Genomic DNA, 144,179 nt, shown 5'->3' with positions numbered 1-144,179 from the left:
TGTTTGCATGGGGTGCTGGAAACTAGGGAAACAGGACAGTAAGACCTGTGAGTGGGTCCCTGCAGCTGGCACCACTGAGACAAAGAAAAGTGAGTGCTTTTTGAAAGTCTTAAAGGGACAGGGATCCCACAGCTGGACGGAAGCATCCCGGGACACGTAGCCCATCAGCTGGGAATCCTGGGGAACTCTAGGCACACTAACCCCCTGGGCAAAAGCTCTGAGACCCCTCACTGCAGTAAACAGTCAAACAGCCCCCTGTCCACTCCCCCTCTGGGGCCCCATCATAACAAAGCAGCAGCATGAGGCTGGCCATGCCCACAGCAAGGAAGCTTCCTTCATAGCAGCCGGGCAAGATACAGGGACACAGTCTACATGCAATTTCCCAACACAAGCCGCTAGGGGTTGCAGTTGTTCCAGTAAAGAAAGGCCAGGAGCAAGTGGAGTCTTGGCTCTCCCAGCTGACAGACGAGTCAATAGCATACCACTGCATCTATCAACATGAAAAGGCAAAAAAATTTGATCCAGACAAGACTAACTCAGACATCTACCACATCTTCCAATGAGAAGGAATCTGGGGAGATAGATTTAACCAATCTACCTGAAAAAGAATTCAAAACAAGTCATAACCATGCTGATGGACTTAGAGAGAAATATGCAAGAACTAAGGAGGGAGAATACAGAAATAAAACAATCTCTGGAAGGACTACAAAGCAGAATGGATGAGATGCAAGAGACCATTAATGGACTAGAAATCAGAGAACAGGAATGCAGAGAAGCTGATGCAGAGAGAGATAAAAGGACCTCCAGGAATGAAAGAATATTAAGAGAACTGTGTGACCAATCGAAACAGAACAATATTCGCATCATAGGAGTACCAGAAGAAGAGAGAGAAAAAGGGATAGAAAGTGTCTTTGAAGAAATAATTGCTGAAAACTTCCCCAAACAGGGGGAGGAAATAATCGATCAGACCATGGAAGTATACAGAACTCCCAACAGAAGGGGCCCAAAGAGGACAACACCAAGACACATAATAATTAAAATGGCAAAGATCAAGGGCAAGAAAAGAGTTTCAAAGGCAGCTAGAGAGAGGAAAAAGCTCACCTACAAAGGAAAACCCATCAGGCTTTCATCAGACTTCTCAACAGAAACCTTACAGGCCAGAAGAGAATGGCACGATATATTTAATGCAATGAAACAAAAGGGCCTTGAACCAAGAATACTGAATCCAGCACGATTATCATTTAAATATGAAGGAGGGATTAAACAATTCCCAGACAAGCAAAACTTGAGGGAATTTGCTTCCCACAAACCACCTCTACCGGGCGTCTTACAGGGACTAGTCTAGATGGGAGCACTCCTAAAAAGAGCACAGAAAAAAACACCCAACATATGAAGAAGGGAGGAGGAGGAATAAGAAGGGAGAGAAATAAAGAATCATAAGACTGTGTTTATAATAGCTCAATAAGCAAGTTAAGTTAGACAGTAAGATAGTAAAGAAGCTAACCCTGAACCTTTGGTGACCACAAACTTAAAGCCTGCAATGGCAATAAGTACATATCTTTCAATAGTCACCCTAAATGTAAATGGGTTGAATGCACCAATTAAAAGACACAGAGTAACAGAATGGATAAAAAAGCAAGACCCATCTATATGCTGCTTACAAGAAACTCACCTCAAACCCAAAGACATGTACAGACTAAAAGTCAAGGGATGGAAAAACATATTTCAAGCAAACAACAGTGAGAAGAAAGCAGGGGTTGCAGTACTAATATCAGACAAAATAGGCTTCAAAACAAAGAAAGTAACAAGAGATAAAGAAGGACACTACATAATGATAAAGGGCTCAGTCCAACAAGAGGATATAACCATTCTAAATATATATGCACCCAACACAGGAGCACCAGCATATGTGAAACAAATACTAACAGAACTAAAGGGGGAAATAGACTGCAATGCATTCATTCTAGGAGACTTCAACACACCACTCACCACAAAGAATAGATCCACTGGGCAGAAAATAAGTAAGGACACGGAAGCACTGAACAACACAGTAGAGCAGATGGACCTAATAGACATCTATAGAACTCTACATCCAAAAGCAGCGGGATATACATTCTTCTCAAGTGCACATGGAACATTCTCCAGAATAGACCACATACTAGGCCACAAAAAGAGCCTCAGAAAATTCCAAAAGATTGAAATCCTACCAACCAACTTTTCACACCACAAAGGCATAAAACTAGAAATAAACTGTACAAAGAAAGCAAAGAGGCTCACAAACACATGGAGGCTTAACAACACGCTCCTAAATAATCAATGGATCAATGACCAAATCAAAATGGAGATCCAGCAATATATGGAAACAAATGACAACAACACTAAGCCCCAACTTCTGTGGGACACAGCAAAAGCAGTCTTAAGAGGAAAGTATATAGCAATCCAAGCATATTTAAAAAAGGAAGAGCAATCCCAAATGAATGGTCTAATGTCACAATTATCGAAATCGGAGAAAGAAGAACAGATGAGGCCTAAGGTCAGCAGAAGGAGGGACATAATAAAGATCAGAGAAGAAATAAATAAAATTGAGAAGAATAAAACAATAGCAAAAATCAATGAAACCAAGAGCTGGTTCTTCGAGAAAATAAACAAAATAGATAAGCCACTAGCCAGACTTCTTAAGAAGAAAAAAGAGTCAACACAAATGAACAGTATCAGAAACGAGAAAGGAAAAATCACGACGGACCCCACGGAAATGCAAAGAATTATTGGAGAATACTATGAAAACCTATATGCTAACAAGCTGGGAAACTTAGGAGAAATGGACAACTTCCTGGAAAAATACAACCTTCCAAGACTGACCCAGAAAGAAACAGAAAATCTAAACAGACCAATTACCAGCAACGAAATTGAAGCAGTAATCAAAAAACTACCAAAGAACAAAACCCCGGGCCAGATGGATTTACCTCGGAATTTTATAAGACATACAGGGAAGACATAATACCCATTCTCCTTAAAGTTCTCCAAAAAATAGAAGAGAAGGGAATACTCCCAAACTCATTCTATGAAGCTAAGATCACCCTAATACCTAAACCAGGCAAAGACCCCACCAAAAAAGAAAACTACAGACCAATTTCCCTGATGAACATAGATGCAAAAGTACTCAACAAAATATTAGCAAACCGAATTCAAAAATACATCAAAAGGATCATACACCATGACCAAGTGGGATTCATCCCAGGGATGCAAGGATCGTACAACATTGAAAGTCCATCAACATCATCCACCACATCAACAAAAAGAAAGACAAAAACCACATGATCATCTCCATAGATGCTGAAAAAGCATTTGACAAAGTTCAACATTCATTCATGATAAAAACTGTCAGCAAAATGGGAATAGAGAGCAAGTAACTCAACATAATAAAGGCCATCTATGATAAACCCACAGCCAACATTATATTGAACAGTGAGAAGCTGAAAGCATTTCCTCTGAGATCGGGAACTAGACAGGGATGCCCACTCTCTCCACTGTTATTTAACATAGTACTGGAGGTCCTAGCCACGGCAATCAGACAAAACAAAGAAATACAAGGAATCCAGATTGGTAAAGAAGAAGTTAAACTGTCACTATTTGCAGATGACATGATACTGTACATAAAAAACCCTAAAGACTCCACACCAAAACTACTAGAACTGATATCGGAATACAGCAAAGTTGCAGGATACAAAGTCAACACACAGAAATCTGTGGCTTTCCTATATACTAAGAATGAACCAACAGAAAGAGAAATCAGGAAAACAACTCCATTCACAATTGCATCAAAAAAAATAAAATACCTAGGAATAAACCTAACCAAAGAAGTGAAAGACTTATACTCTGAAAACTTCATGTCACTCTTAAGAGAAATTAAAGGGGACACTAACACATGGAAACTCATCCCATGCTCGTGGCTTGGAAGAATTAATATCGTCAAAATGGCCATCCTGCCTAAAGCAATATACAGATTTGATGCAATCCCTATGAAACTACCAGCAACATTCTTCAATGAAGTGGAACAAATAATTCAAAAATTCATATGGAAACACCAAAGACCCCGAATAGCCAAAGCAATCCTGAGAAAGAAGAATAAAGTAGGGGGGATCTCACTCCCCAACTTCAAGCTCTATTATAAAGCCATAGTAATCAAGACAATTTGGTACTGGCACAAGAGCAGAGCCACAGACCAATGGAACAGACTAGAGAATCCAGACATTAACCCAGACATATATGGTCAATTAATATTTGATAAAGGAGCCATGGACATACAATGGCGAAATGACAGTCTCTTCAACAGATGGTGCTGGCAAAACTGGACAGTTACATGTAGGAGAATGAAACTGGACCATTGTCTAACCCCATATACAAAAGTAAACTCAAAATGGATCAAAGACCTGAATGTAAGTCATGAAACCATTAAACTCTTGGAAGAAAACATAGGCAAAAACCTCTTAGACATAAACATGAGTGACCTCTTCTTGAACATATCTCCCGGGACAAGGAAAACATCAAAAATGATTAAGTGGGACTATATTGAGCTGAAAAGCTTCTGTACAGCAAAATACACTATCAATAGGACAAAATGGAACCCTACAGTATGGGAGAATATATTGGAAAATGACACATCCAATAAAGGCTTCACATCCAGAATATATAAAGAGCTCACACGCCCCAACAAACAAAAAACAAATAACCCAATTAAAAAATGTTCAGAGGAACTGAACAGACAGTCCTTCAAAAAAGAAATACAGATGGCCAACAGACACATGAAAAGATGCTCCACATCGCTAATTATCAGAGAAATGCAAATTAAAACTACAATGAGGTATCACCTCACACCAGTAAGGATGGCTGCCATCCAAAAGACAAACAACAACAAATGTTGGCGAGGCTGTGGAGAAAGGGGAACCCTCCTACACTGCTGGTGGGAATGTAAGTTAGTTCAACCATTGTGGAAAGCAGTATGGAGGTACATCAAAATGCTCAAAACAGGCTTACCATTTGACCCAGGAATTGCACTCCTAGGAATTTACCCTAAGAATGCAGCAATCAAGTATGAGAAAGATCAGTGCACCCCTATGTTTATTGCAGCACTATTTACAATAGCCAAGAATTGGAAGCAACCTAAATGTCCATCGATAGATGAATGGATAAAGAAGATGTGGTACATATACACAATGGAATACTACTCAGCCATAAGAAAAGGACAAATCCTACCATTTTCAGCAACATGGATGGAGCTGGAGGGTATTATGCTCAGTGAAACAAGCCAAGCAGAGATAGAGAAATACCAAATGATTTCACTCATCTGTGGACTATAAGAACAAAGGAAAAATTGAAGGAACAAAACAGCAGCAGAATCACAGAACTCAAGAATGGACTAACAGGTACCAAAGGGAAAGGGACTGGGGAGGATGGGTGGGTAGGGAGGGATAAGGGGGGGAGGAGTAGGGGGGTATTAAGATTAACATGCATGGGGGGGTAGGAGAAAAGGGAGGGCTGTACAACACAGAGAAGGCAAGTAGTGATTCTACAACATTTTGCTATGCTGATGGACAGTGACTGTAAAGGGGTTTATAGGGGAGACCTGGTATAGGGGAGAGCCTAGTAAACATAATATTCATCATGTAAGTGTATATTAGTGATACCAAAAACAAAGCAAAAAAAAAAAAAAAGGGCAGTTCCTGTGTGGTAACCTCCAACGAGTTCTACACAAGGGTATAAAAGGCATATAAAAGTGTAGGCAAAGGGTCTGTTTGTGTTTATACAGAGGATCAAAGCCTAATTGGGCTACCCCGAAAATGAACTAAGATACGATATGAAAAAGAACTTCCAACATCTGCACTCTCTGGAAGACTCATGCCAGAAGATGATCATCAAAAAACCCCAACAAAGATCCACGCACTGCTACAGCTGTAGATACACTCATCCCACCGGTTCCTGGACTTGCCATGGGAATGAGGAAGGAGATATCTAAGCTGGCCTGTGCATACAGTAAAACAACAAATTTGACTGGATCTATACTGTTGGAACTCAACCAAGAATTTGGAGAAGTGAAAATTGTATCGCTCCAAAGTCTTACAACTACAGACTATTTACTGTTAAAAGAACATATGGCATGTGAACAGTCCCCAGGAATGGGTTGTTTTAATTTGTCTGATTTCTCTCAGACTCTTCAAGCTCAGTTGGACAATATCCACCATATCATAGATAAGTTTTCACAAATGCCTAAGGTGCCTAACTGGTTTTCTTGGTTTCACTGGAGATGGCTGGTAATTACAGATATGCTTTGGTTATGTAACTATACTCCTATTATGTTAATGTGTGTGCGCAATTTAAGTAGTAGCTTAAAACCTATATATGCTGAAATTACTCTACAAGAAGATATGTCAAAGAAATAATCAATCTTCCCATGTTTTCTCCCGCCTGCTACTTCTATAGCTTTTCTTCTTCCTTCCTAATTACAACCCTTAAATAGAATTCGTGCCTCATATTAAATTTACCGAGTATCATAATTCTTCCAACTGGTAAAGATACCTCAAGACAAATGCTGGGCATAGAAGCCACAGGGCATCAATATGCAAAGAAGTAAAAAGCTAACCTTTTCAAACAATAAGGCTCCCGTCTCACTTACCAACTTCATATTTCCCTGTATGGCCCCGGAAGATGACTGGTTAGCCAGAGACGGGTAAGATTCCTCAAGGGAGGAACAACCTAAGACAGGCACAGTCGCAGGGGGCCCATCAGGTGAGAAATTGGGGATCAACAGAGGTGAGGCTTAGAACCTCACCCCCCCGTTCTGAGAGAAATCTTCTACATAAGCGGATATTTTATTGCCCTGTTCTAGCTTGGATTAACACATAGTCTACAGGCACACACCTGATTATCTACATTTGCTCTCTTACAACACTAAACTATGTTTTCTACCTTTATTTTGTATCTACCTACCACTTCAGCATTTTATTAAAAATAATAATAAAGAGAGAAATGTGGTATCCACATATAAATCAAGTATAAAAACCAAATGAGTATTCATATTTGAACTGACTGTTTAGAGTTCATAATGCATGAGCAAAACCGAAAGTTTCTGTGATGACTGCCCTTGTACTGTTCACTATGTAACTTATTCATTATGTAAGAATTTGTTCTACATGTAAGAACTTGTTTGTTATGCCTCAGAAGATTGGAGACAGATGAAAATTAGGCTTGGGGTGGATTAATGATTGTGCATTGAGCATTGACTCCCCTATACAGAATTTTATTGTCGTTAACAACCATTTGATCAATAAATATGAGAGATGCCCTCACAAAAAGAAAAAAAAAGGACAGACTTCCAATGGTAAAATAAATAAGTAACCGGGATGTAATGTATAGCATAAGGAATATAGTCAAGATATTGTAACAGCTTGGTAGGGTGATAGCTGGAACCTAGAATTATGTATATAAATGTTCTACCACTGTGTTGTACACTTGAAACTAATGTAATGTAATACTGTGCGTCAACTACCCTTCAATAAAAAATAATAATTAAAAAAAAATGTCAAGGGATGGAAAAAGACATTTCATGCAAACAACAGGGAGAAGAAAGCAGGGGTTGCAGTACTAATATCAGACAAAATAGACTTTAAAACAAAGAAAGTAACAAGCGATAAAGAAGGACACTACATAATGATAAAGGGCTCTGTCCAAAAAGAGGATGTAACCATTCTAAATATATATGCACCCAACACAGGAGCACCAGCATATGTGAAACAAATACTAACAGAACTAAAGGGGGAAATAGACTGCAATGCATTCATACTAGGAGACTTCAACACACCACTCACCACAAAGGATAGATCCACCGGGCAGAAAATAAGGACACGGAAGCACTGAACAACACAGTGGAGCAGATTGACCTAATAGACATCTATAGAACTCTACATCCAAAAGCAACAGGATATACATTCTTCTCAAGTGCACATGGAACATTCTCCAGAATAGACCACATACTAGGCCACAGAAAGAGCCTCAGTAAATTCCAAAAGATTGAAATCCTACCAACCAACTTTTCAGACCACAAAGGCATAAAACTAGAAATAAACTGTACAAAGAAAGCAAAGAGGCTCACAAACACATGGAGGCTTAACAATACGCTCCTAAATAATCAATGGATCAATGACCAAATCAAAATGGAGATCCAGCAATATATGGAAACAAATGACAACAACAACACTAAGCCCCAACTTCTGTGGGACACAGCAAAAGCAGTCTTAAGAGGAAAGTATATAGCAATCCAAGCATATTTAAAAAAGGAAGAGCAATCCCAAATGAATGGTCTAATGTCACAATTATCGAAATTGGAAAAAGAAAAACAGATGAGGCCTAAGGTCAGCAGAAGGAGGGACATAATAAAGATCAGAGAAGAAATAAATAAAATTGAGAAGAATAAAACAATAGCAAAAATCAATGAAACCAAGAGCTGGTTCTTCGAGAAAATAAACAAAATAGATAAGCCTCTAGCCAGACTTATTAAGAAGAAAAGAGAGTCAACACAAATCAACAGTATCAGAAACAGGAAAGGAAAAATCACGACGGACCCCACAGAAATACAAAGAATTATTAGAGACTACTATGAAAACCTATATGCTAACAAGCTGGGAAACCTAGGAGAAATGGACAACTTCCTGGAAAAATACAACCTTCCAAGACTGACCCAGAAAGAAACAGAAAATCTAAACAGACCAATTACCAGCAACGAAATTGAAGCAGTAATCAAAAAACTACCAAAGAACAAAACCCCGGGCCAGATGGATTTACCTCGGAATTTTATAAGACATACAGGGAAGACATAATACCCATTCTCCTTAAAGTTCTCCAAAAAATAGAAGAGAAGGGAATACTCCCAAACTCATTCTATGAAGCTAAGATCACCCTAATACCTAAACCAGGCAAAGACCCCACCAAAAAAGAAAACTACAGACCAATTTCCCTGATGAACATAGATGCAAAAGTACTCAACAAAATATTAGCAAACCGAATTCAAAAATACATCAAAAGGATCATACACCATGACCAAGTGGGATTCATCCCAGGGATGCAAGGATCGTACAACATTGAAAGTCCATCAACATCATCCACCACATCAACAAAAAGAAAGACAAAAACCACATGATCATCTCCATAGATGCTGAAAAAGCATTTGACAAAGTTCAACATTCATTCATGATAAAAACTGTCAGCAAAATGGGAATAGAGAGCAAGTAACTCAACATAATAAAGGCCATCTATGATAAACCCACAGCCAACATTATATTGAACAGTGAGAAGCTGAAAGCATTTCCTCTGAGATCGGGAACTAGACAGGGATGCCCACTCTCTCCACTGTTATTTAACATAGTACTGGAGGTCCTAGCCACGGCAATCAGACAAAACAAAGAAATACAAGGAATCCAGATTGGTAAAGAAGAAGTTAAACTGTCACTATTTGCAGATGACATGATACTGTACATAAAAAACCCTAAAGACTCCACACCAAAACTACTAGAACTGATATCGGAATACAGCAAAGTTGCAGGATACAAAGTCAACACACAGAAATCTGTGGCTTTCCTATATACTAAGAATGAACCAACAGAAAGAGAAATCAGGAAAACAACTCCATTCACAATTGCATCAAAAAAAATAAAATACCTAGGAATAAACCTAACCAAAGAAGTGAAAGACTTATACTCTGAAAACTTCATGTCACTCTTAAGAGAAATTAAAGGGGACACTAACACATGGAAACTCATCCCATGCTCGTGGCTTGGAAGAATTAATATCGTCAAAATGGCCATCCTGCCTAAAGCAATATACAGATTTGATGCAATCCCTATGAAACTACCAGCAACATTCTTCAATGAAGTGGAACAAATAATTCAAAAATTCATATGGAAACACCAAAGACCCCGAATAGCCAAAGCAATCCTGAGAAAGAAGAATAAAGTAGGGGGGATCTCACTCCCCAACTTCAAGCTCTATTATAAAGCCATAGTAATCAAGACAATTTGGTACTGGCACAAGAGCAGAGCCACAGACCAATGGAACAGACTAGAGAATCCAGACATTAACCCAGACATATATGGTCAATTAATATTTGATAAAGGAGCCATGGACATACAATGGCGAAATGACAGTCTCTTCAACAGATGGTGCTGGCAAAACTGGACAGTTACATGTAGGAGAATGAAACTGGACCATTGTCTAACCCCATATACAAAAGTAAACTCAAAATGGATCAAAGACCTGAATGTAAGTCATGAAACCATTAAACTCTTGGAAGAAAACATAGGCAAAAACCTCTTAGACATAAACATGAGTGACCTCTTCTTGAACATATCTCCCGGGGCAAGGAAAACATCAAAAATGATTAAGTGGGACTATATTGAGCTGAAAAGCTTCTGTACAGCAAAATACACTATCAATAGGACAAAATGGAACCCTACAGTATGGGAGAATATATTGGAAAATGACACATCCAATAAAGGCTTGACATCCAGAATATATAAAGAGCTCACACGCCCCAACAAACAAAAAACAAATAACCCAATTAAAAAATGTTCAGAGGAACTGAACAGACAGTTCTTCAAAAAAGAAATACAGATGGCCAACAGACACATGAAAAGATGCTCCACATCGCTAATTATCAGAGAAATGCAAATTAAAACTACAATGAGGTATCACCTCACACCAGTAAGGATGGCTGCCATCCAAAAGACAAACAACAACAAATGTTGGCGAGGCTGTGGAGAAAGGGGAACCCTCCTACACTGCTGGTGGGAATGTAAGTTAGTTCAACCATTGTGGAAAGCAGTATGGAGGTACATCAAAATGCTCAAAACAGGCTTACCATTTGACCCAGGAATTGCACTCCTAGGAATTTACCCTAAGAATGCAGCAATCAAGTATGAGAAAGATCAGTGCACCCCTATGTTTATTGCAGCACTATTTACAATAGCCAAGAATTGGAAGCAACCTAAATGTCCATCGATAGATGAATGGATAAAGAAGATGTGGTACATATACACAATGGAATACTACTCAGCCATAAGAAAAGGACAAATCCTACCATTTTCAGCAACATGGATGGAGCTGGAGGGTATTATGCTCAGTGAAACAAGCCAAGCAGAGATAGAGAAATACCAAATGATTTCACTCATCTGTGGACTATAAGAACAAAGGAAAAATTGAAGGAACAAAACAGCAGCAGAATCACAGAACTCAAGAATGGACTAACAGGTATCAAAGGGAAAGGGACTGGGGAGGATGGGTGGGTAGGGAGGGATAAGGGGGGGAGAAGTAGGGGGGTATTAACATTAGCATGCATGGGGGGGTAGGAGAAAAGGGAGGGCTGTACAACACAGAGAAGGCAAGTAGTGATTCTACAACATTTTGCTATGCTGATGGACAGTGACTGTAAAGGGGTTTATAGGGGGGACCTGGTATAGGGGAGAGCCTAGTAAACATAATATTCATCATGTAAGTGTAGATTATTAATACAAAAAAAAAGGCAGTTCCTGTGTGGTAACCTCCAATGAGTTCTACACAAGGGTATAAAGGGCATATAAAAGTATAGGCAAAGGGTCTGTTTGTGTTTATACAGAGGATCAAAGCCTAATTGGGCTACCCAGAAAATGAACTAAGATACAATATGAAAAAGAACTTCCAACATCTGCACTCTCTGGAAGACTCATGCCAGAAGATGATCATCAAAAAACCCCAACAAAGATCCATGCACTGCTACAGCTGTAGATGCACTCATCCCACCAGTTCCTGGACTTGCCATGGGAATGAAGAAGGAGATATCTAAGCTGGCCTGTGCATACAGTAAAACAACAAATTTGACTGGATCTATACTGTTGGAACTCAATCAAGAATTAGGAGAAGTGCAAATTGTAGCGCTCCAAAATCTTACAACTACAGACTATTTACTGTTAAAAGAACATAAGGGATGTGAACATTCCCCAGGAATGGGTTGTTTAATTTGTCTGATTTCTCTCAGACTGTTCAAGTTCAGTTGGACAATATCCACCATATCATAGATAAGTTTTCACAAATGCCTAAGGTGCCTAACTGGTTTTCTTGGTTTCACTGGAGATGGCTGGTAATTACAGGTATGCTTTGGTTATGTAACTATACTCCTATTATGTTAATGTGTGTGTGCAATTTAAGTAGTAGCTTAAAACCTATACATGCTGAAGTTACTCTACAAGAAGATATGTCAAAGAAATAATCAATCTTCCCATGTTTTCTTCCGCCTGCTACTTCTATAGCTTTTCTTCTTCCTTCCTAATTACAACCCTTAAATAGAATTCATGCCTCATATCGAATTAACCGAGTATCATAATTCTTCCAAGTGGTAAAGATACCTCAAGACAAATTCTGGACATAGAAGCTACAGGGCATAAATATGCAAAGAAGTAAAAAGCTAACCATTTCAAACAATAAGGCTTCTCTCTCACTTACCAACTTTACATTTCCCTGTATGGCCCCAGAAGACGACTGGTTAGCCAGAGACGGGTAAGATTCCTCATGGGAGGAACAACCTAAGACAGGCACAGTCGCAGGGGGCTCATCAGGTGAGAAATTGGGGATCAACAGAGTTGAGGCTTAGAACCTCACCCCCCCTGTTCTGAGAGAAATCTTCTGCATACGTGGATGTTTTATTGCCCGTTTCTAGCTTGGATTAACACATAGTCTACAGGCACACACCTGATCATCTACATTTGCTCTCTTACAACACTAAACTATGTTTTCTACCTTTATCTTGTATCTACCTACCACTAAAGCATTTTATTAAAAATAATAACAATAAAGAGAGAAATGTGGTATCCACATATAAATCAAGTATAAAAATCAAATGAGTATTCATATTTGAACTGACTGTTTATAGTTCATAATGCATGAGCAAAACCGAAAGTTTCTGTGATGACTGCCCTTGTACTGTTCACCATGTAACTTATTCACTATGTAAGAATTTGTTCTCCATGTAAGAACTTGTTTGTTATGCCTCAGAAGATTGGAGACTGACAAAAATTAGGCTTGGGGTAGATTAATGATTGTGCATTGAGCATTGACTCCCCTATACAGAATTTTATTGTTGTTAACAACCATTTGATCAATAAATATGAGAGATTCTCTCACAAACGAAAGAAAAAAAAGTACACACTTCCAATGGTAAAATAAATAAGTAACCGGGATGTAATGTATAGCATAAGGAATATAGTCAAAATATTGTAACAACTTGGTATGGTGATAGCTGGTACCTAGATTTATCCTGTATATAAATGTTGAATCACTATGTTGTACACCTGAAACTAATGTAATGTAATACTGTGTGTCAACTACACTTCAATAAAAAATAATTATCTACATAAAATATATATATATTCATATATTGCAGTATTATTAGCTCTATTGATTGTGCTGTACTTCCATCCCTGTGACTAAATTATTTAATAACTTGAAGTTTGTAACTCTAAGGAAAAAAAAAGACAGAATCACCGAATGGATAAAAAAACAAGAACTTCCTATATGCTGCCTACAAGAGACTCACTTTAAACGCAAAGACATACACAGACAAAAGTGAAGGGATGGAAAAAGGTATTTCATGCAACTAATAGAGGGAATAAAGCAGGAGGTGCAGTATTTGTATCACACAAAATAGACTTCAAAATAAAGAAAGTCACAAGAGACAAAGAAGGACATTACATGATGATAAAGGGGTCAATCCAACAAGAAGATACAACCATTATAAATATCTATGCTCCTACCACAGGGGAAGCTACATATGTGAAACAAATACTAACTGAGTAAAAAGGGGAAATAGAATGCAATGCATTCATTCTAGGAGACTTCAATACTCCACTCACTCTGAAGTACAGATCAACCAGACAGAAAATAAGTAAGGACAGAGGCACAGAACAACATACTAGAAGAGATGGACCTTACAGACTTCTACAGAACTCTACACCCAAAAGCAGCAGGATACACATTCTTCTCAAGTGCACATGGAACATTTTCAAGAATACATCATATACTAGGCCACAAAAATCCTCAGTAAATTTAAAAAAGATTGAAATTGTACCAACCAGTTTCTCAGACCACAAAGGTTTGAAACTAGAAATAAATTACACAAAGAAAATGAAAAATCTCACAAACACATGGAGTCTTCACAACATGCTCCTAAATAACTAATGTATCAATGACCAAATAAAAACAGGGATCAAGCAATATATGGAGAAAAATGACAACAATAATTCAACACTGCAAAATCTGTGGGATGCAGCCAAGGCCATGCCAAGAGGAAAGTATATTGTAATACATGCCTACCTCAAGAAAGAAAAACAATCCCATATAAGCAGTCTAAAATCACAATTAATGAAACTAGAAAAAGAACAACAAATCAGGCCCAAAGTCAGTAGAAGGAGGGACATAATAAAGATTAGAGCAGAAATAAATGAAATTGAGAAGAATAAAACAATAGAATCGATGAAAGCAAGAGCTGGTTCTTCAAGAAAATAAGCAAAATAGGTAAACCCCTAGCCAGACTTATCAAGAAAAAAAGAGAGTCTACACACATAAACAGAATCAGAAATGAGAAAGGAAAAATCACTATGGACACCACAGAAATACAAAGAATTAGTAGAGAATACTATAAAAAATTATATGTTAACAAACTGGATAACCTAGAAGAAATGAACAACTTTCTAGAAAAATACAACCTTCCAAGGCTGACCAAGGAAGAAACAGAAAATCCGAACAGACCAATTACCAGCAGCAAAATTGAACTGGTAATCAAAAAATTACCTAAGAGCAAAACTCCTGGACCAGATGGCTTTGCTGCTAAATCGTATCAGACATTTAGTGAAGACCTAATACCCATCCTTCTTAAAGTTTTCCAAAAAGTAGAAGAAGAAGGAGTACTTCCAAACTCATTCTATAAGGCCAGCATCACTATAACATCAAAACCAGGCAAAGACACCACAAAAAAAGAAAATTACAGACCAATATCCCTGATGAACATAGAAGCAAAAATACTCAACTAAATATTAGCAAAATGAATTCAAAAGTACATCAAAAAGATCATCCTTCATAATCAAGTAGGATTTATTCCAGGGATGCAAGGATGATACAACATTTGAAAATCCATCATCCTCCACATAAACAAAAGGACAGAAACCACATAATCATCTCCATAGATGCTGAAAAAGCATTCAACAAAATTCAACATCAATTCATGATAGAAACTCTCAACAAAATGGGTATAGAAGGCAAGTATCTCAACATAATAAAGGCCATATATGACAAACCCACAGCCAACATTATACTTAACAGCAAGAAGCTGAAAACTTTTCCTTTAAGATCAGGAACAAGACAAGGATGCCCACTTTCCCCACTTCTATTCAACATAGTACTGGAGGTCCTAGTCACGGCAATCAGACAACACAAAGAAATAAAAGGCATCCAGATTGGCAAGGAATAAATTAAACTGTCCCTGTTTGCAGATGACATGATATTGTACATAAAAGCCCTGAAGAATCCAGTCCCAAACTAATAGATCTAATATCTGAATTCAACCAAGTTGCAGGATACAAAATTAATACACAGAATTCTGTGGCATTCCTATACACTAACAATGAATTAGCAGAGAGATAAATCAGGAAACAATTCCATCCACAGTTGTACCAAAAAGAATAAAATACCTAGGAATAAACATAACCAAGGAAGTGAAAGACCTATACTCTGAAAACTACAAGACACTAGTGACAGAAATTAAAGAAGATACCAATAAATGGAAATTCATCCCATGCCCATGGATAGGAAGAATTAATATTGTTAAAATGGCCATCCTGCCTAAAGCAATCTATAGATTCAATGCAATTCCTATCAAAATACCAACAGCACTCTTCAATGAACTAGAGCAAATCATTCTAAAGTTCATATGGACCACAAAAACCTCGAGTAGTCAAAGTAATTCTGAGAATGAAGAATAAAGCTGGGGGGATTATGCTCTCTGACTTCAAGCTCTACTACAAAGCCACAGTAATCAAGACAGTTTGGTACTGGCACAAGAACAGACCCATAGATCAATGGAATAGATTAGAGAACCCAGATATAAACCCAACCATATGTGGTCAATTAATACATGATAAAGGAGCCATGGACATACAATGGGGAAATGACAGCCTCTTCAACAGCTGTTGTTAGCAAAACTGGCCAGCTACATGTAAGAGAATGAAACTAGATTATTGTTTAACCCCATACAGAAAAGTAAACACGAAATGGATTAAAGACTTGAATGTAAGTCATGAAACCATAAAACTCTTAGAAGGCAACATAGGCAAACATCTCCTGAATATAAGCATGAGCAAATTCTTCCTGAATGGAACTCCTTGAGCAAGGGAAACAAAGGCAAAAATGAACTCATGGGACTACATCAAACTCCAAAGTTTCTGTACAGCAAAGGACACTGTCAGTAGGACAAAAGCATCCTAAAGTATGGGAGAATATATTTGTAAATGACATATCCAACAAGGGATTAACATCCAAAATATATAAAGAACTTGCACGCTTGAAAACCCCAAAAGGAAATAACCCGGTTAACAAATGGGCAGAGTATATGAAGAGACAGTTCTCCAAAGAAGAAATTCAGATGGCCAACAGACACATGAAAAGATGCTCCACATCACTAATCATCAGGGAAATGCAAATTAAAATCACAAAGAGATATCACATCACACCAGTAAGGATGGCCAGCATCGAAAAAACTAAGAACAACAAATGCTACTGAGGATGTGGAGAAAAGGGGTACCCTCCTACACTGCTGGTGGGAATGTAAGCTAGTTCAACCATTGTGGAAAGCAATATAGAGGTTCCTTAAAAAACTAAAAATAGAAATACCATTTGACCTGGGAATCCCACTCCTTGGAATTTACCCAAAGGGTACAACTTCTCAGATTCAAGAAGATATATGCACCCTATGTTTATCACAGCACTATTTACAATAGCCAAGATATGGAAGCAATGTAAGTGTGCATCAGTAGATGAATGGATAAAGATGTGGTACATACACACAATGGAATACTATTCGGCCATAAGAAACAAATCCTACCATTTGCAACAACATGGATGGAGCTGGAGGACATTATGCTCAGTGAAATAAGCCAGGCAGAGAAAGACAAATGCCAAGTGATTTCCCTCATTCGTGGAGTATAACAATGAAGCAAAACTGATGGAACAAAATAGCGGCAGACTCAGAGACTCCAAGAATGAGCTAGTGGTTACCAAAGGGGAGGGGTGTGGGAGGAAAGGTGGGGAGGGAGGGAGAAGGGGATTGAGGGGTGTTATGCTTAGTACACATGGTGTGGGGAATCACAGGGAGAACAGTGTATCACAGAGAAGGCACATAGCAGTTCTGTGGCACCTTGCTGCACTGATGGACAGTGAGTTCATTGGGGTATGGGAGGGGACTTGATAATATGGGTAAGTGTAGTAACTACATTGTTTTTTCATGTGAAACCTTCAAAAAAGTGTATATCAATCATACCTTAACAAAAATTGAAAAATATAAATAAAGAAAGAAAGAACCTGAAGAAAAATTGAAGCTGGCAGTGGGTGGTTACCAAGATTTAGGAAGAAGCCATCTCCATAACATAAAACTACAAGGTAAGCAGCAAGTGCTGGTGTAGAAGCTGCACCAAGTTATCCAGAAGATCTTGGTAAGTTAAATAATGAAGGTGGCTACATTAAAAACATTTTCAATGCAGATAAAACAGCATTACGTTGGAAGAAGATGCCATCTAGGACTTTTTAGCTAGAGAGAATTCAATTCCTGGTTCAAGCTTCGAAGTACAGGCTGCCTCTCCTATTAGGGGCTAATCCAGTTGATTAAATTGAGGCTAATGCTCACTTATCATTCTGAAAATCCTAGGGCCCTTAAGTATTATACTAAATCTACCCTGCCTGTGCTCCATAAATGGAACGACAAAGTATGGAGGACAGAACACCTCTTTACCAGACCATTTTCTGGCTATTTTAAGCACACTATTGAGACCTACTGCTCAAAAAAATGATTCCTTTCAAAAGATTGCTGCTCATTGACAGTGTACCTGGTCACACAAGAGCTCTGATGGTAATGGAAATGAGATTAACCTTCTCTTGCTTGCTAATACAACATCCATTCTGAGCCCATAGACCAAGGAGTCATTTTGACTTTCAAGTCTTATTATTTAAGAGATACATTTTGTAATGGTGTCATAGATAGTGATTCCTCTGATGGATTTGGGTGAAGTAAATTGAAAGCCTTCTGAAAATTATTCACATTCTAGATGCCTTTAGGAACATTTGTGATTCATGGGAAGAGGTCAAAATATCAACATTAACAAGAATTTAGAAGAAGTTGATTCCAAACTCTGTTGGTGACTTTGAAGGGTCCAAAACTTCAGTGGAGGAAGTAACTGTAGATGTAGTGGAAACAGCAAGAGAACTAAATTGCTGCAATCCCATGATAAAGCCCTAATGGATGAGGAGGTGCTTCTCATGAATGAATGAAGAAAGTGGTTTCTCAAGATGGAGTCTACTCCTGGTGAAGATTCTGTGAAGACTGCTGGAATGACAGCAAAGGGTTTAGAATATATTACATACACTTAGTTGATAAAGCAGTAGGAAGGTTTGAGAGGACCAACTCCGATTTTGGAAGTTGTGTGGGTAAAATGCTATCAAACATCATTTCATGCTATAGATAAATCATTCATGAAAGTCAATTGATGCAGTAAACTTCATTATTGTATTATTTTAAGAAATTGCTGCAGCCATCCCAAACTTCAGCAACCACCAACCTGATCAGTCCGCAGCCATCAACATGGAGGCAAAACACCAGCAGAAACATTACTACTCACTGAAAGTTCTGAAGACTTTCTTTTAGCAATAAAGCATTTTTCAATTAAGGTATGTACCTTTTTATAGACTTAATGTTATTGCACATATAATAGACTACAGTGTAGTGTAGACAACTTTTATATGCACTGGGAAACCAAAAAATTCATCTGACTTGCTTTATTGCGATATTCACTTTATTGTGGTAGTCTAGAATCAAACCCATGATATCTCCAATGTATGCCTGTACTTCCAACCTACATATAGGCTCTCAATTATGAGGGCTACAGGAGATTCAAGATGGTGGCATGAGAGGTGAGATGGAGAACTCCTCCCAAAACCACAAATACTATGAAAATATAGTTAATTAATACAACTAACCCCAAAATAGCAACAAGAAAGAAGGCTGAACCAGACTGCATACAGACCTCACAAACAGAGCAGACCTCATGGAAACAGGGTAACATACCAAAGCCTTGATCCAGTGGGACCCAAGCCCTTCCCCCACTCAGCTCACTGGTGGGAGGAAGAGAAATGCAGTGGGGAGGGGGTGGAAGCTTGGGACTGCTGAACACCCAGCCCTGGATATCTGCTTTGCAAGCAGAAACCTATGTTGTCTGGTGCCCTGGATATTGTGGAGCTCTGACAGGAGGAGTGCTTGAGAGACTGGGATTCTGGCCGTTTGTAGAGGATGGAATCCACATCCAGCCGCTCTGTGACAGAGGAAAGGTAGGCAGTCTGAGAGGCTTCCTAGCAGCGAGAGGGCTGCTGAAGGGGCAGGATTTGCACAGAGCTCACTGCACAGGAGAAGGAAGAGCTGGACAAGGTTGTCTGAGTGCTGTCAGCCCAGCAGGTTGGGAACTTTGAGGACCTTCAGGCACTCCATTTTCCTGGCTGGCTGCTATGCTCTGAGGACCCCAACGTGACATGCAGCCTGCTGAGACTTCCTCCTTGCCTGACAGCACTGGCTTGCACACCGGCAGTCACTGTGCTGGCATCAGGCCAGCCAGAGGGAGGCCCCATCTACAACATCTGGAGACACCAAGCATGGAGGCTTACACCTGTGTCCTCAGCCCACTGGCTATAATACTGGAGACAGGCACCACAGAAGAGAATCAGAAAACATCTTTCCTTCCCTCAGGCACCACAAAAAGAAGCTCAGTAAATTCAAAAAGATTGAAATTTTACCAACCAGCTTCTCAGATCACAAATGTATGAAACTAGAAATAAATTACACAAAGAAAGTGAAAAAGCCAACAAACACATGGAGGCTTAAAAACATGCTCCTAAATAATCAATGGACCAATGACCAAATAAAAACAGAGATCAAGCAATATGTGGAGACAAATGACAACAATAATTCAACACTGTAAAATCTGTGGGACACAGTGTAGGCTGTGCTAAGAGGGAAATATATTGCAATACAGGCCTACCTCAGGAAAGAAGAGCAATCCTAAATGAACTGTCTAAACACAATTAATGAAACTAGAAAAGGGAGAAAAAATGAGGCCCAAAGTCAGAAAAAGGAGGGATATAATAAAGATTAAAGCAGAAATAGATAAAATTGAGAAGAATAAAACAATTGAAAGAATCAATGAAAGCAGGAGCTGTTTCTGAGAAAATAAAGTAAATAGATAAACCCCAAGCCAGACTTATCAAGAAAAAAACAGTCTACACATGTGAACAGAATCAGAAATGCGAAAGGAAAAATCACTATGGACACCACAGAAATACAAAGAATTATGAGAGAATACTATGAAAAATTACATGGTAACAAACTGTATAATCTAAATAGACAACTTTCTAGAAAAATACAACCTTCCAAGGCTGACCCAGGAAGAAACAGAAAATCTAAACAGACCAATAACCAGCAAAAAAATTTCATTGGTAATCAAAATCTACCTAAAAACAAAATCCAAGGATCAGATGGTTTCACAGCTGAATTTTATCAAACATTTAGTGAAGACCTAATACCCATCCTCCTTAAAGTTTTCCAAAAAGTAGAAGACGAGAGAATACTCCCAAACTCATTAAACGAGGCCAACATAACTCTAATACCAAAACCAGGCAAAGACACCACAAAAAAAGAAAATTATATACCAATATCCCTGATGAACATAGATGCAAAAATACTCAACAAAATATTAGCAAACTAAATTCAAAAATACATCAAAAAGGTCATCCATCATGATCAAGTAGGATTTATCTCAGGGATGCAAGGATGGTACAACATTTGAAAATCCATCCACATCATCCACTACATCAGCAAAAAGAATGACAAAACCCACATGATCATCTCCATAGATGCTGAAAAAGCATTTGACAAAATTCAACATCCATTCATGAAAAAAACTCTCAACAAAATAGTATAGAGGGCAAGCACCTCAACATAATAAAAGCCGTATATGACAAACCGATAGTCAACATTATACTTAATAGTGAGAAGCTGAAAGCTTTACCTTTAAGATCAGGAACAAGACAAGAATGCTCACTCTCCCCACTTTTATTCAACATAGTTCAGGAGGTCCTACCCATGACAATCAGACAAAACAAAGAAATAAAAAGCATCCAGACTGGCAAGGAAGAAGTCAAACTGTCCCTGTTTGCAGACGACATGATATTGTACATAAAAAAACCCTAAAGAATCCACTCCAAAACTACTAGATCTAACATCTGAATTCAGCAAAGTTTCAGTATACAAAATCAATACACAGAAATCTGTTGCATTCCTATAAATTAACAATGATGAACTAGCAGAAAGAGAAATCAGGAAAACAATTCCATTCACAAACACATCAAAAGGAATAAAATACCTAGGAATAAACCTAACCAAGGAAGTGAAAGACCTACACCCTGAAAACTACAAGACATTCTTAAAAGAAATTAAGAAGACACTAATAAATGGAAATTCATCCTATGCTCTTGGCTAGGAAGAATTAATATTCTCAAAATGACCATCCTGCCTAAAGCAATCTACAGATTCGATGCAATCCCTATCAAAATACCAACAAAATTCTTCAATGAACTACACCACATAGGTCTAAAATTCATATGGAACCACAAAAGACCCCGAATAGCCAAAGCAATCCTGAGAAGGAAGAATAAAGTAGGAATTAGGCTCCCTGACTTCAAGCTCTACTACAAAGTCACAGTAATAAAGACAATTTGGTACTGGCACAAGAAGAGACCTATAGACCAGTGGAACAGAATAGAGAGTCCAGATATTAACCCAAACATACATGGTCAATTAATGTACGATAAAGGAGCCATGGATATACAATGGGGGAAATGACAGCCTTTCAACAGCTGGTGTTGGCAAAACTGGACAGCTACATGTAAGAGAATGAAACTGGAACATTTTCTAACCCCATACACAAAAGTAAACTCAAAATGTACCGAAGATCTGAATGTAAGTCATGAAAACATAAAACTCTTAGAGAAAAATATAGGCAGAAATCTCTTGGACATAAACATGAGCAACTTCTTTATGAACATACCTCCCCGGCAAGGGAAACAAAAGCAAAAATGAACAAGTGGGACTATATCAAACTAAAATTTTCTGTATGGTGAAGGACATTAGTAGAACAAAAAGACATCCTACAGTATGGGGGAATATATTCATAAATGACATATCTGATAAGGGGTTGACATCCGAATTATAGAAAGAGCTCATGCACCTCAACAAACAAAAAGCAAATAATCCAATTAAAAAATGGGCAGAGTTGCTGAACAGACACTTCTCCAAAGAAGAAATTCAGATAGCCAACAAGCACATGAAAAGATGTTCCACATTGCTAATCATCAGAGAAATGCAAATTAAAACCACAATGAGATATCACCTCACAACAGTAAGGATCGCCACCATCAAAAAGCAAACAACAACAAATGCTGGCGAGGATGTGGAGAAAGGGGAACCCTCCTACACTGCTGGTGGGGAATGTAAACTAGTTCAACCATTGTGGAAAGCAGTATGGGGGTTCCTCAGAAAACTAAAAATAGAAATACCATTTGACCCAGGAATTCCACTCCTAGGAATTTACCCTAAGAATGCAGGAGACCAGTTTGGAAAAGACATATGTACCCCTATGTTTATTGCAGCACTATTTACAATAGCCAAGACATGGAAGCAACCTAAGTATCCATCAGTAGTTGAATGGATAAAGAAGATATAGTACATATACATAGTGGAATATTATTGAGCCATAAGAAAGAAACAAATCCTACCATTTGCAACAACATGGATGGAGCTGGAGAGTATCATGCTCAGTGAAATAAGCCAAGCGGAGAAAGACAAGTATCAAATGATTTCACTCATCTGTGGAGTATAAGAACAAAGAAAAAAGTGAAGGAACAAAACAGCAGCAGACTCACAGAACCCAAGAATGGATTAACAGTTACCAAAGGGAAAGGGACTGGGTAGGGTGGGTGGGAAGGGAGGGATAAGGGGGGAAATGGGGCATTACTATTAACACACATAATGTAGTGGTGGTGGTGGGGGATGGGAAAGGCATTATATACAGAGAAGCCAAGTAATGATTCTATAGCAACTTACTATGCTGAAAGACAGTGACTGTAATGGGGTATGTTGGGGGGGACTTGATAATAGGGGGAGTCTAGTAACCATAATGTTGTTCAAGTAATTGTACATTAACAATATAAAAAAATTAGGGTTACAGTATGAAAATTACCATTTATAATCAAATCTCTCTAAAATTCAACTTGGCAGGTTTAATACTCAGCACAACCTTATGTAGATATATAAAAATTATATTATGTACGTGGTGCTTTTCATTGCATTTACATCATTTTAAGTGTGCTGAAGTCTTTGTAAGTCCTTAAAGTTTCTTTGAATCTTAAAATAGCACTGACCCTTACTTCATTTGCTCTCTCCCCTCTCCCTCTCCCTTATTCCCACACTTCTAAATTAGAAATAATCTTCTACCCTAAAGACCTCAGCTTCAAAGATGGTGGCATGAGTAGGGTGGTGCAAATCTCCAACCAAAACCATATAGATTTTTGAAAATACCTATTTTCAAAACAAATACAACTATTCCTAATGTAAAGACCAGAAGATACAGTACAACAGCCAGGCTACATCTACATCTGCAAGAATGCAGCATCTCATGAAAAGGGTAAGATACAAAGCCATGACCTGGCAGGATCTGAGCACTCCTCCCACCCCAGCTCACTGGCAGGAGGGAAATAATCACAGTGGGGAGGGAGTGGAAGCACAGGACTGCTAAATAACCAGCCCTAGTAATCTGCACCAGGAGCACAGACACACACTGCATGGTGTACTGGATATTAGAGAAATGGAAAAGTAAAATCCAAGATGGAGACTGTGAGCGCATCCCCACATCTGGCTCTCCTGGGACAAAAGAAAAGCAGGCATGTTTTTAAAGTCTTAAAGGGACAAGGGCTTAACAGCTGGACAAAACCATCCCAGCACACTCCACCCAGCTGAAGAAACTTCAGGCATGCTAACCCCCTGGGAGGTAACTCAGCCCCCAAGCCCCACACAGTGATAAGCAGCCTGCCATTCAATTCCCCCGGCCTGTGCTGCAAGCAAATCAGCTGACCTGCCACAACTATGGAGCACCTGGAGAACAGCCCCTCCCACAGCAACCACACAGTGCCTTCTCCCAGCACATAGCTAACTGGGACAGACCCAGAGGTTGCCACCGGTGTGCAGCTTCCCTGTATAGAGGAAGCCTAAGCAAGGTCAGGAAGGCATGAAGGGGGCCATTCTCACACGAGAAAACACCTGGGGCATCTGAGACTCCCCAAAGGGCCCTAGGCTATGCTGAGGACTGCGCCAGCCATGGCAGCTCAGGAGATTATCCCAGAGACTGCTCCCAGTGGGAGGGTAAATGGCACAGGCAGGAGAAGCCAGAGCAAGGCCTGGAAGGCAAAATGGGCACTGTTATTACCAAAGAACACATCCGGTGTGTCTGTGACCGCCTCACTCAGTGCACTAGGATATCCAAAGGGCCACCCCACCCATGGAAGCTCAGGAGATTATCCCAGGGACTGCTCCCTATGAGCAGGTAGTTGACACAGGCAGTGGAGAAGGACAAGGCAATCAGCAAGCAGAAAGGGACTTCATTCTCCCAGCTGACACACATGCCACATGCCTGCAACCACTTCTATCTCCATGAAAAGGCAGAAGATTCTGGTCCAGTCAAAAATTACTCAGAGGGAGGAGCCAAGATGGTGGCATGAGTAAGGCAGCAGAAATCTTCTCCCAAAACCATATATATTCTTGAAAATACAACTATTCCTAAAAGAGAGACCAGAAGATACAGTACAACAGCCAGGCTACATCTACATCAGTGAGAACTCAGCACCCCATGAAGGGGGTAAGATACAAGCTGCAGCCTGGCAGGACTTGAGCACCCCCCCACCCCACCTCCATGGCAGGAGGAAAGGAGTTGGAGTGGGAGCCCAGGACTGCTAAATACCCAGCCCTACTCACACGCACTGGGACCACAGACACACATTGCGTGGTGTGCTGGATATTAGGGAAATGGAACAGTAAAATCTGCGAGCAGGTCCCTGCAGCCGGCACCCCAGGACAAAATAAATGCGAGTGCTTTTTGAAAGTCTTAAAGGGACAGGGACCTCACAGCTGGACAGAAGTGTCCCAGGACATTCAGCGCAGCAGTTGGGAATCTGGGGGAACTCCGGCGCCCTAACCCTTTGGGAGGCAGTGCAGCTCTGAGGTCCCTCACAGTGATAAACAGCTTCCCACCCATTCCCCCTCTGGTGTGGCCCCGCCATAGCAGGGGAGCAGCCTGGGAGCAGCCACACCCACAGCAACCGACCAGAGCCTACTCCACAGCCACCTGGGCCAGACTCAGAGGCCCCATCAGTGTGGAGCTGCCCAGCACAAGCTGCTAGGGGTTGCTGTTCTTGCAGGAGAGGACAGCAAGCAGCAAGCAGGAAGGGACTTTGTTCTCCCAGCTGACACACATGCCAACTGCCCACACGACCTCTATCACCATGAAAAGGCAGAAGAATTTGATCCAGACCAGAACCACACAGACAACCCCCTAAAAGGAGGCTGGGGAGATAGATTTAACCAATCTTCCTGAAAAAGAATTCAAAATAAAGGTCATAACTATGCTGATGGAGCTAGAGAGAAATATGCAAGAGCTAACAGATAAAATTGGGAGGGAGAATAGAGAAAACAATCTCTGGAAGGACTTAAGAGCAGACTGGATGAGGTGCAAGAGGATGTTAATGGAATAGAAATCAGAGAACAGGAACACAGAGAAGCTGAGGCAGAGAGAGATAAAAGGATCTCCAGGAATGAAAGAATATTAAGAGAACTGTGCGACCAATCCAAATGGAACAATATCTGCATTATAGGGGTACCAGAAGAAGAAGAAGAGAGTAAGAGAGTAAAAGGGGTAGAAAGTGTATTTGAAGAAATAATTGCTTAAAACTTCCCCAAACTAGGGGAGGAAATAGTGTCTCAGACTCCAGAAGCCCACAGAACTCCCAACAGAAGGGACCCAAGGAGGACAACACCAAGACACATAATAATTAAAATGGCAAAGATCAAGGACAAGGACAGAGTATTAAAGGCAGCCAGAGACAGAAAAAAGGTTACCTACAAAGGAAAACTCATCAGGCTATCATCAGACTTCTCAACAGAAACCTTACAGGCCAGAAGAGAATGGCATGATATATTTAATGCAATGAAACAGAAGGGCCTTGAACCAAGGATACTGTGTCCAGCACGATTATCATTTAAATATGAAGGAGGGATTAAACAATTCCCAGACAAGCAAAAGTTAAGGGAATTTCCCTCCCAGAAACGACTCTACAGGGTATTTTAGAGGGACTGCTCTAGAAGGAAGCACTCCTAAGGCTAAATAGATGTCACCAGGGAAAATAAAATCACAGCAAAGCAGACCAACCAAATACTAACTAAAAGCAAAAAATAAAACCAACTACTCACAAAAGCAGTCAAAGGAAACACAAAAGAGCACAGAATAAAACACCTAACATATAAAGAAAGGAGGAGGAGAAATAAGAAGGGAGAGAAACAAAGAATCATCAGACTGTGTTTATAATAGCTTAGTAAGCGAATTAAGTTAGACAGTAAAGAAGCTACCCTTGAACCTTTGGTAAACATGAATCTAAAGCCTGCAATGGCAATGAGTACATATCTCTCAATGATCACCCTAAATGTAAATGGACTGAATGCACCAATCAAAAGACACAGAGTAATAGAATGGATAAAAAAGCAAGACCCATCTATATGCTGCTTATAAGAGATGCACCTCAAACCCAAAGACATACACAGACTAAAAGTCAAGGGATGGAAAAAGATATTTCATGCAAACAACAGGGAGAAAAAAGCAGGTGTTACAGCACTAGTATCAGACAAAATAGACTTCAAAACAAAGAAAGTAACAAGAGATAAAGAAGGACATTACATAATGATAAAGGGCTCAGTCCAACAAGAGGCTATAACCATTATAAATATATATGCACCCAATACAGGAGCACCAACATATGTGAAACAAATACTAATAGCATTAAAGGAGGAAATAGAATGCAATGCATTCATTTTAGGAGACTTTAACACATCACTCACTCCAAAGGAGAGATCGACCAGACAGAAAATAAGTAAGGACACAGAGGCACTGAACAACACACTAGAACAGATGGACCTAGTAAACGTCTACAGAACTCTACTCCAAAAAGCAGCAGGATACACATTCTTCTCAAGTGCACATGGAACATTTTCCAGAATAGACCTCATACTAAGCCTCAAAAAGAGCCTCAGTAAATTCAAGAAGATTGAAATTCTACCAACCAACTTCTTGGACCACAGTGGTATGAAAGTAGAAATAAATTGTACAAAGAAAGCAAAAAGGCTCACAAACACATGGAGGCTCAACAACATGCTCCTAAATAATCAATGGATCAATGACCACATTAAAATAGAGATCAATGAATATATGGAAACAAATGACAACAACAACACAAAGCCCCAACTTCTGTGGGACACAGCAAAAGCAGTCTTAAGAGGAAGGTATATAGCAATCCAGGCATACTTAAAGAAGGAAGAACAATCCCAAATGAATAGTCTAAAGTAACAATTATTGAAATTGGAAAAAGAAGAACAAATGAGGCCTAAATTCAGCAGAAGGAGGGACATAATAAAGATCAGAGAAGAAATAAACAACATTGAGAAGAATAAAACAATAGAAAAAATCAATGAAACCAAGAGCTGGTTCTTTGAGAAAATAAACAAAATGGACAAGTCCCTAGCCAGACTTATTAAGAGAAAAAGAGAATCAACACACATAAACAGAATCAGAGCTGAGAAAGTAAAAATCATGATGGACCCCACGGAAATGCAAATAATTATTAGAGAATACTATGAAAATGTATAGGCTAACAAGCTGGATAATCTAGAAGAAATGGACAACTTCCTAGAAAAATACAACGTTCCAAGACTGACCAAGGAAGAAACAAAAAATCTAAGCAGACCAACAACCAACAACAAAATTGAACCAGTAATCAGAAAACTACACAAGACCAAAACCTCTGGGCCAGATGGATTCACCACTGAATTTTATCAGACATATAGCGAAGTTGTAATACCCATTCTCCTTAAAGTTTTCCAAAAAAATAGAAGAGGAGGGAATACTTCCAAACTCATTCTATGAAGCCAGTATCACTAATACCAAAACCAGGCAAAGACACCACAAAAAAAGAAAATTACATACCAATATCCCTGATGAACATAGATGCAGAAATACTCAACAAAATATTAGCAAACCAAATTCAAAAATACATCAAGAGGATCATACGCCATGATCAAGTGCGATTCATCTCAGGGATGCAAGGATGGTACAACATTTGAAAATCCATTAACATCGTCCACCACATCAACAAAAAGAAAGAACAAAACCACCTGATCATCTCCATAGATGCTGAAAAAGCATTTGACAAAATTCAACATCCATTCATGATAAAAATTCTCAACAAAATAGGTATAGAGGGCAAGTACCTCAACAGAATAAAGGCCATATGGCAAACCCACAGCCAACATCACATTTAACAGTGAGAAGGTGAAAGCTATTCACCTATGACTGGGAACAAGACAGGGATGCCCACTCTCCACCTCTTATATTCAACATAGTAATGGAGGTCCTAGCCATGGCAATCAGACAAAACAAAGAAATACAAGGCATCCAGATTAGTAAAGAAGAAGTCAAACTGTCACTATTTGCAGATGACATGATATTGTACATAAAAAATCCTAAAGACTCCACTCCAAAACTACTACAACAAATATCTGAATTCAGCAAATTTGCAGAATACAAAATCAATACAAAGAAATCTGTTGCTTTCCTATAGAGTAATGATGAACTACAAGAAAGAGAAATCAGGAAAACAATTTCATTCACAAATGCATCAAAAAGAATAAAATACCAGGAATAAATGCAACCAAGGAAGTGAAAGATCTATACCCTGAAAACTACAAACACTCAAGAGAAATTAAAGAGGACACTAACAAATGGAAACTCATCCCATGCTCTTGGCTAGGAAGAATTAATATTCTCAAAATGGCCATCCTGCCTAAAGCAATCTGCAGATTCAATGCAATCCCTATCAAAATACAACAGCATTCTTCAACAAACTGGAATAAAGCATTCTCAAATTCATATGGAACCACAAAAGATCCCGAATAGCCAAAGCAATCCTGAGAAGGAAGACTAAAGCAGGGAGGACCTCGCTTCTGAAGTTCAAGATCTACTACAAAGTCACAGTAATCAAGACAATTTGGTACTTGCACAAAAACAGACCCAAAGACCAGTGGAACAGAATAGAGAGTCCAGATATTAACCCAAACATATATAGTCGATTTATATATGAAAAGGAACTACGGATATACAGTGGGGAAATGACAGCCTCTTCAACAGCTGCTGTTGGCAAAACTGGACAGCTACACGTAAGAATGAAACTGGATCATTTTCTAACCACATACAAAAAAGTGAATTTGAAATGGATCACAGACCTAAATGTAAGTCATGAAACCATAAAACTCCTAGAAAAAAACATAGGCAAAAATCTCTTGGACATAAACACGAGCAACTTCTTCATGAACATATCTCTCTGGGCAAGGCAAACAAAAGTAAAAATGAACAAGTGGGACTATATCAAGCTGAAAAGCTTCTGTACAGTAAAGTACACCTTCAAAAGAAAAAAAAGACATCCTACAGTATGAGAGAATATATTCATAAATGACATATCCGATAAAGGGTTGACATCCAAAATATGTAAAGAGCTCACACACCTCAACAAACAAAAAGCAAATAATCCAATTTAAACAAATGGGCAGAGTACTGGAACAGACACTTCTTGAAGGAAGAAATTCAGATGGTCAAGAGGCACATGGAAGGATGCTCCATATCGCTAATCATCAGAGAAATGCTGATTAAAACCACAATGAGATACCACCTCACACCAGTAAGGATGGCCACCATCCAAAAGACAAACAACAACAAATGTTGGTGAGGATGTGGGGAAAGGGGAACCCTCCTATACTGCTGGTTTGGATGTAAATTAGTTCAACCATTGTGGAAAGCAGTACGGAGGTTCCTCAAAAAACTAAAAATAGAAACACCATTTGACCCAGGAATCCCACTTCTCAGAATTTACCCTAAGAATGCAGGAGCCCAGTTTGAAAAAGACATATGCACCTCTATTTTTATCACAGCACTATTTGCAATAGGCAAGAAATGGAAGCAACCTTAGTGTCCATCAGTAGATGAATGGATAAAGAAGATGTGGTACATATACACAATGGAATAGTATTCAGCCATGAGAAGAAAACAAATCCTATCATTTGCAACTACATGGATGGCACTGGAGGGTATTATGCTCAATGAAATAAGCCAGGCAGAGAAAGACAAGTATGAAATGATTTCACTCATCTGTGGTGTATAAGAACAAAGAAAAAACTGAAGGAACAAAACAGCAGCAGAATCACAGAACCCAAGAATGGACTAACGGTTACCAAAGGGAAAGGGACTGGGGAGGATGAGTGGGAAGGGAGGGACAAGGTGGAAAAAGGGGCTTTATGATTAGCAGACATAACATAATGAAGGTCGGGGGCATGGGAGGGCTGTACAACACAGAGTAGAAAAGTAGTGACTCTATAGCATCTTACTATGCTGATGGACAGTGACTGTAATGGGGTATGTGGTGGGGACTTGGTGATGGGGGGAGTCTAGTAACCATAATGTTGCTCATGTAATTGTAGATTAATGACACCAAAATTTTTTAAATGGTTAAAAAAGAAACTTATCAGCCTCTGTCGTCCACATGTCAGCTTTGGCTTAGCACACGCAGTCCCTATTCGACTCCCAGTATAAGGACTTTTCACCAGGTCCAGTGTGGATCAACAGGACATGGGGTTCTCTCTTATTAAAGATCTTGAATCCATTTCCCGTGGTCTGCAGGCCTCAAAACCGTAACATTTTCTCATAAAGCTAACCAAAATCTAGGTTGCCTTAAAGCAAACTTTGAGGCCTATCATAGTAAATGAAATTGAAAGGCCAGTGTGAGATGATGAAATAAAACACTTACCCATCCTTCACTAGCGAAAACCTTCACGCCCTTCTTAGTAATTCTTGGAATACAGTTCATATAGAAATGGAGACTTTTAACTAATCCTTTGAAAAAACAGAGGACAACTAACTGTACACTGGTATCAGAATTTCATCTGAAAGCTTTGATTTTGACTTTACAGACATTGTAACCTAATCACAAGCTTGAGAAGTAGGTGGGTTTCTTTTTTTTTTTTTTTAGAGCTTCTCTTTGAAGTCATTCAGTCGTTTTTGTACTTATTTGGACTTGAGAATTATAAGGAGAACTTTCACAATATTATATAATTATCACCACCATTTCCAGAAATTTTTTCTTCATCCTGAACAGAACCAATGTTACCCTTGAACAGTAACTCTCCATTTCTCCCTCATCCACCCCTGGTAATCTCTATTCTATTTTCTCTCTCTATCAATTTGCCTATTCTAGGAACCTCATATAAGTGGAATCTTATAAACTTTGTTTTTTTTATGTCTGGCTTATTTCACTTAGCATAATGTTTTTAAGGTTTATGTTGCAGTGTATACCAGAATTTGTGTGGCTGAAGAATATTCCATTTTATGTATATGCCACATTTTGTTTATCCATTCATCCTTTGATGGGCACAGGTAGTTCGTTTTTAACTGTGAATATGCTGCAATGAATACTGGTGTACAAGTATAAATTTGAGTCCCTGCTTTCAATTCTTTTGGACATAGGTGCAGAAATGCAGAATCATACAGTAATTATAAGCTTAGCTTTTTGAGAAACTGCCACTGTTTTCTTCACCTGCACCATTTTATATTTCCACCAATACTGCATAAGTGTCCCAATTTCTCCAGTTCCTAGCCAAACCTTGTTATTTTCCTCTTTTTTTTGATAGTAGTCATCCTAATGGGTATGAAGTGGTATCTCATTATGCTTTTCATTTTTCATCTTCATAATGACTAATGAGGTTGAGTTTTTTCATGTACTTGTGAGCCATTTGTATATCTTCAGCCAAAAAGTGTCTATAAAAGGCACTTGCCAATTATTGGATTGGGTAATTTGTTGTCAAGAATTCTTTATATATTCTGGATACTAAAATTTATTAGAACTATGATTTGCAAGTCTCCCTTTTGTGGGCTGTCATTCCACTATCGTGATATAGTCTTTGATGCAGTTTTTAATATTGATTATGAACAATATATCTATTTTTTCTTTGTTGTCTGTGCATTTGAGGTTTATTCAAGAAATCATTACCAATCCAATATCAAAGAAGTTTTTCCTTTATGTTTTTTCCTAAGACATTTATAGTTTTAAGTCTTAGGTCTTTGAACGATTTTGAGTTAAGTCTTAAATATGATCTAAGATAAGGGTTAATTTCATTCTTTTGCATGTGGATATCCAGTTTTCCCAGCACCATTTGTTGAAAAGGCTATACTTTCCCCAGTGAGTTGTCTTGGCACCCTTGTCAAATTGTCTTTCTCTTGGTCTTTCACCATTGTTAACTCTGAGTTTTCATACATAGATTTCTCATATTGAAGACTTCCTTTATTTTTATTTTTACCTTTATTTTTTATTTTGGTATCATTAAAGGAAAATTACATGAGCAACATTATAGTTACTAGACTCCCCCCATTATCAAAGTCCCCACCAACCAATCCCATTACAGTCCCTGTCCATCAGCATAATAAGATGCTATAGAATCTCTACTTGTCTTCTCTGTGTTATACTGCCATTCTCGTGCCACACCTCTACATTATGTGTGTTAATAGTAATGTCCCTTTTTCTGCATTATCCCTCCCTTCCCACACATCCTCCCCAGTCCCTTTTCCTCTGGTAAAGTCCATTCTTGGGTTCTGTGATTCTGCTGCTGTTTTGTTCCTTCAGTTTTTTCTTTGTTGTTATACTCCACAGATGAGTGAAATCATTTCATACTTGTCTTTCTCTGCCTGGCTTATTTCACTGAGCATAATACCCTCTAGCGCCATCCATGTTGTTGCAAATGGTAGGATTTGTCTTCTTCTTATGGCTGAATACTATTCCATTGTGTATATGTACCACATCTTTATCCATTCATCTACTGATGGACACTTAGGTTGCTTCCATTTCTTGCCTATTGTAAATAGTGTATACTGCTGGTGGGAATGTAAACTAGTTCAACCCTTGCTTTATTCTTCCTTCTCAGGATTGCTTTGGCTATTCCATGACTTTTGTGGTTGCATATGAATTTTAGAACTCTTTGTTCCAGTTCATTGAAGAATGCTGTCAATATTTTGATAGAGATTGCATTGAATCTGTAGATTGCTTTAGGCAGGCTGGCCATTTTGACAATATTAATTGTTTCTAGCCAAAAGCATGGGATGAATTTCCATTTATTAGTGTCCTCTTTAATTTGACTTAAGTGTGTCTTGTAGTTTTCAGGGTATAGGTCTTTAACTTCCTTGGTTAGGTTTATTCATAGTAGTTTATAATTTGATGCACTTGTGAATGGAATTGTTTTCCTGATTTCTCTTTCCGCTAGTTCATTGTTAGTGTATATGAATGCAACAGATTTCTGTGTATTAAATTTGTATCCTGAATTGCTGAATTCAGGTAGTTTGGGAATGGATTCTTTAGGGCTTTTTATGTACCATATCATGTCATCTGCAAACAGGGAGAGTTTGACTTCTTCCTTGCCAATCTGGATGCCTTTTATTTCTTTGTGTTGCCTGATTGTTGTGGCAGGAACCTCTAGTACTGTGTTGAATAAAAACACAGAGAGTGGCGATCCTTGTCTTGTTCCCAATCTTAGGGGAAAGGCTTTCAGCTTCTCACTGTTAAGTGTAGTGTTGGTTGTGGGTTTTTCATATATGGCTTTTATTATGTTGAGGTACTTGCCCTCTATAACCATTTTGTTGAGAGTTTTTATCATGAATGGATGTAGAATTTTGTTGAATGCTTTTTCAACATCTTTGGAGATGATCATGTGATTTTTTACCCTTGTTTTTGTTGATGTGGTGGATGATGTTTTTGGGTTTTCGAATGTTGTACCATCCTTGCATCCCCGAGATGAGTCATACTTGATCATGGTGTATGACTTTCTTGATATATTTTTGAATTTGGCTTTCTCAGATTTTGTTGAGTATTTTTGCATCCATGTTCTTCAGATATTCGTCTGTGGTTTTCTTTTTTGTGGTGTCTTTGCCTCATATTGATATTAGGGTGATGCTGGCTTCATAGAATTGGTTTGGGAGTATTCCCTCCTCTTCTACTTTTTGGAAAACTTTAGGGAGAATGGGTGTGGGTATTATTTCTTCTCTAAATGTCTTATAAATTTCAGTGGTGAATCCATCTGGTCCAGGGGTTTTGTTCTTGGGTAGGTTTCTGATTACCGATTCAATTTCTTTGCTGGTAATTGGTCTGTTTAGATTTTGTTCCTTCTTTGGTCAGTCTTGGAAGGTTGTATTTTTCTAGAAAGTTGTCCATTTCTTCTAGGTTACCCAGTTTGTTGGCAAATAGATTTTCATATTATTCTCTAATAATTCTTTGTATTTCTGTGGTATCCATAGTGATTTTTCCTTTCTCCTTTCTATTTGTTTATATGTGTAGATTCTTTTTTCTCTTTATAAGTCTGGCTAGGGGTTTATCGATTTTATTTTCTCAAAGACCCAGCTCTTGGTTCCACTGTTTTTTTCTATTGTTTTATCCTTCTCAATTTTATTTATTTCTTCTCTGATCTTTATTATGTCCCTCCTTCTGCTGACTTTGGGCCTCCTTTGGTCTTTTTACTCCAGTTTCAGTAATTGTGAATTTAGACTATTCATTTGGTATTGTTCTTCCTTCTTTAAATAGGCCTGGATTGCTATACACTTTCCTTAGAACTGCCTTCGCTGTGTCCCACAGAAGTTGGGGCTTTGTGCTGTTGTTCAATTTGTCTGCATATGTTGCTTGATCTCTGTTTTAATTTGGTCATTTATTCATTGATTATTTAGGAGCATGTTGTGAAGCCTCCATGTGTTTGTGAGCCTTTTTGTTTTCTTTGTACAATTTATTTCTAGTTTTATACCTTTGTGATCTGACAAGCTCGTTGGTAGAATTTCAATCTTTTTCAATTTACTGAGGCTCTTTTTGTTGCATTTTCTGGAAAAATTTCCATATGCACTTTAGAAGAATGTGTATCCTGCTGCTTTTGGGTGTAGAGTTCTGTCGATGTCTGTTAGTTCCATGTTTTCTAGTGTATTGTTCAGTGCCTCTGTGTCCTTACTTATTTTCTGCCTGGTTGATCTGTCCTTTGAAGTGAGTGGTGTGTTGAAGTGTCCTAAAATGAATGCACTGCATTCTATTTCCTCCTTTAATTCTGTTAGTATTTGTTTCATATATGTAGGTGCTCCTGTGTTGGGTGCATAGATATTTATAATGATTATATCATTTTGTTGGACTGACCCCTTTATCATTATGTAATGTTCTTCTTTAACCTGCTCTTTTCTCCCTGTTGTTTGCATTAAGCATCTGTTTACATCCCTTCACTTTTAGTCTGTGTATGTCTTTGGGTTTGAGGTGAGTCTCTTGTAGGCAGCATATGGATGGGTCTTGCTTTTTCTTCCATTCCATTACTCTGTGTGTTTTGATTGATGATTTCAGTCCATTTACATTTAGGGTGATTATCAAAGATATGTACTTATTGCCATTGCAGGCTTTAGATTCATGGTTACCAAAGGTTCAAGTGTTGCTTCTTTATTATCTCGCCATCTAACTTAATGCACTTATTACACTATTATAAACACCATCTGGTGATTCTTTATTTCTCTCCCTTCTTTTTCTTCCTCCTCCACTGTTTCTATGTTAGGTGTTTTTTTCTTTACTCTTTTGTGTTTCCTTTAACTGAGTTTGTGTATAGCTGACTTTATTTTGCATTTAGTTAGTATTTGGTTGGTCTACTTTCTTTACTGTGGTTTTGTTTTCCCTGGTGATATCTGTTTAACCTTAGGAGCACTTCCATCTAGTGCAGTCCCTTTAAAATACACTGTATAGATGGTTTGTGGTAGGTAAATTCTCTCAACTTTTGCTTATCTGGGAATTGTTTAATCCCTCCTTCAAATTTACATGATAATATTTCTGGGTACAATATTCTTGGTTTGAGGCCCTTTTGTTTCATTGCATTGAATATATCATGCTGTTCTCTTCTGACCTGTGAGGTTTTTGTCTGAGAAGTCTTATGATAGCCTAATGGGTTTTCCTTTGTAGGTGATCTTTTTTCTCTCTTTGGCTGCTTTTAATACCTTGTCCTTGTCTTTCATATTTACCATTTTAATTATTATATGTCTTGGTGTTATCCTCCTTGGGTCCCTTGTGTTGCGAGATCTGTGGGCTTCCATGGTCTGAGAGACTATTTCCTTCCCCAGCTTGGGGAATTTTTCAGCAATTATTTCTTCAAAGACACTTTCCATCCCCTTTTCTCTCTCATCTTCTTCTGGTACCCCTATAATGTAAATACTGTTCTGTTTTGATTGGTCACACAGTTCTCTTAATATTATTTCATTCCTAGAGATCCTTTTATCTCTCTTTGCCTCAGCTTCTCTGTATTCCTGTTCTCTAATTTCTATTCCATTAACAATCTCTTCCACCTTATCCAGTCTGCTCTTAAATCATTCCATTGTTTCATTTCTGTTATCTCCATCCAGAATTCATCCCTTCGCTCTTACATATTTCTCTGTAGCTCCATTGGCATGCTTGACTTTATTTTGAATTCTTTTTTCTGGAAGATTGGTAATTTCGGTCTCACCAGGCCCTCCCTTGGGGTTTGAGGGATTTTGAACTGAACAAGGTTCTCCTGCCTTTTCGTGGTGATGGAAGTGATTGCTGGTGAGTGGCAGGTGGGAGAACAAAGTTCCCTCCCTGCTTGCTGGTCACCTTGACCATCTCCACTGCCTGTGCTGGGCAAGTGCACACAGGGAGCAGCCTGTGGATTGATCCTGAGCTTCTGTGGATAGGGCAGCCCTCGGGATGGGCTAGGGTACTGGCAGTAGTTGCAGGCGATCAGCACATGTTCAGCATGTGGACTTTGTGGACTCCGTGCCAGGTTCCTCTTCCTGTGCTGGTTGGCCACATGCAGAGGGCAGTTTCTGGGTGGATTCCCTGAGCTGCCATGCATGGGGTGGCCCTCAGTCTGGCCTAGGGTACTGGCGGTGATTGCAGGCCATCAGCACATGTTCACCAGGAGAACAGAGCTCCTATATGGTTTCCGGACTTCACGCCAGCTTCCTCTGCCTGTGCCATTTGGTTGCACTCAGGGAGCAGCTTCTCGATGGATCATCTGAGCTGCCGTGGGCGGGGCAGCATTTGGGATGCCCTAGGGCATTCCAGGCGGTTGCAGACAAGCAGCAAATGTTCACTGCAAGAATAAAGACCCTTTATGCCTTCCGGACTCTGCAATGGTCTCCGCTATCTGTGTCACTCGACTGTGGGCAGGAGGCAGCCACTGGTCTGGCACTGTTAGCTGCATGCTAGGCGAAGCCTCTGTGTGGTTGCTGTGGGCAGGGCTATTCCCCAGTTGCTCCACAGCAATGGCAGATCAGCCAGTTTGCTTGCAGTGCTGGTGGGGGTGGGGGGGTATGAATGGCAGGCCAATTATCACAATGAGGAGCTTCAGTGCTGCATTGCCACCCATGGGGTTAGGGCACCTGAAGTTCTGGTTATTTAGCAGTCTTGTGCTTCCACTCCCTCCCCACTCTGATTATTTTCCTCCCACTGGTGAGCTGGGGTGGGGGAGTGCTCGGGTCCCACCAGGTCACGTCTTTGTATTTTACCCTTTTCATGAGATGTTGAGTTCTCACAGATGTAGATGTAGCCTGGCTAGTGTACTGTATCATCTGGTCACTCTTTTAGGAATAGTTGTATTTGCTGTATTTTCAAAGTACATATGGTTTTGGGAGGAGAGTTCTGCCACCCTACTCATGCCACCATCTTGAAAATCTGCTGGACGTTTCCTTTTATCCCTAGTTTTTTGAGATGTTTACCACAAAAAAGTGGTGAATTTTATCAAATGCCATGCTTCATCAACTGAGATGATCATGTAGTTTTTTTCCTTTCAATCTATTTGTGTGATGTATTATGTGTAGTGTATTACAGTGATTGATTTTTGCAAGTTGAACCTTCCTTGCATTCTAGGAATTTGGTCATCATTATAATATACTTAATATGCTACTAAATATGGTTTTATAATATTTTCCTGAAGATTTTGGCACACACTTCTATAAATGATATTAGTCTGTGGTTTTTTTTTGTAGTGCTATATTTGGCTTTGGTAATTGTAATGGTGGTATTTTCTGTGTCAATTATGATTTTTCTTTAGTCTGTTGTTTGATAGATTACATTAACAGATTTTGAATGTCAAATAAGCCATGCATAACACATGGTCACAGTGTATTCCAAATCATTTTAGACATTGTTGGATTCAACTGGATAATATTGTGTTGAAGATTTTGCAAATGTGTTCATCAGATACTAGTCTGTACTGTTTCCTTTCTTATAATGTCTTCATTTAGTTTTAGAATTAGGGTAATATTGGCCTCACAGAATAATTTAGGAAGTGTTCCCTCCACTTCTGCTTTCTGGAAGAGATTGTAGAAAATTGGTAACATTTCTTCCTTAAGTGTTTGGAAATTTTCACCAATGAAGTCATCTGGGCTTGGTGCTTTTTAAATAGTTATTAATTATTGACTTGTTTATTTAGTAGATTTAATACTTTAATAAATTTAACATTTAATAATTTTAATACATTTAGTAATGTATTCACTGTACTTATTTTCCTTGTGTGTTTTGGTAGTTTGTGTCTTTCAGCTAAGTTATTAAATATGCAGGCAAAGAGTTCATAATATTTTAACTTCTGAATATTTAATCTTTTTAAAATAGCACTAGTAATGACCTCTCTAATTTCTAATACTAGTGATTTTTGTCATGTCTCCTTTTTCTTACTTAGACTGGTTAGAGTTTTATCAATTTATTGATCTTTTCAAATAATTAGCTTTTGGTTCAATTGTTTTGATTTCCAGTTTTCAATTTCAATGATTTCTAGTTTTTATTATTGCCTTTTTTCCTGCTTGCTTTGAGACAATAACCCAGTTTCATTCTGTTGCATGTAGCTGTCCACTTTTGTCAACATGAGTTGATGAAAGAAGCTGTCATTTCCCTATTGAATGTCCATAGTTCCTTTATCATAAATTAATTGACAATATATACTGGGGTTTATATCTGGACTCTCTAGTCTGTTCCATTGGTCTATTGTTCTGTTCTTATGCCAGAACCAAATTATATTGATTACTGTGGTTCTGTAGTAGAGCATGAAGTTGGGGAGCATAATCCCCCCAGCTTTATTCTTCCTTCTCAGGATTGCTTTGGCTATTTGGGGTCTTTTGTGGTTCCATATGAAGTTTAGAATGATTTGGTCTAGTTCATTGAAGAATGCTGTTGGTATTTTGGTAGGAATTGCATTGAATCTGTAGATTGCTTTAGGCAGGATGGCCATTTTGACAATATTAATTCTTCCTATCCATGAGCACGGGATGTGTTTCCATTTATTGGTATGTTCTTTAATTTCTCTCATGAGTGTCTTATAGTTTTCAACGTATAGGTCTTTCACTTCCTTGGTTATGTTTATTCCTAGGTATTCTATTTTTCTTGATTAACTTGTGATTGGAATTGCTTTTCTGGTTTCTCTTTCTGTTAGTTCATCATTAGTGTATAGGAACGCAACATTTCTCTGCATTAATTTTGTATCTTGAACTTTGCTTAATTCAGATATTAGATCTTGTAGTTTTGGAGTGGATTTTTAAGGGTTGTTTATGTACAATATCATGTCATCTGCAAACAATGATAGCTTAACTTCTTCCTTACCAATCTGGATGCCCTTTGTTTGTTTGTGTTGTCAAATTGCTATGGTGAGGACCTCCAGAACTATGTTGAATAAAAGTGGAGAGAGTGGGCATCATTTTCTTATTCCTGATCTTAAAGGAAAGGCTTTCAGCTTCTCACTGTTAAGTATGATGTTGGCTGTGGGTTGCCCTCTGTACCCATTTGTTGAGCGTTTTTATCATGAATGAATGTTGAATTTTTTCAAATGCTTTTTCAGCATCTATGGAGATGATCCTGTGATTTTTGTCCTTTTTGTTGATGTGGTGGATGACGTTGATGGATTTTCCAATATTGTACCATTGTTGCATCCCTAGAATAAATCCTACTTGATCATGGTGAATGATCTTTTTGATATATTTTTGAATTCAGTTTGCTAATATTTTGTTGAGTATTTTTGCATCTATGTTCATCAGGGGTATTGGTCTGTAATTTTCTTTTTTTGTGGAGTCTTTCCCTGGTTTTGGCATTAGAGTGATGCTGGCCTCATAGAATGAGTTTGGAAGTATTCTCCCTTCTACTTTTTGGAAAACTTTAAGGAGGATGGGTATTAGGTCTTCCCTAAATATTTGATGAAATTCAGCGGTGAAGCTATCTGGTTCAGGCATTTTGTTCTTAGGTAGCTTTTTGATTACCGATTCAATTTCATTGCTGGTAATCGGTCTGTTCAGCTTTTCTGTTTCTTTCTGGGTCAGGCTTGGAAGGCTGTATTTTTCTAGAAAGTGTGGGGTGCATAGATATATATAATGGTTATATCTTCTTGTTGGGCTGACTCCTTTTTCATTATGTAATATCCTTGTTTGTCTCCTGTGACTTTCTTTATTTTGAAGTCTATTTTGTCTGATACAAGTACTGAAACACCTGCTTTTTACTCCCTATTAGTTGCATGAAATATCTTCTTCCATCCTTTCACTTTTAGTCTGTGTATGTCTTTGGGTTTAAAGTGAGTCTCTTGTAGGCAGCATATGGATGGGTCTTACCTTTTTATCCATTCAGTGACTCTATGTCTTTTGATTGGTGCATTCAGACCTTTTACAGTTAGGGTGATTATTGATAGATATGTACGTATTGCCACTGCAGACTTTAGATTTGTGGGTACCAAAGGTTCAAGGGTAATTCCCTTACTATCTACCAGTCTAACTCTTTTAGTTTGCTATTATAAACACAACCTAAAGGTTCTTTTTTCTTTTTCTTCCTTCCCCATTCTTTGTAAATTAGGTATCATATTCTGTACTCTTTGTCTATCTCTTGACTGAGTTTGGTGTTATTTGATTTAATTTTGCATTTGCTTAATTAACTGTTCCACTTTCTTTACTGTGGTTTATTACCTCTGGTGACAGCTATTAAACCTTAGGAACACTTCCATCTATAGCAGTCCTTGCAAATTACACTGTAGAGACAGTTTGTGGGAGCGAAATACTCTCAGCTTTTGCTTATCTGTGTATTGTTTAATCCCTCCTTTGAATTTAAATCATAATCTTGCTGGATACAGTATTCTTGGTTCAAGGCTCTTCTGCTTCATTGCATTAAATACATCATGCCACTCCCTTCTTGCCTGTAAGGTTTCTGCTGAGAAATCTGATGATAGTCTGATGGGCTTTTCTTTGTATGTGATCTTATTTCTCTCTCTGACTCTTTTCTTTGCCATTCTAATTATTATATGTTTTTGTGTTGTCTTCCTTGGGTCCCTTGTGTTGGGAGATCTATACATCTCCACGGCCTGAGAGAATATCTTCTACCCCAGATTGGAGAAGTTTTTAGCAATTACCTCCTCCAAGACACTTTCTATCCCTTTTTCTCTCTCGTCTTCTTCTGGTACCCTTATAATATGAATATTTTTCCATTTGGATTGGTCACACAGTTTTCTCAATATTCTTTCATTCTTAGAGATCCTTTTTTCTCTTTGTGCCTCAGCTTCTTTGTATTCCTCTTCTCTAATTTGTATTTCATTTATCGTCTCCTCCACCATATCTAATCTCCTTTTAAAACCTTCCAATGTATGTTTCATTTCTGATACTGTGTTCCGTAATGATTGGGTCTGCAACAGGAACTCATTCCTATGTTCTTGAGTATGTTTCCATACCTCCATGAGCATGTTTATGATTTTTATTTTGAAATCTCTTTCAGGAAGACTCATTAGTTCAGTTTCATTTGACTCTTTCTCTGGTGTATGTTTGATTTTGCTTTGAACCATGTCCCTTTGGTGTTTCATAATTGTATGTGGCACCCTTTAGTGCCCAGAAGCTCTACACTCTGGAGCTGGTCAGCCCCTGGAGCAATGCTGGAGGTTGCATGGAGCGTTGTTGGTGCCTGGGGGGAGGAAAGAGCTGTTTCCTGTTTCCTGGCTGCTATGCCTATATCCACTGCCAGAAGCAGTGGGCCAAGCACATAGGTATAGGCCTCTATACTTTGCATTTGTAGCTGCTGTAGGCGGGGCTTCTCTCTGGCTGGCCTGAGGTTAGAGCATGGTTTTCTGGTTTGTGAGCCAGGTGAGGGCTGGCAGGGAGGAAGGCACAGCAGGCTGCATATCATGGAGGGAGGCCTTGGAGATGCATTGCCAGTCAGGAGCTGGAGTGCCTGAAGATCATTAAAGTTCTCAACCTGCTGATCAGTGTGCACCCAATTTTGTCTGCCTGTCCTTTATCCTGAGCAGGAAGCCCTGTGTAATCCTTGCCCCTTTAGCTGCCCTCTCACTGTTAGGAAGTCTCTCAGACTGCCCACCTTTCTTTTGTCCCAGAGCAGCCATATATGGATCCCTTTTTTCCACAAGTGGCTGGAATCTCAGTCTCTCCGGGCATTCTGCCTGTCTTAGCTTTCCAACCCCCTAATCAGCAGAGCACCAAGCAATGTAGGTTTGTACTCCCAGAGTAGATCTCCACAGAGCTAGGTGTTCAGGAGTCCCAGGCCTCCACTCCCTCCACGCTCCATTTTTCTTCCTCTCACTGGTGAGCTGGGGTGGGGGAAGGGCTTGGGTTCTGCTCAGCCACAGCTTTGGTACATTATCCTATTCTGTTTTTTTGTCCAGGTCTATTTTCTCCAGGTGTATGCAGTCTGCCACAGCCCTCTTTCCTGTTGCTCTTTCAGGATTAGTTGTATCAATTATATTTTCATATTATATGTGGTTTTAGGAGGAGACCTCTGTCTCACGTCTCATACTGCCATCTTTAATCCTCTCCTAGTTTTTTTTCTTATTTCATTTGTTTGGTATTCCCTGAGCCTCCTGGATCTGTGGTTTGGTGTTATTAATTCTGGAAAACTCACATCCATTATTACTTCATATATTGCTTCTCTTTTATCCCTTTCTTCTCCTTGTATTACAATTGCATGTATATTACACTTTTTGTAATCGTCCCAGTCTTGGATATTGTTTTGGTTTTCCTTTCCCTTTTCCTCCCTCCCTCCCTCCTTCCTCTTCTTTCCTTCTCCTCTCTTCCCTCCTTCCTCCCCTTCTCCCTTCTTTATCCCTCCCCCTCTCTCATTGATTCATTATTTGTCTGACAAGTTTCTTTTCACATATCTCCAACTCCCTGATTCTTTCTTCAACCATGTTCAGTCTAGTGATGAGCACTTCAAAGGCATTGTTTTATTTCTTGTGTTTTCTTTTGATCTTTGTTAATTTCCTTTCTCTTTGCTTACATTACCTTTCTTCCATATCACCTATATTTCCATTATAATCACTTAAGATATCAATCAGTTATTCTGAAATTCCAGATAATTCTAAAATCTGTGCCATATCTGACCTTGGTTCTAATGCTTGCTTTGTTTCTTCAAACTTTTTTTTTTCCTTTTAGCATACCTTGTGAAAGCCAGATATGTTGTATCAGGTAATATAAACTAAATAGGACTTAGTGTGAGATTGTATGTTAATCTTGCCATAGCTGGACTATTTTAATGTTTTCTATAGCTGTAGGTGCCAGAGGCTTGTTTACCCTAGCATCCTTGTTTGCACTCCTCTCCCTCATCTCATTGTCTTTGGGATTATCTAAGATCTCCTTCTTAGGGTCTGTTTGTAGCTCTTTTCAGTTACAGTCCATGTTATTACACAGGAGCCCTATAGATGTGGGTAATGTACAAGGGAGGGAAACATTCTACAGTCTTATAATTAAATGTCTTTTCGTAAGTGTGCATCCCTGTGATGTGACCTTCATAAATATTTCTCAGCTTTTTTTTCAGTCTCCCTTTTGATAAGACAGAAAGGCTACAGGGGCTGAGCCAGCTAATTACTCTTCCTTTTCTATAGTGAACACTCTGAATGTATTTCAAAAAGGTTACTTTTCCCCTTTCCCTACTTAAAAAATGAGGGGTGGTGGTGTTTCACAGATATTTACCTTGAGAATCTGGTGGGGTTCCTAGAGGTAGAACCTATGGAAGTGTGGAAAGCTCCATAAGGCTGGCCCCACAATTTCTCACTCTCAAGCTAATCAACACCCTCCCTTTGCAATTCATCAAAATTACCATTTAAGTGTCCCCAAGAGTTTATGGCTCCAGTGGCTTTTTCTCCAAATAAGCTGATCTTGGCTGTTATCTATATTTTTTCATCTCTCTAATATTCAGGGTGGTGGTTTCTTCCCTGTGACCTCCATTCTCTGATGGGTTTAAGGAAAGTTATTTTTTTCCTCTTTTAAGGAAGTCCAAGCTCATTAAATGTCAAGAGATGAAGCCAGAAGTCCTGGATTTCTTAATAGGTATTCAAAGTTTAATTTCCTAGGAAGTTGTAACATTTTACATTCTCACCAGAAATGATTCAGTATTCATGTACTTGCATCACCACCATGCTAGATGTTATAACTCCATAATTTCCCAGTTGGCTCTGCAGCTATATCTGTCCATGTTACTAAGTGTTAGCCAGTAGAATATGAAGGATACAGGTGCAACTTCCTACACCTATCTTTAAGGTGAATTGATGCACCACTTTGCCCTCTCCTTCACTTGGCTCCTTAGGATGTGAAAATGATGGTGTGCCATCCTGGGCTGTGAATGTCACCACACTAGGGGTGATAGAAAACAAGAAAAAAGGCCCACACCAGCCCTACACTACCTATCTGTATACCTCAATATGAGGATAGAAAAATTAGTTCCTGTCTTATCTTAACGCACTGTTATTTTGGGTCTCTTACATTCTACTAAATCAGTATTTCAAAATGTAAGCCTTATCTTTAACAAAAAAGAGACTTGAAATATTTTAAATCAAGCCCATTCCAATCTCCTGAATTACACACCACTGTTTTGCAGTATGTTGTCTTTTTAAATGCTGTAAGTCAATTCTGCTATTTTGTTCCATTGTCAATATTTGTTTTTATTTACCCACATTTTGACATTTTCTTTGCCCACCATTGCTTCTTGTTCCTCAAATCCTCCATCTGGGACCAATTATATTATTAATAGCTTGCCAGTGCCCCTCTTCAGCCCCTCTCCCTACACACCTCTTTACTCCATGACAACGGTTTTTGTAAACCAGGCTAGAAGTCATAACAGCGGTTCTTAAAGAGTGGTCTGGGAATCCCTAGGGGTCTCTTAGGTCAAAATTAGCTTCATAATAATTCCAAGACTTTTCCTTTTTCATTCTTATTCTGAGTGTAGTGTGGAGTTTCCAAGTTTACATGACATGTGATATTGCTACAGACTGAATGCAGAAGCAAATAGAACTCAGCTATCTTCCATTAAACCATTAAAGATATTTGCAAAATTGTGTAACAATTCCACTCTTCAGGTTAAATATTTTTGTATGGAAAATAATTATTTTTCATAAAATACATTATTTGTGTTAACATGTAGTGAGTTTATTAGTTTTTGAATGAGTTTAAAAAGTTAAAAATTCCCATTTGAGAATTGTTATTCCAAAATGCCCCAGTGTCAGGTCAGGTTTCCTGGGAAACAGAATCTGAGATGGAAATTTATGATGAGGTTTACCAGGGAGAGCTCTCAGGAATATCATCTGCAAGGGAATGAAGCAGAATTGGGAAAGGGAAGTTTAACTGTGGTGTAGTTATAAACTCTTGGGGATCACTAGAATAGAGGTTACTCTTCAAACTTCTTCTAAACTATGGCAAAGGGGACCAGGTTGCCCTCTGGGAGGCAGTATAACCTTACACAATACAGCCCACTTCATCTAAAAGGAACTCCTATATAGGAATTTAGCTGTGCATTGTCATCAAAGAGACTCACCAAGTGCCTCAGTCCTAAGGGGGTGGTGGAGGTGGGGAGGATCTTGACAACTCTGAGGCATAGCTTACATTTTAGAGTTCCTTTAGGGATCAGGCTGAAATGACCCATGGCAGGACTATGGCTGAATCACACCCTTGACATATTCCCTTTTTGCTGTCTTCCTTCTTCCATGCTCTTACTCTTCTTATTGAGAGCACTTCCTGAATAAATTACTTGCAGAGGAATCCTCATCTCTATTCTGCTTCTGGGAAACACAAAATAAAGGATGTCCAAAACAGATCTCAAATCCATCCCTCTATCTTTACTCTGAATACTTCTTCTTAGTCTGCTGTATTTTTAGCAAATGGTTGACCATCCAGCCACTTCCTCTCCATTAAACTGTAGGAGTCATACTTTTTCTCTTCCTAATCTTTCATATCAGCAAACTTCAAAATTAAGTTTGAAATCTAGAATGGAAATTTTCCAGGCAGCAGTTCATATGTGTCCAAGTGGAGAGATTTATGATGATTTGATTATTCTTTCAGATGTTACTTCAGTCACTATACTTTATTTCTATACCTTTGGACAGAAAAATAACTTACAGAGACCAAATCACCTTCCTGACATAAGATCAGTAAAACACACTTCCTACACTTTAGATTAATTATTTAAGTTTACTATCAGACACTTCATCTCACCCAATAAATACACCCACTCTCACTGGAAAAGACCCAAAGAGGTACCTAAGGTGGGCCTTATATGGACTGTAAGTTAAATTTAAAATTTTTCTGTTGACTTTAAAGTTATGTAAAGAAAGGGACAAAAAATTTAAGTGAAGTATAAGCCAAATAAACACAAAGGAGAAAATCAGAGAGAAAAAGAACATTTATATCACCTAACATCACTTGGCTATTATTAAAAAGACAACAACAACAAAAATACAAGTTCTGGCAAGGATGTGGAGAAAAGGGAACACTTGTACACTCCTGGTGGGATTGCAAATTGGTGAAGCCACTATGGAAAGTAATGTGGAAGTTCTTCAAAAAATTAAAAACAGAACTAACATACAATCCAGCAATCCAATTTCCAGTTATTTATCCAAAGAAAACAAAACACCAATTCAAAAAGATATATGCATCCCTATATTCACTGTAACTTTATTTACAACAGCCAAGATTGGAATCAATCTTGCAATAGCCAAGATATGGAAGTAACCTAAGTGTCTATCAATAGATGAACAGACAAATACGTGGTGAATATATATCATGTAATATTACTCAACCTTAAAAGGAGAATTCAAACCTTGACATTTGCAACAACATGGATGGACCTAGAGCATATTATGCTAAGTGAAATAAGTCAAATACAAATACCAGGAAAAAGATGGTGGAATAGGAAGACAAGGGATAAACCTCCTCTTGCACATACACCAGGGAAGCAACTACAGCAAATACAAATAACCTTGAAAATGACCTGAAGACTGCAGAACAGACCATCTACTCCTGGTGAAGAGGAGACCACACAGAGAAGGCTAAGAAACACAGAACTTCAGTTCACCAGTGAAAATAAACCCACAGTCATGGCAGCAGACCAATTACTTACCAAGCAAGTATGAAGTGAAAACAAAAGAAAAGTAGTAAAACCAACTATACACAAAATCAGTCAAGGGATAAACAAAAAATGCACGTTAAGACAGCTAATACATGAAGTGTGGAGGAGGAAGAATAAAAAAGAAGTATTTTTACATTGTGTCTGAAATAGAGTGACCATCAAATTAATATAGACTGTTATGTATTTAGGGAACTATCCATTAACCCTATGGTAACCACAAACCTAAAGCATATGATACACAAAATTTAAAAAAAAATAAATCCAACCACCACACCAAAGAAAACCATCAAATAACAAGAGTGTAAGAGAGGAACTACAAAAACAACCAGAAAACAATAAAATGGCAATAAGCACATACTTATCAATAGCTACCTTAAATGTAAATGGACTGAATGCACCAATCCAAAGACACAGGGTGGCAAAATGGATAGAAACAAGACCCATCTACATGCTGCCTATAAGAGACTCATTTCAGACCTAAAGACATACATAGACTGAAAGTGAAGGTATGGAAAAATATATTTCATGCAAATAAAAGAAAAAAAAGCAGGAGTGGCAGTACTTGTATCAGACAAAATAGACTTCAAAACAAAGAAACAAGAGACAAAGAAGGACAACATATTATGATAAAAGGTTCAGTCCAACAAGAGGTTATAACCATTATAAATATATCTTCACACCCAACACAGAACACCTAAATATGTAAAACAAATACTACAGAACTAAATGGAGAAATTGACTGGAACTTATTCACATCAGGGACTATAACATACCAGTTACATCAATGGACAGATCATCTAGACAGAAAATAAATAATGTAACAGAGGCACTGAGCAACACACTAGATTAGATAGACTTAACAGTTATCTACAGAAAATTCCACCCCAAAACAACAGGAAAAACATTTTTCTCAAGTGCATATGGAACATTCTCCAGAATAGATCATATACTAAGACACAAAAAGAGCCTCAATAAATTTTAAAAGATTGAAATTTTATCAAGCATCTTCTCAGACTACAATGGTTTGAAACTAGAAATAAATTACACAAAGAAAACAAAAAAGCCCACAAACACATGGAGGCTAAACAACAGGCTTCTAAATAATCAAATGATCAATGAACAAGTCAAGCAGAAATTTGAATAACACATGAGACAAATGGAAACAAAAATACATTAGTTCTAAATTTGTAGGATGCCACAAAAGTGGTTCTAAGAGGGAAGTACATAGCAATACAGGCTTACCCCAAGAAACAAGAACAATCCCAAATAAGCAATCTAAATTTAAAACTAAAGAAACCAGAAGAACATATGAAACCAAAAGTTAGTAACAGGGAGATAATAAAGATCAGAGCAGAAATAACATGAGTAAAACAATAGAAAAAAATCACAGAAACAAATCCCTAGCCAGATTTATCAAGAAAAAGACACAAATAAACAAAATCAGAAACAAAAAAGGAATAGTTTTTGTAACTATATGACACCACAGAAATACAAAGAATTGCTAGAGAATTCTATGAAAACTCATATGCCAATAAATTTGAAAAACTAGGAGAAATGGACAAATTCCTAGAAAAGTACAGGTCTCCAAGACTGACCCAGGAAGAAAAACATGAACAGATCATTTACCACTAACAAAACTGAATTGGTAATCAAAAGACTCCCAACAAACAAAATACAGGACCAGAGGGCTTTACATCTGAATTTTATCAAAAATTTAAAGAGCTAGGACCCATCCTTAAAGTATTCCAAGAAGTAGAAGAGGAGGGAATACTTTGAAACTCATTCCATGGGGCCAGCATCACTCTAATACCAAAACCAAAGACACTACAGAAAAATTAATAGACCAATGTCCCTGATGAACATAGATGAAAAAATCCTCAACAAAATATTAGCAAACCAAATTCAAAAATATATCAAAAGGATTATCCATCATGACTAAGTGGGATTTATATCAGAGATGCAAGGATGGTACAATATTCATAAACCAATGAACATCATATACCACATTAAGAAAAAGGATAAAAACCACATGATCATCTCAATTGATGCTGAAAAAATATTTGACAATATTCATGCATTCACGATAAAAACTCTCAACAAGATGGGTACAGAGGGAATGTACCTCAACATCATAAAGGCCACATATGACAAACACAGCTACCATGACACTCAATGGTGAAAAGCTGAAAGCTTCTTCTAAGATCAAGACAAGTATACCCACTCTCACCACTTTTATTCAACATAGTACTGGAGATCCTAGTCATGGCAATCAGATGACACAGAGATAAAAGGCATCCAAATTGGTAAGGAAGAAGTCAAACTGTCACTATTTGTAAATGACATGATGCTATATGTAGAAAATCCTAAAGACTCCACCGAATAACTATTAGAATAACTGGATTCAGTAAAGTTGCAGGATACAATATTAACACAGAAATATGTTGCATTCTTAACGAAGTAGCAGAAGGATAAATCAGGAAAACAATTCTATTTACAATTGCATCAAAAAGAAGAAAATACCTAGCAGTAAACCTAACCAGAGGTGAAAGATCTGTAGTCTGAAAACTATAAAACACTCATGAGAGAAATTAAAGACACAAATAAGTGGAAATCTATCCCATGCTCATGCATAGGAATAATTAATATTGTCAAAATGTCCAGTCTGCCCAAAGCAATTTACAGATCCAGTGTAATCCGTAACAAAATACCAATGGTATTTTTCAATGAAGTAGAGCTAATAATCTTTAAATTCATATGGAAGCACAAAAGATCCCGAATAGCCAAGCCATCCTGAACAAGAAGAACAAAGCTGGGGTTATTTTGGTGTTGAGGCATATGAGTTCTTTATATATTTTGTATGTTAACCCAGTATTAGATGAATCATTTACAAACATATTCTCCCATACTGTAGGTTTCCTGAGCTATGCTTCAAGCTATACTTCAAGCTATATTACAAAGCTACAGTAATCAAAACAGTATGGTACTGGCACAAGAACAGATCCATAGATCAGTGGAAAATAGCTGAGATATAAAACCATACATATATGGTAAATTAATATACAATAAATAGGGCATGAATAGCAATGGGGAAAAAAACAGCCTCTTCAAAAACTGGTGTTGGGAAAACTGGACAGCTACATGCAAGAGAATAAAACTGGGTTACTGTCTAACTCCATACACGAAAGCAAAGTTGAAATGGATCGATGTCCTGAATGTAAAACATGAAACCATAAAAGTCTTAGAATATAGGCAAAAATCTCTTGGACATAAGTATGAGCAATTTTTTCCTGGACATATATCCTTGGGTAAGGGAAACAAAATAACAAACAACTGAGACTACATCAAACTAAAAAGCTGCACACGGCAAAGGACACCATCAGCAGAACAAAAAGGAAACCTAGAGTATGGGAGAATATATTTGTAAATGATTCATTCAATAATGGGTTAACATACAAAATATATAAAGAACTCCTTTGCCTCAACGCCAAAATAAATAAACATTCAAATTTAAAAAATGGGCGGACCTGAAAAGTCATTTCTCCAAAGGAGAAATTTGAATGGCCAACTAGCATATGTAAAGATGCTCCATGTCACTAATCATTAGGGAAATGGGAATCAGAACCACAATGAGATATCACCTTATACCAATTAAAATGGCCACTGTCCAGAAGAAAAGAAATGTGTTGGCTAAACTGTGGAGAAAAGGGAATCCTCCTACACTGTTGATGGGAATGTAAATTAGTGCAACTGCTGTGGAAAGGGGTGTGGAAGTTCCTCAAAAAGCTAAAAATAGAAATACCATACAACCAGTAACTCCACTTCTAGAAATTTACTCAACCAAAAAAACCCTTGATGCAAAAATATATATGCGTCCATGTTTATTGAATTATTTACAAGAGCCAAGATATGGAAGCAATCAAAAGCATACATCAATAGATGAGCAGATAAGGAAGATGTGGTACATATAAGCAATGGAATATTATTCAGCTGTAAAAAAGAAATCCTGGCACTTGTGACAACATGGATGGACCTAGAGGGTATTATGCTTAGTGAAATAAGCCAGGTGGAGAATGACAAATACTGTATGATTTAACTTATTAAGGGAATCTAAAAACAAAACAAAAAATGAGAATCATACAGCTCATAGACACTGAGAAGTGACTGGTGGTTACCATGGGGGAGGGTTTGAGGTAGGTGTGTGGGTGGGGAGGGTGAGGGCGACAAAGGAGCACGGAAATTATCAATCACAATATAAGTTGTTCACGGTCATTGTAGTACAGCGTGGAGAATATAGGCAATGTATCTGTAACATCTTCCTATGTTGACAGGCAGTAACTGCACTAGTTGGGGTGAGGAATGAATAATGTGGGTAACTACTGAACTACTGTGTTGTATACTTAAAACCAATATGATTGTATATCAACTATACTTCAATTAAAAAAAGGCAAATACCATATGATTTCACTTACAAGAGGAATCTAAACAAACCAAACAGAACATAAACAGGTACATACATATAGAGAAAAAGGTTGTTACCAGAGCCAGGAGAAGATGGAGGGTGGGTAATATAGGTAAAGGGTATTAAGAAGTATAAAATTCAGTTATGAATCATCAGGATGTAATGTACAGCACAAGGAATATAGTCAATAATATTGTAATAACTTTTTATGGTGGCAGGTGGTAACTAGAATTACCTGGGGGGTCATTTCTTAATATGAAAATGTTGAATCGCTATGATATACACCTGAAACTAATGATACTTCATATAAGTTAAACTTCAATTTTAGAAAATTAGTTTAGACCAAAAAACCCCTCACAATGTCCTGCAACTAAAAATCTTTACCCAGATTTTCTTGTATAGATAACACATGAACTGTGAAAACTATTTTTTAAAAAGAGGTCTATAAAAATTAGGTGTGCTTGTGAAACTGGACTTAGTATAAAACTTATTCAAGAAGAGACTATGAAATGTTAATACTCATTTAGATATTCAAGTATTGGTAAATTGTTATTTTCATAAAAATCAATCCCTGCAATTTCAAATTATGTCAGTTAACTTTCAAAAATAGCTAATAAAAGTGAAAATTGATAGTCATGCTTGTACTTTAGTCTGAAAGATTAGTTTTGTGAAATTAGATTCAAATACAGTTGATATCAAAACATTAAAGGTTAAAGTTCCCTTCTAATCAATAACCCTAATCCTAACCTTCTTTCTTAAAAGGCACTAATGGTTTTCTGTACATCAAGCAATATTTAGAGGCAGCATGATAAAAAATTACCTTGAGTTGGTTCATGTATTGTTATATTAGGGAACCATTATTACTGCTCAGACCACCACTACCACTTCCAACCAAAACTAGACAGATTGTATAAATCAACGGTTGTGGAAGGAATAAAATGACTTGTAGGTCGAGTGAAGCAATTTAACACAATTGCTTATGGCCACCTCATGAAAAGAAAGCACTGTCTCATTTGAAAATACTATACTAATTAAAAATTATATTGGCTATGCTGGCTGTATAGAAACTTACAGCATAAAAAAACTAGTTGCAGAATCAATTTCTCAGGAAAATCTTATTCTCTCCACAATGACTCTAAACATATTACTAATTATTAACTGTGAGTCCAATCCATTGTCAAATAATGCAAAACACACTGAATAAGAGGGATCATTAGTTGACCATGATGCCCTAAAATAGTACAAGTCACATTTGATTTGATACACTGCCACCTGGTTTTTAAATTTTTTATAAATAATTATATATTTACTTGATTCTAAGACATAACTGGTTGAAAGATGAATCCCAATTTCAGAAATGCAAAAATGTTTTCAAAAAGCATAAGGCTGATAAAATATGCTAATTTCATATTATACATTATATAGTAAATAGTACTATCACTAATTTTCTAGAATGCTTTTGATAAAATAGTTCAGCATCTAATAGACCATAGGAATCCATTATAACATTGTTTTCTATGAGCATAGGCTTCCCCTAACCCATAAATTCTGAGAAATATCTACAAAACACTACTAAGACATCCATATTACTATCATATATCATTAACTTTTAAGATTTATTTTACATACTATCAATGTCTTCCTAAGGCATAAAGTTCCAAGTAAAGCTAAAAGCCACCTTTGAACAACACCCTTAATCCTAATCTCCTGCCAGAGATGACACTAACAATAATTGGTATGTATTTTTCTAGTCCATTTTAAATCATTTTACATACACACATATTTCAATAATAAAAACATAGCTCAGTTCCTTGATTTCATTCCAATTTATAATCTCATCATACAATATTTCATCTGCATCTAATTTTCCCTCGTTGTTTTAGATAACTACCCATGTTACAAAATTCAATACAGATCTAGTCCTTTGCTTTTAACTGCTGTATATTATTTCATTATTTGAACATCACATTTTATCTATCCATTACTCCATTGTTATTTAAATCCTTTTCAGTTCAAGTAAATATATTTCTTATGCAATTTGTGAGTTTCTTTAGGATGCATATCCAGAAGTGAACTACAGGGTTCTTTTGTCTTATGAAAAATGCTTCCCTGCCTCAAAGTCATAGACATATCATGTATTTCTTCCAAGAACTTCGGAGATTGGCTTTTCACATTCCAGTGTTCTAATCATTTGGAATTCTGTTTCTTTATATGTTGTAAGGTTGTATATATGATTTTATTTTACCTAATATGAACAAATACTTCAACAACTTTTGTTCACTAGGCCATAATTTCCCTACCGATTCATGTCATATGTAATATACACCAAGTTCTCGTATACTCAGTTTTTTTCTCTAGGCATTCTGTTCTGTAAAATCTGTTTACTTACCTATTCATGCACTAATATCATACTAATGACCATAACTTTATAATATTTGTAATATTTGGTAGGTGTGCCCTCTCTGTTCTTTTTCAACATTGTTTCAGCAATTCACAGACTTCCACTTCACATGAATTTTAGAATCATCTTCTAAAGACACTGTGAAATTCCTGTTAGATATTTGGAACAATATTCGGTCTGTAGATTAATTCTTGGAGAACTGAAATTTTTATTGGATTTTTCCATCCATGAACATGGTATTTCTCGCCATTTAGTCAAGTCCTTTGCCCTTCAATAAAGCTTTACAATTTTTCCATAAAGATCTCATTTTTTTTTTAGTTTATACCGAGATATTTCAAAAGTGTGAGCTGAATTTAAGGGAAGACCTTTCCTCATTTAGTACACTTGGCGTTTCTCACCTGTATGGCCTCTCTTATGCACAGAAAGAGATGCTCTTTGAGAAAAGGATTTCCCACATTCATTACATTCAAAGGGTTTCTCACCAGTATGACTTCTCATATGTATAATAAGTAATGAGCATTGAGAGAAGGCTTTTCCACATTTATTACATTCATAGGGTTTCTCCCCTGTATGACTTCTCACATGAAGAGTAAGGGATGAGATTCGAGAGAAGGCTTTACCACATTCATTACACCTGAAAGGTTTCTCTCCAGTATGAATTTTTTCATGCTCAAGGAGATTTTGTCTCTGACTGAAAGCTTTTCCACATTGATTACAATGATAGGGTTTCTCTCCAGTGTGAATTTTCTCATGTTCAGTGAGATTTGACTTCTGACTAAAGGCTTTCCCACATACTGTACATGCATAGGGTTTCTCACCAGTATGAATTCTTTGGTGTCGAATGAGGTTTGACATCTGAATAAAAGCTTTCCCACATTCATTACATTCATAAGGTTTTTCTCCAGTATGAATTTTCTGATGTGTAATGAGATTCTCTTTCCGGCTGAAGGCTTTTCCACATTCATTACATTCATAGGGTTTCTCAGCTGTATGATTTCTCATATGTACAGTAAGGGATGAACTTTGAGAAAATGCTTTCCCACATTCACTACATACATAGGGTTTCTCACCAGTATGACTTCTCATATGTATAATAAATACTGAGCACTGAGAGAAGGCTTTCCCACATTTATTACATTTATAGGGTTTCTCCCCCGTGTGACTTCTCATGTGTAGAGTAACAGAAGACATCCGAGAAAATGCTCTACCACATTCATTACAAGCATAAGGTTTCTCCCCAGTATGAATTTTCTCATGCTCAATAAGATTTTGCTTCTGGCTGAAGGATTTTCCACATTCCTTACATTCATAGGGTTTTTCTCCAGTATGAATTCTCTCATGTTCAATGAGATTTGATTTCTGACTGAAGGCTTTCCAACAATCCTTACATGCATAAGGTTTCTCCCCTGTATGAATTCTCTGGTGTCTAATAAGGTTTGACATCTGAATGAAAGCTTTTCCACATTCATTACACTTATATGGTTTTTCCCCAGTATGAATTTTTTGATGGGTGATAAGATTTTCCTTCCTGCTGAAGGCTTTTCCACATTCCTTACAGTCATAGGGTTTTTCTCCAGCATGAATTCTTTCGTGTCTGATGAGGTCAAATTTATGACTGAAGTCTTGTCCACACTGATTACACTTAAAGGGAGTTATAACATGGGATGAACAATGGTAAAATAGTTTCCCATACTTACTACATTCATTTTTCTCTCTTACACAGCCCTTCTCATAACTAAGCAAGTTTAAATTGTGTTCCAAACCCTTATCAATTGAGTCACATTCATAGAAGCTCTGTCTTGAAGTAACAATGTCTGACATCAGAGGAAGTATTTTGTTAACTTTTTTACATTCAATAACATTTTCCTTAATCAGAGTTTTCTTGGAGATGGATGTGACTTTCCTCATAAGTGTTTCCTGTTTCTTCTTGATCTGTTCATCAACTTCCCAAACTTCTAAAATGGAGGACCAAAAATTATTACTTTTGAATTTTTCTGCCTCTACTATTAGTAACATTTCAGAAATTTGCTAATGTGGGGTTGGTCTTTTGTTTGCTCTAACTACTCAAAATGAAAAAAACATCCAAAGTGCAAGTGTCCCTAATTCCTAAGTCCTATAATTCTTGTTGAAAAATATTATGGATACAAAACTGACATCTATAGGCCCAAGTAGCTTTGACTTTGAATGTGTATTGATATGATATAGAAATCAGTAATAGAATGATTAAGAGGAAAAGCAAACATATAAATGACTGGAAAGGGTGTCAAATGGCAAGAGTATAAAATTAGCATTTGTGGTTAAACACAGGGATTGAATGTATATTTTTATTTCTCCTTCTCCCTAAAATTCCACTAAAATGACAGTAAAAGAATAAAGGGTCATATCCACAAGAACAAAGGAAATAGTGTATAAAAACAGTGAACAGGAGAATTCAACAAAATACTGGAAGACAAAAGGCATATAGGAAACTGTTAACTGAAAGCAGGGCTAATAAAGTACTATGAAAATGCAAATATAAAGCAACAAAGCAATTTTTCCACAAAACATTAAAAAAGCTAAAAAATATAGAGGATTCAGGTACTCAAAAGATAGGGATAAGATTGGGGCTGAAAAGAATACTAATTGAAAGTCTGAATAAGTAGTTGTATTCTCTGAGGCAGGTATTATGGATATGCTTAGGTAACATCTGCTCCAACCTCCTAATATGTTTTTCCATCCTGCAAAGAGTGAAAGAGTAAAAACTTTACTTCCTAGACATACTGGTATGTAGGATTTTGGGTGTTAGCTAGATTCACCATGTAACATTTTAATTCAGAAATTAATTAGAGGAAAGAAAGTGGGCATTTTGCTTTTGATACTAAAACAGAAGCAGCAGGTTTCTGGAACTCACATTTTCCTGGTTCAACCAGAAGCAATTTCTTGATCATAAGGGGAAAAGGAACTCACCTAGCAGCTCACTTCTGTGGTATGGCTTTGAGACTCATTCCTAAAAGCTTACCCTATAGTTGGTCCTTTAGTCCTCCCAAGGATTCTGTAGAACATTTAATACCTTCATATAAATACATTACTTCTTAAATTAGCAGCAGCTAGTGTATTTTTTTTCTCTGTAACTGAACTTCGACCAATACACCATCTCCCACTCCCCCAATCCACATGGGACATGGCCATGTATCTACCACCTGAGCCAAGAAAAGGCAGGCTTACTTTATGGAGAAAATGAACCATAGAGACTAGACTTAGCTACAAGATTTTTAGAATATCTTGTAAAATAAGGTAATGATTCTTATGGGTCCCTTATTTATACATTTTGAGAGTCTCATAAAAATTAAAAATATAGAGAAAACAAAGCAAACAGAAAAACTGGACAAGTAGGAACTCTAGGAATGACAAAATTTATGTAAGGATATGTAATAGTCATTTCTTAGCTCAGTAGTAATGATACATCAACAGTCAGAATAAAGTAAGCAGTGAAAACTGATTTAGGCAAAAGTTGTTATATATTTATATTCAGAGAAAAAAAGAAAGTAGTAGTAGTGGTGGTGGTGGTAAGAGTACTAAACTTCATATTTCATTAATATCAAGTTGATAAAAATTGGAAAATTACCAAACAGTGTCATAATCCAGAGAAGTCTAGCTTCCACACTTGTCATAATCCAGAGAAGTCTAGCTTCCACACTGTCCCTGAAACAGATTCCTTCTTTGTCCTACAGGTAAGCATTTTTATTAATTTTTGGATTATTCTTATATTCTTAAAAATAATGTACATATATGCACACATTGGCATCCCTCCCACCTTCCTTTACAAAAAAAGTAGCATACACTAAGTGTTATTCTGCACACTGACTTTTTCACTTATATCTCCTGAATGGAAGCATGACATCTCTGACTTGTTTTATAGTTTTGACATTGGAATCATGGAAATGTTTTATCTAATGAAAAAAGTAAAAATTAAATCAAAAAAGGAGGGGATAAAAGCCAAAACAACTCCTGTAAGAAGAATTACATCAAGCGACTTTAAACATAGTAGTTTGGCTATATCCTAAGGGAGAAAAAACACACACGCAGAAAAAAATCTTAAAACTACATTCAGTAGACTTTTTATTAGTAATATTGGTATGGCTGTTATTTGCAATGAATAGATATATAAGAAAACAAGTGAAATAGATACAGAGGAAAAATCTCATACTGAAAAACTAGGAATTATGTCAACATTTATATATTGGACAGAGAGACCTCCAACCCCTTTCTAATTGTTTAGCCTCATGAATGCTGGCATGTACCACCAGGTAGGAGATGTGAAGGTTATAAATAAAAGGCCCATAGAACTGGCCTTTGGGACTCCACAGAAAACTTGTAGATTCTAATTCAACCATTCTACATCTCCTACTCAAAATGCATCAAAAATTCTTCAGGGAGACAGAGGAGTTTTCCTCCCCCAACGGAAATTTGGTAATGTCTGGAAGGTCTGATGACATTTTTGGTTGTCAGACCTAAATAAATGTAATTTGAAGTAAATTTACTTTAAATTATATTTATTAATAATGTTTTTCACATATATTATTTATACACACTAAATACTATATTACTTATTTTGATGCTCAAATTATATAAATTTTTAATGTTTTAATGTGGCAAACTGGAGATTGCTAGGGCACCAATACTTTTTCTAAAGGTTTTTGAAGGGATTGAGCCAAGTACTTCTCTTTCCTGGCCTGTAAAAACCATATTTATGAAGTAATCAAAAAGTTGAAGAAAGATTTCTTCTTTATAGAAGAAGTTCAGCTAAAAAAAATTAGCAGAAGGAGCCTTTAATAGAATAACAGATCTAGGCAAGGACCACCAATGGCTGGTAAAACCTTTGTGTGGAAGTATTCTTAAATTATATTGATAAGTATCTTTAAAATACATGGATTCTAATTCATAATATATGAAATCTACTGATCAACATCAATATTTTCTAAAAGTGGAAGAAATTGACCGGGTAAGATACAATAAGATGTACACAGCACCATTATTAAGTATCATTGCGAAAGAATTGAACTTGAATATAATAAAGCCAGATTACAGGAGAAACAGGATAAGGAAGATGTTATACAACACCATGAGGAAGCAAACTACCAAATCTATGGAGACAGGTCCAACTTTCTGTCTTAATTGCAATTCATTCTCATATGTGCTTAAAGAACAAGGCTTGTAAGTATCCAATGAAAAAGAACAGAAGGCAAGCCAACTGAAGATCTGATTCACTGCAGTGTTCTAAGAGCAGGTTCTGTCACTTTATCCTATGTTCACCTATAAGCACTGAAACTGTCCTTACCAGCAAATTGTTGTGTTTTGCTTTTGTTCTCTCTTCATAAGTGACATACCATCACACAAAATGATAACATTCTTTACATTATTAGCTCTACACTGGTTTTCCATGTTTCCTGGAGTTCTATCAACTGTGGGAAATTCAAAATTCAATTCAGATAATTGGACATCTTCTAACCTTTATATTCAGTTATTTTTTAAGTCCCAGCTTATAACTGACCATTATAACATTTCTGGCAACATGCTCAAGGCAAAACTATAGTTTCACTGATAAAAAAAAGGGGAAAAAAATTAACAAAATTGCTAGTAAAATTTAAAAAATATAAAAGAGGGCAGGAATGCTGGTAAAATTCAGAACTCTGACTTCACACTAGATAACACAGCCTCCATTTCAGTAATCCCACAGTCTTCCTGACTCTAATCAGGCTGTTTCTAATTTTACCTCACAAACATGTTATGCTAATTTTACTCTCCAAACTTCCATGTTTTGTTTTTCTTTGTATGTTGTTCTTCTCATTTTTAGTAACTCTTAAGAATCTACAAATCTTACAGGGAAATGCCTTTAATGCCAAGCTCTCTTAAAAAAAAGAAAAAACTTCTTAATCTTGTCACTCCATCTATAGCCCTTTCTTTTCCTAAAACTTTTAAGGTATTTTCTGATTCACTCATTTACTGAATAAATGCTTCACATGCAATTTAAGATTTCAACAATATTTCATGTAGCTCTGCCCTGTCTTTACAGTCTAACAAGAATTCCTCTGCAGTTATTTTGAAGGTCTACAAGTAAATGTTTTAAAACAACAAAAGCAGTAAGAAAAATCTCCCCAAATATAGCTCTACATTAATCAATTCATAATCATTTACATGAACGATAAGACACAGACTTCCTAAGTATCAGGCATCAAAGTGTGAAAACACATATAAGACAATGTATTTTCAGACTCCAAATCATTCTGGTAGATATAAAGTAGAAAGCTATCTCAGAGATGAGGGAGATCTGTGATAGCGGGAAAGTGTTGAGGACCATTTATTTGGAAAGTGAGCCCAAAGTTACATAACTGCTAGAACCAGGACAGCTAAGAACACTCACAGTTAAAAACAAAGATGTGAAGACTTTCCTAATACTGGAAACATTAAAGATACATATTACAATGTTGTCATTTCTGGAGTTAAGTACTGATTTAAAGGCAGGAATGCACCTGTATTATGAAGGTTCATAAAGGAAGAAGGAGTTTCTATGTATGATTTAGAACTGTTTTGGGAAATGTCCAGTGAAGGCTGGAGAAATATCATGTAAGAGACATCTCATAAAGAAGAAATAAACAATAAACAGGAACTCAGGAGAAATCAGAATCTCTTAGAGAGAAGCAAATAAAACCACTTCCAAGGAGGGTAATTCATGGGATCAAATATAGCATAGAGGACTTCCTGTTTCCATATGGTCAAATTAAACATCTGTCTTCTCAACTCTCTGCAAACATGAAGAAACAAAAAAGAAAATACACCTTTAATGAACCTCAAAGGCAGTTAAACTTAAGTTCCAGAATGTAAGGAAAGACCAGAGGATAGTTTGGACCAGACAGGGAAGAAACCTAAATACAGTGGCTGTTGGTTCTTATCTCAGAAAGAAAGCACAGTGAACAGAGTTCTCCAAAACTGAAGGCATGCCCTATAGACAGAATGAGTCATCTTTTGCAACATTGGGATCCAGACATGTTGAGACTAGTGGCAGGAACATAATGGTCTTCAACTGGCCCTCTCAAAAGGCAGAGAAGGTAGAGGAAACAAGGAGCTACAAATAGTCATTATTCTTATGTAAGCAGTCTGTTGGCATAGGACTGTAGAAGAGATACTGAGTGCTAAAGGAAGCATGGAACTGATCATCTCTGTTTAGAGAGAAGTAAAGGGCAAACCAACTCTCAACACAGAACCTTCTAGGATAAAGGAAGCCAATATGAGTAACAAAGGCTTCCTATTAGCTCAGAATATTTTTCTGGACAATCTTTAACACTCTCCCATATATGGTGAGTTCAGCAAGAAATAACCTCATTCAAAGATGAGTAATGATAACTGTGAAAGGAACCAAGATCAGATTGATACAATGATGCTACAAGAACCAAAAAAACATGAATATACAATCGAAGGGAACTTGTACTGACTGATCAATAGGCCTCAAAAAGTTCTAAAACTTTAAAGAAAAGAAACCTATGGGCATCCAAGGCAAACAAATCAAGTTACCTAGAAGGAGAAACAACTGGGCTTCAGATTTTTCCAAGAAACATTTGAAGCTAGGATACAGGGGAGGATTATCTCAAATTTTCAAGGAACTATCTACAAAACCTCTCAGAAAGAAAGTATGGCTTAAAGAATTTTATACATAGCCAACTATGAACCAAATACAAAGGTTAAAGAAAATATATTTTCCTACGTGCAAAACTGCATGGGCTCTAGTTCCTACTAAATTTTAAGCTCCACGAGGGCAGGATTCTGTTTTGTACACTGTCACATGCCCATGCCCAGAGTAGTATTTTATTGTTTTGACTGTAAGTATGGGCCCATGCCCAGAGTAGTATTTTATTGTTTTGACTGTAAGTATGGTTTCCTTTCCTCTTTATCTTCTACTTGGTTGTTCAAGTATATATGAAATCTACTGATTTTTGTTAACTGATGTCCTACCAAATCACTGGATTCTGTTTATTTGTTGCACTTTTTCAGTTGATTATTTTGTGCTCCCCAAGGGATACAATCTTATCATCTTAAAATCAAGATGGTTTTATAGGTTTCTTTCTAATTCGCATAGCACTGACTTTTTTCTCTTTTATTTAGGTATAAACTTAATAAGGAAAGGACAAAAATATAAAGGGAAAATTTGGAAAGCATTTATAAAGGACATACAAGTAGGCAGATCTAAACAAAGACACCGCATGCTCTGGGATAGGAAAACCTCAACATTATAAAGATGTCAAATTTCTGAAAGTTAATTTATATATAAAATATCCCCAATAAAAATTCCAACAGGTTTTTTCTGGAATTAGAGTTCAAACTAAACTTCATATGGTAAAATAACGATCAAGAATAGCCAGGAAAACCCTGAAAAAGAAGTGTATGAAACTGGGAAAGAATGGGACTGCCTGCCTGTCAAGGATAAGACAGACACTCAATTTTCAATGTATCTTTTGGACTATTTATACTTTTTAACGAAGTGCACATGTTATATTTTCAAAAAACTGAAAAAATGGAAGGTGGAAGCAGTGAGGCACCAATTTCTAAGCCAGAAACTTTTAAAGCTGCGTGGTATTGCAAAGGTTGTCAAGTACAATTTAAAGTGTGAATACAAAACACGTTTGAGGCTTTTGAAATTGGAAAGAAATCAGAAAGAACTTAAGAGTGAAAAAATATGTTTTAAAAATTCTACACATCTATGAAATAATGCATAGGAAAATAAAACACAAAGGAAAGAGAGTTTCACACTCATAGAGAGGGACAATAACCCTGAAGGTAAGGCTGTAAATGAATTAGCAAGTGTTGGAATCCTGATATCAGATGTGGCTACTGGCCCTCTAAAATTTGAAAGAGGAAGATAGCTCCAGTATATGAAGAAGCATCTGGACACCTAACAATATTCCATCCATTCATACCATTTGTCATTCTAGAAGACTAGGGCTTTTAAGAAATCTTGTAAAATGTCAAATGTATCAATCCCCCTGAACAACCGTCATGTGGTTTTGTCATTCAGAGCTGCCTTTTCACTTATTCACCTGGACAATGCCTCCCAATCACTTCTTCCTTTATCACCCATGGCTCCTCTTCCTGCTCCAACTTGTAGATCACATCTGGCTTAGTGACTTGATAGCCTATTATGAGAAACAGAAAAAGACTTGGATGTTAATGCTGGATACAACTATCCTGATCTTGGACTGAGTCCTGGGGGCTTCAGGGTTTATGAAAGATAAGGACAGAGAACTTTCACAGTGAGACAAAGTAATTAGCCTTTACCTTGAAAATAAGTACATATAATCACATGAAGAAAGGAAAAGTTAGATTCATCTGGCATTTCAAACATGGGAAGGAATTCTGTGTAAAATTACAAAGTTTCCCTTACCCACTGTGACTAGGTTGCTATAGTTCTCCAGCATCACATCCCGGTACAAGTTCCTCTGAGATGGTTTCATTTGCTGCCATTCCTCCTGGGTAAAGTCCACAGCCACATCCTTAAATGTCACTGTTTCCTGTAAATCACAGTCCTAATTAATATGAAGTCACCAAAATTAGACACAGTGGTCAAAACATGCAAGAACTCATTTAGCTGGTATCCAGGGATCAGAGTTTATTAAAAACTGTTATTATTGTCATATTTACCTAATCTTGTATTATACTGTGGTGGTGGGGGGAATCATAATAGAAATATCATGTAAGATTATGTTAATCACTGGGTCAGTAAACTTATGAATTTGTCTTCTCTTATGCAGGAAAATGGAGATGGTGGTCATTGATATGTACTTGTTTGTGACAGAGATGTAAGTCAGACATGAGTCACAGGTAACTGGCTCAAAACCTGCTCAAGTGATCATGAGATCTAGTAGGAAAGGGAACATGGAAAAAGGGGGAGGTGGAAAAAATTAGGCAAAAGGCAAGAGAAGAGATATGAAAATTTGGGCAAAATTTGAAATATCTATAGGACTTTGAGATGAAGATGTCCACTATGCAGTTAGAGGTATAAAGAAAGTTGAAGGACATAGTGGTTGTAGAGAACATAATATGATGGGTAAAGGGCCAAGGACAGAATTAACAGTTAAGCACTAAAGCAGGACTCAGGTTTTTGTTTGCTCGTTTGTTTTCTTTATAATCAAAAGATTAGAATTAAAACCATGAGAGTGGTGTAACAGGAGGCAAGAAATGAATGAAAATTTCTCAGAAAGAATGTTACTTGATCACATATATCTAAACTCTTCCTTCCCATTTAAAAATTTAATTTCCAAATATGAAAATAAGGGAAGATCTTCATCTACAAAGGCTCTAAGAAAGAAAAACACCTATACATCACACATTTGGGAAAATGTACTTAAGAAATAGTACAGATAAGATAGACAAAATGGGAAATACAAATGGAAATCAACAAAAGCTGAACTGCAATTATGTTCCTGAGAAACTCTCTATGATACACTCACTACCACCATCAATATTATCATCACTGTCATCTATTGAGGACTTATTAATTGGCAGGCACTGTTATAATTTCTTTAGATATATTAACTTTTTAATCCCTCTAATTAGGCCACAAAGTAGCCTATTATCACCCATTTAAAAGGTAAGCAAACCGGGGTAAAGAGTAACCGTGCTGTGATCATAAAGTTACTATGCAGGAGAGCTGTGAATCCGCTGAAGCAGGGCGGCCCCAGAACCCACGTTCCTATCCACAGACTATACTTCTTCAAGCTGGCAGGAAGAGTCTCAGAGTCCCACAAATACTTCAGTTCATGAGACAACTGAACACGGAAATAGGCCTGCATTCACAACCTTTCTTGCTGGGTTGAAAGCATGTGAAATCATCAATGATGGGAAGCTAAGGGAGAAACATCATGACAAAAAAATTAAAAAGCAGTGATGATGGTCTATCACCCTGACTTGGAGAAGCAGAGAGAAGTCTGATGAAGCAGTGGGAAAGAAGACTGAAGACCAAACCAGATGCAGAGAACTGGCCTCTGGTGCAATGATTTCACTAATCAATGTATGAACAAAAACAGACTATTTTTTGCAGTTACTATCCAATATTGTCATTAATCAAATTTGTCAAATGAATGTACAAAATCTAATAGTCAAGATTTTACATGAAGAGTGAGGGAATAATCATTAAAATAACTTTGCAGCAAATTATCTACTATGTAAAACTTGATAAATATAAAAACAAATTGATTTTACACTTAAAAAAAATCTTAATACATACACACACACACACACACACACATGTCCATATCCAGAAAAAGATACCGTGACCATTATAATAAATAAGATGAACACTTGCCCAGCTTAAATTAAGAAAGCAGGTAAATTTACTTATTTCTTGAAAAATAATAAAATACAATGATCCATACTTGGGATATAAAAAGCACATGCAATACAAGATAGAATGGTTAAAATTTAAAAAGTTATGAGAGGCATTCTATTTCTAAGATAGGAGCATGAGGTGCTCCATGGATCTATAAAACAAACATAACTGAAGGAATTTTTTTGGTTTTTATTTTTAAATTTTAAGTTTCTAGAAATTGTTCTAAGGGCATACAGCAATGGAGAAACTTTTTTTCAAGAAAATCTACTAAAACTTGGTAAACACTGCAATAGTCTATAGTATTTAATCAAATCTGCTACCTCTCAGCTTGACAGAAGTTCCATTTTGGGTAGGCTGACTAAGAAGATAGGGCTTTTCCTTTCTTAACTACCAGTCAAGGGATATGGCATCTCACTGGGAGGGGCAGATGTTCAGCATTCTCATTCCATTCAACTCAACTGAAGAGGCTAAGTTCCCAGTGAGCGTGGCCAAGTAGTCAGGGGCTCTTTTCGTCTAGTGGAAGCTCTACCCAAGTTGTGGCAGGCCAAGAATATTGGAACACCAATTGCCTTTATCCCAATTCACTTTAAGGGCAGAGGTTCTACACCAAAACAGGCACATCAAGAGGAACACAGGCTACTATCTCACCAAGAGCCCAGAGTAGAGCTCAAAAATTGTCCAGGGGGAAATGCAGTACATAAGTGCAAAGAACTCAAAAGCTCTCCCAAAAGGAAATGGATTTATTTGAAACAGAATGCACAAAGTTCAAACTTTTAAGGCATACTTGGAAACAGGAGGTTTTGGTGGTAAATAATTAAGCAGAGGTGGGGAGCTCCTTTTAAATAAGAACAAGATAAAGCAAAGGCCAATCTGCAGAGAGAATGAGTGATAAAGACAACTAAAAAGAAAGAAGTCAGAAGAAACCTCAAAGACTGGCCTCAAAAAATACCTGTGCCTGAAAATTAACTGGATCGTATGATGGAGCAATTTATGCCCCAGTCATGGTCAAAAACAACAGAGCAATCAATTGGCAGTTAATAGATGTGACATCAAACAAGGCAAAAAACCCCTAAAATAGAGATCCAGGACATGGACAATCATAGAGTCCCGTTAAAACCACTGCTATCATAGAATGACTTTATACATGCCCAGGGCCATGCTCTCTGAGACATGACACTGAAAGTATCACACTACAGGGGAAACAGACTTCACTAAAATAATCTAGTTAAGTCATTAAACAAACGAGTAAGCAACAGTAAAAACAAGTCTTAGAAGAGGGGGAAGAGAGTCAGTGTCCAGGGATCTTACAATATATAACCTCAATGTCCAGTTTTTAACAAAAACATTACAACAGGCAAAGAAACAGGAAAGGGAAATCCATACACTGGGAAAAAAGTAGACAACAGAAACTGCCTATGAGAGAGCTCATTTGTCAGTTTTAATACACTAAGACTTCAAAGCAGCCCATTTATAGATACAGAATTAAAGGAAACCATGATTAAAGAAAGGAAGGTATAATGACAATGTCTCAATAAAGACAATAATCAATTTCTCTGTAAATCAATAAAGAAATAAAAGTTATAAAAGAGGGCCAATCAAAAATTATGAAATTGAAAAAATTAACCAAAGTAAAAAAATTCACTGGATAGACTCAACAGTAGATCTGAATTAGGAAACTGGAAAAAGGGCTGACAGAAACTGCATAAATGACTAAATGGAAAAAAGAATGGGGAAAAATAAACAGAACCTCAGAGAAATGTGGGGCATCGAGTGCACCTAACATGCATACATGCTAGAGTATTAGAAAGCGAAGAGAAAGAGAAAGGTGTAGGAAAAACATCTGAAGAAATAATGACTGAACGCTTCCCAAATTTGAGGAAAAACATAAATCTCTGAATCTAAGAAACTAAATGAGCTCCAAATAAAATAAACACAACAGGCCCACACCCAGACATATATAAAAATGCTGAAAGCCAGATACAAAAGGGAAAATCTTGAAAACAAAGCTGTATTGGAGTAAGGCAAACAATACTAGATGGTAACTCCGATCCATATGAACAAATGACAAAAACCAGAAATGGTAAATAGGAATAAAAATACAACATTATAAATATAGACTTGCTCTCCTCTCTCTTCTCAAGTTCTTTAATAGATGTAATAACATTCAGTGCAGTAACAACTATAGTAATGCATAATATCTATAATAGTAGCACAAAATGGAGGAGGGACTAGAGCTCCATCAGAGTATCATTTCTATATATCTTACTGGAACTTAGCATAAATCTGAAGAAGATTCTGAGAAGCTAAAATGTATACAATAAGCCTCAGAGCAACCACAAGGAAAATACAGTGAAAAATCATTAAAGAAGTTACAATTTTACACTAGCATTAAAATATCTTTTCCACTAATTCTAGTAAATGAGTATAAATCTCTCATTCCTGACCAAAACTATAAAACAAGTAACAGAAGACCTAGAAGTAAATATGGGTTAGTTTTTGACTGTATAAAATGATAAATCAGTACTTTATAATAAAGACTCTATTTTCCTAAGATGTTGACTCTAAATTTCACATAAGTAGCAGAACCTTAAAAAACATAAATTCACAGATTTTCACTAAGTTTTATTCTTCCTCCTGTCAGACAGAACCAAGAACCCTCTGTCCCTGGCAAGAAGCCTAATGCTTCCAGAGTTTTTGATGGTATAACAGCACTTTCCTCACCTTCATTTTTAAGATACTATCAAGGACAAACCTTTTTAAAATATAACAAAGTTTACATAAGGGTATAAAGATGTTCTGTGCTGACTGGCAATTTTTGTAAAAGTTTTTTTTTCTTAAACACAAATATTACATATTCCTTTAAAAACCTGGAACATGATACAGAACATTTTTCATACTTTTTCTTGGATATTTTACACATTTTTTTTTCAAAGGTATTCTAATACTCAGCTTGAACAGACTTGCTTTATTCTAAGAAAAATATTTAGAATCTTTATTGAGATTCAGATAAATATGAAGATTAATTCAAAAAGAATTTATATTGATTTAATAATGAAGGACCTTACCCAAAAAAGTGTATATTAAAAATGTATTTAAATCCTTTTTTAGGTCTCAGGACTATTATAAAGTTTGTTTTTTTTTCCCCCTTCCATATAATCAGATACTTTTCTTTCTTTGGGTCTTTTTTCCCTACTCTTAACATCTTTCTTCCATTTTATTTTAGAGTTGCTTGTGGTTTATATATAGGATGCTATTGATTTTTGTATATTAATTCTGTGTGCATACTGGGCTGAGTTCTCATTTCTTTTCAGCTGCCCATACACATAATTGTATCATCTAGATATCATAACTTTGTATGCACCTTCCCAATTTTTCTTCTTATTTTTTTCTCTTTTCTATATGCCTACACACATAGAATTAAAGTAAATAAATGTGGTAGCATGGGCAATCTGGTCATGTTTTGACTTTAGTGGCAATGTCTCATTTTCCCCAATAAGCATGGTGTTGGCTTTTAGTTTATTGTAAGGAATAATTTTTTTAAAATATGTTAAGGAAGTGTCCTTTTGCTCCTTTTAATAAGTCCTTTTAAAATCTCAAATTCTGGTTTTAAAAAAATTTAGCAGCTGAATGAAGCTGGTTATTATTTTTTTAAATATGGTGAATTATATTCATGAGTTCCCTTAAATTGAAACATCTTTGTGATAGATAGAAAAACCATTTTACTCAATTCTTCTCTAATTAGCCTATAAATTCTTTGCAAGTTTAATTAAAATCCCAGCAGAAATTTTTTCCCTAGAACTAGATAAACTCATCCTAAAATTCAAATCCAAGCATAGAGGACCCAAAGCAACTAAGAAATTTTTGAAAAAATAAGAATAACGTGTGTGGTGGAAAGTAGGGAAATCCTTGCTCCAGCAAATAGGATTATTATGAAGTTATAGTAAATAAAACAATGTAAAAACACACACACACGGACAGATATAGATAAACCTAATAGAACTTAGAAACAATTAAGGCATGTATATATGATAAAGACGGCATAGAAAAGACCTATTTAGTATGACAATTGGTCTTCCACATGCAAAAATAATTCTTATTGAATTATCAGCAGATTGCTTTTTCTAAAAGCCATTACAAAATAAAATGCCTGTTGGATTAAAGACTAAATATAAAAAATGAAGCTTTGAAGAGACTACCTCTGTAACCTAATATTAGGAAAAATATCTTAGAAATGACCAAAACTGGCAACTCATAAAAGAAAAAACTCTTAAATACTGATACTGTATATTAATTTTGACTGAATTCTTATTGTATGCACATATTTATCATGCTACATATGTGCTATCCAAACTTCCAGTGTCTATCCAAACTTCAAGTGTCTATATAAAAAAGATACATGATAACATAAGTGACAGATTAGGAGAAGATAATCTGTATAAATCTTAATGCGGAAGCAGGCATTCTTAAATTCCCTTATTTTAAGTAAAAAAAGGATTAACAAAAGACAAATAAAACGGTCAGTTGGCAAAATTTGTCAATTTTGCCTCATGTGTTGGCTTCAATCTGTACAGTACCATGGAGTACTGTAGATGGTCCTAGAGTCATCTGCATGGTTTTGAATCCTGGCTTTCTTATATATACTTGATGCATGAAGTTATATAAGCTTCTTAACCTCTGTGCTTCACTTCCCTTCTCCATAAAAATTAAAATAATAGTATCTACCTTACAAGCTGCTGATAATGGTTACATGAAATAAGCAAGACCCCTGGCACAAAGTACTCAATAAACTATCATACTTGTTGTAGAGAATTTTTCTAGCTGCTGTGTAATCTATTCATATAGAAATAAAAGCTGCCATGGAATTTATTTAATCTATATTCTAGAATGACTTTGGGACTGCATGCCAAGTAATACAGGCAGTCCACTTCTATTTGATAGTCCAAACTGAAACATCTGGCTCTCGTATCTGAAAGGAACTGTTACGAGTTTTTTGACAGCTAAAGAGTGACCTGTTATCACAGCTCCTTAACTTCCAGCTTTTTACTCTGTAAAGAAAATGCATGTGTGAATTAAGAATAAAGAAAATGCATAGTTATTCAAAATCTTCTCATAAAAAGATAGCCATTACCCACCAATTCATACACCTAAAAAAAAGTAACTGCAAATCTGAATGGTCTGTTTCCTTGTGACATTATTTTTCAATACTTATTGGCCACTTGCATTTCTTCCAAATGCTTTTTCATGTTCTTCACCCAATTTTCTATTTTCTTAATTATTGGTTTTGAAGAATTGTTAGTATATTTCTGCTATATGTATTACAAAAACTGTTCCCAGTTTTGCCTTATTACAGCATTTATGTAGTTTCACTGACGAGAAGGATTAATTTCATAAGCCCCAATCAGGCATCTTCTCTTTTACCTTATCATATTGAAGTTTCACATATTAAACTAAAAAGGCAGGTCAATGAATACACATACAAAGACCTTTTCAGGTAGGAAAGATTTATATAGCCAACTATTACTAAAATACCATTTGTGGAGCACTTACTATGTGCACTTAACCCTTTCAACATTCCTGTGGGGTAAGTACTATTATTATCCCCATTTACAAATGACATAACTGGGGCCAAAGAGATTAAGAAACTTGCCTATAATCACTTAGTAAGTTACTGAGCCAAGATTTGAACCCAAGTCTGTATGGGTCCAGAGAACCACTCTGCCAAAAGGACAAATAACTGAATGAGCTACATGATCATATGGCCAAAAGAAATGTGTGTGTGTTTCAGGATGGGAAACATGAGCTGAAGAAAAAGTGACAGTGAAGTGGCAAATATTTAAAATAGATTGTGAGGGATTCCAGAGTTGGAAACAAAAATGAATCAAGAGCAGTCATTTTATAAGAAGATGAAAAATACTGTATCTTCTGAGAACATTAAAAAAAGATAAGAGAGCTATGAATACCAGCACTAAAAGATTTTGCTATAGAGTATTAGTATACATTTCAGCTCAACTTGTAAAGTTCTCAACTGAAAAAAATACATATGTAGGATCACTTGAAAGACATGCTCCATTTACTCTTCCAGATAATTTTAGTTTTTGATCTTTGACCAAGGCAGACATTAAAAACTGAGTTTAAAATAAGAATTATGAAATGATTTTGAAATTTCTTTTTGGCCTAGGTGTCAATGAGTAATTTTTCTTTCCTTTACTATAAGCATTTTCCTCATACACAGTGCAAATTATGGAATGAACTTTGTGTCCCAATTTGCTTTTGCTTCTCCAGATCATATTCAAATTTGAACTCAATTTAATAATTCCATGTGGACATGTTTCTATAGAGCCATATCCCAAATTTTACCTGGTTCTGATCGTCTCTATTTTTCCTCACTTAAATTTTCATCAATTCAGTTTTTCTAATGTACTGGTAGGTTAAGGTAGCCACTGCAACTATATTGCAAAATAATGCAGGAAACAAAAAATGCTTAAAACGTACAAGAGACCTGGTCATATCCTCCTCTTCTTCAAAAACAGCAGAGTCCTGAGAACGCCAAGCTGAGGGAAGAGAAATATATCAGATTTACTTCAGAGCTCCACAAAGGGGAATATAGAAGTCTTCAGTACTACACAGCTATAAGATCTTGGGTAGTGATCCTCAGAGAACTGAGACATTTTAACTGCCACCAGGCTACAGAGACCCGGAAAGGTACATGGATGACTAATTCAGTTATGTAGGATTTGATGTAAATTTCTGGAGGACTAAATATGGGTGCCCAATGAATCTATTGATAATATAGTATTTCCCTAGGATCATGCTATTTTATTCTTAATAGGCAATTTATCTGAAGTACATACTAATAAATACTACAAAGATCTAAGGTTAAATCACTTAGGAAGCACTGTAAAGAATTTGAAAAAAACTTTAGTCAAAGGTTATAGGCATTGGGGAACATTCATATGATTGAATAAAATGAATAAAATGCATTTATGATTCTAATGACATTTTAAAATAAATTATTTTTTTTCACTCTAAAAAAATTCAGGGCCTTCAGATTAAAAATGGAAGACTGAATACTTATATTTATTTCTGCTCTCCCCCAAACCCAACCAAAATGAAAGTAAAGGAGCAAAAAAAGTTGAATCTCAGAAGGACAAATATTATAGAAGTCTTCAACAGATAAGAGATGTCAACAGAGTTCTGGATGCTAAAGAGCAGACAGATGACTGGTATCCAACTTAACCAGAGAAAACTGAGTTTAACATAGGGTGTGGAGCCATGGCAGACCATTAAAAGGCTCAGGAATGGAGGCACTAGGCATTTCTGTAGGCAGGAGTTTGGGGTGAGGTTGAAAAAAAAGAGGACTGAACGTAAGGTGGTGTTGATGCAAGGAAGAGAAAATAGAATTAAGTGAAAGTTGTCATATTGAAAGACAAGGTGTGTCCCCTGCCCCCGCAAGGCCCCAATTTCCATCCTTTGTTTGCCTCTCAGAAGCAGGAGTTCTGCCTTATACATAAACAGCAACAAGCACTTTTGGCTTGTTGACAAACCCATAAGAAAACAAATACAGATCCTGACATTTGATCAACCTTCAATCTCTGATAAAACACCATATTAGAAAGAAGAGCAAGGAGAAGAGTGGGTGGGGGTGGGGGTACAGTGAGAGCAACAAGTTAGGTAGAAAACAGAGATAAATCATCTCTATTGTCAAAGATCAGTAGGAACACCTAAAACTGAGAAATCAAGCTTAGCAATATGAGGATGTTATAAGAGAAGTGGAGCTGAATACCAGAATATACAGAAAAAAAATGTTCAAAGTGGTCAGGAGAGGGAACAAAGGATGGTCAAGGATGGAATAGGAAACTTTTGTTTATGGTTATGCATTTACATTTTTTGTTTCTTTGTTTTTAAACCTAAATGTAGTTAAGAAAAATAGAAATTACATTTAAAACATTTATTTTTAAAAACTCAAACAATAGTTAAGTGAATAATATAAAAAACAAATGCCTATCTACTCTGCACAGCCAGTAATACCCATGTAAACTTACTTGGTAGGAGTATTGTATTTCCTAACACTTTTTACTCTTTCTCTCCCCTCTCTCCCCTAAATGTACAGCCTCTCTCCCCTAAATTCTGTCCATCTCGGAGTCATCTCACCTCTCCTTTCCAACATCTGGGTCAAATGCTCCACTGTCACACAGCTACTGATGATCTCTGAAGGATGAGATGTCATTCATGCCTCGACTCTGGTCAGAAGGGTTAAGAGAGGCTACAGGTCCGGCAATTCCAGGGTCTACTCCTCAGGACTTTCAAGCCTCTGGGGGAGGTCTCAGGTCAGGAAGTCTCCTTCCATGACACATGGAATATGCCTGCTCTTCAAGCATCTCAATACAGATCTGTCTTACTTTTGTGGAGCTGGGCTGTGTGGGCTTATGATATAAATCCAATTTACTTGATGTCTTCTCACTGGAGTCAAGATGGCCTCCAACAATTATTGCCTTCTGGTATTCATGCTTTTTGTATACCCCTCTCACAGTGAATAGAGTTGACCTGCATAATCAGTAGGACATTGCATAAATGACAGTGTGGGATTTCCAAGGTTAGGACATAAAAATAATGGAGCATCTGTCTTGCACATTTTTGAATCATGCACTTTGAGGGAAGTCAGCATCATTCCATGAAGACACTCAACCAGCTGTAAGGAGAGGCTCCTGCCAGTAGCTAACACCAACATGCCAGCCATCTTGGAAAAAAATCCTCCAGCCCATATAGCCTTCTAATAACTGCAGCCCTGCTGATATCTTAACTGCACTTCATGAGATATCAGAGCCAGAATACCCAGCTAAGTCACTCCCCACATAAACTATGAGAAAATGTTTACTGTTGCTTAAACCACTAAGTTTTGAGGTAATTTGTTACACAATAACAGATAACTAATACACTCCTTAAAAATTAGCTTCCTTGCTGGCAATTCACATTCCCTGGAGTCACTGATCAGAGATGCTGTATATGGACACAGCCAGAGTCTGAAGGAAAACTCAGACTCAGTAACCCAGGTTGAACCACATTCTCAATAGAGACACCAAGAGTCTAGAAACAAAGTGACTACAATATTGATGTTCACATAATATTTGCTCTTCAAATATCTTATGTGAGCATAAAGGTGTAGGCCTAATGCAGTGGAAGATACAAAGTTTAGTCAGATAACACTCAGATTTGCAGCAAAATTAGATTTGGATTAGAAGAGCTGAACCTATTCCATTTTCTAGCTATCTTAGCAATTGAGGTAAAAGAGCTGCAATTTAGAATTCCCATATTCTTCATTTAAAATGAGTTACACTCATGTTACAATGATATTGAGTGAATAAATAATATGAATATGAAGTTAAAAAATATGAATTTAACATCTGCTTTGCACCTTTACTAAATTAAGGGTAAAAAAATAATACATAAGAGAGTAGACTAATCCCTGCCCTGTATATGAGAATAATAAAACAAAACATTCAATTATAATAATATAATATTTTGAGAAGTGCTATGCATGGGATTTACTCCTAATATCCCACACACAGTTCCTCCCCCTGCCATGGCAATTAACACTAACACACTATATAATTTATGTATCATACATACTGCCTGCCCATCCCCAAATACAAACTCCATAAAACAGGGATTAATTTTTATGTGTTTTTGCCACTGACAGCAAGTACTCAAAAATACGTTGATAAAGTGGTGCAGCCACTATGTAAAACAGTATGGTTGTCAAAAAATTTAAAAATAGAACTACCATATAATCCAGAAATTCCACTTCTGGGTATATACCCAAAAGTACTAATAGCAGGGACTGGAACATGTATTTTTACACCTGTTTATAGCAGCATTATTTGCAACAGTCAAAAAATGAAAGCAACTCAAGTGTCCATTGACAGATGAATGGATAAACAAAATATGATATATACATACAATGGAATATTATTCAGCCTTAAAAAGGAAGGAAATTCTGACACAAGCTTTAACCTGGTTGTAACTTGAGGACATTATACTAAATAAATGAGTCACAAAAAGGACAAACACCGTATGATCCAGCTTATATGGAGTATACAGAGTAGTCAAATCCATAGGGACAGAAAGTAGAATGGTGGTTACCTGGGGCTGGGGGATAAAAGGAATGGGGAGTTATTGTTTAAAGGGTACAGAGTTTCTGTTTTGCAAGTGGAAAGAGTTCTATGAATGGACGATGGTGAAGTAGCATAGCAATATGAATGCAATGCCACTGAACTGTACACTTGAGAAGAGTTAAGATGGTAAAATTTTGGGTTTTTCTTTTTAGCTTTATTGAGATGTAATTGATATTGCACACATTTAATGGCTACCAAGAGCATAATCAAACATATCTATCACCACCAAACATTTTACTGTGTTCTTTTGTGTTTTATGGATTTTTTTGGTAAGAATATTTAATGTGTCCTATTCTCTTAACATATCTTAAGGTGCATACTACTATATTGTCAATATAGGTACTATGTTGTACTAGCACTTACTCATCTTGCATAACATAAACTTTGTACTGATTATACAACAGTTCCCAATTTCCCACTTACCCCAGCCCCTGGCAACTACCATTCTAGTCTCTGCTTCTTTGAGTCTATTTTAGATATCTCATATGGATGAATCATGTAGTATTTGTCCTATAACTGGCTTATTTCACAAAGCAAAATGTCCTCAAGATTCAGCCATGTTATCACAAATGGCAGGATTTCCTTCTTTCTTGAGGCTGAAAAATGTTTCATTTTATATATATATACCACATTTTCTTTATCCATTTATCTACTGAAGGATAGATGTTTCCCTATCATGGCTACTGTTAAATAATGTTGCAAGGAACATGGGGGTGCAAATATTAAGAGTAAATTTTATGTTATGTGTTATCTGTATTTTACCCAGTTAAAAAAAAAGAGAGAGAGAACAAAGGAACTACTACTCCTGATTTGGGGCATTTAAAATTAGAAGAAAGAAATGTATCAGAAAATAACAAAATAGAAACTAGTGGGTAGTTTGGAGTTCAATATTTTAAATTCTTATTTAAATCTGGGTTAAGCATGCATGTTAAAAATTCAAGGATAAGAACAGAAATCAAAGCAGTGGAGACAGAAAAAGGGATAAAGTAAAAGTAAACTTGCACAATAATAAAAAACCTGTACATAATAGAAAATAAATTTATATCAGCAACCACAATAAATGTAAATGAGCTAAACTCACCTATTAAAATAACAGTCAGACAGCATAAAAGGGAAAAAGCCCAGCAGTATGCTCCTTACAAGAGACAGCCTAAAGCATAAAGGCAATGGGTGGGTAAGTTGGAGTTCAAGTATTCTACTCTTATTTAAATCTGGGTTTTGCTAAGTATTCATGTTAAAAATTCAAGGATAAGAATAGAAACCAAAGCAGTGGAGAGAGAAGAAGGGATAGAGAGAAGAAGGGATAAAGTAAACCTGCACAATAAAAATACCCTGCACATAATAAATAGAAAATAAAACAATTTTTTATCAGCAATGACAATAAATGTAAATGAACTAACTCACCCATTAAAATAGCAGTCAAACAGAAGAAAAGGGATAAGAGCCCAGTAGTATGGTCTTTACAAGAGACAGGCCTCAAGTACAAAGACAGAAAAGGAAATTTTTGGAAATGAAATGGTTGGAAAATGAAATCCCTGGAAAATATTCATAACAACAAAACCTGAAAAGCAATATTATCAGACAAAAAGAGAACCTGGACTAAGAGGCATTTCAGGATAAAAAGGCATGCTTTGTTTCTTAATGTGGTAGATTGGAATCCTGGTTCCAATTCTTCACCACCTCTCCAACAGAATTATACATTTACTGTCTTTGCCATTAACTGTCTTGCCCTCCAACTGTGGGTGTAAATGATGCTAAACTAAGCCATTAGCTTACTTTGGCTAATGTAATCATGCATTATGGGGCAGGGTTTTAAGGGTGTTTGTATGATCTGTCTTGTGCTCTGGTGACCCACAAGGATAACGTGTCCTGGTAACCACCGTACTTTAAGCAGCAGAAGGAACATAGACAGAGTAGATTTGGATCCATCTTGCAGCCCAGCCACTTAGCCAAGCCTAGCCTAAGTAAGCTGAACACAGAGAACTTGCAAACCTCTCGCTGTACGTGAGAATAAACGCTTGCTACATTGCCACTGAGTTTAGTGGTGGTTTGTTAGGCAGCGTTAAGATCAAGCCATAAGATGCTAAGATGATTTGTCTGGAAAAGATCACCAAAGAAAACTGTCAAGCAACAGAACAGAGCCAAAAACTTCCGGGTTAAAAAAGCAGCAAAGAAGACTGAGATGGAGAGGCCAATGGGAAGGGAGGTCCACTTGAAATTAAATAGATACATTTTTCAGTTACCGTAACTTACAAACACTACACAGAAATCAACTCAAGTAAAACCAGAACCACTATACATGTCAAACACCTCACCACAGACCTTTCGTGACAGACACACCACACGTCATCATATTCATACACAATCACAAATATCATCCATGACACAAACACATGCATCACAATCACATACACAGGACCATCATCATCATCGCACACACTAACTCCCACCACAGTTTCTTGTTCCAACAATTCCAATCATTCTTCAGGAATGTACTCCCAGCCCCAGGACCGCACTGCCACTACTCCCGACGCACGCTGGGCCTCCTTAGAGACTCCGCCCCATCAGCCGTGCGCACTGCCGCTGCCAAAACGGCTCAGGCCCCTCCCCACGCACAGACGGGAGGACGCGGTAGCGTCACCTACCGGAAAAGCCCGAATACGCATCCAGCTTCTGGGCCTGATGAAGGTGACCCACAATAAGGCTCGGGCCAGACGCCGTTAATGCCAAGCCAGCACTCCGCTGCCGCCTTCGAGTACAACACCTCCCAGAAGGCCCCGCGGCCCAACCCTACTTCCGTCCAGGACGCTGTCTGCGTTTCCTACGTCAGAAAGGGTGAGTCGGGTCCGCGCCGAAGGCTCAGCGGGAGCACGCGGGGCTGCAGCTACTCGCAAGTCTGAGGCCCGGCTGGACGCTGAGAGTTGCCAGAGCAGCTGTTTCTGGAGGGTCCAGGCAGGGCGCTGAGAGGAATCAATCTTGGATCCCGCTCTGGACCACATTTCCCAGAGGGCCAGGTGGTCAGTCGCTCTTCTCGCAGAAACTGGAACGTTTCGTCACGCCTGGCGGGACCGTTGGATCCGTGAGAGATACTGGGCTCCGGGAGATCCGGCTCAGCTGTGCGGTTGCGACTCCTGAGCCAGGGAAGGCCCAAGTTGAGGAGACCGGCAGCCGGTACGAGCGGAGTGTACCTAGCCTGTGCGGGCAGAACGGCCTGAAGAAGGGAGGTTGTGGTTTTGTCTATGAGTGAAATGTGACACTGCGACCTGTGTGCGGATTTGGGGTGCCTTTCATTGTGAGGTTGTCTGTGTGTCCCTGTGGTGGTGTGTGATTGTAAATCTGCGGTTTTAAGAAACTTAGGTAGTGGGTTTGTGGTTCTGTGTTACCGTTGTGTGACTGTGTGGGTGTGGAGTGCGTGTCCCCTTGGTTTAAGTATGACATCGTTTAAGTATGTGGCACTGTGTGAATGGGTGTGGGGCCCCTGTCAATTGTGAAACTGCGACTCCAGAACTCTGTCCCCAGGAAACCTCTGTGGGGTTTGGTTAGATTGCACCCCCTCGACAGCAGTGACCCTCAACAGCAGTGACCCTCAACAGCAGTGACTTCAGCTTTTTTTCCCTGAGGCACTGGGACTGGACAGGATACCCTTTTTCCTGTGATCTCCATTTCCTCTGTGGGGGATGGAGGTGGGGTTGGGGATGATGTCTGACCTGACCAATTTAGGCAACAAGAAAAACCTAGTATCTCACAATTACTTTTTTCCTCTCCCAGTTCTTCCCTTGTCCAGATGAGGCACACAGAAGAGAAGAATGCATAATGAACTTCTACAAGCAGTGTCCAAGGTGTGCTGGGTTTCCTCTTTCCTTTCCTTTTTTGAGAGTTAATACTTAATAAAGGCACATAACTTGATTATAGGTTCCTTTAATTTATACATTAGCAAAAAAGATAGTTGGGCCTGGTATTAAAGCCCAAAAGGCCCATATACTGTATACTGTTCACTTACTTGGAAAATGGCTCCACTTATGTTTGCTGACTTTTTTTCCTTTTAAATGCCGTATTTATGATTTTAAAATAAAATCATGGTTATTCTAAAGATTCCAAAAACAGAATTGACAACAACAAATAAATGTGATCACTTAAATAACTAGTGTTAATATGTTGATATATTTTTTTTTTCCAAAATCAAAATTATACTTCATTTACTGTATTGTATCTTACATTTTCACTAAAACGTGTCATTTTCTGATCTCATCAAATAGTCTTTGTGAATACAAATTTCAAAGATACATACTATTTCTTTGTATGAATGAGTTATGGTTTATTCTTCAAATCAGTTGTGTCAGACTTTGAAATCTTAATGTATTTATTTATACTCACACATATATATACAGTAGATTTGAATTTGGATTTCCGTGATTGATAATGAGATTGAATAGTTTCTTATGTTCATTGGTTATTAGGGTTTCTTCTTTTGTGACATACCTATTCAAATCTTTTACCCATTGTTTTTGAATGATCTCTTACTGATTCACAGGAGTTCTTTATATAATCTGGGTGTAGGTCCTTTATTGATTATATTTTTCTATTTAGATTGTTTTGTAACTTCTTTAAGGTGCTTTTATGAATAGAAGTCCTAACTTTAACATAGTCGAGTTTGTCAATTTTTTTGGTTGGTACTTTTTGTCATGCAAATATTCTATGTTTATGCTTAAAGCTAAAGTTTTGCCTTTCCTGTGTTTAAATTCAGCCTACCTCTAACTGGCTTTTATGTATGATATAAAGTGGGAATCAAGTTTTTTTCCCCTTTATAAATACTGTTTTCTCAACACTGTATATTAGAAAATGCATTGTATTCCTACTGGAAATACATCCAATATGTATAAATGCAGGTATTTCCAGTGTCCATATGTACACAGATTTGTTTATGAACTCTTTATCTCTTCTGTTTATCTATTTGTATATCCCTGTGTCATCACCGTCTTAATTGTTCTAGCTCCTCCCCCCTTTGCAGATGATGTGGCTTTTATTCCTCTGTCTGTTTTAAGTCTTTTTCTCAGTTTTTTTGTTTATTGTAATTTTAGAATAATCTGTCTAATTGTGTCTAAGTTTTATTTATCTGCTTGGGATTTTCAAATTTGTGGATTAGTGTCTTTTATTAGTTCAAGGAAATCCTCATCTATCTTCAAAATTTCCCCAACTGTATTCACTCTTAACTCTTCTCAGGCTCTAATTAAACATAGGTTAGAATTTCTCATTATTTCTTTTTTTTGTCTGTTCATCTCTTTTTGGTTTTTAGGGTTGATATTTATCAGAGGAACCTTGCCTTTTCTTAGGAGGTGGTGAAGGACATGGCAGGTAGCTAGTTGGATTCTTCTCTCAACTAGTAGTAAAAATATTCCGTTGTATTTCGACACTTCTGATCTTGGGGAACTCACTAAATCATAAGGTTATCCATTCACCTTATGATTTATCTGAAAACTAAAGTGTGCCAAAAGTAGAGAGCTCCAAGTAGGGATAGTGTTTTCTCAAGATAAAAATTTAGAACTCTTAGTTTAAAAAATTATGTGTGTTTGGTACAGAGGCAAAGAGAATCAGGTTAAGAATCAGTCTCCCCAAACCTATTCAGTTTAGTGCCTTTCTGTCTGAATTTCTTTAGGCGAGAGCCGAGTCTTTCCAGTCCTCCCCTGTGCCAAAGCTCAGAGTATCTGGTTCCCTTCTTCCATCAGCCTTTAATTACACTCATCATCTCCACAGTGAAGATTGTTGCCTAATTTTAGTGGAAATAACTCTAGGGAGGAAGTATGCTATAGTAGAAAATATATTTTAAAAGGAATAAAATGAATTTTCTTGTCAGAAGCTAACCTAATGTTTAATCAGGAAATATTTGAAGCATTCCTCATAGAATCAGAAAAGAGGACATATACCATCACCAATGTTGTTTAACATTGTTCTGTAAGTATTAACCAAAACACTTAGACAAGAGAAAAAATTAGGTTAAAAGTAGGAAAGGGTATATAAGATTATCACTTTTTGCAGATGATATGACTGTATATCTGGAAAGCCAGCACTTGAAAATAAGCAGGGCTCCATAGGAAGCAAGCAAAAGAAATTATTTTCCCCATAGTTTCCACTCTCAACTCTCTCTTTGGGCTAATTTTTATGTAGCCCTGGATAAAAACTTATGCAGTCCCTGTAATTGTTTTGATCAGTTTGCTACCCTTTGGTTGTTTTCAGCAATAAGTTCAGTTTCATTTTACCAACTACAGCTTCTAGTTGAGTGTAATAATATGTAAGTTTCATTTAAAGCCTTTTCTCTGAGCTCAGGCTTGCTTTAAGCTAGAAGCTTGCAGAGTGAAAAGGGGGCTTTGCTAAGCTTCTTCATTTCCTCAATCTGAACTTCTCTTTCTCCCACCCAGTAGGCAGTTTCTGGATCCTATGTGATTGCAACAGGGGTAGGGAAGAGGAGGTAAGGAGAAGAGTCTTACTTGACTGGTGCTGTTATTTTAGTCTTGGTCTCTATTGCTTTTATGGATGTTCAATACTGATCATTTTCTTACTGGGTGCTTTTTGGGATTCTCAGAGCAGTCCCTGCTAGAAGTCTGGAATTGCATTTTCCTGTAATGTGGGCAGTGTATCTCCTTGAAATGGCTACTTTTAATACCTGTCTTACACTTGGGCATTCGGTGACCCACAGCTTTGTTGGGGGTCACATTGTCCCTCCATTTCATATGAAGTCTATAAAGGAGAATAGATGCCAATCCCTGTGTGTTCTGAACTCCGTGGAACAGAGCAAAAATTCTAAACAATCTCAGTATTACATTTTGGACCCTGGAGTCCAAAGGGGTCCCCTTGGTTGGTCTAAGATGAAGGGGATGTAACCTGACTTCTATGAGATGGAAATATGTGTCATTTTCCAAACAACAACAAATTCTTGGACACCAGTTGGGTTCCCACAATTCAATTCAGTTCTGACACTAACTACTCATAGTTAACACCCCTCAGGTTAAGGGACTGAGTTTCACAAACTGCCCTACTCAGACACCATCCCTGAGTCTTGGGTGTCCCCAAAGCATTGTACTCATGCACAGCAGACCACAAATTCAGGCATTCCCATGATCTCCATTCATGTTCAGTAATTTATTACAACAACTCAATGACTCAAGAAAGTACTATATTTACTGTCAGTTTTATTATAAAGGATACAACTAAGGTACAGAAATGGAAGAAATGCATAGGGCAAGGTACGGGAGGGAAGACCATATCTGGAAAGGATCTTAAGGATATTTCTTAACAAAATGTCTGAAATGAAATATTTTCATTTTCAGCAATATTTATTGTTAAAAATTCTACCACCAGTAAAATTATAAAAGTTAAAGAATTTATATTAACAGGGCGTAATTCTTATGTAACAGTCATAAGAGAACTATACTTTTCAAGAAATTTAAATTATGCTCTTATCTAAGATAGTGATATTTTAAATAAGTGTTTAAACAATTTTGTATTAAAAACTCAAGAAATGTTACAAGACTTAATGAAAAAGCAGGGCTTTGTCCCAATACACAGTCTTACTCCACTCAGGTGGCTATCTTCAACTCTTTTTCTATTTCTCTTGGCATTTTTCCTATATTTATAATTAATAGTCCTATATTGCTGTTTTTTGATAGACATTTCCTAGTGAATTCTTTGAGGTAAATATAGATTGAGATGTCCCATACTGCATTCCTTACTTCCTGTCCGTGTGAGAGTTGTATCACAATTTTTCTTAAAACATTGATATCCATGCAGTCAGCAACTTGCAGAAATTGTTGATCTGAGCCAAGTAGTATACTAGATCCCAGACTGTTTTTAGTAGTCTTTTTTTTTGAGAGTAAATTGCTTTGTTTCTTCAATTGCCTCATTCCATACATATGTTGCTAATTTTTTCACCCAAATCCACCAACACTGCTGTCAGTTTTCAAAATTTTATCAATTATTTCATAAAGTATTCTATCAATCATTAATGCAATCAATAATATTTTCCATGTGATGAAACATATTAGCTCTTTATTTTTCCTTGGAGACCTCTTTCCCATAGTCCTTTGTCCTCCTGTTCTTAGAGGTCTGTTGCCAGATACTGTCTTGGGACTTCCTTTTTTCAGTTATACTGGAACTTGTTTCACCATTCTCATGTTAGTTTTCTTAGTTCTGAATATAATACTTTTTTCTTAATTTACTCCCTAGTTTTGGTGGCGTACATATGCCAGTAGATTCCTCAGAAAAGCTACAAGGGAGATCATTTTATTCCCTGAAGATCTAGAATTGTCTGGACAATCTTCACATTTGCTTGGTACTTTATCTTGCTTGGTATATTGACACTAGCTTTGACCAGGTATAGAATTCAAGGCAAGTATTCATTTCCCTTTGTAATATTAAAGGAATCACTTTGTTTCTTATTTCAAATGGTGCTGTTGAGAAGTCCATTGCCATTCTGATTCCTGAAAATTTTTATGCAACCCAAGTTTTTTTCTGGAAGCTTTTAGAAAGTTCTGTTGTTCCCTGTTACTCTGAAATTTTACTCCAAAATATATCATAAGATGTTTTTTTAAAGTATAAAGAAAATCTGGGAAAAGGGAAAGAATTCATGCTTAAGCAGACTTAATATGACCAGGCAGTGACCTGCATGTTTACCATTTCATTTCTTTTTTTTTTTAATTTTTTTTATTTTTATTTTTTAGATAATTATTTTTTATTGAAGGGTAGTTGACACACAGTATTACATTACATTAGTTTCAGGTGTACAACACAGTGATTCAACATTTATATACATGATAATTCTAAGTACCAGCTATCACCATACCAAGTTGTTACAATATTTTGACTATATTCCTTATGCTATACATTACATCCCGGTTGCTTATTTATTTTACAATTGGAAGTGTGTACTTTTTCTTGGTTGTTGTTGTTAGGGCATCTCTCATATTTATTGATCAAATGGTTGTTAACAACAATAAAATTCTGTATAGGGGAGTCAATGCTCAATGCACAATCATTAATCCACCCCAAGCCTAATTTTCGTCAGTCTCCAATCTTCTGAAGCATAACGAACAAGTTCTTACATGGAGAACAAATTCTTACATAGTGAATAAGTTACATGGTGAACAGTACAAGGACAGTCATCACAGAAACTTTTGGTTTTGCTCATGCATTATGAACTATAAACAGTCAGTTCAAATATGAATACACATTTGATTTTTATATTGATATACTGATATATATTTTATATATGAATACACATTTGATTTATATGTGGATACCACATTTCTCTCTTTATTATTTTTAATAAGATGCTGAAGTGGTAGGTAGATACAACATAAAGGTAGAAAACATAGTTTAGTGTTGTAAGAGAGCAAATGTAGATGATCAGGTGTGTGCCTGTAGACTATGTGTTAATCCAAGCTAGACAAGGGCAATAAAACATCCACATATGCAGAAGATTTCTCTCAGAACAGGGGGGGTGAGGTTCTAAGCCTCACCTCTGTTGATCCCCAATTTCTCACCTGATGACCCCCCTGTGACTGTGCCTGTCTTAGGTTGTTCCTCCCTTGAGGAATCTTACCCGTCTCTGGCTAAGCAGTCATCTTCCGGGGCCATACAGGGAAATGTTAAGTTGGTAAGTGAGAGAGAAGCCTTATTGTTTGAAATGGTTAGCTTTTTATTTCTTTGCATATTTATGCCCTGTGGCTTCTATGCCCAGCATTTGTCTTGAGGTATCTTTACCACTTGGAGGAGTTATGATACTCGGTAAATTTGATATGAGGCACGAATTCTATTTAAGAATTCGTTGTAATTAGGAAGGAAGAAGAAAAGCTATAGAAGTAGCAGGCGGAAGAAAACATGGGAAGATTGATTATTTCTTTGACATATCTTCTTGTAGAGTAACTTCAGCATGTATATATTTTAAGCTACTACTTAAATTGCGCACACACATTAACATAATAGGAGTATAGTTACATAACCAAAGCATACCTGTAATTACCAGCCATCTCCAGTGAAACCAAGAAAACCAGTTAGGCACCCTAGGCATTTGTGAAAACTTATCAATGATATGATGGTTATTATCTAACTGAATTTGAATAGTTTGAGAAAAATCAGACAAATTAAAACAACCCATTCCTGGGCACTGTTCACATCCCATATGTTCTTTTAACAGTAAATAGTCTGTAGTTGTAAGATTTTGGAGCGCTACAATTTGCACTTCTCCTAATTCTTGGTTGAGTTCCAACAGTATAGATCCAGTCAAATTTGTTGTTTTACTGTATGCACAGGCCAGCTTAGATATCTCCTTCATTCCCATGGCAAGTCCAGGAGCTGGTGGGATGAGTGCATCTACAGCTGTAGCAGTGCGTGGATCTTTGTTGGGGTTTTTTGATGATCATCTTCTGGCATGAGTCTTCCCGAGAGTGCTGATGTTGGAAGTTCTCTTTCATATCGTTTCTTAGTTCATTTTCGGGGTAGCCAAATTAGGCTTTGATCCTCTGTATAAACACAAACAGACCCTTTGCCTACACTTTTATATGTCCTTTATATCATTGTGTAGAACTCATTAGAGGTCACCACATAGGAACTGCATTTTTTTTTTTTTTTAATCATTAATCTACACTTACATGACGAATACTTTGTTTACTAGGCTCTCCCCTATACCAGGTCCCCCCTATATACTCCTTTACAAACACTGTCCATCAGCGTAGCAACCTGTTGTAGAATCACTACTTGTCTTCTCTGGGTTGTACAGCCCTCCCCTTTCTCCCACCCCGCTATGGATGCTAATCTTAATACCCCCCTACTTCTCCCCCCCTTATCCCTCCCTACCCACCCATCCTCCCCAGTCCCTTTCCCTTTGGTACCTGTTAGTCCATTCTTGAGTTCTGTGATTCTGCTGCTGTTTTGTTCCTTCAGTTTTTCCTTTGTTCTTATATTCCACAGATGAGTGAAATCATTTGGTATTTCTCTTTCTCTGCTTGGCTTGTTTCACTGAGCAAAATACCCTCCAGCTCCATCCATGTTGCTGCAAATGGTTGGATTTGCCCTTTTCTTATGGCTGAGTAGTATTCCATTGTGTATATGTACCACATCTTCTTTATCCATTCATCTATCGATGGACATTTAGGTTGCTTCCAATTCTTGGCTATTGTAAATAGTGCTGCGATAAACATAGGGGTGCACTGATCTTTCTCATACTTGATTGCTGCATTCTTAGGGTAAATTCCTAGGAGTGCAATTCCTGGGTCAAATGGTAAGTCTGTTTTGAGCATTTTGATGTACCTCCATACTGCTTTCCACAATGGTTGAACAAGTTTACATTCCCACCAGCAGTGTAGGAGGGTTCCCCTTTCTCCACAGCCTCGCCAACATTTGTTGTTGTTTGTCTTTTGGATGGCAGCCATCCTTACTGGTGTGAGGTGATACCTCATTGTAGTTTTAATTTGCATTTCTCTGATAATTAGCGATGTGGAGCATCTTTTCATGTGTCTGTTGGCCATCTGTATTTCTTTTTTGGAGAACCGTCTGTTCAGTTCCTTTGCCCATTTTTTAATTGGGTTATTTGTTTTTTGTTTGTTGAGGCGTGTGAGCTCTTTATATATTCTGGACGTCAAGCATTTATCGGATGTGTCATTTTCAAAGATATTCTCCCATACTGTAGGGTTTCTTTTTGTTCTATTGATGGTGTTTTTTGCTGTACAGAAGCTTTTCAGCTTAATATAGTCCCACTTGTTCATTTTTGCTGTTGTTTTCCTTGCCCGGGGAGATATGTTCAAGAAGAGGTCACTCATGTTTATGTCTAAGAGGTTTGTGCCTATGTTTTCTTCCAAGAGTTTAATGGTTTCATGACTTACATTCAGGTCTTTGATCCATTTTGAGTTTACTTTTGTATATGGGGTTAGACGATGGTCCAGTTTCGTTCTCCTACATGTAGCTGTCCAGTTTTGCCAGCACCATCTGTTGAAGAGACTGTCATTTCGCCATTGTATGTCCATGGCTCCTTTATCAAATATTAATTGACCATATATGTCTGAGTTAATGTCTGGATTCTCTAGTCTGTTCCATTGGTCTGTGGCTCTGTTCTTGTGCCAGTACCAAATTGTCTTGATTACTATGGCTTTATAATAGAGCTTGAAGTTGGGGAGTGAGATCCCCCCTACTTTATTCTTCTTTCTCAGGATTGCTTTGGCTATTCGGGGTCTTTGGTGGTTCCATATGAATTTTTGAATTATTTGTTCCAGTTCATTGAAGAATGTTGCTGGTAGTTTCATAGGGATTGCATCAAATCTGTATATTGCTTTGGGCAGGATGGCCATTTTGGCGATATTAATTCTTCCTAGCCATGAGCATGGGATGCGTTTCCATCTGTTAGTGTCCCCTTTAATTTCTTTTAAGAGTGACTTGTAGTTTTCAGAATATAAGTCTTTCACTTCTTTGGTTAGGTTTATTCCTAGGTATTTTATTTTTTTTGATGCAATTGTGAATGGAGTTGTTTTCCTGATTTCTCTTTCTGTTGGTTCATTGTTGGTATATAGGAAAGCCACAGATTTCTGTGTGTTGATTTTGTATCCTGCAACTTTGCTGTATTCCGATATCAGTTCTAGTAGTTCTGGGGTGGAGTCTTTAGGGTTTTTTATGTACAGTATCATGTCATCTGCAAATAGTGACAGTTTGACTTCTTCTTTGCCAATCTGGATTCCTTGTATTTTTTTGTTTTGTCTGATTGCCGTGGCTAGGACCTCTAGTACAATGTTAAATAACAGTGGGGAGAGTGGGCATCCCTGTCTAGTTCCCGATCTCAGCGGAAATGCTTTCAGCTTCTCGCTATTTAATATAATGTTGGCTGTGGGTTTTTCATAGATGGCCTTTATTATGTTGAGGTACTTGCCCTCTATTCCCATTTTGCTGAGAGTTTTTATCATGAATGGATGTTGAACTTTGTCAAATGCTTTTTCAGCATCTATGGAGATGATCATGTGGTTTTTGTCTTTCTTTTTGTTGATGTGGTGGATGATATTGATGGACTTTCGAATGTTGTGCCATCCTTGCATCCCTGGGATGAATCCCACTTGGTCATGGTGTACGATGGTTTTGATGTATTTTTGAATTCGGTTTGCTAAAATTTTGTTGAGTATTTTTGCGTCTACGTTCATCAGGGATATTGGTCTATAGTTTTCTTTTTTGGTGGTTTCTTTGCCTGGTTTTGGTATTAGGGTGATGTTAGCTTCATAGAATGAGTTTGGGAGTATCCCCTCCTCTTCTATTTCTTGGAAAACTTTAAGGAGAGTGGGTATTATGTCTTCCCTGTATGTCTGATAAAATTCCGAGGTAAATCCATCTGGCCCGGGGGTTTTGTTCTTTGGTAGTTTTTTGATTACCGCTTCAATTTCGTTGCTGGTAATTGGTCTGTTTAGATTTTCTGTTTCTTTTTGGGTCAGTCTTGGAAGGTTGTATTTTTCTAGGAAGTTGTCCATTTCTCCTAGGTTTCCCAGCTTGTTAGCATATAGGTTTTCATAGTAGTCTCTAATAATTCTTTGTATTTCTGCGGGATCTGTTGTGATTTTTCCTTTCTCATTTCTGATACTGTTGATTTGTGTTGACTCTCTTTTCCTCTTAATAAGTCTGGCTAGAGGCTTATCTATTTTGTTTATTTTCTCGAAGAACCAGCTCTTGGTTTCATTGATTTTTGCTATTGTTTTATTCTTCTCAATTTTATTTATTTCTTCTCTGATCTTAATTATGTCCCTCCTTCTGCTGACCTTAGGCCTCATTTGTTCTTCTTTTTCCAATTTTGATAGTTGTGACATTAGACCGTTCATTTGGGATTGCTCTTCCTTTTTTAAATATGCTTGGAGTGCTATATACTTTCCTCTTAAGACTGCTTTTGCTGCGTCCCACAGAAGTTGGGGCTTAGTGTTGTTGTTGTCATTTGTTTCCATATATTGCTGGATCTCCATTTTGATTTGGTCATTGATCCATTGATTATTTAGGAGCGTGTTGTTTAGCCTCCATGTGTTTGTGAGCCTTTTTGCTTTCTTTGAACAGTTTATTTCTAGTTTAATGCCTTTGTGGTCTGAAAAGTTGGTTGGTAGGTTTTCAATCTTTTGGAATTTACTGAGGCTCTTTTTGTGTCCTAGTATGTGGTCTATTCTGGAGAATGTTCCATGTGCACTTGAGAAGAACGTGTATCCTGTTGCTTTTGGATGTAGAGTTCTATAGATGTCTATTAGGTCCATCTGTTCTAGTGTGTTGTTCAGTGCCTCTGTGTCCTTACTTATTTTCTGTCTGGTGGATCTGTCCTTTGGAGTGAGTGGTGTGTTGAAGTCTCCTAGAATGAATGCATTGCATTCTATTTCCTCCTTTAGTTCTGTTAATATTTGTTTCAGGTATGTTGGTGCTCCTGTATTGGGTGCATATATATTTATAATGGTTATATCCTCTTGATGGACTGAGCCCTTTATCATTATGTAATGTCCTTCTTTGTCTTTTGTTACTTTCTTTATTTTGAAGTCTGTTTTGTCTGATACCAGAATTGCAACACCTGCTTTCTTCTCTCTGTTGTTTGCTTGAAATATCTTTTTCCATCCCTTGACTTTAAGTCTGTGCGCGTCTTTGGGTTTGAGGTGAGTCTCTTGTAAGCAGCATATGGATGGATCTTGCTTTTTTATCCATTCTATTACTCTGTGTCTTTTGATTGGTGCATTCAGTCCATTTACATTTAGGGTGATTATTGAAAGGTATGAATTTATTGCCATTGCAGGCTTTAAGTTTGTGGTTACCAAAGGTTTAGGGTTAGCTTCTTTACTGTCTTACTGTCTAACTTAACTCGCTTGTTGAGCTATTATAAACACAATCTGATGATTCTTTATTTCTCTCCCTTCTTATTCCTCCTCCTCCCTTCTTCATATGTTGGGTGTTTTGTTGTGTGCTCTTTTTAGGAGTGCTCCCATCTAGAGCAGTCCCTGTAGGATGCCCTGTAGAGGTGGTTTGTGGGAGGCAAATTCCCTCAACTTTTGCTTGTCTGGGAATTGTTTAATCCCTCCTTCATATTTAAATGATATTCGTGCTGGATACAGTAGTCTTGGTTCGAGGCCCTTCTGTTTCATTGCATTAAGTATATCATGCCATTCTCTTCTGGCCTGTAGGGTTTCTGTTGAGAAGTCTGATGATAGCCTGATGGGTTTTCCTTTGTAGGTAACCTTTTTTTTCTCTCTGGCTGCTTGTAATACTTTGTCCTTGTCTTTGATCTTTGCCATTTTAATTATTATGTGTCTTGGTGTTGCCCTCCTTGGATCCCTTGTCATGGGAGTTCTGTGTACCTCTGTGGTCTGAGAGGCCATTTCTTCCCCTAGTTTGGGGAAATTTTCAGCAATTATTTCTTCAAAGACATTTTCTATCCCCTTTTCTCTCTCTACTTCTTCTGGAATGCCTATGATTCTTATATTATTTCTTTTATATTGATCACTCAGCTCTCTTAAAATTCTTTCATTCCTGGAGATCCTTTTATCTCTCTCTGCATCAGCTTCTCTGCGTTCCTGTTCTCTGTTTTCTAGTCCATTAATGGTCTCTTGCATCTCGTCCATTCTGTTTTGAAGTCCTTCCAGAGCTTGTTTTATTTCTGAATTCTCCTTCCTTAGTTCTTGCATATTTCTCTGCAAGTCCATCAGCATGGTTATGACTTTTGTTTTGAATTCTTTTTCAGGTAGACTGGCTAAATCTATCTCCCCAGATTCCTTCTCAGGGGAAGATGTAGCAGATGCCAAAGCTGTCTGGGTTAGTCTTGTCTGAATCATATTTTTTTGCCTTTTCATGTTGACAGGTGCTATTGACTGTCAGCTGGGAGGGCCAAAATTTTCACTTACTACTGGCCTTTCTTTACTGGGGCAACTGCGACCCCTAGTGGCTTGTGTTGGGTAATTGCGTGTAGAGTGGGTCTTTGTGTCTTGCCTGGCCGGGAGGGAGAAATTTCCCTTTCTGTGGGCGGAATTTGTCTCAGGCTGCTTCTCTGCTTTCGCAGCGCCCGGTGGGGTGATGGATGGGGGTGCTGCTTGACTGTTTGCCTCCGTGAGGGGTCTCAGAGCTGTTGCCCAGGGGGTTAGTGCACCCGGTTTTACCTGTAATTTCCAGCTGCTGTACTGTGACCTGGGTTGTTTCCGTCAAGCTGTTAAGTCCCTGTCCCTTTAAGACTTTCAAAAAGCCCCCGCTTTTCTTTGTCACAGGGGCATCAGCTTCGGCACCCGCTCAGAGGTCTTACCCCCTGTTCCCCCAGTATCCAGGGCCCCCTGGGCATATACTGTGTCTGCGCTCTGGCCCGGATGGCTGGGGCTGGGTGTTCGGCAGTCCTGGGCTCCGTCTCCCTCCCGCTCTGCCTATTGTTCTCCCGCCGGGAGCTGGGGGGAGGTGCGCTCGGGTCCCGCAGGGCCGGGGCTTGTATCTTACCCCTTTCACCAGTCGCTGGGTTCTCGCTGGTGTAGCTGCAGTCTGGCCACTGTCCTGCGTCTTCTGGTCTCTCTTTTAGGGCTAGTTGTGTTTGTTGTATTTTCAAAAGTATATATGTTTTTGGGAGGAGATTCCCACTGTCCTACTCACGCCGCCATGTTGGCTCCGCCCCATTTCATTTCACTGGAAAAGTCCACTCTATCTGCATATTCCTAGGTCTATCCCTCTGTACACAGAAGATATGTCTTCTATGATATAGTAGGGTTCCAGTGCCTTTGATTTGCTTAATAATTTCTGTGCTTTTCTCTAGATCCCTCTACCACCATCACTACTACCACCTTTTTCTTCTCTCCTTCCATTGTGAAAGCATGTTTGTTGTTTCAGGGGTCAGTGATGTTCAGGGATGTATCTATAAACTTCTGTCAGGAGGAATGGGAATGCCTGGACTCTGGTCAGATGAATTTATACAAAGAAGTGATGTTGGAGAATTTCAGCAACCTGGTTTCAGTGGGTAAGGATAACTGTCCCCCCAAATTTAGAATCTGCCCCTGGGAATGTTCTCTTTTCTCCATTGTGAATTATTTGTTTCAAGTAACCAGTTAAATTTCTGCTCTCTGTACCCCAAGGAATAGTTTGAATTGGAATAGAAGAGTTGGAAATTAGCAGCTCCAGTGGGCTGCAGCTGAAGCTTCATCTTCATCTTTCTCTGGTCCTTCCTATGATGGCATCTCTTTCTTGATCACAAAGGACCTAGATTTGACTTCTGGGACACTGACAGTGTAACCATGTCCTATGTTTTTTCGTGATCAGGACTTTCCAATTCTAAGCCAGCTGTAATTTCCTTACTGGAACAAGGAAAAGAGCCCTGGATGGTTGAGAGAAAGCTGACTAGAAGCCTTTGTTCAGGTAAGTGAGAGAGGACAGGGCAATGATAATATCCATTTTTTAACTGGGTCTTTTTCCTTTTTATTAGTGAGTTTTGAGTTATTTATATAAGCTAGATACCAGTCTCTTACCAGCTATTTGATTTGCAAACATTTTGTCCTATTTAGTAGGTTGTATTTTACCCTCTTGATTTTGTCCTTTGAAGTACAGAAGTTTTAATCTTGATAAAATCCAGTTTATCTATTTTATTCTTTGTTTGCTTTGTGTTTTTGGTGTGAGCTTCCTTAAGAGCCTTCACAATTAAATGTATTAATGCCCTCTAGAAGTAGGAAAATAGTTTACACTCACCCTATTGATAGATAAAAGTTTTTGTTAATTATATCTAAAAAATAAATGAAGTCATAACAAAAACCAAAAAATAAAGAAACTTTTACTCAATTGTAGACACAAAGAGCTTTCACCTTATTTCTGCAATTTAGCCAGAGACAGAATAAAGAAAGAACTAAAGAATTTACCAATGCAGATATCCAAAGTCTTTTTTACTTTCCTGGAGACACAAGATACTACAGACAGACCTACAGGAAAGATCAAAATCCAGATTCTCTATTATCTCACTTAACATAGAATGGATCCCCAGATAACCAGAACAGACTTCGATCATCCCTGTAGAAATCACCATACCATCAGATTCCTAGTCCCTGTAACTTGCCTTGCTTGCACAAACCAGAACCAAAACGAGAGTTGGCTGCAAAACAAAACCCAAAACATTGGGGAGGAGCTGGTAGAGAGAAACAAAGTAAATGAAAATAGAGTTTTATTGCTGCTTGAGATTTACTGAGGAAGCCAAGAAAAAAAGATGCCAGGGCTTCAGTAGCCTATGAGGTACACTTCTCAAGTCACACACTTTATTGACTTCTGCAGATGAGTCTGTTTGTACATCTCAATAGGAACTTCAAAACTGTCAGAGTATATAGCATTTTCAAAACTTCAGAAGTTAAAAATGACTCTATTATAAATACATGATAAGCACATTTGAAAGATTTATTTAGCTCATTAGAGAACCAGAGGAATGGTAAAGCTGGTTCAATTTACCTAGGAGAGATTGAGTTAATATTGTCCCCAAAAGAAAGAATGCAGGAATAACATCACTAAGTCAGATACAAAAACTAATTAGTGTCTTACACGATAATTAACCTTCAGGCTACCTTTTCCACCAGACAAATAATTTTCAACTTACCAATCCTCAATTTAACATCTAACTTTAACAGAGCCTGGGCTCTGATGAGTAGTAAATGGTTAAATGAACAAAGGTACATTTCCCTAGAGAACTAAATAATCCTCTACTTGACCTGTTAGACTGGTAAGACATTGAAAAGACAGTATTCATCTTTTTGATGAATTCAAAATTCATTATTTTCTATTTTAGACTTAACAGGTTTATAAACCCAAAAGTGAGGCATGTGTATATCTGTTTAATTAAGTATTACCAGGTAGCTCTAGAGAAAAGCAGCACTAGTCAACATGTCCAGCAGTGGTGCATTAAGAGATTATGTGTCCCTACCTACACTTGTCATTATCCAGCTTTCTACTTTCCCATGTCTAATAAGTGAAAAGTGATACTAAAATGCTTTTATTTTCATTTCTAATTACTAATAAGCATGAACATTTGCTATGCTTAGTAGCTTTTTAGCTTTGTTAATAATCCTTATTAGGATTTTTATTGGGGTCAATAGTTTATTCCTGTTAATTTGCAAGTATCTTCTAGTCTACTGTGAATTTATCTATGGTATCCTTAGTTTAACATAAATCCTTAATTTTGATGTATTTTCAGTTCATGTTTTTGCTTTGTGGTTTGGACTTCAGGGATTTTATGTAAGTTATCTTTCCTTCCCTATTTTTCACAAAGATTTTCTTTTATGTTTCCTTTTAAAGTAATAGTCTTATCTTTCACATCATGTGTTTAATCCATTTAGGTGATGTTAAGCAGGGAAACAGGGATTTTTTTTTTTCACCATAAATTGAACCATTTTCCTTTTTACCATCCATTAAAGAATTTGAGCTTTCCTCATAGATTTCTTGTGCTATCTTTATTGGATGATAAATTCTTATATGGGTCTGTCATATCATCCTATTCTCTTCCTCTAGTATAGTGTCAGTACCTGAGTGTTCTTGTTTCTGGCTATCATTGATACACATTCTTATGAAAGTTTCATATGAGAAACATTTTGGTTTCTACAATCACCCATATTATCAAATCCTGCCAACATACCCCATTGCAGTCACTGTCCATCAGCGTAGTAAGATGTGATAGAGTCACTACTTGTCTTCTCTGTGCTATACTGCCTTCTCCATGAACTCCCTGCATTATGTGTGCTAATCATAATACCCCTTAATCTCCTTCTTCCTCCCTCCCCATCGTCTTTGGAGAAGTGCCTGTTCAGATCCTTTGCCCTTTTTTTTTTTTTTTTTTTTTTGAGAGGGCCTCTCTCATATTTATTGATCAAATGGTTGTTAACAACAATAAAATTCTGTATACGGGACTCAATGCACAATCATTAATCAACCCCGAGGCTAATTCTCAACAGTCTCCAATCTTCTGAAGCATAACGAACAAGTTCTTATATGGTGAACAAGTTTTTACATAGTAAGTTCTTACATGGTGAACAGTGCAAGGGCAGTCATACAGAAACTTTCGGTTTTGATCACGCATCATGAACTATAAACAATCAGGTTAGATATGATTATTCATTTGATTTTTATACTTGATTTATATGTGAATCCCACATTTCTCCCTTATTATTATTATTATTATTATTATTTTTTTTTTTTTTGTAGATAATTATTTTTTATTGAAAGGTAGTTGACAACAGTATTGCATTACATTAGTTTCAGGTGTACAACATAGTGATTCAACATTTATATACATGATAATTCTAGGTACCAGCTATCACCATACCAAGTTGTTACAATATTTTGACTATATTCCTTATGCTATACATTACATCCCGGTTACTTATTTATTTTACAATTGGAAGTATGTAATTTTTTTTGTTTGTTTGTGAGGGCATCTCTCATATTTATTGATCAAATGGTTGTTAACGACAATAAAATTCTGTATAGGGGAGTCAATGCTCAATGCACAATCATTAATCCACCCCAAGCCTAATTTTCATCAGTCTCCAATCTTCTGAGGCATAACAAACAAGTTTTTACATGTAGAACAAATTCTTACATAATGAATAAGTTACATGGTAAACAGTACAAGGGCAGTCATCACAGAAACTTTCGGTTTTGCTCATGCATTATGAACTCTAAACAGTTCAAATATGAATACTCATTTGGTTTTTATACTTGATTTATATGTGGATACCACATTTCTCTCTTTATTATTATTATTTTTAATAAAATGCTGAAGTGGTAGGTAGATACAAGATAAAGGTAGAAAATATAGTTTAGTGTTGTAAGAGAGCAAATGTAGATGATCAGGTGTGTGCCTGTAGACTATGTGTTAATCCAAGCTAGACCAGGGCAATAAAACATCCACGTATGCAGAAGATTTCTCTCAGAACAGGGGGGGTGAGGTTCTAAGCCTCACCTCTGTTGATCCCCAATTTCTCACCTGATGGCCCCCCTGCGACTGTGCCTGTCTTAGGTTGTTCCTCCCTTGAGGAATCTTACCCGTCTCTGGCTAACCAGTCATCTTCCGGGGCCATACAGGGAAATGTAGAGTTGGTAAGTGAGAGAGAAGCCTTATTGTTTGAAAAGGTTAGCTTTTTACTTCTTTGCATATTTATGCCCTGTGGCTTCTATGCCCAGCATTTGTCTTGAGGTATCTTTACCACTTGGAGGAGTTATGATACTCGGTAAATTTGATATGAGGCACGAATTCTATTTAAGGGTTGTAATTAGGAAGGAAGAAGAAAAGCTATAGAAGTAGCAGGCGGAAGAAAACATGGGAAGATTGATTATTTCTTTGACATATCTTCTTGGAGAGTAACTTCAGCATATATAGGTTTTAAGCTACTACTTAAATTGCACACACACATTAACATAATAGGAGTATAGTTACATAACCAAAGCATATCTGTAATTACCAGCCATCTCCAGTGAAACCAAGAAAACCATTAAGGCACCTTAGGCATTTGTGAAAACTTATCTATGATATGGTGGATATTGTCCAACTGAACTTGAACAGTCTGAGAGATATCAGACAAATTAAAACAACCCATTCCTGGGGACTGTTCACATGCCATATGTTCTTTTAACAGTAAATAGTCTGTAGTTGTAAGATTTTGGAGCGCTACAATTTGCACTTCTCCAAATTCTTGGTTGAGATCCAACAGTATAGATCCAGTCAAATTTGTTGTTTTACTGTATGCACAGGCCAGCTTAGATATCTCCTTCCTCATTCCCATGGCAAGTCCAGGAACTGGTGGGATGAGTGCATCTACGGCTGTAGCAGTGCGTGGATCTTTGTTGGGGTTTTTTGATGATCATCTTCTGGCATGAGTCTTCCAGAGAGTGCAGATGTTGGAAGTTCTTTTTCATATCGTATCTTAGTTCATTTTCGGGGTAGCCCAATTAGGCTTTGATTTCTGTATAAACGCAAACAGACCCTTTGCCTACACTTTTATATGCCCTTTATACCCTTGTGTAGAACTCGTTGGAGGTTATCACACAGGAACTGCCTTTTTTTTTTTGCTTTGTTTTTGGTATCACTAATCTACACTTACATGACGAATATTATGTTTACTAGGCTCTCCCCTATACCAGGTCTCCCCTATAAACCCCTTTACAGTCACTGTCCATCAGCATAGCAAAATGTTGTAGAATCACTACTTGCCTTCTCTGTGTTGTACAGCCCTCCCTTTTCTCCTACCCCCCCATGTATGTTAATCTTAATACCCCCCTACTTCTCCCCCCCTTATCCCTCCCTACCCACCCATCCTCCCCAGTCCCTTTCCCTTTGGTACCTGTTAGTCCATTCTTGAGTTCTGTGATTCTGCTGCTGTTTTGTTCCTTCAGTTTTTCCTTTGTTCTTATATTCCACAGATGAGTGAAATCATTTGGTATTTCTCTTTCTCCGCTTGGCTTGTTTCACTGAGCATAATACCCTCCAGCTCCATCCATGTTGCTGCAAATGATTGGATTTGCCCTTTTCTTATGGCTGAGTGGTATTCCATTGTGTATATGTACCACATCTTCTTTATCCATTCATCTATTGATGGACATTTAGGTTGCTTCCAATTCTTGGCTATTGTAAATAGTGCTGCAATAAACATAGGGGTGCATCTGTCTTTCTCAAACTTGATTGCTGCGTTCGTAGGGTAAATTCCTAGGAGTGCAATTCCTGGGTCAAATGGTAAGTCTGTTTTGAGCATTTTGATATACCTCCATACTGCTTTCCACAATGGTTGAACTAACTTACATTCCCACCAGCAGTGTAGGAGGGTTCCCCTTTCTCCACAGCCTCGCCAACATTTGTTGTTGTTTGTCTTTTGGATGGCAGCCATCCTTACTGGTGTGAGGTGATACCTCATTGTAGTTTTAATTTGCATTTCTCTGATAATTAGCGATGTGGAGCATCTTTTCATGTGTCTGTTGGCCATCTGTATTTCTTTTTTGGAGAACTGTCTGTTCAGTTCCTCTGCCCATTTTTTAATTGGGTTATTTGTTTTTTGTTTGTTGAGGCATGTGAGCTCCTTATATATTCTGGACGTCAAGCCTTTATCGGATGTGTCGTTTTCAAATATATTCTCCCATACTGTAGGGATCCTTCTTGTTCTATTGATGGTGTCTTTTGCTGTACAGAAGCTTTTCAGCTTAATATAGTCCCACTTACTCATTTTTGCTGTTGTTTTCCTTGCCTGGGGAGATATGTTCAAGAAGAGGTCACTCATGTTTATGTCTAAGAGGTTTTCGCCTATGTTTTCTTCCAAGAGTTTAATGGTTTCATGGCTTACATTCAGGTCGTTGATCCATTTTGAGTTTACTTTTGTATATGGGGTTAGACAATGGTCCAGTTTCATTCTCCTACATGTAGCTGTCCAGTTTTGCCAGCACCACCTGTTGAAGAGACTGTCATTTCGCCATTGTATGTCCATGGCTCCTTTATCAAATATTAATTGACCATATATGTCTGGGTTAATGTCTGGATTCTCTAGTCTGTTCCATTGGTCTGTGGCTCTGCTCTTGTGCCAGTACCAAATTGTCTTGATTACTATGGCTTTATAGTAGAGCGTGAAGTTGGGGAGTGAGATCCCCCCTACTTTATTCTTCTTTCTCAGGATTGCTTTGGCTATTCGGGGTCTTTGGTGTTTCCATATGAATTTTTGAATTATTTGTTCCAGTTCATTGAAGAATGTTGCTGGTAGTATCATAGGGATTGCATCAAATCTGTATATTGCTTTGGGCAGGATGGCCATTTTAACGATATTAATTCTTCCTAGCCACGAGCATGGGATGAGTTTCCATCTGTTAGTGTCCCCTTTAATTTCTCTTAAGAGTGACTTGTAGTTTTCAGAGTATAAGTCTTTCACTTCTTTGGTTAGGTTTATTCCTAGGTATTTTATTTTTTTGGATGCAATTGTGAATGGAGTTGTTTTCCTGATTTCTCTTTCTGTTGGTTCGTTGTTAGTATATAGGAAAGCCACAGATTTCTGTGTGTTGATTTTGTATCCTGCAACTTTGCTGTATTCCGATATCAGTTCTAGTAGTTTTGGGGTGGAGTCTTTAGGGTTTTTTATGTACAGTATCATGTCATCTGCAAATAGTGACAGTTTAACTTCTTCTTTACCAATCTGGATTCCTTGTATTTCTTTATTTTGTCTGATTGCCGTGGCTAGGACCTCCAGTACTATGTTAAATAACAGTGGAGAGAGTGGGCATCCCTGTCTAGTTCCCGATCTCAGCGGAAATGCTTTCAGCTTCTCGCTGTTCAATATAATGTTGGCTGTGGGTTTATCATAGATGGCCTTTATTATGTTGAGGTACTTGCCCTCTATTCCCATTTTGCTGAGAGTTTTTAACATGAGTGGATGTTGAACTTTGTCAAATGCTTTTTCAGCATCTATGGAGATGATCATGTGGTTTTTGTCTTTTCTTTTTGTTGATGTGGTGGATGATGTTGATGGACTTTCGAATGTTGTACCATCCTTGCATCCCTGGGATGAATCCCACTTGGTCATGGTGTATGATCCTCTTGATGTATTTTTGAATTCGGTTTGCTAATATTTTATTGAGTATTTTTGCATCTACGTTCATCAGGGATATTGGTCTGTAGTTTTCTTTTTTGTTGGGGTCTTTGCCTGGTTTTGGTATTAGCGTGATGTTAGCTTCATAGAATGAGTTTGGGAGTATCCCCTCCTCCTCTATTTTTTGGAAAACTTTAAGGAGAATGGGTATTATGTCTTCCCTGTATGTCTGATAAAATTCCGAGGTAAATCCATCTGGCCTGTGGGTTTTGTTCTTTGGTAGTTTTTTGATTACCGCTTCAATTTTGTTGCTGGTAATTGGTCTGTTTAGATTTTCTGTTTCTTCCTGGGTCAATCTTGGAAGGTTATATTTTTCTAGGAAGTTGTCCATTTCTCCTAGGTTTCCCAGCTTGTTAGCATATAGGTTTTCATAGTATTCTCCAATAATTCTTTGCATTTCCGTGTGGTCCGTCGTGATTTTTCCTTTCTCGTTTCTGATACTGTTGATTTGTGTTGACTCTCTTTTCTTCTTAATAAGTCTGGCAAGAGGCTTATCTATTTTGTTTATTTTCTCGAAGAACCAGCTCTTGGTTTCATTGATTTTTGCTATTGTTTTATTCTTCTCAATTTTATTTATTTCTTCTCTGATCTTTATTATGTCCCTCGTTCTGCTGACCTTAGGCCTCATCTGTTCTTCTTTTTCCAATTTCGATAATTGTGACATTAGACCATTCATTTGGGATTGCTCTTACTTTTTTAAATATGCTTGGATTGCTATATACTTTCCTCTTAAGACTGCTTTTGCTGTGTCCCACAGAAGTTGGGGCTTAGTGTTGTTGTTGTCATTTGTTTCCATATATTGCTGGATCTCCATTTTGATTTGGTCATTGATCCATTGATTATTTAGGAGCGTGTTGTTAAGCCTCCATGTGTTTGTGAGCCTCTTTGCTTTCTTTGTACAGTTTATTTCTAGTTTTATGCCTTTGTGGTCTGAAAAGTTGGTTGGTAGGATTTCCATCTTTTGGGATTTTCTGAGGCTCTTTTTGTGGCCTAGTATGTGGTCTATTCTGGAGAATGTTCCATGTGCACTTGAGAAGAATGTATATCCCGCTGCTTTTGGATGTAGAGTTCTATAGATGTCTATTAGGTCCATCTGCTCTACTGTGTTGTTCAGTGCTTCCGTGTCCTTACTTATTTTCTGCCCAGTGGATCTATCCTTTGGGGTGAGTGGTGTGTTGAAGTCTCCTAGAATGAATGCATTGCAGTCTATATCCCCCTTTAGTTCTGTTAGTATTTGTTTCACATATGCTGGTGCTCCTTTGTTGGGTGCATATATATTTAGGATGGTTATATCCTCTTGTTTGACTGAGCCCTTTATCATTATGTAGTGTCCTTCTTTATCTCTTGTTACTTTCTTTGTTTTAAAGTCTATTTTGTCTGATATTAGTACTGCAACCCCTGCTTTCTTCTCACTGTTTGCTTGAAATATGTTTTTCCATCCCTTGACTTTTAGTCTGTACATGTCTTTGGGTTTGAGGTGAGTTTCTTGTAAGCAGCATATAGATGGGTCTTGCTTTTTTATCCATTCTGTTACTCTGTGTCTTTTGATTGGTGCATTCAACCCATTAACATTTAGGGTGACTATTGAAAGATATGTACTTATTGCCATTGCAGGCTTTAAATTCGTGGTTACCAAAGGTTCAAGGTTAGCCTCTTTAGTATCTTACTGCCTAACTTAGCTCGCTTATTGAGCTGTTATATACACTATCTGTAGATTCTTTTCTTCTCTCCCTTCTTGTTCCTCCTCCTCGATTCTTCATATGTTGGGTGTTTTGTGCTGTGCTCTTTCTAGGAGTGCTCCCATCTAGAGCAGTCCCTGTAAGATGTTCTGTAGAGGTGGTTTGTGGAAAGCAAATTCCCTCAGCTTTTGTTTGTCTGGGAATTGTTTAATCCCACCGTCATATTTGAATGATAGTCGTGCTGGATACAGTATCCTTGGTTCAAGGCCCTTCTGTTTCATTGTATTAAATATATCATGCCATTCTCTTCTGGCCTGTAGGGTTTCTGTTGAGAAGTCTGATATTAGCCTGATGGGTTTCCCTTTATAGGTGACCTTTTTCTCTCTAGCTGCCTTTAACACTCTTTCCTTGTCCTTCATCTTTGCCATTTTAATTATTATGTGTCTTGGTGTTGCCCTTCTTGGATCCTTTCTGTTGGGGTTTCTGTGTATTTCCGTGGTCTGTTCGATTACTTCCTCCCCCAGTGTGGGGAAGTTTTCAGCAATTATTTCTTCTAAGATACTTTCCATCTCTTTTCCTCTGTCTTCTTCTTCTGGGACCCGTATAATACGGATATTGTTCCTTTTGGATTGGTCACACAGTTCTCTTAATATTGTTTCATTCCTGGAGATCCTTTTGTCTCTCTCTATGTCAGTTCTATGCGTTCCTGTTCTCTGGTTTCAACTCCATCAATGGCCTCTTGCATTCTATCCATTCTGCTTATAAACCCTTCCAGAGTTTGTTTCATTTCTGCGATCTCCTTTCTGGCATCTGTGATCTCCTTCCGGACTTCATCCCATTTCTCTTGCGTATTTCTCTGCATCTCTGTCAGCATGTTTATGATTCTTATTTTGAATTCTTTTTCAGGGAGACTGGTTAGGTCTGTTTCCTTCTCTGGTGTTGTCTCTGTGATCTTTGTCTGCCTGTAGCTTTGCCTTTTCATGGTGATAGGAATAGTCTGCAGAACTGGGACGAGTGACGGCTGGAAGGACTTCCTTTCTTGTTGGTTTGTGGCCCTCCTCTCCTGGGAGAACAGCGGCCTCTAGTGGCTTGTGCTGCGCAGCTGCGCGCAGACAGGGTTCCTGCTTCCTGCCCGGCTGCTATGGAGTTAATCTCCGCTGTTGCTGTGGGCGTGGCCTGGCTCGGGCAGCTACTCCAAAATGGTGGAGTCGCGTTGGAGCAGGAGCTGCTGGGAGGCTATTTATCTCCGTAAGGGGCCTCCCTGCTCCCTGCAGCCCAGGGGTTAGGGTGCCCAGAGATCCCGGATTCCCTACCTCTGGATTAAGTGACCCGCCCTGCCCCTTTAAGACTTCCAAAAAGGACCCGCCAAAACAAAACAACGCCCACCAAAAAAAAAGAAAAAAAAAATTTTTTTTAATTTAAAAAAAAAAAAAAGTTTTTAATTAAAAAAAAAAAAAAAAAAAAAAGGTGGTCGTTCGTTTTTCTTTATTCTCCGGTGCCAGCCTCAGGCCTCTGCTCACTGGTCTTTCTGCCCTGTTTCCCTAGTATTGGGGTCCCTATCCCTTTAAAACTCCCAAAAAGCGCTCGCCAAAACAAAACAGCAAAAAAGCAAAAAAAAAAAAATGGTCGCGCGCTTTTCTTATGCCCTCAGTCGCCCAGCCTCCAGTGCCTGCTCACTGTTCTTGCTGCCCTTTTTTCCTAGTATCGAGTGCCCTGCACTCTGGCCCAGATGGCGGGGGCTGGGTGCTCGGTAGCCCTGTGCTCCATCTCCCTCCCGCTCTGCCTGCTCTTCTCCCGCCGGGAGCTGGGGGGAGGGGCGCTCGGCTCCCGCGAGGCCAGGGCTTGTATCTTACCCACTTCGCGAGGCGCTGGGTTCAGTCAGGTGCGGATGTGGTCTGGATATTGTCCTGTGTCCTCTGGTCTTTATTCTGGGAAGGGTTGTCTTTGTTATATTTTCATAGATATATGTTGTTTTGGGAGGAGATTTCCACTGCTCTACTCACGCCGCCATCTTCTGCCCCTCTCTCCCTTTATTATTATTATTATTATTATTTTTAAATAAAATGCTGAAGTGGTAGGTAAGTGCAAGATAAAGGTAGAAAACATAGTTTAGTGCTGTAAGAGGGCAAATGTAGATGATCAGGTATGTGCCTATAGACTAAGTATTAATCCAAGCTAGACAAGGGCAACAAAACATCCACGGATGCAGAAGATTTCTCTCAAAACGGGGGTGAGGTTCTAAGCCTCACCTCTGTTGATCCCCAATTTCTCACCTGATGGTCCCCCTGAGACTGTGCCTCTCTTAGGTTGTTCCTCCCTTGAGGAATCTTACGCGTCTCTGGTTAACCAGTCATCTCCCGGTGCCATACAGGGAAATGTAAAGTTGGTAAGTGAGAGAGAAGCCTTATTGTTTGAAAAGGTTAGCTTTTTACTTCTTTGCAGATTTATGCCCTGTGGCTTCTATGCCCAGCATTTGTCTTGAGGTATCTTTACCACTTGGAAGAATTATGATACTCGGTAATTTTCGATATGAGGCATGAATTCTACTAAAGGGTTGTAATTAGGAAGGAAGAAGAAAAGGTATAGAAGTAGCAGATGGAAGAAAACAAGGGAAGATTGATTATTTCTTTGACATATCTTCTTGTAGAGTAACATAAGCATGTATAGGTTTTAAACTACTAATTAAATTGCATACACACATTAACATAATAGGAATACAGCTACATAACAAAAGCAGACCTACAATTACCAGCCATATCCAGTGAAACCAAGAAAACCAGTTAGGTACCCAAGGCATTTGTGAAAACTTATCAATGATATGATGGATATTCTCTAACTGAATTTGAATAGTTTGAGAAAAATCAGACAAATTAAAACAACACATTCCTGGGAACTGTTCACATCCCATATGTTCTTTTAACAGTAGATAGTCTATAGTCGCACGATTTTGGAGCACTGCAACTTGCACTTCTCCTAATTCTTGGTTGAGTTCTGACAGTATAGATCTAGTCAAATTTGTTGTTTTACTGTATGCACAGGCCAGCTTGGATATCTCCTTCTTCATTCCAATGGCAAGTCCAGGAACTGGTGGGATGAATGCCGCTACAACTGCAACCGTGCCAGGATCTTTGTTGAAGTTTTTTGATGATCATCTTCTGGAATGACTGTTCCAGAGGATGTTGATGTTGGAAGTTCTTCTTCATATTGTATCTTAATTCGTTTTCTGGGTGGCCAAATTAGGCTTTGATCCACTGTATAAACACAAACAAACCCTTTGCCCACACTTTGATATGACCTTTATACCATTGTGAAGAACCTATTGGAGATCACCACACAGGAACTGCTTTTTTTCTTTTTTTAACAGAAAGGAATATTATCAGAAGAATGTACTTCCATAGCTAATCTTCTGACGCCGTTTAAAAGATCAAAATTAAGGATATGTAAAGCATCCATTAATCGTTGATTTGCAGTTAGTTTTATCCTATCAGGGAGTAATCCCCCTTTTCTTTCTCTTTTTTTTGTTATCATTAATCTACAATTACATGAAGATTATTACTAGGCTCTCCCCTATACCAGGTCCCCCCCCACAAAACCCATTACAATCACTGTCCATCAGCATAGCAAAATGTTGTAGAATCACTACTTGTCTTTTCTGTGTTGCACAGCCCTCCCCTTTCTCCCACCCCCCACATTATGCATGCTAATCATAATAGCCCCTTTCTTCTTCCCCCCCCTTATCCGTCCTTACCCACCCATCCTCCCCAGTCCCTTTCCATTTGGTACCTGTTAGTCCATTCTTGGGTTCTGTGAGTCTGCTGCTGTTTTGTTCCTTGTTGGCTTATTTCACTGAGCATAATACCCTCTAGCTCCATCCATGGTGTTGAAAATAGTAGGATTTGTTTTCTTCTTATGGCTAAATAATATTCCGTTGTGTATATGTACCACTTCTTCTTTATCCATTCATCTACTGATGGATACTTAGGTTGCTTCCCATTCTTGGCTATTGTAAATAGTGCAGCGATAAACATAGGGGTGCATCTGTCTTTTTCAAATGGAAGTGCTGCATTCTTAGGGTAAATTCCTAAGAGTGGAATTCCTGGGTCAAATGGTAAGTCTATTTTGAAGAACCTCCATACTGCTTTCCACAATGGTTGAACTAATTTACATTCCCACCAGCAGTGTAGGAGGGTTCCCCTTTCTCCACAACCTTGCCAACATTTGTTGTTGTTTGTCTTTTGGATGGTAGCGATGCTTACTGGTATGAGGTGATATCTCATTGTGGTTTTAATTTGCATATCTCTGATAATTAGCGATGTGGAGCATCTTTTCATGTGTCTGTTGGCCATCTCAATTTCTTCTTTTTTTTAAAAAAATTATTTTATTTTATTTTATTTTGTTATCATTAATCTACAATTATATGAAGAACATTATGTTTACTAGGCACTCCCCTACCCCAAGTCCCCCTGACAAACCCCATTACAGTCACTGTCCATCAGCATAGTAAGATGTTGTAGAATCACTACTTGTCTTCTCTCTGTTGCAAAGCCCTCCCCTTCCCCCCACCCCCCACATTGTACATGCTAATCATAATACCCCCTTTCTTCTTCCCCGCCCTTATCCCTCCCTACCCTCCCATTCTCCCCAGTCTCTTTCCCTTTGGTACCTGTTAGTCCATTCGTGGGTTCTGTGATTCTGCTATTGTTTTGTTCCTTCAGTTTTTCCATTTTTCTTATACTCCACATATGAGTGAAATCATTTGGTATTTGTCTTTCTCCGCTTGGCTTATTTCACTGAGCATAATACCCTCTAACTCCATCCATGTTGTTGCAAATGGTAGGATTTGTTTTCTTCTTATGGCTGAATAATATGCCATTGTGTATATGTACCACATCTTCTTTATCCATTCATCTACTGATGGACACTTAGGTTGCTTCCATTTCTTGGCTATTGTAAATAGTGCTGCGATAAACATAGGGGTGCATCTGTCTTTTTCAAACTGGATTGGTGCATTCTTAGAGTAAATTCTTAGAAGTGGAATTCCTGGTCATATGGTAAGTCTATTTTGAGCATTTTGAGGAACCTCCATATTTCTTTCCACAATGGTTGAACTAATTTACATTCCCACCAGCAGTGTAGGAGGGTTCCCCTTTCTCCGCAACCTCACCAACATTTATTGTTGTTTGTCTTTTGGATGGTGGCCATCCTAACTGGTGTGAGGTGATATCTCATTGTGGTTTTAATTTGCATTTCTCTGATAACTAGCGATGTAGAGCATCTTTTCATGTGTCTGTCGACCATCTGAATTTCTTCTTTGGAAAACTGTCTGTTCCTCTGCCCATTTTTTAATTGGATTATTTGCTTTTTGTTTGTTGAGTGTGAGCTCTTTATATATTTTGGATGTCAAGCCTTTAATCTGATACCTCATTTAAAAAATATTCTCCCATAATGTAGCATACCTTTTTGTTCTATTGATGGTGTCCTTTGCTGTACAGAAGCTTTTCAGCTTCATATAGTCCCACTTGTTCATTTTTGCTTTTGTTTTCCTTGCCTGGGGAGATATGTTCAAGAAGAGGTCACTCATGTTTATGTCTAAGAGATTTTTGCCTATGGTTTTTTCTAAGAGTTTTATGGTTTCATGACTTACATTCAGTTCTTTGATCCATTTCGAATTTACTTTTGTGTATGGGCTTAAACAGTGGTCCAATTTCATTCTCTTACATGTAGCTGTCCAGTTTTGCTTGCACCATCTGTTGAAGACACTGTCATTTCCCCATTGTATGTTCATGGCTACTTTATCAAATATTAATTGACCATGTATGTTTGGGTTAATGTCTGGAGTCTCTAATCTGTTCCACTGGTCTGTGGCTCTGTTCTTGTGCCAGAACCAAATTGTCTTGATTACTTTGGCTTTGTAGTAGAGCTTGAAGTTGGGGAGTGAGATCCCCCCACTTTATTCTTCTTTCTCAGGATTGCTTTGGCTATTCGGGGTCTTTGGTGTTTCCATATGAATTTTTGAACTATTGGTTCCAGTTCGTTGAAGAATGTTGCTGGTAATTTGATAGGGATTGCATCAAATCTGTATATTGCTTTGGGCAGGATGGCCATTTTGACGATATTAATTCTTCCTAGCCAAGAGCATGGGATGAGTTTCCATTTGTTAGTGTCCCCTTTAATTTCTCTTAAGAGTGTCTTGTAGTTTTCAGGGTATAGGTCTTTCACTTCTTTGGTTAGGTTTATTCCTAGGTATTTTATTCTATTTGATGCAATTGTGAATGGAGTTGTTTTCCTAATTTCTCTTTCTATTGGTTCATTGTTAGTGTGTAGGAAAGCCACAGATTTCTGTGTGTTAATTTTGTATCCTGCAACTTTGCTGTATTCAGATATCAGTTCTAGTAGTTTTGGAGTGGTGTCTTTAGGGTTTTTTATGTACAATATCATGTCATCTGCAAATAGTGACAGTTTAACTTCTTCTTTACCAATCTGGATTCCTTGTATTTCTTTGTTTTGTCTAATTGCTGTGGCTAGGACCTCCAGCACTATGTTAAATAACAGTGGGGAGAGTGGGCATCCCTGTCTTGTTCCCGATTGCAGAGGAAAAGCTTTCAGCTTCTCGCTGTTCAGTATGATGTTGGTTGTGGATTTATCGTATATGGCCTTTATTATGTTGAGGTACTTGCCCTCTATACCCATTTTGCTTAGAGTTTTTATCATGAGTCCATGTTGAATTTTGTCAAATGCTTTTTCAGCATTGATGGAGATAATCGTGGTTTTTGTCCTTCTTTTTGTTGATGTGGTGAATTATGTTGATGGAATTTCGAATGTTGTACCATCCTTGTATCTCTGGGATGAATCCTACTTGGTCATGGTGTATGATCCTTTTGCTATATTTTTGAATTCGGTTTGCTAATATTTTATTGAGTATTTTTGCATCTACATTCGTCAGGGATATTGGTATGTAATTTCATTTTTTGATGGGTTCTTTCCCTGGTTTTGATATTAGGGTAATGTTGGCTTCGTTGAATGAGTTTGGTAGTATTCCCTCCTCTTCTATTTTTTGGAAAACTTTAAGGAGATTGGGTATTATGTCTTCTCTGTATGTCTGATAAAATTCCGAGGTAAATCCGTCTGGCCCGGGGGTTTTGTTCTTCTGTAGTTTTTTGATTACCATTTCAATTTCTTTGCTCGTAATTGGTTTAACTTTTGTGTTTCTTCCTTGGTCAGCCTTGGAAGGTTGTATTTTTCTAGGAAGTTGTCCATTTCTTCTAGGTTTTCCAGCTTGTTAGCATATAGGTTTTCATAATAATTCTTTGTATGTAGTCTTTAATAATTCTTTATATTTCTGTGGAGTCTGCGGTGATATTTCCATTCTCATTTCTGATTATGTTGATGTGCGTTGATTCTCTTTTTCTATTAATAAGTTTGGCTAGAGGCTTATCTATGTTGTTTATTTTCTCAAAAAACCAGTTCTTGGTTTCATTGATTTTTTTCTATTGTTTTAATTCTTCTCAGTTTTGTTTATTTCTTCTCTGATCTTTATTATGTCCCTCCTTTTGCTGACTTTAGGCCTCATTTGTTCGTCTTTTTCCAGGTTCGATAATTGTGATGTTAGACTATTCATTTGGGATTGTTCTTCCTTCTTTAAGTGTGCCTGGATTGCTGTATACTTTCCTCTTAAGACTGCTTTCACTGTGTCCCACAGAAGTTGGGGCTTTGTGTTGTTGTTGTCATTTGTTTCCATATGTTCCTTGATCTCTATTTTAATTTGTTATTGATCCATTGATTATTTAGGAGCATGTTTTTAAGCCTCCATGTGTTTGTGAGCCTTTTTGTTTTCTTTGTAGAATTTATTTCTAGTTTTATGCCTTTGTGGTCTGAAAAGTTGGTTGGTAGAATTTCAATCTTTTGGAATTTACTGAGGCTCTTTTTGTGAGCTAGTATGTGGTCTATTCTGGAGAGTGTTCCATGTGCACTTGAGAAGAATGTATATCCTGTTGCTTTTGGATGTAGAGTTCTATATATGTCTACAAGGTCCATCTGTTCTAGTGTGTTTTTCAGTGCCTCCATGTCCTTACTTATTTTCTGCCCAGTGGATCTATCCTTTGGGGTGAGTGGCATGTTGAAGTCTCCTAAAATGAATGCATTGCATTCTATTTCCCCCTTTAGTTCTGTTAGTATTTGTTTCACACATGCTGGTGCTCCTGTGTTGGGTGCATATATATTTAGAATGGTTATATCCTCTTGTTGTACTGAGTCATTTATCATTATGTAATGTCCTTCTTAATCTCTTGTTACTTTCTTTATTTTGAAGTCTGTTTTGTCTGATACTAGTACTGCAACATCTGCTTTTTTTACCTGTTGTTTGCTTGGAATATCTTTTTCCATCCCTTGACTTTTATTCTGTGCATATCTTTGGGTTTGAGATGAGTTTCTTGTAAGCAGCATATAGATGGGTCTTGTTTTTTTATCCATTCTATTACTCTGTGTCTTTTGATTGGTGCATTCAGTCCATTTACATTTAGGGTGACTATTGAAAGATGTGTACTTATTGCCATTGCAGGCTTTAGATTCGAGGTTACCAAAGGTTCAAGGTTAGCTTCTTTAGTATCTAACTGCCTAACTTAGCTCACTTATTGAGCTGTTATATACACTGTCTGGAGATTCTTTTTTTCTCTCCCTTCTCATTCCTCCTCCTCCATGCTTTATATGTTGGTTGTTTTATTCTGTGCTCTTTCATGTTTCCTTTAACTGCTTTTAGTGGGTAGTTGATTTTACTTTTTGCCTTTAGCATTTGGTTGGTCTGCTTTCTTTGCTGTGATTTTATTGTCTCTGGTGACATCTGTTTAGTCTTAGGAGTGTTCTCATTCAGAATAGTCCCTCCAAAATATCCTGTAGAGGTGGTTTGTGGGAGGCAAATTCCGTTAACTTTTGCTTGTCTGGGAATTGTTTAATCCCTCCTTCATATTTAAATGATAATCGTGCTGGAAACAGTTTCCTTGCTTCAAGGGCCTTCTGTTTCATTGCATTAAATATATAATGCCATTCTCTTCTGGCCTGTAAGGTTTCTGTTGAGAATTCTGATGATAGTGTGATGGATTTTCCTTTATAGGTGATCTTTTTCTCTCTAGCTGCCTTTAATACTCTTTCCTTGTCCTTGATCTTTACCATTTTAATTATTATGTGTCTTGATGTTGTCCTCCTTGGGTCCTTTCTGTTGGGAGTTCTGTGTATTTCCGTGGTCTATTCGATTATTTCCTTCCCCAGTTTGGGGAATTTTTCAGCAATTATTTCTTCAAAGACACTTTCTATCCCCTTTTCTCTCTCTTCTTCTTCTAGTACCCCTATAATGTGGATATTGTTCCTTTTGGATTGGTCACACAGTTCTCTTAATATTGTTTTATTCCTGGAGATCCTTTTATCTCTCTCTGTGTCAGCTTCTATGCATTCCTGTTCTCTAGTTTATATTCCATCAATGGCCTCTTGCATCTTATCCGTTTTGCTTATAAATCCTTCCAGAGTTTGTTTCACTTCTGTAATCTCCTTCCGGACGTCTGTAATCTCCCTCTGGACGTCTGTAGTCTCCCTCCGGACTTCATCCCTTAGCTATTGTATATTTCTCTGCATCTCCATCAGCAGGTTTATGATTTTTATTTTGAATTCTTTTTCAGGAAGACTGGTTAGGTCTGTCTCCTTCTCAGGTGTTGTCTCTGTGATCTTTGTCTGCCTCAAATTTTGCCTTTTCATGGTGATAGGGATAGTTTGCAGAGCTGGCTCGAGTGACAGCTGGAAGAACTTCCCTTCTTGTTGGTTTGTGGCCTTCCTCTCCTGGGAGAACAGTGACCTCTAGTGGCTTGTGTTGGGCAGCTGCGCGCACATGGGGCTTCTGATTCTTGCCCGGCCGCTATCGAGTTTATCTCCGCTGTTGCTGTGGGCGTGGCTTACCTCGGGCTGCTGCTCCGATATGGTCGAGTCGTGTTGGCGGGGAAATTGCCGGTAGGCTCTTTATCTCCGTGAGGGGCCTCCGTGCTCCCTGCTGCCCAGGTGGTTAGAGTGCCCAGAGTTCCCCAGATTCCCTGCTGCTAGACTAAGTGTACCAGGACGCTTCTGTCCGACTTTGGGGTCCCTGTCCCTTTAATACTTCGAAAAAGCACTCACTTTTCTTTTTCCCCAGGGCGCCGTCTGCGGGGACCTGCTCACAGGTCTTACTGTCCTGTTTCCCTAGTTTAGTTTCCAGCACCCCACGCATGCACTTTGTCTGCGCTCTGGTACGGATGGCTAGGGCTGGCTATTTAGCAGTCCTGGGCTCCTTCTCACTCCCCGCTCCAACTCCTCTCCTCCTGCCTGGAGCTGGGGTGTGGGGCCCTCGGTTCCTGCCGGGCCGGGGCTTGTATCTTACCCCCTCCGTGAGGCGCTGGGTTCTTGCAGGTGTGGATGTGGTCTGGATGTTGTCCTGTGTCTTCTGGTCTCTCTTTTAGGAAGAGTTGTCTTTGTTGTATTTTCAAAAATATATGTGGTTTTGGGAGGAGATTTCCGCTGCTCTACTGATGCCGCCATCTTGACTCCCTTCCTACTTTGCCCATTTGTTAATTGGGTTATTTGCTTTTTCGGTGTTGAGGAGTGTGAGCTCTTTATATATTTTGGATGTTAACCCTTATCGGATATGTTGTTTATGAATGTATTCTCCTGTACTGTAGGATGCCTTTTTGTTCTGCTGATAGTGTTCTTTGCTGTACAGAAGCTTCTTAGTTTGATGTACTCCCATTTGTTCATTAAAAAAAATGTTTTTAATTAAGGTATTATTGATATACACTCTTATGAAGGTTTCACATGAAAAAACAATGTAGTTACTACATTTACCCATATTATCAAGTCGCCACCCATACCCTTTTGCAGACACTGTCCATCAGTGTAGTGAGATGTCACAGATTCACTGTTTGCCTTCTCTGTGCTACACTGTTTTACCTGTGACCCACCACACCATGTCCCTCAATCCCCATCTCCCTCCTGCCTGACCCAGCCTCCCACTTCTCCCCTTTGGTAACAGCTACTCCCTTCTTGGAGTCTTTGAGTCTGCTGCTGTTTTGTTCCTTCAGTTTCGCTTTGTTGTTATACTCTACAAATGAGGGAAATAATTTGGCACTTTTCTTTCTCCACCTGGCTTATTTCACTGAGCATAATACTCTCCAGTTCCATCCATGTTGCTGCAAATGGTAGGATTTCTTTCTTTCTTATGGCTGAATAGTATTTCATTGTGTATATGTCCCACATCTTTATCCATTCATCTACTGATGGACACTTAGGTTGCTTCCATATCTTGGATATTGTAAAAAGTGCTGCCATTAACATAGGGGTGCATCTGAATATGAGAACTTGTATTCTTTGGGTAAATTCCTAGGAGTAGGATTCACAGGTCAAATGGTATTTCTATTTTTAGTTTTTTGAGGTACCTCCATATTGCTTTCCACAGTGGTTGAACCAGCAGTGTAAGAGGGTTCCCCTTTCTCCTCATCCTCACCAGCATTTGTTCTTAGTCTTTTGATGCGGGCCATCCTTACTGGTGTGAGGTGATATCTCACTGTGGTTTTAATTTCCATTTCCCTGATGATCAGTGATGTGGAGCATCTTTTCATGTGTCTGTTGGCAATCTGAATTTCTTCTTTGGATAATTATCTCTTCATATCCTCCACCCATTTTTTTAATCAGGTTATTTCTTTTTGGGTGTTGAGGTATGTGAGTTCTTCATATAATTTAGATGTTAACCCCTTGTCGGATATGTCATTTATAAATATATTCTCCCATGCTGTAGGATGCCTTCTTGTTCTGCTGATGGTGTCCTTTGCCATACAGAAGCTTTTTAGTTTGATGTACTCTGATGTGTTCATTTTTGCTCACATGATTGGAGGAAAGGGATCAAGAGAGGGATTTGTTTCCCTTGTTTGAGGAGATGCGTTCGGGAAGAAGTTGCTCTTACTCATATTCAGGAGATTTTTGCCTATGTTGTCTTCTAAGAGTTTTATGGTTTCATGAATTACATTCAGATCTTTGATCCATTTCCAGTTTATTTTTGTGTATAGGGTTAAACAATAACCAGTTTCATTCTCTTGAATGCAGCTGTCCAGTTTTGCGAACACCAGTTGTTGAAGAGGCTGTTATTTCCCCATTTTATGTCCATGGTTCCTTTATCGTATATTAATTGACCATATATGGTTGGGTTCATATCTGGGCTCTCTAGTCTGTTCCATTGGTTTCTGTTTCTGTTCTTGTGCCAGTACCAAATTATTTTGATTACTGTGGCTTTGTAATAGAGCTTGATGTTTGGGAACATAATTCCCATAGCTTTCTTCTTCCTTCTCAGGATTGCTTTGGCTATTTGGGGTCTTTTGTGGTTCCATATGAATTTTAGAATGATTTGCTCTAGTTCATTGAAGAGTGCTGTTGGTATTTTGATAGGAATTGCACTGAATCTGTAAATTGCTTTAGGCAGGATGGCCGTTTGGACAATATTAATTCTTCCTATCCATGAGCATGGGATGGGTTTCAATTTATTGGAGCCTTTATTATTATTATTTTTATTTTTGATTCATTTTATTATCATTAATTTACAATTACATGAAGAACATTATGGTTACTAGACACCCCCCTTCGCCAAATCCCCCGCCCACAAAACCCATTACACTCACTGTCCATCAGCGTAGTAAGATGCTGTAGACTGACTACTTGTCTTCTCTGTGTTTCACATCCCTCCCTATATGCCCCCCACATTATACATGCTAATCTTAAGGCCCCCTTTCTTTATCCCTGCCCTTATCCCTCCCTTCCCACCCTGCGTGCCCAGTCCCTTTCCCTTTGGTAACTGTTAGTCCATCCTTGGGTTCTGTGATTCTGCTGCTGTATTGTTCCTTCAGTTTTTCCTTGTTCTTATACTCCACATATGAGTGAAATCATTTGGTGCTTGTCATTCTCCGCCAGGCTTATTTCACTGAGCATAATACCCTCTAGCTCCATCCATGTTGTTGCGCATGGTAGGACCTGTTTTTTTCTAATGCCTGAACAATATTCCATTGTGTATATATACCACATCTTCTTTATCCATTCATCTACTGATGGACATTTAGGTTGCTTCCATTTCTTGGCTATTGTAAATAGTGCAGTGATAAACATAGGGGTGCGTCGTCTTTTTCAAACTGGAGTGCTGCATTCTTAGGATAAATTCCTAGAAGTGGAATTCCTGGGTCAAATGGTATTTCTATTTTGAGCTTTTTTGAGGAACCTCCATCCTGCTTTCCACAATGGTTGAAGTAATTTGCATTCCCACCAGTAGTGTAGGAGGGTTCCCCTTTCTCCACAACCTTGCCAACATTTGTTGTTATTTGTCTTTTGGATGGTGGTGATCCTTACTGGTGTGAGGTGATATCTCATTGTGGTTTTAATTTGCATTTCTCTGATGATTAGCGATGTGGAGCATCTTTTCATGTGCCTGCTGTCCATCTGGATATGTTCTTTAGAGAACTGTCTGTTCAGCTCTTCTGCCATTTTTTAATTGAATTATTTGCTTTTTGTTTGTTGAGGTGTATAAGCTCTTCATGTATTTTGGATGTCAATCCTTTATCGGATCTGTTATTCATGAATATATTCTCCCATAATGTAGGATACCTTTTTGTTCTATTGATGGTGTCCTTTGCTGTACAGATGCTTTTTAGCTTGATATAGTCCCACTTGTTCATTTTGCCTTTGTTTCCCTTGTGCGGGGAGATATGTTCATGAAGAAGTCACTCATATTTATATCCATGAGATTTTTGCCTATGTTTTATTCTAAGAGTTTCATGTCTTAAATTCAAGTCTTTGATCCATTTCTAATTTACTTTTGTGTATGGGGTTCGACAGTGATCCAGTTTTATTCTCTTACATGTAGCTGTCCAGTATTGCCAGCACCATCTGTTGAAGAGACTGTTATTTCCCCATTGTATGTCCATGGCTCCTTTATCGTATATTAATTGGCCATATATGTTTGGTTTAATGTCTGGAGTCTCTATTCTGTTCCACTGGTCTGTGGCTCTGTTCTTGTGCCAGTACCAAACTGTCTTGATTACTGTGGCTTTGTAGTAGAACTTGACATTGGGGAGCGAGATCCCCCCCACTTTATTCTTCTCAGTATTGCTTTGGCTATTCGGGGTCTTTGGCGGTTCCATGTTAATTTTTGAACTATTTGGTTCAGTTCATTGAAGAATCCTGTTGGTATTTTGATAGGGATTGCATCGAATCTATAAATTGCTTTAGGCAGGATGGCCATTTTGACGATATTAATTCTTCCTAGCCAGGAGCATGGGATGAGTTTCTATTTGTTAGTGACCTCTTTATTTTCTACTAAGAGTGTCTTGTAGTTTTCAGGGTATAGGTATTTCACTTCCTTAGTTAGGTTTACTCCTAGATATTTTAGTCTTTTTGATGCAATTGTGAGTGGAATTGTTTTCCTGATTTCTCTTTGTATTAGTTCATTGTTAGTGTATAGGAAAGCCACAGATTTCTGTGTGTTAATTTTGTATCCTGCAACTTTGCTGTATTCAGATATCAGTTCTAGTAGTTTTGGAGTGGAGTCTTTAGGGTTTTTTATGTACAATATCATGTCATCTGCACATAGTGACAGTTTGACTTCTTTACCAATCTGGATTCCTTGTATTTCTTTGTTTTGTCTAATTGCTGTCGCTGGGACCTCCAGTACAATGTTGAATAACAGTGGGGAGAGTGGGCATCCCTGTCTTGTTCCCAATCTCAGAGGAAGAGCTTTTAGCTTTTCACTGTTCAGTATGATGTTGGCTGTGGTTTATCATATATGGCCTTTATTATGTTGAGGTACCTGCCCTCTATACCCATTTTTTTGAGAGTTTTTATCATGAATGGATGTTGAATTTTGTCAAATGCTTTTTCAGCATCTATGGAGATGATCATGTGGTTTTTGTCCTTCTTTTTGTTGATGTGGTGGATGATATTGATGGATTTTTGAATGTTGTAGCATCCTTGCATCCCTGGGATGAATCCCACTCGGTCATGGTGTATGATCCTTTTGATGCATTTTTGAATTCAGTTTGCTAATATTTTGTTGAGTATTTTTGCATGTACGTTCATCAGGGATATTGGTCTGTAATTTTCTTTTTAGGTGGAGTCTTTGCCTGGTTTTGGTATTAGGGTGATGTTGGCTTCATAGAATGAGTTTGGGAGTATTCCCTTCTCTTCTATTTTTTGGAGAACTTTAAGCAGAATGGGTATTATGTCTTCTCTGTGTGTCTGATAAAATTCCGAGGTAAATCCATCTGGCCCGGGGGTTTTGTTCTTAGGTTGTTTTTTGATTACCACTTCAATTTCTTTGCTGGTAATTGGTTTGTTTAGAATTTGTGTTTCTTCCTTGGTCAGTCTTGGAAGGTTGTATTTTTCTAGGAAGTTGTCCATTTCTTCTAGGTTTTCCAACTTCTTTGCATATAGGTTTTCATAGTAGTCTCTAATAATTCTTTGTATTTCTGTTGGTTCCGTCGTGATGTTTCCTTTCTTGTTTCTGATTCTGTTGATATGTGTTGATTCTCTTCTTCTCTTAATAAGTCTGGTTAGAGGCTTATCTATTTTGTTTATTTTCTCAAAGAACAAGCTCTTGGTTTCATTGATTTTTTTCTATGGTTTATTCTTCTCAGTTTTGTTTATTTCTTCTCTGATCTTTATTATGTCCCTCCTTCTGCTAACTTTAGGCCTCATTTTTTCTTCTTTTTCCAATTTTGAATAATTGTAACGTTATTTGTTTGGGTTTTTTCTTTCTTCTTTACATATGCCTAGATTGCTATCTACTTTCCTCTTAAGTCTGCCTTAGCTGCATCCCAGAGAAGTTGGGGCTTTGTGCTGTTGTTGTCATTTATTTTCATATATTGCTGGATCTACATTTTAATTTGGTTGTTCATCCATTGACTGTTTAGGAGCATGTTGTTAAGCCTCCATGTGTTTGTGAGGCTTTTTGCTTTCTTTGTACAATTTATTTCTAGTTTTATACCTTTGTGGTCTTAAAAGTTGGTTGGTAGAATTTCAATGTTTTTGAATTTACTGAGGCTGTTTTTGTGGCCTAGTATGTGGTCTATTCTGGAGAATATTCCATGTGCACTTGAGAAGAATGTGTATCCTGTTGCTTTTGGGTGTAGAGTTTTATTTGGGTGTAGATGTCTATTATGTCCATCTGTTTTATTGTGTTGTTCAGTGCCTTTGTGTCCTTACTTATTCTCTGTCTCATCAATCTGTCCTTTGGAGTGAATGGTGTGTTGAAGTCTACTGAAATGAATGCTTTGCATTGTATTCCGTCCTTTAGTTCTGTTAGTATTTGTTTCACAAATGCTGGTGCTCCTCTGTTGGGTGCATATATATTTATAATGTTTATATCCTCTTGTTACTTTCTTTGTTTTGAAGTCTATTTTGTCTGATGCTAGTACTGCAACACCTGCTTTTCTCTCCCTGTTGTTTGCATGAGATATGTTTTTCCATCCCTTGACTTTTAGTCTGTGCATGTCTTTGGGTTTGAGGTGAGTCTCTTGTAAGCAGCATATAGTTGGGTCTTGCTTTTTTATCCATTCAGTGACTCTATGTCTTTTGATTGGTGCATTCAGTCCATTTGCATTTAGGGTGATTATCGATAGGTATGTACTTACTTCCATTGCAGGCTTTAGATTCGTGGTTACCAAAGGTTCCAGGTTACTTTACTTACTATGTAAGATTCTAACTTAACTCACTTAGTATGCTCTTACAAACACAATCTAAAGGTTTTTTTTCTATTTCTCCTCCTTCATTCTTTATATATTAGGTATCAAATTCTGTACCTTTTATCTATCCCTTGATTGACTTTGACGATATTTAATTTAATTTTGCACTTGCTTCATAATTATCTGTTCTACTTTCTTTACTGTGGTTTTATTTTTCTCTTGTGACAGCTATTCAACCTTAGGAACACTGCCATCTATAGCAGTCCCTCCAAAATAGACTGTAGAGATGGTTAGTGGTGGGTAAATTCTCAGCTTTTGCTTATCCGGAAATTGCTTAATCCCTCCTTCAAATTTAAATGATAATCTTGCCGGTTAAAGTAATCTTGGTTCCAGGCCCTTCTGCTTCATGGCATTAAATACATCATGCCACTCCCTTCTGGCCTGTAAGGTTTCTGCTGAGAAGTCTGATGTTAGCCTGATGGAGTTTCCTTTGTATGTGATCTTACTTATGCCTCTGGCTGCTTTTAACAGTCTGTCCTTATCCTTGATCTTTCCCATTTTAATTACTATGTGTCTTGGTGTTGTCTTCCTTGGGTCCTTTTTGTTGGGAGATCTGTGGATCTCCATAGCCTGAGAGACTATCTCCTTTCCCATATTGGGGAAGTTTTCAGCAACTACCTCCTCAAAGACACTTTCTATCTCTTTCTCTCTCTCTTCTTCTGATATCCCTATACGAATATTGTTCTGCTTGGATTGGTCACACAGTTCTCTCAATATTCTTTCATTCTTAGAGATCTTTTTTTCTCTCTGTGTCTCAGCTTCTTTGTATTCCTCTTCTCTAGTTTCTATTTCATTTATTGTCTCCTCCACCATATCCAACCTGCTTTTAATACCCTCCGTCGTGCTCTTCAATGATTGGATCTCCGACCTAAATTCATTCCTGAGTTCTTGGATGTCTTTCTGTATCTCCATTAGAATGTTGATGATTTTTATTTTAAATTCCCTTTCAGGAAGAGTCACGAGGTCCATATCATTTAAATCTTTCTCAGGAGTTGTATTAATAATTTTACTCTGGTGAAGGTTCCTTTGGCATTTCATGGTTGTGTATAGCGCCCTCTAGTGTCCAGAAGCTGTATTCTGGATCTGCTCAGCCCCTGAAGCCAAGTCGGGGGTCGCAGGAGAGTGGTACTGGTGCCTGTGGGGAGGAAAGGGCTGTTTCCCACATCCTGGCTGCTGTGCCTGTCTCCACTGCCTGAGCCAGTGGGCCAGGGACACAGGTACAAGTTTTTGTCCCAGAGGAGCGGATATGTGTCCCTGCTTTCCACAAGTGGCTGGAATCCCAGTCTCCCCAGGAACTCTGCCTGTATTAACTTTCCAACCTGATAGTCAGGCGAGTTTCGTGAAAGCACCATGAAATGTAGGTTTGTGCTCCCAGAGCAGATCTCCGGAGCTAGGTATTCAGCAGTCCCAGGCCTCCACCCCCTCCCTGCTCTGTTTCTCTTCCTCCTGCCAGTGAGCTGGGGTGAGGGAAGGGCTTGGGTCCCGCAGAGCCACACCTCTGATATGTTACCCCATTCAGTGAGGTCTGCTCTTTTCTCCAGGTTTGTGCAGTCTGACGCCGTCCTCTTTCCTGTTGCTCTCTCAGGATTAGTTGTGCCAACTATATTTTCTAATTGTATCCAGTTTTAGGAGGAAGCCTCTGTCTCTCCTCTCATGCCGCCATCTTTAATCCAATCTGAGAGAAGAATGTTTGGTGCCTTCTTTAATTTCTCTCATGAGTCTTGTAGTTTGCAGGGTATAGGTGTTTTACCTCCTTGGTTAGATTTATTTCTAGGTATTTTATTTATTTCTTATTTTTTTATTTTTTGGTATCATTAATCTACAATTACATGAGGAACATTATGTTTACTAGACTCCTCCCATCACCAAGTCACCCCCACAAACCCCATTACTGTCACTGTCCATCAGCATAGTAAGATGCTGTAGAATCACTATTTGTCTTGTCTGTGTTGCACATCCCTCCCCGTGCCCCGTCCTGGCATTATACATGCTAATCATAATGCCCCCTTTCTTTTTCCCCGCCCTTATCCCTCCCTTCCCATCCATCCTCCCCAGTCCCTTTCCCTTTGGTAACTGTTAGTCCATTCCTGGGTTCTGTGATTCTGCTGCTGTTTTGTTCCTTCAGTTTTTCTTTGTTCTTATACTCCACATGTAAGTGAAATCATTTGGTACTTGTCTTTCTCTGCCAGGCTTACTTCACTTTGCATAATACCCTCTAGCTCCATCCATGTTGTTGCAAATGGTAGGATTTGTTTTCTTCTTATGGCTGAATAATATTCCATTATGTATATGTACCACATCTTCTTTATCCATTCATCTACTATGGACATTTAGGTTGCTTCCATTTCTTGGCTATTGTAAATAGTGCTGCGATAAACATAAGGGTGCATATGTCTTTTTCGAATTGGGCTGCTGTATTCTTAGGGTAAATTCCTAGAAGTGGGATTCCTGGGTCAAATGGTATTTCTATTTTGAGCTTTTTGAGGAACCTCCATACTGCTTTCCACAATGATGAACTAGTTTACATTCTCACCAGCAGTGTAGGAGTGTTCCCCTTTCTCCACAACCTCGCCAACATTTGTTGCTGTTTGTCGTTTGGATGGTGGTGATCCTTACTGGTGTGAAGTGATATCTCATTGTGGTTTTAATTTGCATTTCCCTCATGACTAGAAAAGTAGAGCATCTTTTCATGTGTCTGTTGGGCGCTTGAATTTCTTCTTTAGGAAACTGTCTGTTCAGCTCCTCTGCCCATTTTTTAATTGGATTATTTGCTTTTTGTTTGTTGAGGTGCGTCAGCTCTTCTTTATGTATATTTGGATATCAACCCCTTATCAGATGTCATTTATGAATATATTCTCCCATACTGTAGGATGTCTTTTTGTTCTATTGATGGTGTCCTTTGCTGTACAGAAGCTTTTCAGCTTGATATAGTCCCACTTGTTCATTTTTGCTTTTGTTTCCCTTACCCAGGGAGATATGTTCATGAAGAAGTTGCTCATGTTTATGTCCAAGAGATTTTTGCCTATGTTTTTTTCTAAGAGTTTTATGGTTTCATGACTTACATTCAGGTCTTTGATCCATTTTGAGTTTGCTTTTGTGTATGGAGTTAGACAGTAATCCAGTTTCATTCTCTTACATGTAGGTGTCCGGTTTTGCCAACACCAGTTGTTGAAGTGACTGTCATTTCCCCATTGTATATCCATAGCTCATTTATCATATATTAACTGGTCATATCTTTGTGAGTTTATATCTGGACTCTCTATTCTGTTCCACTGATCTCTGGGTCTGTTCTTGTACCAGTACCAAATTGTCTTGATTACTGTGGCTTTGTAGTAGAATTTGAAGTTGGGGAGCATAATCCCCACATCTCAGCTTTATTCTTCCTTCTGAGGATTGCTTTGGCTTGTCAGCATCTTTTGTCGTTCCATATGAATTTTAGAGCTGTTTGTTCTAATTTCTTGGAGAATGCTGTCAGTATTTTGATAGTAATTGCACTGAATCTGTAGATTGCTTTAGGCAGGATGGCCATTTGGACAGTATTAATTCTTCCTATGCATGATCATGGATGTATCTCCATTTATTGGTGCCTTCTTTAATTTCTCTAATGAGTGTCTTGTAGTTTTCAGTGTATAGGTCTTTAACCTCCTTGGTTAGGTTTATTCGTAGGTATTTTATTCTTTTAGATACAAGTGTAAATGGAATTGTTTACCTGATACCTCTTTCTGCTAGTTCATCATTAGTGTATAGGAATTCAACAAGTTTCTGTCTATTAATTTTGTATTGTGCCACTTTGCTGAATTCATTTATTCTAGTAGTTTTGAGTTGAATTCTTTAGGATTTTCTGTGTACTATATGTCATCTGCAAACAGTGACAGTTTAACTTATTCCTTACCAATCTGAATGCCTTTTATTTCTTTGTGTTTGATTGGTGTGGCTGGGACCTCTAGTACTATGTTGAATAAGAGTGGGACAGTGGGCATCCTTGCCTTGTTCCCAATCTTAGAGGAACAGCTTCTCGCTGTTAAGTATGATGCTCGCTGTGGGATTGTCATATATAGCCTTTACAATATTGAGGTATTGCCCTGTATGCCCATTTTGTTGAGAGAGTTTTTATCATAAATGAATGTTGAATTTTGTCGAATGCTTTTTCAGCATCTATTTAGATGGTCATGTGATTTTTGTCCTTTTTGTTGATATGGTGTATGATGTTGATGGATTTTTGAATATTGTACCATCCTTGCATCATAATGGATGATCTTTTTGATTTATTTTTGAATTGTTTGCTAATATTTTGTTGAGTATTTTTGCATGTGTGTTCATCAGGGATATTGGTCTGTAATTTTCTTTTTTTGTGGTTTCTTTGCCTCATTTTGGTATTAGAGTGATGCTGGCTTCATAGAATGAATTTGGAAGTTTTCCTTTCTCTTCTATTTTTTGGAACACTTTTAGGAGGAAGGGTATTAGGTCTTCTCTTGTGGCTTGTGTTTTTTATATTTGAAAAAGCAATTCCTCCTTTACTGTTTGTTTTTCATACCCAAGATTTACTTAGCCTTTGGTGTACTTTTGTTTTTCCATATAAAATTTTAGAATAAATTTGAGTCATTAGAAAAAAGTTTTGATCAAGATTACTTTGAATTCATAGATTAATTTGGGAAGAATTGACATCTTATAGTATTAAATTGTCCCTCCAGAAGCATGGAATATTTTTTGATTCTTCATGTCATTTTAACATCCTTTATTGGAGTTAAAAGTCATTCTCCAAAGCAGTTTTTTAATTTATTATTCAGTTACTTTATAGATTTTTAAAATAGATTTTGCTGTAGCAGTCGTAAAGTATCTGTAACTTCATAGCTATTGTTGGTGTAGAGAAATACTTTTAACTTTTTGTAATATCAGTTGTCAGAGAGATGGAAATTAAAACTGCAATGGGATACCATTATGACACCTGCAACATAGGCAAAAACTTGAGTCTGACATTAGTAATAGGTAAGAATATGGAACAGTATATATTGTCATGAGCTGCTGGTGATATCTAAATTCATAGAACAGCTTTTTTTTTTTTCTTTCTTTAAAAGTTACTGTGATAAAACAATTTAATATAAAATGTACCCTCTTAACAGACTTCTAAGTGTATAATATTATTAACTGTAGACACACTACTATAAAGCAGATGTCTAGAATTTACTCCCCTTGTATAAGTAAAGCTTTATACTTGCTGTTAAGCAACTGCCTATTTCCCTGTCACTTCAGCCCCTGGCAACCACCATTCTATTCATTGCTTCTATGATTTTTATTCTTTTAGATACTTCAAAAAGTAAAATCATGTAATATTTGACCTTCTGTAACTAACTTATTTCATTTAGCAGTGTCTTCAGGTTTCATCTATGTTTTCACATATTGCAGCATTTCTTTTTTTAAGGCTGAGTAAATTCCATTGTATGATATACCACATTTTCTTTTTCCATTCATCTGTATGGATTTAGGAGATTTTCACATCTTGGCTATTGTGAGTAGTGCTGCAATGAACACAGTAGTGCAAATGTCTCTTCAAGATCCTGATTTCAGTTTTTTGGATAAATACTTAGAAGTGGGACTGATGGATCATGATAGTTTTATTTTTAATTTCTTGAGCACCTCCATACTGTTTTCCATAGCTGCTGTACCATTTTGCATTCCTACCAATAGTATACAAGAATTACAATTTCTCAACATTCTCACCAACACTTGTCTTTGTTTTTTTGATAATAGCCATCCTAACAGTGATAGGATATTTTGATTTGGTTCTGATTTGTATTTCCCTAATGATTAGTGATATTGAGCATCTGTTCATTTACCTCTAGAGTACTTGGATGTCTTTGGAGAAATGTTAAGTCCTTAGCTCACTTTTTAAATCAGGTTATTAGTTTTTTTCTTCCATATTTTAGAAATTAACCCCTCATCAGATATATGGTTGCAAATATTTTCTCCCATTCTGGAGGTTGCCTTTCACTCTGTTGATTGTTTTCATTGCTGTGCAGAAGCTTTTAAATTTGATGTAGTCACATAGGTCTTTGCTTTTGATGTCATATCCATGAAATCATCTTTAAGACCAATGTCATAAAACTTTCCCCCTCTTGTGTTTTTTAAGGAGTTTGACAGTTTTAGGTCTTTCGTTTAAGTCTTTAATCCGTTGGAGTTGACTTCTGTGTGGTATAAAGTGAGAGCTCAATTTCTTTTGTATGTGATACCCAGTTTTCCCAACATTATTTGGTAAAGATGCCTTTTTTTCTTCATTATGGAGTCTTGGCTCCCCTATTGCAGATTAACTGACCACATATGCATGAATTTATTTCTAAGCTTTCTATTATTTCATAGGTTTATATGAATGGCTATACATCAGTACCATACTGCTTTAACTGATGTACCTTTGAAATATATTTTGGAATCAGGAAGTGTGATACCTCTAGCTTTGTTGTACTTTCTAAAGATTATTTTGGCTCTTTGAAAAAAAACTTTTTCTGCCATTGGGATTTTGATAGGGATTGTATTGAATCTGTGATTGCTCTGGGTAGTGTGGGCATTTTAACAATATTAACTCTTCCAGTCCATGAGCATGGAATATTATTTACATTTATTTGTGTATCTCTAATTTTTCATCAGTGTTTTGTAATTTTCAGTGTACAAATCTTTCACCTCCTCAATAAAATTTATTCCTAAGTATTTTATTCCTTTTGATGCTATTGTAAGTGGGTTTCTTTTTCAAATTTCCTTTTTAGATAGCTTATTGTTACTGTATATAAATCAACTGATTTTTATGTATTGATTTTATATATAGATCCTGCAGCTGCAAACTGAAAACCTAAGTGTTTATTAGTTCTAACAGTTTTAATGTGATCCTTATGGTTTTTTATATACAAGATGTGAAAGTGGTGAGAGTGGGTATCTTTGCCTTCTTTATCATCTTAGAGAAAAAGCTTTTAGTTTTTCACCATTGAGCATAATAGCTGTAGGCTTTTCATTTATGGCCTTTATTATGTTGAAATAATATCGTCTGTTAGTTTGTTGAGAGCTTTTATCATGAAAGTTCAAATACTTTTTCTGCATCTATTGAGATGATTGTGTGATTTTCATTCTTCATTAGGTTAATGTGTGTATTGACTTTTACATGTTGAACTTCACTTGGTTGTGGTGTATGATCCTTTTAATGTGCTGTGAACTAGGTTTACTAGTATTTTGTTGAGAATTTGTACATCTGTATTCATCCGGGATTTTGGCCTGTAATTGTTTTTCTTTTCCTTTTTTTTTTTAATGCAGTCTTTTTCTGTCTTTGGCAATAGGGTAATGCTGGCTTTATAAAATGAATTTGGAAGTGCTCTCTTTCCAGTTTTTGGAAGAGCTTGAGTAGTATTGGCATTATTCTTATTTAAATGTTTGATGGAATTCACCAGTGAAACCATCTGGTCCTGGAATTTTCTTTGTTGGGAGGTTTCTGATTACCAATTCAGTGTCCTTACTAGTTAGGTCTGTTCAGACTTTGTATTTATGATTCAGTCTTAGTATAGTTGTATGTTTCTAGGAATTTATCCATTTTTTCCAGGCTTTCTAGTTTCTTGGTGTATAATTGTTCATAGTAGTCTCTTATGATCCTTTTTATTTCTATAATATCAATTGCATTATTTCTTTCATTTATTATTTTGAGTCTCCTCTCCATTTTTCTTAGTCTTACTAAAAGTTTATCAGTTTTGTTTAAAACCAACTATTGGTTTTGTTGATCTTTTCTATTGTCTTTATATTCTCTGTTTTGTTTATATCTGCTCTAATCTTTTTTGTTTCCTTCCTTCTACTAAATTGGTTTTAGTTCCTTGAGGTATATAAAGGTACGTTGTTTATTCGTGATCTTTTTCAATGTAGAAACTATAACTTCCTTTTTTGTACTGCTTTTTATGCATGCCATAAGTTTTGATATGTTATGTTTTTGTCTCAAGATCTTTTCTTATTTCTATTTTTATTTCTTCTTTGACCTATTAAATGTTCAAAAGTGTGTTTTTTAATTTCTACTGATTTGTGAATTTTCCAGTTTTTCTTCTGTTGATTTCTAATTTCATTCCACTGTTGCCAGAAAAGCTTGGTATGATTTTCTTACATTTCTTAGGATTTGCATAGTGACCTATACGACCTATCCTGGAGAATGTTCCATGTGTACTTGATAAGAATATATTATGCTGTTGAGTGGAATATACTATATATATATATATATTTTAGGCCCATTTGATCTATAGTATTAAGTCTGTGCTGATTTCCTATCTGGTTCTACTGAAAATAGGCTATTGAAGTTTTCTATTATTTTATTTTGTTTAAGTCTCCCTTCAGTTTTGTCAGTATTTGCTTTATATATATGTAAGTATGCTGATGTTGGGTGCATATTTATGACTGGTATACCTTCCTGATGAATTGACTCTTTGATCATTATACAATATCCTTCTTTGTCTCTTGTGATACTCTTTTGACTTAAAGTCTGTTTTGTCAGGTATAAATATATCCACCTTGTTAGATTACCATTTGCGTGGCATATCTATTTTCATCCTTTTATTTTCAGCTGATATATGTGTCCTTGATTGATCAAGAGTGAGTCTCTTGGAAAAAAGATGGCTGAGTAGGAAAGCAAGGTGGAAACCTTTTCCCAGATACAGAGAAAAAAGACAATGCAAAAAATACAACTAAACCTGAAAATGACCTGAAGACTGGAGAACAGACCGCCTACACTTGGGGAAGAAGAGAAGACCGCACAGAAAAGGGTAAAGCAGCAGAGCTGCAATAGAGCGGGACCCACACCTTCCCTCAACCCCAGTCCATAGGCGGAAGAGAGGAATGTAGTCAAGAAAGGGTAGCACAGGAATGCTGCACCCCTGACCTTGGAGATCTGCTCCAGGATCACGAGTCCACATCACATTGGGTTATGGTGATTAATGGGGCTGAACACCAGAGACGGCTGGAACACTCTGGAAGGCTGCTTGAGGACTGGTACACTTTGCCAGTCTTGAGACCCAAAGCAGAGGTGGCAGTTTGAAAGACTTTACAGCAATAGGAGAAGTGCCAGAAGGGTGAGGGTTGGATGGAGCTTTCTCCTCAGGAGAAAGGGTAGGCAGTTAATACCCCCTCAGCCCTCACTCGGTCCAACAGTTTGGGAACTCTTGGGAGCCCCAGATGCTCCATTCCCCTCACTGGCAACTCAGCCCACCTCCCTGCATGAACTGCCAGTGAGCCAACCCACTTGATCCAGCAGCAGCATCAGACATTGCTGTCTAACAAGCAGAGGGAAATTCTCCCAGCTTTCTAACCCTGTTTCAGCCCAACTGACCAACTGAGAAGGTGCCTGCAGGAACCAGCCATGAGAGCTCCTTCCTCCCTGCAGGTGTCTAAGCTGGGTGCTGCATATCCCATCCTGCCCCAGAGCCACACATTAGCCTGCCCATATTAACCCTGAAGCCCCACCATCATCCCAGTAGAGGCTTTGCTCAGATCACAGAGGCAGCTGAGGCAAACTGCCAGCAATGCAGACAGACAGGAGGTCCTGCCCACTGCACCCAACAACAGCTGAGGATCCCATAAATTAGAACCAGGTACTGGAGAGTAAGAGTCTTGAGCTTCTGGGCACTGTAGGATGCCTCATTCATAAAATTATTACTCTATAGGCATAGCATAGCAGATCCATCTAATACAAAGGAAGAAACACAGAAACCATAACAAAATGAGGCAGAGGAATAGATTCCAAACAAAACTACAGGACAAGACACCAGAGAGAGGCCTAAATGAAACAGAGATCACCAGTCTTCTTGATAACGATTTCAAAGTAAAAGTCATAAAGATGCCCAATGACTTACAGAAAAATATTGATCTCAAGGAGGACTTCAACAAACAAGAATTGAAAAAGAGTCACACATTGCTGAAAAAAGCAGTAACTGAAACAAAACATACAATGGAGGTATTAAAGAGTAGATTACTGCAAGTAGAGAAGACAATGAGATGGAAATTAAAGAACAGCAACACAGCAAAGCCAAGGAACAGAGAGGAAAATAAATCTCTAGGAATGAAAGAATGAGAGCTGTGTGACCAATCTAAATGAAACAATACTTGCATAATAGGTGTAAGAGAAGAGAAAGACAAAGGGTAAAAAGTCTCTGAGGAAATAATTGAAAACTTCCCCAATAAGGGGAAGGAAATAGATGCTCAGGTCATTGGAAATGCAGACAGCCCCTAGGAAGACAACACTGACATAATAATTAAAATGGCAAAGATCAAGGAGAAAGAGTACTGAAACCAAAGAGATGGATTACTTACAAAGGAAATCCCATCAGCAGGATTCCTAGCAGAAACTTTACAGGCCAGAAGGAAGTGGCATGAAATATGTAATGTACTGAAACAGGACCTTCAACCAAGAATCCTCTACCTGGCAAGATTATCATTTAAATTTGAAGCAGGGATTAAACAACTTGCAGATAAACAAAAGTTGAAGGAATTTACCACCACTAAACCTGCCTTACAGGATATGTTAAAGGACTGCTGTAGATAACATTCCTAAAGCTAAATAGCTTCCTGTAGGGGTAGTAGACCATTTAAAAAGCAAGCATGAAAGTAAAACAAAACAAAAGCAAAGTCAACTCTACACAAAATCAGTCAAGGGATATACAAAAAGTACAGATTATGACATCTAATACATAAAGTTTGGAGGAGGATGAAGAAAAAAAGTACCTTTAGATTGTGTTTGAAATAGACAAATCAACTATATAGACTGTTGTATAGTAAGGAAGCTATCCTTGAACCTTTGGTAACCACAAAACTAAATCTTATCATAGATACACAAAAAAATTAAAAATGAAATCACAACATTAAAGAAAACCATCAAATAGCAAGAGAAGAGTATAAGGAAGAAAGGAACAGGGAGGAGCTATAAAAATCAGAAAACAGTTAGTGAAATGGCAATAAATACCTATCTGTCAATAATTTTCTTAAATGTAAATGGACCAAATACACCAATCAAAAGATATAGTTGGAAGAATGGATAAAGAAAAGACCTATGTGCTGCCTACAACAGATCCATTTTAGATCTAAAAACAAAGACTTGAAGGGATGGAAAAATATATTTCATGCAAATAAAAAAAGTAGCTGTACTTGCATCAGACAAACTATATTTTAAAACAAAGTAAAAAGATACAAAGAACCATTACATGATAAAGGGGTCAGTCCAACAAGAGGATATAATCATGATAAATATCTGTGCACCCAACAAAGCACCTAAATACATAAAACAAATACTAACGGAACTAAGGAGAGAAATAGGTGAACTCACTCGTATCAGGGGACTCTTAACACACCACTTAACATCAGTAGACAGATCAACCAGACAGAAATAAGGAGAGAGGCAATGAACAACATATTAGAACAGATGGACCTAACAGACATCTACAGAACACTTCACCCAAAAGCAGCAGGATGGATACACTTCCTTCTCAAGTGTACATGGAACATTTTACAGAATAGATCACATACTAGGCAACAAAAATAGCCTCAGTAAAATAAGAAGGATTGAAATTGTACCAACCAGCTTCTCAGACCACAGTGATATGAAAGAAAAATGGACTGCACAAAGAAAACAAAAAGCCTACAAACACAAGAAAGCTAGCAACATGGTTTTAAATTATTAATGGACAATGAACAAATTAAAAAGCAACACATGAAGACAAATGAAAACAGAAACTCAACAGCCCCAAATCTGAGGGATGCTGCAAAGGCAATTCTAAGATGGAAGTACATGGCAATACAGGCCTACCTCAAGAAACAAAAACAATTCCAAATAGTCTAAACACAATTAAAGAAACTAGGAAAAGAAGAACAAATGAAGCCAAAGTTAGTAGAAGAAGGGACATAATAAAGATCAGAACAAAAATAAGTAAAAAGAGAAAACAATAGAAAAAAATCAAACTAGGAGATTGAGAAAAATAGATAAACCCCTAGCCAGACTTATCGAGAAAAAAAGTGTACACACAAAAAATCAGAACCAAAGAAGGAATAATCAAAACAGATACCACAGAGATACAAAGAATTATTAGATAATGCTATGAAAAATTATATGCCAATAAATTGAACAACCTAGAAGAAATGGACAAATTTGTAGAAAAATACAACCTTCCAAGATTGACCCAGGAAGAGACAGAATATCTGAACAGACCAATTAGCAATGAAATTAAATTGGTAACCAAAAAAAAAAAAAACTCCCAACAAACAATACCATGTAAGGATGGCTTCATTGCTGAATTCTACCAAACATTGAAGAAGAAGAAGAGCTAGTAACCATCCTTCTTAAAGTATTTGAAAAAGTAGAAGAGGGGATAGTTTCAAACTCATTCTATGAAGCCTGCATCACTCTAATACCAAAGGCAGGCAAAGACACCACACAAAAAAAATTACAGAACAGTATCTCTGATTAACACACATACATAAATCCTCAACAAAATATTAGCAAACCAAATTCAAAACTACATCAAAAAGATGATCCATCATGACCAACTGTGATTTATTCTGGGGATGCAAGGATGGTACAATACTCATAAAACAATGTCATACACCACATTAACAAAAAGGATAAAAGCCACATGATCACCTCAATAGATACTGAAAAAGCATTTGACAGAATTGAACATACATCCATGATTAAAGATTCTCAGCAAAATGGATTTAGAAGGTATGTATCTCAACATAATAAAGGCCCTATATGACATACCCACAGCCAACCATCAGGATTATTGAAAAGCTAAAAGCTTTTTCTTTGAGATCAGGAAGAAGACAAGGATGTCCACTCACCACTTTTTCAGCAGAGTACTGGAGGTCCTAGCCACAGCAGTCAGACAACACAAGGAGATTAAAGGCATCCAAATTGGTAAGGAGAAAGTTAAACCCTATTTGTAGAGGACATATTATACATAGAAACCCTAAATACTTCACTAAAAAATTATTAGAATAACTGAATTCAACAAAGTTCAATGATACAAAGTTAATACAAAGAAATCTGTTGCATTTCTATATACTAACAATGAATCAATAGACAAATCATGAAAACAGCTCCATTTACAATTGCATCAAAAAGAATAAAATATCTAGGAATAAACTTAACCAAGGAGGTGAAAGAGCTATAGTCTCTGTAGAGGTGAAAACTGTAACGCATGCATGGGAGAAACTAAAGAAGACACCAATAAATGGAAGTCTCTCCCATGCTAATGTATAGGAAGAATTGTCAAAATGACCATCTTGCCCAAAGTGATTTACAGAATCAGTGCAATCCCTATCAAACTACCAACAGCATTCTCCTATGAACTAGTACAAATAGTTCTAAAATTCAAATGGAAAAGACCCTGAAGAGCCAAAGCCATTCTGAGAAAGAACAACAAAGTTGGGGGGATTATTCTCCCTGACTTCAAGCTCTACTACAAAGCTACAGTAATCAGAACAATTTGGTATTGGCAGAAGAATAAACCCATAGATCAGTGGAACAAAATAGCACAGATAAAATAAACCCATGTATATATGGTCAATTAATATACAGTGAAAGAACCATGAATATACAATGGGGAAAAGACAGCCTCTTCAACAGCTGGTGTTGGGAAAACCAGACAGCTACATGCAACAGAGTGAAACCATTATTGTCTAACTCCGTACACAAAAGTAAACTCAAAGTGGGTCAAAGACCTGAATGGAAGTCATGAAACCATAAAACTCTTAGAAGAAAACAAGCAAAAATCTCTTGAACATAAGTATGAATAATTTTTTCCTGGACACATTTCCTGGGGCAAGAGAAACAAAAAATAAGTGGGACTACATCAAACTAAAGAGCTGCTGTACAGGAAAGGACACCAGCAGAACAAAAAGGCATCCTACAGTATGGGAGAATATATTAGTAAATGATTTTTCTGATGGGTTAACATATATAAAGAACTCACATGCCTCAACTCCCAAAGAGCAAATAACCTGATTAAAAAATGGGCGGAGGACCTGAACAGACAATTCTCTAAAGAAGAAGTACAAATGGCACAGGCACATGAAAAGATGCTCCACATCACTAATCATCAGGGAAGTGCAAATCAAAATCACAATGAGATACCACGGCGACTGTCCAAAAGACAAGACATAACAAATGGTGGGGATGCTAAAAAATGGTGTAACTTTGGCTGGGAGGGGTAGGGGTAGGGTCTGCCTGCCTGGGGTAAGTTCGCTATGAATTCAGTGGGACTGAATAAAGACAAGGGCAAGAGGTTGGGAATTAAAGGATTTTATTCTCATGGCTGCCTCTCCCGGTTTTCACTGGTGCCTCTCTCAGCTCCCTCCCTGTTATCATGGCTCTGAACCTTGGCTGCCTGGCTCTCTCTTCTTCACTGCTCAGAAACCCATCACATAGCTCCCAAGCTCTCTGCCACACTAGTGACCTCTACTCCTGCACTGGGGAACTATGTGGGTGGGGCCCTGGTGACTGGCAGACATCTGACCAACTGTATACCAGGAATGGGGGAAGGAGGGCAGCGGAGAGGAGAGAATGGGTGTTTTCTCTCCATCCCTACCCTGGACCAGCAATCTTGTGACTGACCAGCTACTCTGTCCCTAGTAAAACATCCTATAGATGTGCAAGCAGGATACAGTGGGCACTATTAAGGAAAGATGGGAATCCTGGTCAGGAGGTTCCATTTTCCCCACAAATGGGACCCTCTTACACTGTTGGGAAAGTAAATTGGTGCAACCACTGTGGAAAGCAGTATGGAGATTCCTCAAAAAACTAAAAATAGAAATACCACTTGACCCAGTAATTCTACTTTTAGGTATTTACCCAAAGAAAACAAAATCACTGGTTCAAAAAGATAAATGCACTCCTATATTTATTACCACACTATTTGCAGTAGCCAAGATATGGAAGCAACCTAATTGTCCATCAATAGGTGAATGGATAAAGAAGAGGTGATACATATACACAATGGAATATTATTCAGCCATAAAAAGAAAAGAAATCCTGCCATTTGCCACAAGGGTGGTCCTAGAGAGTATTATGCTCAGTGAGATAAGCAAGGGAGAGAAAGACAAATGCCATATGATTTCACTTATTTGTGGAATACAAAAACAGCAAAACAAGGAACACAACAGTAGACACTGAGAAGTAACTTTTATCAAGGGGGAGGGTTTGGGGCAGATGGGTGGGGATGGGGAGGGGGTAAAGGGGTACAATTGCAATCAACATATTAGTTGGTAATGGGGATGGTAGTACAGCATGGACAATATATTCTACTCTATAACATCTTTTTACATTGATAGTAACTGCACTAGAGGGGGTGAGGATTTAATAATATGGTAACTGTTGAAGCACTGTGGTGTACATTTGAAGCCAATATAGGATTGTTTATCAATGATACTTCAATAAAAAGAAAACGAGTCTCTTGAGGACAGCATATATGTGGGTCTTCTTGTTTTATCCATTCAACCACTCTGTCTTTGGTTTGTGTTTAATCCATTTACATTTAAAGTTACTATTGATAGGGAATGACTATTGCCATTTTGTTGTTTTCTTATAGTTCTTTTAACCCTGTTTTTCCACCCTTTTCTTCTTTTGGTTTCTTTGTTTTGAATTGATATGCTTTGGATCCTTTCTATTTTTCTTTGGTGTAACCTCTATTTTCTTTGTCGTTATCATGTGGTTTTCATAAAATATATGTTAATAATATGATAACTTCAATTACATAGAAAAACATTTCTCACCCCTCATGTGTTATGGACCTTGCAGTTTACATAGGTTTGCATTGTATATCATTAACATGTTTTACTTATATTTAATACTTCTAAAGACTTTCATACTAGAAGTAAAAGTGCTTTACTCAATTTTTATATTAATACAGCATTCTGTATTTGCCTATATGTTTATCTTTACCAACAAGTTATATTTTCTTATTCTTTTGTGTTGCTATTTTAGCATCCTTTTGAACTTTCTCATTTCTGGTACTGCAGATCTAGTTGTGATGAACTCCCTCAGCTATTGTCTTTCTTGGGAAGTATTTCTCCTTAATCCACAAAGGACAGTTTTTCTGGGTATAATCCTGATTGGCAGGATTTTTTCTTTCACCACTTTGAATATACTATTCCTATCTCTTATGGCCTTGAAAGTTTTGCTGAAAAATAGCCACTGATAGTCTAATGGGAGTTATTGTATGTGATAATTCCTCTTCTCTTGCTGTTTTCAAAATTCTCTTTGCCTTTGTTGACAAAGAGATTATAATGAAGTCTCAGTGTGACAATGTAATCACAACGTGAATTTGATTTAATATGTCTGTGGATTTCTTTGGGTATATCTTTTTGTGTGTAATTTGGCTTCTTGAGTCTAGATGTCCGCTTTCATCTTCCCCAGATTCAGGATGTTTTCATCCATTACTTCTTTGAGTAAGTGTTCTGGTTCTCTCTTTTGCTTCTGAGAGCCCCATAATGTCTGTATTGGTCTCTTTGATAGTATCCCATAAGGACCTTAAGCTTTCTTCACTCTTCATTCTTTTTGTTCCTTTGACTTAATTTTAAAAGATCTGTCTGAGTTCTCTAATTTTGTTTTCTGCTTGCTCTAGTCTGATGTTGAATCTCTCTGTCGAAATTCTCAGTTCGGTTATTATATTCTTCAGCTCCAAGATTTCTCTTTGGTTATTTTTTAAACTTTGTTTCTTTATTGAAATTTCACTTTGCGTATGTTTTGTTTAGAGCTCACTGAGCTTTTTTATTACAGTTACTTCAAATTCTGCAAAAGGTAATTCTGTGCCTACATTTAATTAGGGTCATTTTGTGGTGCTTTTTGTTCTTCCTTTGTTTGGATTGTGTTTATTTCTTTCTTCTTTTTCCTTCCTTGATACACTGTTGATATGTATACATTAGAAAAAGTCACCATTTGTCCCATCCTTCATGGATTGGCCTCATTCAGAAGGCCTTCACCCTTCAGAGCTTGTTTGAGCCTCTCTAGCCTTCATACTAGTCCAAACCACTGTATTTGTTCTTAGTGCCCCCTAGGCAATTAGGGTATGCCAGGTCCCATCAGTACTCTAAAACAAACACTATCCCTTAGGTAGCTCCTGGAGAAATCAGAATATTGTATATGTGATCCGACTCTTTCCCTCCCCAGGAAGAAGGTGATAGCTGGAGTTTTTCTCCTGCTAGCTCTGCTTTGGGCTGGGTGGAGGCCTATGGTGCGTGTTTGTGTGCTAGTTCAAATCAACTTCTTTGTTCTCAGTGTCCCCCAGGTGTCTGGGATATGCTGGGTCCCATCAGTGATCCAAGACAGAAGCCAGTCCTTTGGGCAACCCTGGGGAGAGTTGGAACATTTGATGCACAGTCCACTCTTTCCATCCCCAGGAAGAAGCTGGGAGCTGTGGTTTTTCTCCCACTTACTCTATATTAAACTGAGTGAGGAGCTGTCATAAGGGCCTGCATGCTGTTCACATCACTCCCTTTGTTCTCTTTTGCCACCAGGGGCCTAGCGTATGTCAGGTCCCATCCATACTCTGAGGTGAGATAGAAGCCAATCCCTCAAACAGCTGTCACAGAACTTAGAACATTAGATACATGGTCCAACTCTTTATCTTCAGGGAGATGGCTGAAGTTGTAATTTTTCACCCATGCAGTCTGCTCTAGGCTGCAGATATAGTGTTTGTGTTCAAACCACCTTTGTTCTCAGTGGCTGTCAGGTATCTTGAATGGGTTGGGTCCAATCAGTGCTCTAAGAGGTGAGACAGTAGCCAGTCCCTTAGTCAACCTTCAGAAAACTTAGAATGTTTGATATACAATCCAACTCTTTCCTTCTGTGGGGAGAAACTGGGAGCTGAAGTTTTTCTCCCACTCTGCATTGATGAGGAAAAGGAGCTCTGGTGAGTGCCTGCATACTAGTTCAAACCAGTAACTTTGTTCTCTGTAGCAACCAGTGGCCTTGCATCAGTGCTCCAGATGTTCAAGATAGAAGCCAGTCACTTGGAAAAGTTAGAACACTGGATGTGCAGTCCAACATTCTCCATCCTTAGGGAGAAGTTGAAAGCTTAAGGTTTCCTCTCAATCATATGGCACTATGCCAGGAGTGTTCATTATAGTGATAGGGTGTCTCCAATTTTCCTACCAGTTCTGATATAGCTAGTGTTATACTTGCCCAGGGTGCAGAACTCTCTAGTTCCTAGATTTCGCACAAAGAAACTTGATCCATAAGTTGCTGTTGAATTGTGTCCATGGAGGGATGGAAAGTTTAGGGTTTCCTATTCCATGTCTTGACAATGTTACTCGAAATACTAGTAACTTTTCTAAGTTGTTCTTGTATCCAGCAACTTACTGAACTTAGTTTTTCTTTTAGTTTTACTAGTTAGATTACCATATTATTTGCATGTTATTGGATTTATTACTTCTTTTCCAATTCTCATACTTGTTATTTCTTTGCTTATAATGGTAGCCAAGACTGTCTTAATTGGTAACAGTGGTAGTAGGCATCCACTTCTTACCGCCCAACTTATAGGGAGCATTTCTAAAGTTTCTTCACTCAAGTGTAATTTTTGCCATAGTTCTGATAACTTTTATGAAGTTACAGATATTTTTCAGATTGGATCAATTACACCAAACCAAATTCTTTATAATTTCTCCAGGGTCAGTTGGGAAAGGAAACCAGAAGTTTGTGCACATTCAATTTCTAGACAGGAAATGTTGAATTTTGAAATATATTTTTATTATATTTTTAATTTCTTAACTTTTGTGTGTGTTTTTATTTAGTATCTTATTTCTGTTAAATTCTGTCAACTTTCTGAGGCTATTCATTATATTTCATTGACATTTTCTTCTGTTCTTTGCATTGATTGTTTCATACTTTGTCCTGTTTAGGGCTCTTTTTCATGTTTCCTATAGGCTCAGTCTGACTTTCTCCAGTTTGCAGTCACTTACATTCATCCATTAGCTTTTCTAGTTTCCAGGTTTTATCCCTACTGTCTCTTCTCCAGTATCCTTTGTCCTAGTGGGGTTTTCTTTGCTCTTCAGTTTTTACTGTATATATCCTGTGGATTCATACATAAGCAATGGTAAACTCATATGTAGTCTGCCATTTTTAACAGAAATCATGCCCCTTTTTTATTAAAAGTACCATTGATCCTCATTACTCACAGATTTGGTATTTGCAAATTCATCTATTCAATAAAATTTATTTGTAAAGCCCAAGTCAATACTTCTGGTGCTTTTATTTAAAAAATTTATTTGTAAATCCAAAATCAGTACTTGAGGTTCTTCCATGGTCATTGGTGGACATGTGCAGACTGGCAAAAATACTGACATGAAGTTTACATTCTCTTACTTCCCTTCTTAGTCACCACCATGACTTGGAGATTCCATTTCTCTCTCCCCAAGTCAGTATCACAGAATTCCAAGGCAAACTATCTTTAGGTAATGTCCAACATAATTGGTTCTCTCCATGGAAGAGATTTACCTTACTACTGTTCTTGCCAGTTTCATTCAGTACCTTAGACTTGCTGCAGGCTGTCTCCTGATGTGATTTTGCCAACACACTCTGCACAAGAGCTCTGACCTTCCTACTCCAATTTATACATTTCAACACATTTCTCAGTAGTTCTTTTTTAGTAGGTCTGGCAACTATTCACAAATTATAAAACATACAGTATGTGGCTTTGTGGGAGAAAATACGCTTTTAAACATGATTTAAGTTGCTGTATAATAGGGAGAATGGCCCAGAACAGGGTTTATTCACTGAAGTTTCAGGTAATTTTCATTCATGCCAGAACTACTTAAGGATTATAGAGATCATCTGTTTACCTAGTCTTTTAAATTTCCCCTGTTGCTACTTCTTAATGTCTTTGCTTTTCTTATCAGTTTTATAAGCTGTTTGGCCATACTTAAGCTCTGTCATAAGTATTTACTTTTCTAGATATAATTTTCAACTTAATCTTCCCATGTTTTTAAGAAATATAACCTCTCTCAGGATAGAAAAAGTGAACATATGCCTTTTTACTTTCTTTCAGATCTAGTATCGATGTGTGAGACCAAGATATTATCTCTAAAGAAGAGACATTTTAGTCAAGTAATAAGTACCCATGAAGACATGCCCACTTTTATTCAGCCATTTCTTACTCCACATCAAAAAACTATTAATGAAGAGAAAATCTGTGAATGTAAGATATGTGGAAAGGCCTTTAATCAGAACTCACAACTTACTCAGCATCAGAGAATTCATTCTGCTGAAAAAAACTATGAATGTAAGGAGTGTGGGAAGTCCTTTCGTCGTGGTTCACTTGTTACTCGACATCAGAGGATTCACACTGGTGAAAAACCCTATGAATGTAAGGAATGTGGCAAGGCTTTTAGTTGTAGTTCATATTTTTCTCAACACCAGAGGATTCACACTGGTGAAAAACCCTATAAGTGTAAGGAATGTGGAAAAGCCTTTCATTATTGCTCAAACCTTAATGATCATCAGAGAATTCACACTGGTGAGAAACCTTATGAATGTAAAGTATGTGGAAAAGCCTTTACTAAGAGCTCACAACTTTTTCCACATCTGAGAATTCATACTGGTGAGAAACCTTATGAATGTAAGGAATGTGGGAAGGCCTTTACTCAACACTCAAGGCTTATACAACATCAGAGAATGCATACTGGTGAGAAACCTTATGAATGTAAGGAGTGTGGGAAGGCCTTTAGTAGTGCCTCAACACTTACTAACCATCACAGAATTCATGCTGGCAAGAAACTCTATAAATGTAAAGACTGTGGAAAGGCCTTTATTCAGAGCTCAGAACTTATTCAGCATCAGAGAATCCATACAGATGAAAAACCTTATGAATGTAGTGAATGTGGGAAGGCCTTTAATAAAGGTTCAAACCTTACTAGACATCAAAGAGTTCACACTGGTGAGAAACCCTATGACTGTAAGGAATGTGGAAAGACCTTTGGTAGTCGCTCTGACCTCATTCGCCATGAAGGAATTCACACTGGATGAATGATAGGCCCTTCTGATAATCTTTATAATATATATATTAAAAAGTAATTAAAAACAACAGATAATACATGATTGAAGGTTCCCCTATGTAGTAGTTTTCTCAGGCTACTGTAACAAAGTACCACAAAACTGGGTGACTTAAAATGACAGAAATCTATTTGTTCACAGCTTTAGAACTTTGAGATCCAGAATCAAAGTTGTCATGGTTGGTTCCTTCTGAGGAAGAATCCATTCCATGGCCTTCTCTTACCTTCTAGTAACAGCCATAAATCTTTGACATTCCTTGGCTTATAGATGTATCACTCCAGTCACTGGCCTCCGTCTTCACATTGCATTCTCCTTGTATATCTGTCTCTTCCTGTTCTTTTTTTATACGGGACATGAGTCATAACTGGATTAGGTCTCCACTTACTACATCTGTAAAGACCTTATATCCATGTACAGTCACTTTCACAGGTATCAGGGTTAGGGCTTCAATAAGTTGTTTTTTCTGACATTAAAATTTTTCTTTTATACATAACTTATTAAATTATTTTTAAAATGTGAACTCAAGGTCTAAATTAAACCTACCCTCCACACCAAAGATAGATTCTATCTCAAACTATTTATTCACTAATTCCTTCCCTATTGTTTTGTTCTCCTCTTTGGTCATATATTTGTGTTTGCATTAGCTTAGTTTTAAGGTCATCTTTCCTATTCCTTTGATATATAAATCTGTGCTACCACTGCTACACTGTAAGTATTCCTTTGATATATAAATCTGTGCTGCCAATACTACACTTTAAGTATAACTTAAGGTGTTTTTTTATTATGGGAAGAATTGTAACCTTATAGGCAGCTCAGTTTTTTCCTTTTGTAAAACTAGTGTTTTATTGTAAAAAAGAAAACAAAAAAATAAAGATTTGTAATCCTACCAGAGATGACTACTTTCAAATTATTACAATATACCTTTCAGACTTCATTTACTGTAAGCATGACATATATGCTGTACTATAACCTGCCTTTATCATACTATTGTCTCAGAAAAAAATGTATAAATGCTCTTTTTATAGTGTCTTTTCTGTGGCTATCATTTTGCAAAATACTACAAAAGATAGTGTTTGCTAAAACTTCATAGTTATAAAAGTTGGCTTCCAAATATAACCTTAATGCTTTTTGTTTTTCTTTAGGAACCTTACATTTTACATAAGTGATGGATATTTTCTCCCTGTAAATATTGTGAACCATTCCAGTCCCCTCATTGAAATCACTGTTATCAATTTACCCTTCCATATCTTTTTAAATACTACTTAAATATGTGTGCACACACAACCAAATACATAAATATTTGGAATACTTGTAGAAAAGTTAATGCTGCTTTATAATTTTTTTTTTTTTGTATACATATACTAATTGTGTGTTGGATTGCTGTCGGGATTAAATGAGTTCAGAAATGTAAAATGATTAGGACTGTTAGTACTACATAGTAACTATCTGGTGGATATTATTATTTGAGGGAAGGACTTTAACCCTGTTATACACCTAATTAACATAAAGAATTCATAATGAGAAATACCAGTGGGTATAATATTTGTAGAAATGCTTCTCCCTTATTCAGCTTGGTTTAAAAGGGGGGGAGGAAATTCCTAGGAAATAAAAGAAAAAGAGTGGGTAAAAAAGCCTTCATATTTCATCTTGCACAAAAATTCTACACATTCCAATAATGGAATCCTGTAATTCCATAGGTCAAAAAACCTAATTACATATTGAGAATAGTTGAATATTCATTTGTCAAAAGACAAAGAATAAATACTAATCAGTTCCCCACAAAAGTGGAACATACATAGGTCACATTCTTTTACAGAGTGGAAAACTTAATATATGATAGCCAATAAATATCTGAATGTTGATAGTAACCTTCCAACATAAATCAACTCCTAAGTTATAATAAATGAAAATGAGCACATTATATTGGAAAAACCTGAGTTGGCAGGCAAATCTGTGTTCAGATTAAAATGTATAGCCCAACAGTCATCTGGTATTTAACCACCAAGAAATTATTAGTAAATGAACTAAATGTATGAAACAAAAAGCTAGAAAATAACAGCAAAAAATTCAAATATAGAAAAGTTTCAGTAAAAATAAAAGGCAAAAATAATTCAAGAAGTAAAATTCTTTGACAAAATATGTATGTTACGGAAAATACTGGAAAACCTGGACTGGATCACTGACGGAAGAACCAACCAGAACTTGGAGGTCTTGGAGTGTTGAGGTTTATTTTACACTGGCAGGCCCAGAGGGGAGTAATCTCCCAAGGTCTGAGCAAGCACAAATAAGGGGAGCATATATATTATTTTGATATGTGGCATTTCGGCATGCGCAGGACAAGAGGAGCCCGGAGGAGAGGAAGAGCTGGGAGTGCTTTGCCAACTGGAGGAAAATAGCAGTTTACTGACCTTGACGGCTGTGTTGAATATTTTCCTTATCACTCCCTCCTCTGATGCCCCTTTAAACACTTCGTTTTAGGGGGCATCATCTTTTTTGGTTGATGATAGTGTTATAATGGCTTGTATTTATACTTCTAATAGCTTTGAGCTAGGATTTTTTTCCTTGTGACTTTTTCATTAAAGACCTGAGTACTTTGTGAAGAACACAAATGATGATGTTTTTATGCATTTGTCTGTATGGGCCTTGTGTGAACAGGTTGAAATGAGTCCTTCAGACTCTTGATAAGCCTGTGCTTAACAAAAAGTCTTTTTTTTCAGTCCTAATTTATTTTTATGCAGCTGAGCATTACACTCAGGCTGGTTTATTTGAGTGTGAGAGGACAGGTGCTAAAGGTGTAGGGCTACTGAGGGCAGCTCCTTTGGGTGAAGACCATGCACTTTATAACTTTTGTACAGTTAAACATTATAGAGGGGTACTTTGGAAATGCAGGCTGAGACTTGAGTTCAGCTGAGAGACAGGTAAGCACAGCAAAATGATTACCCAATACACAATAGAAAGGGCAACTTTTTGAGGAACAGTTTAGAGGGGGCAGCAGCAGAGAATTTAATGTTCAGGATGAGAGATTCCATTCTGGTGAGGGTCAGGATTCACAGCGTGCAGGTGTTCATTAGAGAGTAATCGTCAGATGCGGAGGTGGAGAGAATCTGGAGGTCTGGCTGGGCTTTCTACTGATGTATCTTTGTCCGGTCCAGAGTATGGGCTCTTCTCACTCTGGAATGATGGACCCACAGAGTATTGCCTGTAACTTTGAGGGCAGTAGGAGTAGTTAGAACAACAATGTGGGCCCCAGTCCACTGAGGTTTGAGGGGTTACCTTTTTCAATTTTTGACTCAGACTGAGTCCCCAGCCTGGAAGGAATGTACTGGGGTCCCTAAGGAGATCAGGGCTCTTTCTATGGTATATTGCTGCAGCTTATTTAGGGTGGCTCTTAAGGCTTGGAGCTGTTACTCCCTTATTTCCTATCTGGTGTAGGTTCCCTGGGAGGCTTCCTAGACATGGGGGAGGGTGTCTATACACTAATTCAAAAGGGGAAAAGCCTTGAGTCCCAGGTGTGCAGC

At 37.6% G+C, this 144,179-nt stretch overlaps 2 protein-coding genes across 21 annotated transcripts; one reads left to right on the top strand and one right to left on the bottom strand.

The window, feature by feature from the left end:
* Positions 1 to 51,756: 51,756 nt before the first annotated feature.
* On the bottom strand, positions 51,757 to 79,343 carry ZNF568 (zinc finger protein 568). Of its 13 annotated transcripts, none has more exons than XM_036885726.2 (8): positions 79,013 to 79,132; positions 77,967 to 78,037; positions 77,644 to 77,712; positions 74,542 to 74,934; positions 72,883 to 72,941; positions 64,447 to 64,573; positions 64,103 to 64,198; positions 51,764 to 56,989 (listed from the first exon to the last, which is right to left on the bottom strand). In XM_036885726.2, exons 4-8 carry the CDS (start codon positions 74,615 to 74,617, stop codon positions 55,410 to 55,412), a joined length of 1,938 nt encoding a protein of 645 aa, XP_036741621.2. In that variant the 5' UTR covers positions 74,618 to 74,934; positions 77,644 to 77,712; positions 77,967 to 78,037; positions 79,013 to 79,132; the 3' UTR covers positions 51,764 to 55,409. The 13 variants fall into 13 exon arrangements, with proteins under 13 accessions (XP_036741632.1, XP_036741629.1, XP_036741628.2 ...); XM_036885730.2 differs by having other exon boundaries at positions 79,016 to 79,109; XM_036885728.2 differs by lacking the exons at positions 77,644 to 77,712; positions 79,013 to 79,132 and adding an exon at positions 79,208 to 79,311.
* Positions 79,344 to 79,389: 46 nt separating this feature from the next.
* On the top strand, positions 79,390 to 141,552 carry ZNF829 (zinc finger protein 829). Of its 8 annotated transcripts, XM_036885809.2 has the most exons (5): positions 79,390 to 79,733; positions 80,331 to 80,401; positions 93,402 to 93,528; positions 93,828 to 93,923; positions 139,658 to 141,552. In XM_036885809.2, exons 2-5 carry the CDS (start codon positions 80,369 to 80,371, stop codon positions 140,632 to 140,634), a joined length of 1,233 nt encoding a protein of 410 aa, XP_036741704.1. In that variant the 5' UTR covers positions 79,390 to 79,733; positions 80,331 to 80,368; the 3' UTR covers positions 140,635 to 141,552. The 8 variants fall into 8 exon arrangements, with proteins under 8 accessions (XP_036741704.1, XP_036741705.1, XP_036741707.1 ...); XM_036885810.2 differs by lacking the exon at positions 80,331 to 80,401; XM_036885812.2 differs by lacking the exons at positions 80,331 to 80,401; positions 93,402 to 93,528.
* Positions 141,553 to 144,179: the final 2,627 nt, after the last annotated feature.

This window comes from Manis pentadactyla, chromosome 15, assembly GCF_030020395.1.
Source record: "Manis pentadactyla isolate mManPen7 chromosome 15, mManPen7.hap1, whole genome shotgun sequence".
NCBI classification, from domain to species: domain Eukaryota; kingdom Metazoa; phylum Chordata; class Mammalia; order Pholidota; family Manidae; genus Manis; species Manis pentadactyla.
The sequence above is the reverse complement of the archived record's forward strand: the minus strand, read 5'-3'. Positions and strand labels throughout refer to the sequence as shown.

Excerpts from the sequence above, each read along its gene's own strand:
- ZNF568 (XM_036885727.2), bottom strand. The coding sequence starts at position 74,617 with ATGACATCTCATCCTTCAGAGATCATCAGTAGCTGTGTGACAGTGGAG. Across the intron at positions 72,942-74,541 it reads CCAGATGTTGGAAAGGAGAG|CTTGGCGTTCTCAGGACTCT; the intron begins GTGAGATGACTC and ends CTCTTCCCTCAG. Across the intron at positions 56,990-64,102 it reads GATTGGGAGGCATTGTCCAG|AAGTTTGGGAAGTTGATGAA; the intron begins GTGAATAAGTGA and ends CCTCCATTTTAG.
- ZNF829 (XM_036885809.2), top strand. The coding sequence starts at position 80,369 with ATGCATAATGAACTTCTACAAGCAGTGTCCAAG. Across the intron at positions 80,402-93,401 it reads TTCTACAAGCAGTGTCCAAG|GGGTCAGTGATGTTCAGGGA; the intron begins GTGTGCTGGGTT and ends TTGTTGTTTCAG. Across the intron at positions 93,529-93,827 it reads CAGCAACCTGGTTTCAGTGG|GACTTTCCAATTCTAAGCCA; the intron begins GTAAGGATAACT and ends TTTCGTGATCAG.